The sequence below is a fragment of the Ylistrum balloti genome, unplaced genomic scaffold, assembly GCF_031769215.1.
Source record: "Ylistrum balloti isolate Yb309-2 unplaced genomic scaffold, AGI_CSIRO_Ybal_v1 Utg370846, whole genome shotgun sequence".
Classification (NCBI taxonomy): domain Eukaryota; kingdom Metazoa; phylum Mollusca; class Bivalvia; order Pectinida; family Pectinidae; genus Ylistrum; species Ylistrum balloti.
The window spans coordinates 6,282-150,460 of NW_026782487.1; the positions used below are offsets into that span (position 1 = coordinate 6,282).

At 35.1% G+C, this 144,179-nt stretch overlaps 6 protein-coding genes across 6 annotated transcripts; 3 read left to right on the top strand and 3 right to left on the bottom strand.

The window, feature by feature from the left end:
- Window positions 1–18,568: 18,568 nt before the first annotated feature.
- Window positions 18,569–20,783, top strand: LOC132559049 (uncharacterized). The gene is made up of 3 exons (XM_060223655.1): window positions 18,569–18,731; window positions 19,135–19,284; window positions 20,584–20,783. The coding sequence occupies exons 1-3, from the start codon at window positions 18,569–18,571 to the stop codon at window positions 20,781–20,783; spliced, it is 513 nt and encodes a 170-aa protein (XP_060079638.1).
- A 5,453-nt stretch (window positions 20,784–26,236) lies between these two features.
- Window positions 26,237–36,169, bottom strand: LOC132559051 (cathepsin B-like). The gene is made up of 6 exons (XM_060223656.1): window positions 36,035–36,169; window positions 35,315–35,530; window positions 34,794–34,909; window positions 34,287–34,371; window positions 32,334–32,478; window positions 26,237–26,401 (listed from the first exon to the last, which is right to left on the bottom strand). The coding sequence occupies exons 1-6, from the start codon at window positions 36,167–36,169 to the stop codon at window positions 26,325–26,327; spliced, it is 774 nt and encodes a 257-aa protein (XP_060079639.1). The 3' UTR covers window positions 26,237–26,324.
- Window positions 36,170–38,812: 2,643 nt separating this feature from the next.
- LOC132559052 (fibropellin-1-like) lies at window positions 38,813–81,633 on the bottom strand. Its single transcript, XM_060223657.1, has 38 exons — window positions 81,567–81,633; window positions 78,950–79,050; window positions 78,765–78,860; window positions 78,239–78,304; window positions 77,868–77,927; window positions 75,028–75,121; window positions 72,850–73,018; window positions 71,569–71,650; window positions 69,447–69,653; window positions 69,189–69,324; window positions 68,218–68,340; window positions 67,605–67,714; window positions 66,878–66,996; window positions 66,201–66,349; window positions 62,772–62,891; window positions 62,402–62,505; window positions 61,945–62,062; window positions 60,060–60,256; window positions 59,318–59,393; window positions 58,266–58,376; window positions 57,370–57,480; window positions 56,827–56,940; window positions 56,192–56,308; window positions 55,378–55,491; window positions 54,822–55,016; window positions 54,136–54,308; window positions 53,506–53,590; window positions 52,699–52,806; window positions 49,779–49,892; window positions 49,440–49,559; window positions 47,985–48,095; window positions 46,972–47,082; window positions 45,904–46,009; window positions 43,156–43,267; window positions 42,282–42,405; window positions 41,176–41,342; window positions 40,115–40,196; window positions 38,813–39,120 (listed from the first exon to the last, which is right to left on the bottom strand). Exons 1-38 carry the CDS (start codon window positions 81,631–81,633, stop codon window positions 38,813–38,815), a joined length of 4,677 nt encoding a protein of 1,558 aa, XP_060079640.1.
- Window positions 81,634–98,536: 16,903 nt separating this feature from the next.
- On the top strand, window positions 98,537–117,577 carry LOC132559057 (cathepsin B-like). Its single transcript, XM_060223663.1, has 9 exons — window positions 98,537–98,648; window positions 105,802–105,952; window positions 106,772–106,987; window positions 110,510–110,625; window positions 111,148–111,232; window positions 112,793–112,940; window positions 113,469–113,585; window positions 114,808–114,936; window positions 115,928–117,577. Exons 2-9 carry the CDS (start codon window positions 105,803–105,805, stop codon window positions 116,038–116,040), a joined length of 1,074 nt encoding a protein of 357 aa, XP_060079646.1. The 5' UTR covers window positions 98,537–98,648; window position 105,802; the 3' UTR covers window positions 116,041–117,577.
- A 7,270-nt stretch (window positions 117,578–124,847) lies between these two features.
- Window positions 124,848–133,595, top strand: LOC132559056 (zinc finger protein 502-like). The gene is made up of 2 exons (XM_060223662.1): window positions 124,848–124,922; window positions 130,509–133,595. Exon 2 carries the CDS (start codon window positions 130,584–130,586, stop codon window positions 132,822–132,824), a length of 2,241 nt encoding a protein of 746 aa, XP_060079645.1. The 5' UTR covers window positions 124,848–124,922; window positions 130,509–130,583; the 3' UTR covers window positions 132,825–133,595.
- A 4,651-nt stretch (window positions 133,596–138,246) lies between these two features.
- LOC132559053 (G-protein coupled receptor GRL101-like) lies at window positions 138,247–143,417 on the bottom strand. Its single transcript, XM_060223658.1, has 5 exons — window positions 143,411–143,417; window positions 141,551–141,595; window positions 139,073–141,037; window positions 138,700–138,845; window positions 138,247–138,379 (listed from the first exon to the last, which is right to left on the bottom strand). Exons 1-5 carry the CDS (start codon window positions 143,415–143,417, stop codon window positions 138,278–138,280), a joined length of 2,265 nt encoding a protein of 754 aa, XP_060079641.1. The 3' UTR covers window positions 138,247–138,277.
- Window positions 143,418–144,179: the final 762 nt, after the last annotated feature.

A 144,179-nucleotide genomic window follows, 5' to 3' on the forward strand; every position in this document is an offset into this window, starting at 1 on the left:
TCTCTGTGTCTATCGGCTAGGGGGTGCCATTTAAAGTGGTTTATCATATCAGAGACGCTAGATGTTCCATGAGAATAGGTGTTTTTATTTAGTGCATAGCTTGCAGCCCTGCGTTGTACCATTTCTATCTTGTTGATGTTATCTTGGGTGTATGGGTTCCAAACAGGACATGCATACTCTAGGGATGGGAAAACTAAGGGACCTCAGTCAGTACCACGAAACACAACTACAGGCTCAGTTTTAACAAGTGACACTTATCGTTGTAGCTGTGATAAACTATCATTTACTGTCATTTCTAGTATAGATATTTCATATTTTTTTCTCGATAAAGTAATGTTTTGTTAATTTTTAATTAAGAAATACTGAGTATTTATTTCTGGGACTCTGTCCAGTTATTCAGCTACTGTATGTGACCAAAGTAATATTGCTAGGTTCTACTGAATATAGCTGTTTCAATGTAGCCTAGGTTAATTCATAATATGGTATGAATATGATATAATAGGATACGTGGTGTGTGAGATAGGCCTACCCTGTGTGAGAGTTTGATATCTAGTCAGATCATTGTATATACCATTTACACTTGTTTTTTTATTATTAAATTGTTAACTTTACTTCTTGGTTGTTTGGTATGTTATCCAGGAGTGGTTCAGGACTCTCCACTCGGCATCACAAAATATAGAACTCATCACTAATATATGAAGTTCGTGATATCTTAAATTTTATTCAACACTGATAAGGTAAAACAACATAAGCTGTGACACACACAAGTAAATAGATAGTAAATAAACATAAGCTGTATTAAATTCGTAACGTGATGTTTTGTTTACAGTTTAAATATTAGTAACTTTAGATAGATAAAGCTGCGATGCTTTAGTCATACTAAGAGCAGTCACATGTCTTTGGTCTGGTTGTTCAATTCCAGTAAGCTGCTTATATCCGTATAAGTATTCTTATTCTTGGGGAAAAAGGAGTCTGCTTCCGTTTTCTCTGAGCTCTTCATATTGGAGGTAAGATGGTGGATTCGGTTCTAAAAATAATATTTCAATATCATGTTAAGCAAATATGGATAGCGAAAACATAGCTTTATAGGAAACTTTTACAGGACATTTTTGATTCGTTCACCCTCACCCAATTGTTCCGATTAAAATTTACAACAACCACAGACGAACCTCATGTACATATAATGTTTTGAGAATTAATCAATATATGATAGGTGGTATTCCTAATTTTTGCATATCAATCAGGAAAATCATATCTCTAAGACTCAATTATTTGATTCAAACACATGATACAATATTGTATCATAACATAGAACGACTGAGACAATGTATCTCTATTATATATCATTAAACATTTTTTTGTGACATAATATTCCTTGATATTAACTATAATTATGAACACTTACCTAAAACAGCCTCGTCGGAAACAGCGTGCCTAGTTCCAAATTCCTTGACTTGCATATTCAAGGGAATCTTTCTTCATCATATTTCGCAAAGTTGAAATAACTATTCCATCATGGCAGATGAAATAATTACTACACGTTTCACAGTTGGAATAAAACCATCTTTGCACAGTTCGGATAACTACTACATGTTTCACAGTTGGAATAAAACCATCTTTGCACAGTTCGGATAACTCCCACATTTTTCACAACTGGAATAAAACCATCTTTGCACAGTTCGGATAACTACCACATGTTTCACAGTTAGAATAAAACCATCTTTGCACAGTTCGGATAACTACCACATTTTTCACAATTGGATTAAATATAACATTTTTCTTATTTGGAGTAAAACCATATTTTGCAGTTGGATGACTACAAAAATTTTCATTAATTGAATAACTACTACAACATAGTTGGGAAAACATATCTCCATAATATTTTCAATCTACTATGAGATACGTATCAAATAAGATTTGGAATTTAATTAAAGAAAACACAAATGAAGAAAAAAGAATCAAGTTTCAATCAACGTGGTTTGTGCATAACCTACTTATATTTTCATGAATAACACTATTTATGTCATCGACATAATATAATAAAATCACATAATAGCTGTCAACTCATTTGATACTAGATTATAAATACAACTTGTACTCAATTAATGATAAAATAAATTATCAATAAACTTGTACTTAACTAATGATAAACTAAGCTATCAGTACAATTTTGACGCAATGACAAACTAAATTATATACAAACTTGTACTGATTAATGCTAAATACAACCTGTTCTCAATTAATGATATACTAAATTATAAATACAACTTGTAATTAATTAACGATCAACTAGGTTTTCAATACAGTTTATACTCAGTTAACGATAAACTAAATTATCAATAAACTTGTACTCAACTAATGATAAACTAAGCTATCGGTACAATTTAACTCAATTAACGACAAACTAAATTATAAATAAACTTGTACTTCACTAACAATAAACCAAATTCTACACAACTAATGATAAATTAAATAATCGGTACAATTTGTACTCAACTAACAATAAACCAAATTATCAATACAACTTCTAGGCAACTAATAATAAACTAAATTATCAGTGCAATTTGTACTCAACTAATTTCCATACAAGTCTTTAAGTAAAGATATTAACACATACAATATATTGTACAATTTATACGACTCTCAGCCACGTATATATTTGCTGTTAGATACACCATATTGATATTATATATGATAAAATGATGACGATGAAATGATGTACCAGGAAGTTAACACATTCATCTATTTAATCAAGATACCTGTGTTCCAGACATAATAAAGTAATTCAAGAGACAAATACCAAAAGCATGCCATACATCTATAACATCCTGTTCTTTGAACGTTTTCAATAATGAAACGCAATTTGCTGGCAATGCTTTCTGGAACGTATGATGTAAATGCAACTGTTGATTACGTCATCAATAAAAACGTTTACATCTATTTATTATTCATTCTCTTCATGTTGGCAATAGGGGTACGAAGCAAATGATATCGCCAATTTATTACGAAATGACATGAAATGATTAGTTTATAGTTAATAAAAACTTCCAGCGTCTGCTATACAATCTGTCATTCTATTTCTACAAGGTGAGAATATGATTATATGTATTAGATTTCCTGTCATGAAGTAATAGAAAATATAATTTGATGTGGTTTGATTCAAAATGTTCTAAGGCACTTCTGTCATACATATCTTTATTTAACAGAATGAGCTACTAATAATTTGTTCTATAGTCAGCAGCCAAAAAGATGTAGTTTTCTGCAGATTCAATTTCAAAAGACTCCCCGTATGAGTGCTTTAATGTTATTCATCAGTAGTATATCTTTCGATATATCAGGTTTTTGAATATCTTTAACGATAAAATTGACAAGGATAAAGGAAAGGACACCACCTGCTAGCGATGTAAACAATGTTGTCAGTTGTTCGTCTGCACCAAAATTATCTAATATCCAAGCCATGAAAATAAGGAATAGTCCCGTGCAAAATAACTGCCCGAAATATTCAAGCGATATGCGGAAGGGATTGTGTTGTGAACTTTTCAATCCAGTCCAGACACATTGATGGAAGAACGTCTCCGTAAACTCCAAAGATCCCTTACTGCTGATAAATAAAGGAGTTCCTTGAACACATACGTGCTGATCATTTATTTTCAAGTTTGACAACATGAAACTTGTTCGTTTTTGATTTGAAAATACCTTCGAATGAATTTTTTGTAGTCATTGATATCAATGTATCTACAACTGTTCCAAAGTAACATTTATACCACATGGACAGCCCAGAAGATATTTTGATCCAGTAAGCAATCCCTGCTATTATTAATTGTAATTAAGGGATAGAATTAATTGTAACTCCAATAAGTGTCATTGTTAGAAAAACTGAAATAATTAAGGCGACCAAAAGACACACTATAAACAAGGAAAATGCACAGATAAATTCAAAGGTATAAATCAACAGGTTTAGAAAGGTTTGTTCCACAAAAGCACGCCAAAAGTCATTGAATTTACTGAAAAAAATATATATTACGATAAATGGAAAAACTGAAGATGACACAATACCAGGACACCCTTTATAATCACCTAAAACATAGTGGACATAAGGTGTCATTCGGGCTATGAACGACGAGGTACATTTGATCACAAGCGCAGCTGGTAGCATAAAGAAACAAATCACAAAGAGTGGTATATTGCCACTGTAAGTCATTCGAACAACACCTACCAAAAGCCAATATATTGCAAGCATTATTCCACACCTTACTGAAGGTCTTTTAAAGAATTGAGTTTTGGCCGTAATTTCAGATTTATTTACCAATGGCAATGTACTTGCGATATAAATGTCGAACAATACAGAAAAAATATTACACGGCATATTCTCTATTGCTATCAGATAATTGTTGTTTTCTACAATATTCATACCATCGATACCATTGTTGTTATAACTGGTGTAAACGGACGGACTAGAATAAAGCATCATACAATAAATGTTGAGCCGAAAGAAACGTATCACCATGGTGATTACCACATAAGAAACTATCATAGACATCAAAATTAAGAATGCAATAAAGTAATCGACACCTTGCAGATCGAGTGGGCTTGTAATTAGCTCTCCGTCATTACCAATTCTAAAACATTTGTGCAAGCAGACTACATTAAATTGGTTGGAGAAGATATTTGGACGGGTGATATTATCATCGTATGACATTTTGAAGTCGAACAATACAAGCTTCACCAATATCTCACCATGGTTATACATTGTGGTATTTAAATACTTCGAGCACTCCGAAGATATATCCAATGTCATGTTAATGTGTTCTACACCAGGTGCAAGAGTGTGAAGAGAAAAGTAAGTATACTCTTCATATTCACCAAGTCCCAAAATATATTTCGATTGTTCCCGTAGAATTTTAATCACAGTCCATTGCTTTTTTTTGTACTCGAAATTAACGTAGATCAGCTTTGCCTTCATGACCAAATCTTCATATTTTCCAATTTGTTCGACTGGTACGGAGTATTTGCAGTTACCATACACAGGATACTCCCGTCGACCGTCTATCACAGTACTAGAATTCTCATATGCCATTGTCAAAGAAGTACAGACGAGTAAAAGCACTGGGACGAACATGTTAAATGAGTAGTCCATTGCACCCCTAAATCCGTAACGAAGAATTTAGTATTTCCCAGGGTACCTTGCTTGCGGTACCCTGGATAATACACATAGATATCATATCTCCGAGGTCATGCACCGTGACCAGTTGATTAATGAGTTTATGAACATGCAATATATACTGTCTGAGATAACATCAAACGTACTCTACCCGTGCAGGTTTTCTGAAACATTTATTCATAACTGTGACCATGTAGGCTCTATTACTGATATGATAGAAGTATTTTGCTGACCATTTCTCCAACCACGTGTTATCACTTGTTTTGACAGTATATTGTCTCCCTATTAGTTAGACTGACATGGAGATATTAAAACTATTTCGACTTTTCAGTGTAAGAAAATATACATGTTTATAAAATTGAGTAGGAGGGAAAAACATAAACATAACGACGAATCATAGTGAGTGATCACGTGACTTTGGTTGCTACTTGGAGGCGTTGCTAGGAAGGGTGAATTGCGAATTCGGTCAAATTATCGCACACCACCTTTCCTTTAAAAAAGATAATTGACAACATATAACGTGTATTTCTCTTTTTTTAATTTCCAGTTACAAGTACAAAAGCCTGAATGCGACATAAATTTTCTTGAATGGTTGGATTAATTAAAGACATAATGCCATAACAAATAAGATATACAAACACATAATCTACACTAATCTAAAATCTAACTTCATGTTTAGTAAACCCTTGCCAACTTGTTCATAAAGGTGCATAGTAGCCTCTTGCCGTGACAGCACGTGACACCAGTGTATTAAGTGTTATTTGGCTGTGCACAAATGTCACATGTACGGAGACACAGGGGTAGCGTATTCATCATCTTGTTATTATGACTTTTCGGCCTTTAGTTGACGAGACAAGTAAATGAGTAAAGAGAAAATTAGATATCATACAGCGATTGGAGAGAGTGGGGTCTGTTTATAACACCAGAGCTGTTATTATCCTCTCCCTACGATCGCGAAGATGACTGTCCAAGGTTTTGACCCCAAGGCACTAGTGATGAATCCGTGCCAATTATGAAATCATGTGAGTACGTCTCTACATGTGGAGTAGAGATGATGCCGAGATCAATTCTTTCGTCATGTGTGTATTTATCTCTTCATTTCAAACAAATATGCATGTAGGTACAGTGTAAGGGTCTCAACTGTTTCCACGCGTTGACCCTCGAGCAAAGTCCGCATGGGCCTCACTATCCTGGGTTCAATTCGTAAGTCATGTGTGTATTCGTCTCGAATTTTCTAACAACTGTAAATGTAGTTATATGGTGGGGATCTCATCCATTCTCATAAATTGACCCCCGGGCTAAGACAACGCGGGACTTGGGATGACCCCGTGGTCAATTCTTGTGACATGAGTGTGTTCGTCTCTCAATCCGTGACAAATGTATATGTAATTATATGTTGGGGATCTCAACTGTTTCCTCGCGTTGAAGTCCCGGACTACGGGTCAGACAGGAATCCTGGATCAATTCTAAACGAATGTCGTATATTTACATTTAAATATTAATATGATTGAAGTTATTTCTACAGCGCCGCAAATACATTGGGTACACTTTTCAACCAGGTTCATTTTCAATGGGTACAAATGAGTTTCAATAAGCATAATGGAACTGTTCTATTTTCGACAGCCAGCCTTTTGACCTGGTCCATTTTCAACGCGCTTCCATTTTACTATGCGGGTTGGACATTCTCATACAGGCCACTACTTTAAGTCCCATCCGATAGACTGTGTGTTAATGTTTATATGTGCATATTTTGGTTGTCCATATATACGTCTTCTTTCCATATCCGTTTTTCCATACTATCTGTTATTCCATACCGTTGTGTGGCAGACTTTCATTGTACATAGGATCATGGTGGACCTTTAGCTTCGGCCTAAAGGGATTTTCGAAGCTCAGTGGTTGAGCGTCTGATTAAGACTTGGAGGTCGTGGGTTCGAAACTCAATGGTAAAGCGTCTAACTAAAGACATGGAGGTTGCGCGTTCAAAGCTCCATGCTAGAGCGTTTAACTAAAGACCTGGAGGTCGCGGGTTCGATCTCTGGTGAAAGCACACTATTCTCATTCCTATTACAGATTTGGTGCTGTTGACTACTCCAAGGGTAGGAGCTACATGTATAGCAGATTGAGATGATTTCTTTGAGATATTGAACCTGGGTTGTTGATGTCTTCAGGTCTAAGACTTAGCCAAAGAGGGACTAGTGTAGACGTTCAGAGTGTAGGTTGCCTTACTAGCTAGTTGGAATTCGATCATATGTAAACTGTACTGTAGACTGGTGCATCAGGATGATCACTGATGGTGTGTAAACTTCCGAGGTCCAACAATAACCCGATATAACGCCAAAATTACAAATAAGAGAAGGTGGCGTTATAACGAGGTTGGACTGTATGTCAGCAACTTACCGTTAATCGAAAAGACAACAACCTTGAAGTCACTTTAGATATATTTTTTCATGGATACATTTCTTTCTTTTTTAACCGGAAGAGTATTTGATTTTTGATTATAAAAGTTCTGTCATGCATCGAACGTTCATCGATGTGGTATGTGTTGGAAACACAGCTCAAACACAGCAGTGGTTCAGGACTCGCCACTCGGCATCGCAACTTATAGAATACATCACTAATATATGAAGTAGGTGATATCTGAAATTTTATTCAACACTGATAAGGTGAAACAAACATATGCTGTGACACACACACAAGTAAATAGTAAATAAACATAAGCTGTATTAAATTCGTAACTTGATGTTTTGTTTACAGTTTGAACATTAATAACTTTAGATAGATAAAGCTGCGATGCTTTAGTCACACTAAGACCAGTCACATGTCCTTGGTCTAGTTGTTCAAGTCCAGTAAGCTCCTTATATCCGTATAAGTATTCTTATTCTTGGGGAAAAAGGAGTCTGCTTCCGTTTTCTCTGAGCTCTTCATATTGGAGGAAAGATGGTGGATTCGGTTCTAAAAATAATATTTCAATATCATGTTAAGTAAATTTGGATAGCGAAAACATATCTTTATAGGAAACTTATACATGACATATTAATGAGATATCATAGTAAACATGAGATCAATTAACTTCTTTTCTTCATTTGTAATTAGAGGTTGGATTCGTTCACCCTCTACCCAATTGTTCCGATCAAAATTTACAACAACCACAGACGAACCTCATTTACATATGATGTTTTAAGAATTAATTAATATATGATAGAAGGTATTCCTAATTTTTGCATATCAATCAGGAAAATCACATCTCTAAGACTCAATCGTTTGAACGACTAAGACAATGTATCTCTATTATATATCATTAAACAATTTTCGTGACATAAGATTCCTTGATATTAACTATAATTATGAACACTTACCTAAGACAGCCTCCTCGGAAACAGCGTGCCAAGTTCCAAATCCCTCAATGATCAGTTTTAATGCTTTCCTGGAGCAATGCCTTTCATATTCAAGGGATTCTTTCTTCTTCATATTTTGCAAAGTTGAAATAACTATTCCATCATGGCAGATGAAATACTTACTACATGTTTCACAGTTGGAATAAAACCATCTTTGCACAGTTCGGATAACTACCACATTTTCACAATTGGAATAACTATTACATTCTGCACATTTGGAGTAAAACCATATTTTGCAGTTGGATGTCTATAAAAAATTGCATCAATGGAATAACTACAATAGAGTTGGAAAAACATATCTCCATAATATTTTCAATCTACACTGAGATACGTATCAAATTAGACTTGGAATTTAATTAAAGAAAACACAAATAAAGAAAAAATAATCAAGTTTCAGTTAATTGGGTTTGTGCATAACCAAGTTATATTCTTCATGAATAACACTATTTATGTCATCGACATAATGTTAATAAAATCACATAATAACTGTCAACTCATTTGATACTAGATTATAAACACAACTTGTACTTAATTAATTATAAACTAGATTTTCAATACAGTTTGTACTCGGTTAATGATAAGCTAAATTATAAATAGACTTGTACTCAACCAATGATAAACCAAATTATCAATAAAGTTGTACTCAACTACTGCTAAATACAACTTGTACTCAACTAATGACAAACTAAGCTATCGGTACAATTCTAACTCAACGACAAACTAAATTATAAATAAACTTATACTCAATTAATGATCAATACATTGTGTTCTCAATTAATGATAAATTCAATTATAAATAAATTTGTTCTCAACTAATGATAATCTAAATTACCAGTGCAATTTGTACTCAACTAATTTCCATACAAGTCTTTAAGTAAAGATGTTAACACATACAATATATTGTACAATTTATACGACTCTCAGCCACGTATATATTTGCTGTTAGATACACCATATTGATATTATATATGATAAAATGATGACGATGAAATGATGTACCAAGAAGTTAACACATTCATCTATTTAATCAAGATACCTGTGTTCCAGACATAATAAAGTAATTCAAGAGACAAATACCAAAAGCATGCCATACATCTATAACATCTTGTTCTTTGAACGTTTTCAATAATGAAACGCAATTTGCTGGCAATGCTTTCTGGAACGTATGATGTAAATGCAACTGTTGATTACGTCATCAATGAAAACGTTTACATCTATTTATTATTCATTCTCTTCATGTTGGCAATAGGGGTACGAAGCAAATGATATCGCCAATTTATTACGAAATGACATGAAATGATTAGTTTATAGTTAATAAAAACTTCCAGCGTTTGCTATACAATCTGTCATTCTATTTCTACAAGGTGAGAATATGATTAAATGTATTAACTTTCCTTTCATGAAGTAATAGAAAATATAATTTGATGTGGTTTGATTCAAAATATTCTAAGGTACTTCTGTCATACATATCTTATATTTAACAGAATGACATTTCAATAATTTGGTCTCTGGTCAAATCAGCAAAATCGTTGAAGTTTTCGGATAATCTTTCTGCAGATTCAATTTCAAAATACTCCTCGTATGTGTTTATAAGTTCTTTAATGTTGCTCATCAGTAGTCTATCTTTCGGAATATCAGGTTTTTTAATATCTTTAACGATAAAATTGACAAGGATAAAGGAAAGGACACCACCTGCTAGCGATTTAAACGATGTTGTCAGTTGTTTGTCCTCACCAAAATGAACTAATATCCAAGCCATGAAAATAAGGAATAGTCCCGTGCAAAATAACTGCCCGAAATATTCCAGCGATATGCAGAAGGGATTGTGTTGTGAACTTTTCAATCCAGTCCAGACACATTGATGGAAGAACCTCTTTGTTAACTTCAAAGATCCCTTACTGCTGATAAATAAAGGAGTTCCTTGAACACATACGTGCTGATTATCTATTTTCAAGTTTGGCTGAAGTTTGACAACATGAAACTTGTTCGTTTTTGATTTGAAAATACCTTCGAATGAATTTTTTGTAGTCATTGATATCAATGTATCTACAACTGTTCCAAAGTAACATTTATACCACATGGACAGCTCAGAAGATATTTTGATCCAGTCAGCAATCCCTGCTATTATTAATTGTAAGTAAGGGATAGAATTAATTGTAACTCCAATAAGTGTCATTGTTAGAAAAACTGAAATAATTAAGGCGACCCAAAGACACACTATAAACAAGGAAAATGCACAAATCAATTCAAAGGTATAAATCAACAGGTTTAGAAAGGTTTGTTTCACAAAAGTACGCCAAAAGTCATTGAATTTACTGAAAAAAATATATATTACGATAAATGGAAAAACTGAAGATGACACAATACCAGGACACCCTTTATAATCACCTAAAACATAGTGGACATAAGGTGTCATTCGGGCTATGAACGACGAGGTACATTTGATCACAAGCGCAGCTGGTAGCATAAAGAAACAAATCACTAAGAGTGGTATATTGCCACTGTAAGTCATTCGAACAACACCTACCAAAAGCCAATATATTGCAAGCATTATTCCACACCTTACTGAAGGTCTTTTAAAGAATTGAGTTTTGGCCGAAATTTCAGATTTATTTACCAATGGCAATGTACTTGCGATATAAATGTCGAACAATACAGAAAAAATATTACACGGCATATTCTCTATTGCTATCAGATCATTGTTGTTTTCTACAATATTCATACCATCATAACCATTGTTGTTATAACTGGTGTAAACGGACGGACTAGAATAAAGCATCATACAATAAATGTTGAACCGAAAGAAACGTATCACCATGGTGATTACCACATAGGAAACTATCATAAACATCAAAATTAAGAATGCAATAAAGTAATCGACACCTTGCAGATCGAGTGGGCTTGTAATTAGCTCTCCGTCATTACCAATTCTAAAACATTTGTCCAAGCAGACTACATTAAATTGGTTGGAGAAGATATTTGGACGGGTGATATTATCATCGTATGACATTTTGAAGTCGAACAATACAAGCTTCACTAATATCTCACCATGGTTATACATTGTGGTATTTAAATACTTCGAGCACTCCGAAGATATATCCAATGTCATGTTAATGTGTTCTACACCAGGTGCAAGAGTGTGAAGAGAAAAGTAAGTATACGCTTCATATTCACCAAGTCCCAAAATATGTTTCGATTGTTCCCGTAGAATTTTAATCACAGTCCATTGCTTTTTTTTGTACTCGAAATTAACGTAGATCAGCTTTGCCTTCATGACCAAATCTTCATATTTTCCAATTTGTTCGACTGGTACGGAGTATTTGCAGTTACCATACACAGGATACTCCCGTCGACCGTCCATCACAGCACTAGAATTCCCATATGCCATTGTCAAAGAAGTACAGACGAGTAAAAGCACTGGGACGAACATGTTAAATGAGTAGTCCATTGCACCCCTAAATCCGTAACGAAGAATTTAGTATTTCCCAGGGTACCTTGCTTGCGGTACCCTGGATAATACACATAGATATCATGTCTCCGAGGTCATGCACCGTGACCAGTTGATTAATGAGTTTATGAACATGCAATATATACTGTCTGAGATAACATCAAACGTACTCTACCCGTGCAGGTTTTCTGAAACATTTATTCATAACTGTGACCATGTAGGCTCTATTACTGATATGATAGCAGTATTTTGCTGACCATTTCTCCAACCACGTGTTATCACTTGTTTTGACAGTATATTGTCTCCCTATTAGTTAGACTGACATGGAGATATTAAAACTATTTCGACTTTTCAGTGTAAGAAAATATACATGTTTATAAAATTGAGTAGGAGGGAAAAACATAAACATAACGACGAATCATAGCGAGTGATCACGTGACTTTGGTTGCTACTTGGAGGCGTTGCTAGGAAGGGTGAATTGCGAATTCGGTCAAATTATCGCACACCACCTTTCCTTTAAAAAAGATAATTGACAACATATAACGTGTATTTCTCTTTTTTTAATTTCCAGTTACAAGTACAAAAGCCTGAATGCGACACAAATTTTCTTGAATGGTTGGATTAATTAAAGACATAATGCCATAACAAATAAGATATACAAACACATAATCTACACTAATCTAAAATCTAACTTCATGTTTAGTAAACCCTTGCCAACTTGTTCATAAAGGTGCATAGTAGCCTCTTGTCGTGACAGCACGTGACACCAGTGTATTAAGTGTTATTTGGCTGGGCACAAATGTCACATGTACGGAGACACAGGGGTAGCGTATTCATCATCTTGTTATTATGACTTTTCGGCCTTTAGTTGACGAGACAAGTAAATGAGTAAAGAGAAAATTAGATATCATACAGCGATTGGAGAGAGTGGGGTCTGTTTATAACACCAGAGCTGTTATTATCCTCTCCCTACGATCGCGAAGATGACTGTCCAAGGTTTTGACCCCAAGGCACTGGTGATGAATCCGTGCCAATTCTGAAATCATGTGAGTACGTCTCTACATGTGGAGTAGAGATGATGCCGAGATCAATTCTTTCGTCATGTGTGTATTTATCTCTTCATTTCAAACAAATATGCATGTAGGTACAGTGTAAGGGTCTCAACTGTTTCCACGCGTTGACCCTCGGGCAAAGTCCGCATGGGCCTCACTATCCTGGGTTCAATTCGTAAGTCATGTGTGTATTCCTCTCCAATTTTCTAACAACTGTAAATGTAGTTATATGGTGGGGATCTCATCCATTCTCATAAATTGACCCCCGGGCTAAGACAACGCGGGACTTGGGATGACCCCGTGGTCAATTCTTGTGACATGAGTGTGTTCGTCTCTCAATCCGTGACAAATGTATATGTAATTATATGTTGGGGATCTCAACTGTTTCCTCGCGTTGAAGTCCCGGACTACGGGAAATATTTGGTACGTTATCAGGATTAGTCCTAAATAGACAAAAAACTCAAGGAATAAAATTAGGACAAAGGTTACTTATAGGTGAAAACTTTGAAAACATTGAATGGTCAAGTACATATGTGAAAGCATTAGGAATATACTTTTGTAAAAATAAACAGTATGATTATAAAAACTGGGAAACTAAGATAGAAAAAATTAAAAAACTTTTAATTTCTTGGAAGAAACGGAAATTAACAATGATTGGCCGAATACAAATTATAAAGTCCTTACTTATACCACAAATTACATACACCTATTCGGTGCTACCAATAACAAAAACAAAAATAAAAGAAATAGAAGGCATATTGTATAGTTACATCTGGGGAGGGAAAAAAGAAAGGGTTAAGCGAAAAACTATAGTTCAAAATTATGAGAGGGGAGGATTAAATACAGTTGACCTCACAGCACATGTTAAGTTAATGTTAATAAAATGGGTGAAAGCGCTAACAGACGAACAGGATAGTCAATGGAAAATAATTCCGGGGAGATTCCTTACCAAGGCTGGGAGAAAATACATAATTTTTGCTATGAATATTGATAATATAAACCAACTGAAAGAATTTGACATTCCCACATTTTATAAGAAAATTATAAAGGCCTGGATTGAAATGGGAGGGGGACAAAAACAATATCCAAAACACACTGTAGACATTGGAGGCCAGATAATATGGGGAAATAGATTCATCACATATCAAAATAAAGTTATAGTCTTTGAAAAATGGATTGAATCAAATATTATAAGAATAAAAGATTTATTAGATAATCAAGGAAATATTAATGAAAATATTATATTAGCAAAATTAAGAAACAAACACAATTGGATTTCAGAATTCGCTATTTTAAAGAAATCCATTCCAAATAAATGGAAAAATAAATTAAAAAACTCAAATATAGACAAACATATATGGAATACAGAACCTTTTAAACCTACTATAAAACTGAAAACATCAACAGCTATATGGGAATTAGATCAGTTGTGCAACAAACAAATATACAACTATCTTAAACACTTAAACTCCCAAAAACCAATCTCCTACATCTATTGGGCTTCCCAATTTCCTGATGAAGAAGACTTGGACAAAAAAATGGCAAATGCTCTGAAATTCACTTTCACTCACATTTATGACAATAAGCTGAGAATATATCGATGGAAATTGATTCATAAAATCTTAATAAACAATCAGTTACTATATAAATATAAAATAAGGATTAATCCACTATGCAACTTATGCAGTGTAGTTGAAGATTTTGATCACTTTTTTACAAAATGTGACTTTATAGTTCCTATAAACAATCAACTGAATAAAATTTTTGAGTTGATAGGCTATAGAAAAGACATGATAACATTAAAAAACTTAGTGCTAGGTTATAAACTCCACAGTGACAACCATGTGAATATAAATATTTTACTAACACTCATTGGATTCACAATCTATAAGGGTTACTGTATGAGTGATAACAAACAAAAACAAGTTAACTTAATAAACGTTCTAAAACAAGAATTAGAAATGTTTCTTGAAATTCAAAAACACAAAAATAAAAGTATTCCTAAAATTATAAGTAATTTCTTCAACCACTTAGAATAATCTAAGTATTAATTTTAATCTATAACTCTTGTGCGTCTTATCTTGGTCAATGCACCCGGATGGCCGCGAACAGCATGCAAACATAACAACACGTGACCATTTCCAATGTAAAAATAGCTTCCTCAAACCGTTAAGCCTGCCTGAAACAAAGTCATTTGATATTAAATATTACTTTACCTAATACTAATAAATACACTGTAATTACTATAAATTACATAAGACAGTCATAACTTATTATCTAATTTGCAAGAAAGCGGGCTTCAACCAAACTTAGGCCTGCTACTCTGTTTCTGTTAATGTATATAGATCTACCTGTAATTGAGCTTCAGAAATATCATGCCACGATAAACAAAAAACGAATTCAATAGACTAAAAATACCCTAACAAATAAACTGAGGTTTTGGAAACAAAATAAATGTCTAGACTTACCATGTCAAACAGTAAATGCTCAGCGTTATGCAGCCATGTGCTCCGGTTAAAGTACCGTTGGCGCCTATACTAGTGCATGGAATAATCGTGGGCGCGTTCGACTCAAGCGACGCGCATACAACAAATAGTTATGAATACTTAATACGTCTTTTTATTGTCTTAATATTTTAATATGTTTATATACTTATAAACAAATCGAAATTCTTTGTTGGAATGAATGTGATATCTAATTTATCTACTGTAAACAAATAGCTATATGTCAGAATACAGCTACATGTATTTAGGATGAATGGTTATGTGAAAGGCGAGTGAAGAATGTGAGCCCTCCTGCGAGAGGAGACCTGGAGGTCGTGGGTTCGATCCCATGTGGAAACACACTGCTCTCTGTTCTGTTTCAGTTACATCACGTAAATGTTCACTTTCCACTTTATTTGTTTATAGTTTGTGATTGGGAGGTAGATACTGGGAGGGTCGGACTTGTGAGGTTTTCATTGACCGGATGAGTGTTATGTGATTAGGTGAGATATTCAGCGAGAGGAGTGATAGAAAAGAAATACTATTGAGAGGAGTGTATAGAAGGGCCGGTAGGTATCGGGCGAGGAATACAAATAAGGTGGGGGAGGGGGGGGGTCCTATTTTCCCAGGGAGGGGAATTGTGTGGTTGTTTTTGTATGTGTGTTTATGTAATATTACAATTTTGCACTGAAGATGACAAGTAAGTGTTACTGACTAGGTGATGAGACTGTAAAATACATACTAAATTATATATCAAGTTACTGAGACTGAGGATGATGTGAAGTTTTGTTCTACTAAACTTTTCAAGCATGCGGTATTTGTGTTTTATGGGACGATACACTTCAGGTGGTAAATAAGTTCATCCGAAGAGGTGACCAGCCTATAAAATACACACGTGACCATGTAAGGACCTAGGTGGGTGTGTAGGTTGTGTGGTTTCCGGCAAAAAGTACCAGCTGTATCTCCAAAGTGCCCTGTGGTGTCCCCGATCTCGTATTAGTATGAAGATGTAATGTTGTTGTTAAAATTACGTATATGGTTGTGTACGTAAGCGGAGCTCTACTTTGTCTGTTAAAGCGCCCTAGGTATGAGTTCGAATTTCCATTCTGTTAACCTTACCCGCGCAATATTGTGCTTTTACATGATGTGAAATGATGTTGAAAAATGTATCTGTAAAATATTGGGAGTGAGCGTTCCGATCGGAACCCGTGGGGGACATAACTGCCTTCGTCTACTGTGAAAAAAACTACGCTTACTGAATTTAAAATGTGGATAGAATGGGGCAGAGAGAAATACACTTCAATAATGATGTAAGGGTAAGTAGTTGTCTCCCCTGGAACAGTCTCCCTCTGTATTGTTACAGGACATTATAGCTATTAATGGACCAAAATGCTCAATTTTAACTTGTCTGTATTACAGGTATATGAAGATAACTGGCAATCTTACAATTCATTATTATTCTCGAGATAACTACAACCATGGAAATATGTTATCTACATCCGGGATATAATTTAGCATCTCCTACATCAGCACAGTAAATACATAGGTACAATCAAATGTGTACGTGTCAGTATTTTGCAATTTATTTGGATCGCCGACCTTAAATAAAGAATGAAAAGTCCTTGAAATGTCACTATAAGATAAAATACGGCAGGACAACTGGGTATCAGTGATTTCTTTTCTAAAATCTAAACATAATTTTATTTGATGTTTTCATGGATACGAGAGAATACTGTAACCTGTACTGTAGACTGGTGCATCAGGATGATCACTGATGGTGTGTAAACTTCCGAGGTCCAACAATAAACCCGATATAACGCCAAAATTACTAATAACAGAAGTTAGCATTATAACGAGGTTGGACTGTATGTCAGCAACTTACCGTTAATCGAAAAGACAACAACCTTGAAGTCACTGTAGATATATTTTTTCATGGATACATTTCTGTCTTTTTTAACCATAGGAGTTTTTTATTTTGGACTATAAATATTCTGTCACGCATCGAACGTGCAACGACGTGTATAGAATAACTGTTCTCGTTGTAGAGTAAATACAATTATTGCAAAATGACTTTTCATTGAAAAAAAATTACTTTTTAAATTTCAATAACATTTAGAGATACTCTGTTTTATTTCCATCAAAACTCGTTTTCATTCAATGAATATTTCACATCAGAAAAGAATTCATATCGTCTTCAGCATAATATAATTTCTCAAAACTGAAAAAAAAAATCATTTATAATGTGACGTCGCATATAATGGCTGTTAAATATCTCGCCCTTTTCCTTCATGTTAGCTACTACAGGCGCAGAACATGTAACGTCTCCCCCGAAATATGCATATTGAAGGTGAAGATAAGAACTTGTCAACATCGCGGTATTTAGTAGGTCGATTCTTATGCAGTTTTCAACTTTTTAAAATTTTGGATCATATTGAATAATAATATATTAATATTTCTTTTTTTGTTCAGAATATACTTCAAAATTTTAATAGATATGTGCAATTTTCGTTGTTGTATTTACAGACCTGTCTATATATATTGTTATAATGCACATTGTCCCGCCATTGCGGAGATCAGAGACGTATTTAACGTGTGGGGATTAAATAAGTATCACAGCTATTTTATATGAGGGTGAGAACATGGATTTAGGTTTAGGAAATATGCTTATCAGTATCAATTAATTACATGTACGCTACGGCCCCGCCGTTAATCTGGACTGTTAATTAAAACACTGGTGACTAGCCTGATAAGACGGTGTTGGAGCGGCCCACGCCATGGTGAGCTCACTCAATATGTATCCATGTCGTGAATTCTTTGTTTACTAAACATCAGACTTGTGTTTTGAAGCTACAGTATATGGTTTTCTAAAGTTTTGTTATCATGGCAAAAAGAGTCATATAACAGATTTTATGTTATACAGAAATCACCAACTCCGTTACATTCTTTTGGAGATTTTTTTTTTAAATTGAAAATTCACGTGACATTTTAGAGGACGACTAGAATTATTTGTTGAACGTTTATTGAAAATCATGGGAACGAAAGTGTGTCTTTTTATCTATACTACTGGGGTTCTTTTCCACGCTTCCGGTTATTTTACATTATACTGGGAGGTGACCGGATATGACAATTACCACTCAGGACTATGGGAATCGTGTAGAGACGAAGTGTGTTCACCAACCACGAATCATCTTTGTAAGTGACACTTATGTTTTTATTTATCTTTATATCTATTTTTATTTTCATTATTCAAATGGTTGTACTTGATGTTCTTTTGAAGTTGTTTAATATTTTTTTAAAAATCGGAAAGTGATTTGGTAAATATATCTGTCCATCTCGAATGCTGATATATGTTTTGGACGATGTCGATTTTCTTATCTTCCCGCCTATATTTCAACACTTCCGGTGATTTCAACACTTCCGGTGAAGTACTTTGCATCATGAATGAGTCCTAAATTGGCTCCATCGTGTCCAGTTCTAATTTTTTATGTTATATTCTTCTCTACATTCCTTTTTGTTACGTATATGTATTTAAGAAACGTGTAAGTATTGAAATATAGGTAAATTTAATTGTGTTAAATTTATATGTCAACTTCAGGTTACTTCGAGGCGACGCAGGTGCTGGAGACTCTAGCTGTAGTAACCGGAAGTCTTGGTCTCCTCCTCCTCTTCTTCTACTTCTTCATCAGCAAGACATCATTTGATGTCTCTCTATGTGTTGCAAGTCTCATATTGGTCGTGTTTTCAGGTAAGGGCGATGTTAAAACCTATTTTTAATGGATAAACATAAGTTTTAAAACAGTACATTCAAGAACCACAACACAGCCTCGCAAAATACTTGGTGTTAATACGTGTGGTCTAAACACGCAGTCTTACGTAGATACACAGATACAACATCATGTGAGGATGTCTATGATGTTAACATGGCAATTAAACATGCACGCCTGCTGTACTTTTAGAATTTAGAATAAAAAATGATTGTAAATGCGATATTTGTTGGATAGGGAAGAAATTCATGTTGTCATGGAGATGGCGCAGTGTTGATTCATTTCACATTCAACTGTATTTCTTTTTCTACTTCTCGCCTCTAAAATTGGGCTCTGACTGCCGACGTGTAGAGAACGAGTTTGAGAGAGAGGACTTTACACCTGATCATTATGTTTACCTGGAGGACGTATACTTAAGATAAACTTCAGTTTTGCTGACATATGAATATAGATATATGATCGCATATTTATCTACTTAAGCAGGGAACTACAAATTTTAAGGTCTTGTATCTTTGAGACACCGAAAAGAATAGAATAACGACGCTTAAAATAATGAATCAGTGCTGCCCTCCCTCACCCCTATGTCAACATGAATTGTCCTTTCCCCTATCCCCGCCCCTCTAAGAAACAAATAAAACTTTTTAACTGAAAATATCAAAGATATCTGAGTTACTCTGGATATCACGTTTTACTGATTTATGTAATAGAGGTCATTTATAATTTCCTCCGCTAGGATTCGAACCCGGGATATCTCGCTCAACAGACCGAGCTAAAGAAAAGTACTATCTTACCTTGCGGTATTTTACGTCTAGTATACATTCAAAACGACGTAATCTGAAATTTATAGTTTACACAGACAGACAGACAGACAGACACCCTCAAATACACACACACACACACACACACACACACACACACACACAGACAAACACACACACACACACACACACACACACACACACACACACAGACACACACACACACACACACACACACACACACACAGTCACACCACACACACACACACACACACACACACACACACACACACACACACACACACACACACACACACACCACACACACACACACACACACACACACACACACAGACACACACACACACACACACACACACACACACACACACACACACACACACACACACACACACACACACACACACACACGAACGCTCGCACGCACGCATATATAAATTGACACTATATATATATATATGTATGTGTACATAAGATGTGATATTCTTATTTTTGTTTTAGCATGCTGTGCTATACTGGGTGTGATTATTTACGGATGTAAGACGTCACTTCCGGTGTCATGGTCGTATGCATTAGCAGTAATCGGTGGAATATCTTACGGAATTTCGGCGATTTTTCTGTCTGTATATCTTCTTAACAATACCGATAAATATAACAAGTACAGAGCTTCCCTTCAAACTGAACTACAGCATTATGTATAATCGGTATTCTTCATAAATATAACGGTTTACGATGCTATGACTAAACCATATTCAGTAAAAAACATTTGTATGGTATACTTTGATGGTATCATGAGAGTGTGACGATAAAGAAAAAAAACCGCATTGTCTGAGGTCATGAGAAGGTCACACGTGAAATTTTCGGGAGCTTATGATTTGTTTCCATCATAATTATGATTTTTTTGTGAGATTTTATTTGTACTGAATTTATTTGTGGTACTCTTATGATAGACGTCGAATATAAAGATATGATTTCAGTGAGATTTGGTTTTTATTTTAAACATATTCTGTTGTTTATAAACAAACTCATTACGTCCTCTCCTAAATGAATACATACGGGATCATTTTCCAAAGGAATCACGGGGGCAAAACTTCAAAATTTGTAAATTACGGACGAAAAGTGAATATTGCAAATGAAATGTACAGATGATAGGAGAAGAGAATAGGAAAAGAGGATATACAGAACATACAGAGAGGTGAAATAGGGACTGGTAAAGAGGAGATGTAGAACATACAGAGAGGTGAAATAGGGACAGGAAAAGAGGAGATGTTGAACATAAAGAGAGGTGAAATAGGGACAGATAACGAGGAGATATAGAACATACAGAGAGGTGAAATAGGGACAGGTAAAGAGGAGATGTAGAACATACAGAGAGGTGAAATAGGGACAGGAAAAGAGGAGATATAGAACATAAAGAGAGGTGAAATAGGGACAGATAACGAGGAGATATAGAACATACAGAGAGGTGAAATAGGGACAGGAAAAGAGATATAGAACATAGAGAGAGGTGAAATAGGGACAGGTAAAGAGGAGCTATAGAACATACAGCGAGGTGAAATAGGGACAGGTAAAGAGGAGATATTGAACATACAGAGAGGTGAAATAGGGACAGGAAAAGAGGAGATATAGAACATACAGAGAGGTGAAATAGGGACAGGTAAAGAGGATATACAGAACATACTGAGAGGTGAAATAGGGACAGGAAAAGAGGTGATATAGAACATACAGAGAGGTGAAATAGGGACAGGAAAAGAGGAGATATAGAACATACAGAGAGGTGAAATAGGGACAGGTAAAGAGAAGCTATAGAACATACAGAGAGGTGGAATAGGGACAGGTAAAGGGGAGATGTAGAACATACAGAGAGGTGAAATAGGGACAGGTAAAGAGGAAATATAGAACATACAGAGAGGTGAAATAGGGACAGGTAAAGAGGAGATATAGAACATACAGAGAGGTGAAATAGGGACAGGTAAAGAGGAGATATAGAACATACAGAGAGGTGAAATAGGGACAGGTAAAGAGGAGATGTAGAACATACAGAGAGGTGAAATAGGGACAGGAAAAGAGGAGACATAGAACATAGAGAGAGGTGAAATAGGGACAGGTAAAGAGGAGATATAGAACATACAGAGAGGTGAAATAGGGACAGGAAAAGAGGAGATATAGAACATACAGAGAGGTGAAATAGGGACAGGTAAAGAGGATATATAGAACATACAGAGAGGTGAAATAGGGACAGGTAAAGAGGATATACAGAACATACAGAGAGGTGAAATAGGGACAGGTAAAGAGGAGATATAGAACATACAGAGAGGTGAAATAGGGACAGGTAAAGAGGAGATATAGAACATACAGAGAGGTGAAATAGGGACAGGTAAAGAGGAGATATAGAACATACAGAGAGGTGAAATAGGGACAGGTAAAGAGGAGATGTAGAACATACAGAGAGGTGAAATAGGGACAGGTAAAGAGGAGATATAGAACATACAGAGAGGTGAAATAGGGACATGTAAAGAGGAGATATAGAACATACAGAGAGGTGAAATAGGGACAGGTAAAGAGGAGATATAGAACATACAGAGAGGTGAAATAGGGACAGGTAAAGAGGAGATATAGAACATACAGAGAGGTGAAATAGGGACAGGTAAAGAGGAGATATAGAACATACAGAGAGGTGAAATAGGGACAGGTAAAGAGGAGATATAGAACATACAGAGAGGTGAAATAGGGACAGGTAAAGAGGAGATATAGAACATACAGAGAGGTGAAATAGGGACAGGTAAAGGGGAGATGTAGAACATACAGAGAGGTGAAATAGGGACAGGTAAAGAGGAGATATAGAACATACAGAGAGGTGGAATAGGGACAGGTAAAGAGGATATATAGAACATACAGAGAGGTGAAATAGGGACAGGAAAAGAGGAGACATAGAACATAGAGAGAGGTGAAATAGGGACAGGTAAAGAGGAGATATAGAATATACAGAGAGGTGAAATAGGGACAGGTAAAGAGGAGATAAAGAAAATACAGAGAGGTGAAATAAGGGACAGGTAAAGAGGAGATATAGAACATACAGAGAGGTGAAATAGGGACAGGTAAAGAGGAGATATTGAACATACAGAGAGGTGAAATAGGGACAGGAAAAGAGGAGATATAGAACATACAGAGAGGTGAAAAAGGACAGGTAAAGAGGAGATAGAACATACAGAGAGGTGAAATAGGACAGGTAAAGAGGATATAGAACATACAGAGAGGTGAAATAGGGACAGGTAAAGAGGAGATATAGAACATACAGAGAGGTGAAATAGGGACAGGTAAAGAGGAGCTATAGAACATACAGAGAGGTGAAATAAGGACAGGTAAAGAGGAGCTATAGAACATACAGAGAGGTGAAATAAGGACAGGTAAAGAGGAGCTATAGAACATACAGAGAGGTGAAATAAGGACAGGTAAAGAGGATATACAGAACACACTGAGAGGTGAAATAGGGACATGTAAAGAGGAGATATAGAATATACAGAGAGGTGAAATAAGGACAGGTAAAGAGGAGACATATAACATAGAGAGAGGTGAAATAAGGACAGGTAAAGAGGAGCTATAGAACATACAGAGAGGTGAAATAAGGACAGGTAAAGAGGAGCTATAGAACATACAGAGAGGTGAAATAAGGACAGGTAAAGAGGATATACAGAACATACAGAGAGGTGAAATAAGGACAGGTAAAGAGGAGCTATAGAACATACAGAGAGGTGAAATAAGGACAGGTAAAGAGGAGCTATAGAACATACAGAGAGGTGAAATAAGGACAGGTAAAGAGGAGCTATAGAACATACAGAGAGGTGAAATAAGGACAGGTAAAGAGGAGCTATAGAACATACAGAGAGGTGAAATAAGGACAGGTAAAGAGGATATACAGAACATACAGAGATGTGAAATAAGGACAGGTAAAGAGGAGCTATAGAACATACAGAGAGGTGAAATAAGGACAGGTAAAGAGGAGCTATAGAACATACAGAGAGGTGAAATAAGGACAGGTAAAGAGGAGCTATAGAACATATAGAACACACAGAGAGGTGAAATAAGGACAGGTAAAGAGGATATACAGAACATACAGAGAGGTGAAATAAGGACAGGTAAAGAGGAGCTATAGAACATACAGAGAGGTGAAATAAGGACAGGTAAAGAGGAGCTATAGAACATACAGAGAGGTGAAATAAGGACAGGTAAAGAGGATATAGAACATACAGAGAGGTGAAATAAGGACAGGTAAAGAGGAGCTATAGAACATACAGAGAGGTGAAATAAGGACAGGTAAAGAGGATATAAAGAACATACAGAGAGGTGAAATAGGGACATGTAAAGGGGAGATATAGAACATACAGAGAGGTGAAATAAGGACAGGTAAAGAGGAGCTATAGAACATACAGAGAGGTGAAATAAGGACAGGTAAAGAGGAGCTATAGAACATACAGAGAGGTGAAATAAGGACAGGTAAAGAGGATATACAGAACATACAGAGAGGTGAAATAAGGACAGGTAAAGAGGAGCTATAGAACATACAGAGAGGTGAAATAAGGACAGGTAAAGAGGAGCTATAGAACATACAGAGAGGTGAAATAAGGACAGGTAAAGAGGAGCTATAGAACATACAGAGAGGTGAAATAAGGACAGGTAAAGAGGAGCTATAGAACATACAGAGAGGTGAAATAGGGACAGGTAAAGAGGATATACAGAACATACAGAGAGGTGGAATAGGGACAGGTAAAGGGGAGATGTAGAACATACAGAGAGGTGAAATATGGACAGGTAAAGAGGAGCTATAGAACATACAGAGAGGTGAAATAAGGACAGGTAAAGAGGATATACAGAACATACAGAGAGGTGGATATATACATAAACTGCTGTCCAACACTTTATCCGTTTCTCTTTTCCATCCAGTCTACAGCAACGTGATATTTCGTGTTCACGTTTGACTTGAACTCGCCTTCGTTTTATCAATTGATACAGTTGATAGGTGTATCCTGAGTTCTTTATATTTGTCGATACTAATTTGTCTGGGTATAACGGTGCTGTCCTCGCTTATATCTTACAGAAGTGTCCCAGCGTTCATTAACTTTTAGTATTTTTTTTTAGGAAAAACAGTTTTAAAAAATGATAAATGTATATATATTTAGTTTAGATAATTTTGATTTTTCTTAAATATTTCATTGTAGACTGAGAGTTCTTCTCTCAGTTTGTTTCTCACAAAGCCAGTTTATATAATGTCAGGATTTAGGACAGGTTCTCAAATAAGCCTTCATTAAAACCTCATTCAGTATCTCATTATCAAAGAACTATGTGAAAAGACATCTGAACAAGTTTCGGCCAAAGGTGTTTCGCATTGTATCAGGCTCTTTTATCTGTAAGCGTTAGCCTTTTAGTCAGTTAGCGTCATGGTTTACTTTCATTGTCTCTGAACGGAATGTTTTTACTGTCTGCAATTAAGGGGTCTGTTAGCATTACTCGTTTGTGTCATAACATCTCAGCGAAGGCCAAGCTATTGTTGACAGGTGGCCACAGGTGCGTTGACACAGTAAGGCTACATCCCATTGGTCAGTGGCCGAAACGTTACTAAAAGTCATATGTAAAATATAATGTAATTGGTTAAAGAAAGTTCCGTGAATTCTTTACTGGTAGCGTTCTCGGTCGTTCTTGTCACTTTCGAACAAGACGCCGATAAATAAAGAAAATAACTAAGAATTCTCGTTATTTTCTTCAGTTATAGAGCCTATATGTGACATTGGTGCAGTTATAGAGCTAATTTCCAGACTAGCGCCACTGTCACAGAAGTCCACTCTATTAGAATAGACCGTAACCAATCTTCTCGATACATTCAAAGTAGAAATATTCATACAATTTTACGTAATGAAATGGCGTTACATGGATGATTAGACAATCTGATTTTGAGAGTGACATAACAAGCTCATGAATCTTCTTATTATGAAATAAGAAATCCACGGACAACGACAGACGTTTTGGCGCGATTGTTTCTCAAAAATTGAATAAACCATACATAGATAGTTTTATGATATTTTATGTGTCCTAGCATGATAATGATCAACTCTTACTTATCAAAATAAAAAGCATTTATTGAGTAACGAACAGACACAGATGTGCATCTCAAATGTTCAGAAAATCTACACCGCCAAAATGACGCAGTAGTGACGTCATCTTCCGAAGAGGGCTTGTTATGACGTCATCTAGAGTTTGGGCTCGCCGGCAACAACTTGTGATTCAATACCACACTCATCATGTCCTCGTAGGATTTTGAAAAAACCTGAAATTTGTACAAAAAAAAGGAAAACGTTGAAAATTGAATGAAATATAACATATAGATTATTACAGACTTGATAAATTAGTTGAGCAGCTGACAATGATATATACCGACATTTAAATTACTGGTTAGAGACAGGTAGATGGAGTATATGATTATTTAGATTAACCATATTTGGTAGAGAGGTTGATGATTTGGTAGGGAGGTAGATGATTTGGTAGAGAGGTTGATGATTTGATAGAGAGGTAGATGATTTGGTATAGAGGTAGATGGTTTGGTATAGAGGTAGATTATTTGGTAGTGAGGTAGATGATTTGGTAGAGAGGAAGATGATTTGGTAGAGAGGTAGATGATTTGGTAGGGAGGTAGATGGTTTGGTAGGGAGGTAGATGATTTGGTAGAGAGGTAGATGATTTGGTAGGGAGGTAGATGATTTGGTAGAGAGGTAGATGATTTGGTAGGGAGGTAGATGATTTGGTAGGGAGGTAGATGATTTGGTAGAGAGGTAGATGATTTGGTAGGGAGGTAGATGATTTGGTAGGGACGTTGATGATTTGGTAGGGAGGTAGATGATTTGGTAGAGAGGTAGATGATTTGGTAGATGATTTGGTAGAGAGGTTGATGATTTGGTAGGGAGGAAGATGGTTTGGTAGGGAGGAAGATGATTTGGTAGAGAGGTAGATGATTGGGTAGGGAGGTAGATGATTTGGTAGAGAGGTAGATGATTTGGTAGAGAGGTAGATGATTTGGTAGGGAGGTAGATGATTTGGTAGGGAGGTAGATGATTTGGTAGAGAGGTTGATGATTTGGTAGAGAGGTAGATGATTTGGTAGGGAGGTAGATGATTTGGTAGGGAGGTAGATGATTTGGTAGAGAGGTAGATGATTTGGTAGAGAGGTAGATGATTTGGTAGAGAGGTTGATGATTTGATAGAGAGGTAGATGATTTGGTAGGGAGGTAGATGATTTGGTATAGAGGTAGATGGTTTGGTATAGAGGAAGATAATTTGGTAGGGAGGTAGATGATTTGGTAGGGAGGTAGATGATTTGGTAGAGAGGTAGATGATTTGGTAGAGAGGTAGATGATTTGGTAGAGAGGTTGATGATTGGGTAGAGAGGTAGATGATTTGGTAGGGAGGTAGATGATTTGGTATAGAGGAAGATAATTTGGTAGAGAGGTTGATGATTTGATATAGAGGTAGATGATTTGGTAGGGAGGTAGATGGTTTGGTAGCGAGGTTGATGGTTTGGTAGGGAGGTAGATGATTTGGTAGGGAGGTAGATGATTTGGTAGTGAGGTAGATGATTTGGTAGAGAGGTAGATGATTTGGTAGTGAGGTTGATGATTTGGTAGAGAGGTTGATGATTTGGTAGGGAGGTAGATGATTTGGTAGAGAGGTTGATGGTTTGGTAGAGAGGTAGATGATTTGATAGAGAGGTAGATGGTTTGGTAGGGAGGTTGATGATTTGATAGAGAGGTAGATGATTTGATAGAGAGGTAGATGGTTTGGTAGAGAGGTTGATGGTTTGGTAGAGAGGTAGATGATTTGGTAGAGAGGTTGATGATTTGGTAGAGAGGTAGATGATTTGGTAGAGGTAGAGAGAGAGGTAGGTAGATGATTTGGTAGAGAGGTAGATGATTTGGTAGAGAGGTTGATGATTTGGTAGAGAGGTTGATAATTTGATAGAGAGGAAGATAATTTGGTAGGGAGGAAGATAATTTGGTAGAGAGGTAGATAGGTAGATGATTTGGTAGAGAAGTTGATGATTTGGTAGCGAGGTAGATGGTTTGGTAGGGAGGTAGATGGTTTGGTAGAGAGGTAGATGATTTGGTAGAGAGGTTGATGATTTGGTAGAGAGGTTGATGATTTGGTAGAGAGGTAGATGATTTGGTAGGGAGGTAGATGATTTGGTAGAGAGGTAGATGATTTGGTAGAGAGGTAGATGATTTGGTAGAGAGGTAGATGATTTGGTAGAGAGGTAGATGATTTGGTAGAGAGGTTGATGGTTTGGTAGAGAGGTTGATGGTTTGGTAGAGAGGTAGATGGTTTGGTAGAGAGGTAGATGATTTGGTAGAGAGGTTGATGATTTGGTAGAGAGGTAGATGATTTGGTAGGGAGGTAGATGATTTGGTAGGGAGGTAGATGATTTGGTAGAGAGGTAGATGATTTGGTAGAGAGGTAGATTTGGTAGAGAGGTTGATGATTTGGTAGAGAGGTAGATGATTTGGTAGATGATTTGGTATTTGGTAGAGAGGTAGATGATTTGGTAGGGAGGTAGATGATTTGGTAGAGAGGTAGATGATTTGGTAGAGAGGTAGATGATTTGGTAGATGGTTTGGTAGAGAGGTAGATGATTTGGTAGAGAGGTAGATGATTTGGTAGAGAGGTAGATGATTTGATAGAGAGGTAGATGATTTGGTAGAGAGGTAGATGATTTGGTAGAGAGGTAGATGATTTGGTAGAGAGGTAGATGGTTTGGTAGGGAGGTAGATGATTTGGTAGAGAGGTTGATGATTTGGTAGAGAGGTAGATGATTTGGTAGAGAGGTAGATGATTTGGTAGAGAGGTAGATGATTTGGTAGAGAGGTAGATGATTTGATAGAGAGGTAGATGATTTGGTAGAGAGGTATGTTGGTAGAGAGGTAGATGATTTGGTAGAGAGGTAGATGGTTTGGTAGGGAGGTTGATGGTTTGGTAGAGAGGTAGATGGTTTGGTAGCGAGGTTGATGGTTTGGTAGAGAGGTTGATGGTTTGATGGAAAGGTAGATGATTTGGTAGAGAAGTTGATGATTTGGTAGAGAGGTAGATGGTTTGGTAGCGAGGTTGATGATTTGGTAGAGAGGTAGATGGTTTGGTAGAGAAGTTGATGGTTTGGTAGCGAGGTAGATGGTTTGGTAGCGAGGTAGATGATTTGGTAGAGAGGTAGATGATTTGGTAGGGAGGTAGATGATTTGGTAGAGAGGTAGATGATTTGGTAGAGAGGTAGATGATTTGGTAGAGAGGTAGATGATTTGGTAGAGAGGTAGATGATTTGGTAGAGAGGTAGATGATTTGGTAGAGAGGTAGATGATTTGGTAGAGAGGTAGATGATTTGGTAGAGAGGTAGATGATTTGGTAGAGAGGTAGATGATTTGGTAGAGAGGTAGATGATTTGGTAGAGAGGTTGATGATTTGGTAGAGAGGTAGATGATTTGGTAGGGAGGTAGATGATTTGGTAGAGAGGTAGATGATTTGGTAGAGAGGTTGATGATTTGGTAGGGAGGTAGATGATTTGGTAGAGAGGTAGATGGTTTGGTAGCGAGGTTGATGGTTTGGTAGGGAGGTAGATGATTTGGTAGAGAGGTAGATGATTTGGTAGAGAGGTTGATAATTTGATAGAGAGGAAGATAATTTGATAGAGAGGAAGATAATTTGGTAGGGAGGAAGATGATTTGGTAGAGAGGTAGATGATTTGGTAGGGAGGTAGATGGTTTGGTAGGGAGGTAGATGATTTGGTAGAGAGGTAGATGATTTGGTAGAGAGGTAGATGATTTGGTAGGGAGGTAGATGATTTGGTAGGGAGGTAGATGATTTGGTAGAGAGGTAGATGATTTGGTAGGGAGGTAGATGATTTGGTAGGGAGGTATGATTTGGTAGAGAGGTAGAGGTAGAGAGATGATTTGGTAGAGAGGTAGATGATTTGGTAGAGAGGTAGATGATTTGGTAGAGAGGTAGATGATTTGGTAGAGAGGAGAGGTAGATGATTTGGTAGAGAGGTAGATGATTTGGTAGAGAGGTAGATGGTTTGGTAGGGAGGTAGATGTTTTGGTAGAGAGGTAGATGTTTTGGTAGAGAGGTAGATGATTTGGTAGAGAGGTAGATGGTTTGGTAGGGAGGTAGATGGTTTGGTAGAGAGGTAGATGATTTGGTAGGGAGGTTGATGATTTGGTAGGGAGGTAGATGATTTGGTAGAGAGGTAGATGATTTGGTAGAGAGGTAGATGATTTGGTAGAGAGGTAGATGATTTGGTAGAGAGGTAGATGATTTGGTAGAGAGGTAGATGATTTGGTAGAGAGGTAGATGATTTGGTAGGGAGGTAGATGATTTGGTAGAGAGGTTGATGGTTTGGTAGGGAGGTAGATGATTTGGTAGAGAGGTAGATGATTTGGTAGAGAGGTAGATGATTTGGTAGAGAGGTAGATGATTTGGTAGAGAGGTAGATGATTTGGTAGGGAGGTAGATGATTTGGTAGGGAGGTAGATGATTTGGTAGGGAGGTAGATGATTTGGTAGGGAGGTAGATGATTTGGTAGAGAGGTAGATGGTTTGGTAGAGAGGTAGATGATTTGGTAGAGAGGTAGATGGTTTGGTAGAGAGGTAGATGGTTTGGTAGGGAGGTAGATGATTTGGTAGGGAGGTAGATGATTTGGTAGAGAGGTAGATGATTTGGTAGAGAGGTAGATGATTTGGTAGAGAGGTAGGTAGATGATTTGGTAGAGAGGTAGATGATTTGGTAGAGAGGAAGGTGATTTGGTAGGGAGGAAGATGATTTGATAGGGAGGTAGATGGTTTGGTAGAGAGGTAGATGGTTTGGTAGAGAGGTTGATGATTTGGTAGAGAGGTAGATGGTTTGGTAGGGAGGTTGATGGTTTGGTAGAGAGGTAGATGGTTTGGTAGGGACGTTGATGATTTGGTAGAGAGGTAGATGGTTTGGTAGGGAGGTAGATGATTTGGTAGGGAGGTAGATGATTTGGTAGGGAGGTAGATGATTTGGTAGAGAGGTAGATGATTTGGTAGAGAGGTAGATGATTTGGTAGAGAGGTAGATGATTTGGTAGAGAGGTAGATGATTTGGTAGAGAGGTAGATTTGGTAGAGATGATGATTTGGTAGAGAGGTAGATGATTTGGTAGAGAGGAGAGGTTTGGTAGAGATGATTTGGTAGAGAGGTAGATGGTTTGGTAGGGAGGTTGATGGTTTGGTAGAGAGGTAGATGGTTTGGTAGAGAGGTAGATGGTTTGGTAGGGAGGTTGATGGTTTGGTAGAGAGGTTGATGGTTTGGTAGAGAGGTAGATGATTTGGTAGAGAGGTAGATGATTTGGTAGGGAGGTAGATGATTTGGTAGGGAGGTAGATGGTTTGGTAGAGAGGTAGATGGTTTGGTAGAGAGGTAGATGGTTTGGTAGAGAGGTAGATGGTTTGGTAGAGAGGTAGATGGTTTGGTAGAGAGGTAGATGGTTTGGTAGAGAGGTAGATGATTTGGTAGGGAGGTAGATGGTTTGGTAGAGAGGTTGATGGTTTGGTAGGGAGGTAGATGATTTGATAGAGAGGTAGATGATTTGGTGAGGGAGGTTGATGGTTTGGTAGGGAGGTTGATGATTTGGTAGAGAGGTAGATGGTTTGGTAGAGAGGTGATGATATGTACATTTGGTAGATGTTTCTCCCCAGAGGGAGGTAGAGTTTGGTAGAGAGGTAGATGGTTTGGTCTGATGGTTTCCTGATGACAAAATGTGTCGAAGATATCAATGAACAATTAACAAAAAAAAATGTACAAAAATTGTTAGAGGTAAAAAAACGTCATCTAACAAATGTTATCTAATACAATAAAAGAGAATATTCAAAAGGATCGTATAGATACACTGATGAATTATACATCCTCAGTTTGGCTTCCGATATTGTATATAAATACTCTTAAAATAGGATTTCATTTCACAAGTGCAATATATTTCTTATCATTAAGTCGTTAACACACTGAAGCTTAGACTTGCCATTGCGTCTGCTCTAAAACGATTCTATGGAAGATCGTACTTACCAAGGTATTATCATCGATGTTAGTATATGGAGATGTATGGCAGGTTAGACTTGACAGAACGTGCTCTCTAACACGATTGTATTGAATATAATACCTGCCGCAGTATTATTATCAAAGTTAATTATGAAGACCGATATGTAAACATACCTCTGTGTTTGTCCTGCTCGAAAGTGTTGTTGTATCCAGCTTCACACTTCCTGGAGCATTTAGGGGTACGCTGAGACTTGCCGCATGGCTTCTCTTTTCCAACCACGTGATGGTCACATGACGGAACAAGGTAGGGCTGGCATCCCTGATGAGAGACAAGAACAAGCGTTATTCTGGGAGGAAATACCTTATTTTTGTTATTTATTCAGGAAAGAAATTTGTATCGACCATTTCAAACTTTGTAACAGGTTAGACATTGGTATGTAATTAGGAATCTTCTTTAACAAAAAAGTCCAAATTGATATATTTTTCTAAAATAAAAAATGGAAGTAAAGGGCAATGTACATAAAGGATTGCATGCTTTATTACGTGAATCTACCGTTAATATTATGTGTGAAGAGAAATAGATACCGTTGTATTATAATTACTGATCTATATAGGTATATATATATATATAAGTAAATTAAACTACAGCGGTAGCAACTCATCTCATGTAATATTTGTGTCTTGATAAAGGGGCAGGTTGCCTCGAAAAATTGACAATTCGCTTGTCCTTACTGTCGTCTTTACTTCATTGATTATATATCTGTTCCAGTAATACGCATCCAACGAACATTTATTTGTTAGGATCCAGTACCAATATTCGACCATACCGTCGATATTACTTACTAGATTCTATATATAGAAGATCCAGTACCAATATTGGACCATACCGTCGATATTACTTACTAGATTCTATATATAGAAGATCCGGTATCAATATTGGACCATACTGCCGATATTACTTACTAGATTCTATATATAGAAGATCCAGTACCAATATTGGACCATACCGTCGATATTACTTACTAGATTCTATATATAGAAGGTCCAGTACCAATATTGGACCATACCGTCGATATTACTTACTAGATTCTATATATAGAAGATCCGGTATCAATATTGGACCATACTGCCGATATTACTTACTAGATTCTATATATAGAAGATCCAGTAAAAACATTGGACCATACCGTCGATATTACTTACTAGATTCTATATATAGAAGATCCAGTACCAATATTGGACCATACTGCCGATATTACTTACTAGATTATATATATATATACACAATTTTAATTTCATCATACAAACATTTTGTTAGGAAAGACTATATAGGTGGCCGTTTTAGTTATATTCTTTTATTCTTTTGTCGCTATTTTTGTAGATGAAATATATTTGAAAAAAAAATTAAAATAATAAAAAAAAAAAAAAACTTTTGTCAAAACAGCAAAATACTGAACCACCGAAAAAACGACATTTACTGTATGAATGATTCATTCTCTGTTAGTTGTGAATATACTCTGAGATATGTACTGTTGTCACTTTATTGGTGCCTCTATCTACCACTACACATATAAAGCCCCAGTGATATAAACCGTCCTCAAGTTAATTAAATCTTAATCATCACATACGCTAAGGAAATGCCTAAGTTCCATAAAGCTTCCTACGGCCAATTTTTAAGTTAAGGAAACTTTCTGTAGTTAAGGAAGATTTGTGAAACTGGGACCAGATATATTTGGACGATGAAATATCTTTTACTGATTTTAAACATACTTGGGTGTATTCATTGAATAAAACGGCAATTATACGGTATACTGGTTGATATTTGCACGCCGTACAGTTTCTTTTAGAAAGTCAGATAAAAAAACAAAAACAAAAAAACAAAAAAAATGAAAACAAATGTTTTCACAAAAAAAAAAAAAAAAAAAAAGAAAAAAAATACTTTGTGTCCGTGATCGATGAACACCCTTACACCCTTATCTCTTCAAACCTTTATTTTATCCGCGAAAATTTAAATCCTCTTTCAATCTTTGTGGTACATTGGTCACGATGAAAAACCTGTCAATCAGCGTCAGGGAACAGCGTTATATCTATAAATATATACTGTAGGAGTCTGTAAGCATTATTTACCTGTTTGCTGTTGTACTGTCCACCTGTAACCAATCCAGTTCTCTCATAATAATCCCAAGCGGCCTCGAGGAAACCTCCGTTACACCTATTTAAAAAGTGGGACACATCGTATTTACAAATAATTTAATGCCAAGCAGATCATAATTCATAATTCCGGAAAATATAATTTTATGATAACTACTCTATTCCATTTTCTTTCTGATATCGACTGCTTTCACGCCCATTAGTGTTTCTTGTCACTCCCCAGACTCTCTTGTTGAGAACATAGCATTTATTTTGTTGAAGAAACCGTCCAGCTTTATATAACCACGTGGTCTTAAGCGACTTGTACTTTTTATGGATATCCGGGTCACATTCCTGTTTGAATATTTTTTACAGCAGTCATGTAGGTAAGTTTGAAATATTGTACTCTACTGTACTAGTTTCCGGAAATGTTTTGTTTTTATGATTATCGGTTCTCAACTCTATGTAAATATGACGATATTGAGATTTCATTAATACACCTACCCGTTGCCACATGTTTTGCAACATGACGTTAAGTCCTCAGCAGAGATATGGAAGTTGGATTTTCCTCCGGATTTGATGCAAATTCTGTCAGACATGGATTCGACAGCTCCAAACGCCTGGAATAAAAAGACAGTCACGTGGGAAATATCACGTGATGAAATTGACAGAATTGCACTGTTTAAGACATTTCGTATGTTACTTTATTTAAAATGTTAAATAAAACAAGGAATTTATAATTGTAAAATTACGTGCAAATTTGTTATAACCAGTGATTACATTACTTTCCTCGGTAAATGTCTGATCAACATATAAAAATGTACCTAATTTCGGAGGAAATTTTAATAATGCACCTTTTGAAGCTGACAAATTTCAAAGCGAACATGACTAGGCATTCCATCAATATGATAACAATCTTGATCATTGCAACATTTATGTATTTTTAATCTTTATTTGAAGTAATATTTATTATCAGATATAACGTTATATGTTAAAAGTGGTGGTAAATGTGACGTAATTCATACCCAGCATGATCCGCAAGCTCCCTGATCCCTAACTTCCTTCAGTGTTGGGCAGTTTGGCCACTGGGTTCTAGCGTCGAAGTTTTCTGGAAGGTCATCAGGCACGTGCATATGTTTTTCCTGAAGTTTCATATGATCTGGAGTAGGGAGGGTGCCGCACATCGTTTTTGCGTACTGAAGGCGGTCTTCCTTTCGCAGGTGACGGAAGTTTTCTCCGGCCTGAAGTTCAAAGGTCATTTTTGTTTTAGTGATGTATATTGGAGGCAAATCAATATAAAATTTCGGCTGCTGTTTATTAGGGCACATCAACGTCTACCAAGAATATAAAGGTCGGTATAGGCAATTGTTACTAAGATGCCTTTAGAATCTCTAATGGCTGAGTACGTCAGAGCACAGGATTTTGACACGATTTCCCAACATACAGCCCCCCCCCCCCACCCTCCTATATATACTATGGTACATATACGTATGGACCTTGGGTTGTGAACTCGAGCCATGTCCCTGTGGGCCAGATTAAACAAATTTCAGTTGGATCAGTTAGCCTCGGATTGTGTAATGTGTCAATTCAACAATAAAAAGGAATATCGGGCCAAATCAATTCACATGTACAATCATAGTGTCAGGATAATGACCCGTTATCAAAACGAGTTGTTTTTCAAGTTTACTAAACTACAGATAGGACACCGAGCAAAATTTCACGAGCAAGTATATATGACCATTCACCTTCCATGTTGTACCGATGGAGTTGATGTACTTTGCCATGAGGTCAAGGTCAGAGGTCAACAGACTGGCAAGATCATCTCTGGGCTTAGCCCATGACGTCACCACCAGTACACACAGAACTGCCAAAAACTTCATCTAGTAAAAAAGTTAATAATTATAAGAAACTCTACAAAATATTAAGAAATGTTATAAGGCATTGCCATGGTAACCCCAGACATAAGAATTCCATTCTCTCGATGGATCGGAGACATCTAGAACAGGTTATCTCTATAAACACATATGATGTAAAATTCGCTATTTTGAAGAGGTTAAAATGATCTTAACCACCAAACGAGAAAAGTTGATAAATAAAATTGATACAGACGTCCGTGAAAAAAACCTCATTTTTCTTCAAGCTTTCTACAAAGCTATATATGGAATTATGAAAAAACCTAAACAAAACCCAAATCACCTTTTAGATGTAACGTATTCCTTGATCAACCGAGCTTGTATTTCAACTGTGTATTACAATGTTTATCAAATAACCATGAACAGCTAGATTAAAGAAATATATTTTCATTTACAAAGTAACAGAACAACAATGATCAAATATTGAAAATACCGCGTACTAATTATCAATGTTAATAATTCTGTATGTAGAATGAAATCAACACAGCATTTTCTTCTGTTTTTTTTCTTATTTCAATGAAACTACATGTAAGAATCTAACATGTCTTTTGAAAGTAGCTAGTGATACATCAGTGCATTACAATGTCTTTTGAAAGTAGCTAGTGATATATCAGTGCATTACAATGTCTTTTGAAAGTAGCTAGTGATACATCAGTGCATTACAATGTCTTTTGAAAGTAGCTAGTGATACATCAGTGCATTACAATGTCTTTTGAAAGTAGCTAGTGATACATCAGTGCATTACAATTTGGATTTTAAAACAAAGTAATCATCGGTACTCACCCTTTCCTCTAACTTCAAACGAAAACACTGATCAGATGTTGGACTGACTGGACTTTATATCAGCTGGGTCATCGGACTACAGTTATCCTGGTCATGGGAACGAAACCACGAGACCTTCAGACATCCCTTTCCCTAATTCACGTTATGGACTATTCTACAGCAACACTTAACATGTAAGGCGAATCCATCTTAATGGTAAAGTAGGGGAGAGTTACAAACTGTTACGAGTGTAGTCATGTGACAGATGATAACTGTTATCTGTAAATATGACCACACATTTCACTGCAGTTGAATTGAAATGTTCATAAAAAATAGGTATGAATTAAGGCGACATTGAACGATTGTTCTCAACAATACAAAGATTGATTGACAGGTTTCCCTGACTCATCCCGTGTACGGGTATCGTCGTAGTCGTGTTGTTGTTGTTACTGTTGTTGTTATTGTTGTTGCTGCTGTTGTTGTTGTTGTTGCTGTTGTTGTTGCTGTTGTTGTTGTTTCTGTTGTTGTTGTTACTGTTGTTGTTTTTGTTGTTGTTGTTGTTGTTGTTGCTGTTGTTATTGTTGTTGTTGTTGATGTTACTGTTGTTGTTGTTGTTGTTACTGTTGTTGTTGTTGCTGTTGTTATTGTTGTTGTTGTTGATGTTACTGTTGTTGTTGTTGTTGTTACTGTTGTTGTTGTTGTTGTTGTTGTTGTTAGTGTTGTTGTTTTTACTGTTGTTGTTGTTGTTACTGTTGTTGTTGTTGCTGTTGTTGTTGCTACTGTTGTTGTTGTTGTTTGTCGTTTTCTGCTGCTGGTTGTTGTTGTTGTTGTTGTTGTTGTTGTTGTTGTTGTTGTTGTTGTTGTTGTTGTTGTTGTTGTTGTTGTTGTTGTTGTTGTTGTTGTTGTTGTTGTTGTTGCTACTGTTGTTTGTGGTTGTTTGTTGTTTGTTGTTGGTGGTGGTTGTGCTGGTGGTATTTCAGTTGTTATTGTTATTTGTGAATGAGGGAATGACTGGTGTTTCTCCCGTCAGTTTATCTGATTAAGACTAAATGTTTCCTTTAATACATATCGCTGTAGATCTATATATTTCCAAAGTTGTAATTTCATAAATTGTCCGTCTAGATTTTCTTGTTCTACATAATAACACTGCAACAAAAATATGAGATTATATACAGTGCTGATCTACATCTAATATATAGCATTCCTAAGTATGATGGTTGTAGAACTCTGCGTCCATCCTAAATATTTTATCCGCATCAGAAGTAGGTCAAGGATATTGATAAAAGGTAGATAGTGTACAATGATTGATTTATAGGTCAATATGAGGATTTATCCACCTCGGAAATTCTCGTACTAACTTCAAAAAGTCGATAACTGATTTTTGAAAAAATGAAACTGAAACTGATGTCCATAATATAACTGATATAAGTTTAATCTTGGTCTTGGTTATCAATTTGCGATGGTAAGTTCGCGTCCTGGAAATCCATTGATACTATTTTTAGTCTAGCTAGCTGGGCAATCATTTTGCTGATAACCTCTAATGCAGGAATTCGCCTGTTTTTGGTTAACATTGCATTTTATTGAAACCTGTTGGAGACCTCGTGACACAACAGAGGGAACTTCTAAATCATGTAACAACTATCTTCCTAATATCAAACCCGAGGCAGATACATGAACTGGTTAAATGCGACATCTCGACCTACAGAACTTATTTTATCGTATACATTTATCTTTCAGTGTGTATAAAAGTCGTGCCTTATCACCACTGAGGTATTTGTCGCATTCTCACGTAATAGGGGTGGAACGAGGGGTCGAAATTTGATAAATATGTAAAAAGGCACCTGCAGATTAGGGGTGTCGCCCTAAACACCAATCATCACATGATCCTGGCTTGTAGTGTCTCCCTAAACACCCGTCATCATATGATTCTGGGTGTTGGTGTCTCCCTAAATATCCGTAACCATAGAAACCTGGGTGTTGGTGTCGCCCTAAACACCCGTCATCACATGACCCTGGCTGTTGGTGTCTCCCTAAACATCCATCATCATAGAACCCTGGCTGTTTGTGTCGCCCTAAACACCCATCATCACATGGCCCTAGCTGTTGATGTCTCCCTAAACATCCGTCATCACAGAACCCTGGTTGTTGGTGTCTCCCTAAACATCCGTAACCATAAAACCCAGGCTGTTGGTGTCTCCCTAAACATCCGTCATCACAGAACCCTGGCTGTTGGTGTCTCCCTAATTATCCGTCATCACATGACCCTGGCCTTTGGTGTCTCACTTAACATTCGTCATCACATGAACTTGGCTGTTAGTGTCACTCTAGTTTGGTGCGCGTCACGATGATATTACTGAGAACTGCTTGTGGTGCATATTAAGAACATACATTGATCCGTTCATCAAACAAAAAACATACAATTCTAACATTTATAATTGTTATTTATTAAGCTAACAGAATTTTAAAAAAAACACAATCAAAGATGAAAGAAAAAAATCGATAACTAATTATGCAATTATCCGATATCTGAAGGCAGAAATGAGGAGTCAACGTTTTATGTTGGAGGATATTACAACCGTCGCAGGTTAAAACCGGGTCGTCGTCTATCCGGAGGCTATAACATAATGATATAACACCAGCAATAAATTGTTGATAAGTATCAATTAATTTGGTCGACATAAAATATAAAACATATTCATATAACATACCATTATTATAAAACATACCATAATAATATGATATAAAACATACATATAACGTATCATTGTAATATGATATACTATATTTATAAAACATACCATTTCATTCCGTTGAATATTAATGTAGCTGAGATGCATTAAAGATTTTTTTTCTGATGGTTCCACTACTCGTTTGAAATTCATGTTAAAGGTTTTCTTTAATGACAAAGACTCTAGAACATTTTGAAATGGTGTTTTACGATTTTAACGGTTAAAATAGCAAAAATAGAAACTCTCAAAAATAACAGCCTTCACAGTACAACGTTTTTTCTTTTTCTTTAATTAAAAAAAGGTTTTCAGCTCTATTAACCAATCAAAACCGACGTAACGGATTATGACATCATTTTACTCCAATGGAATTACTTGAAAGGTGATGATAGAAAAAATATAACTTTGATATAGAGATACTTACAACAGGCTCCACTTTTTATACGTATGTTGTCAATAGCAATGTCGCCCTTGTTCGATGATCCCTTCCAACCCGCAATGTAAATCTATAAGGTAGTTATTTACATATACTGGATGTTCGTTTCAAATGATCAAATTTTGAAAATGAAGAAATTTGTTGAATGTAGGTGTAAGTGCATCTTCACATCTGATATGTAAAATTAATTTAGACCAATTCGGATTTTCTCAGTCGCCTCCAACGTTTAAAAAATAAGTTATTAGCATCACTGACGAGTTCTACAAAGACGAACAGATGTAGATGTATGATGCAGTTTAATTCATTATTTGTCCATTGTATCTAATTATAAACTTATATTAAAATGTACTTTTCATGTGGGAGTCTATTTGCACAATATTGAAAAAAGCAATGTATATACGAAAAAAATATGAAATGTCACGTGATATCGACAATATAACAATTTCATGTTTTGTTCTTAATTCACAACAGTGAAATTACAGAAATTCCTATAACACCCACTCGGTTATTTTAACCTTAATTCTACAGAATTGACCACATGAATACTTAATATTCCTGAAATATTAAAATGAGCCAATATGATCAAAATATGTTTCATGGCAGCCAATCCAACTTTCCAATAAGATTTTTATTAAAGATGAAAAAACCTCCTACGCTCGTTCATACATTTATTTGGACTGTGCAAATGCTATACAAGTAAATAGCTCGAATTAATACAATAAAACAGTCATTTATTGTTTGGATAAAAAAATGCAAGCAATATTGTCATCTTCAATGTAATGCCAAAAACTCTAATTGCGGTGGATCCAAGTGCTTTAGTCTTGTTTGACCCGTTCACCATAGTAAAACTGACCCAGATAGTTGAAGCATCTGCAAGTAGCAAGATTAAACTTGCAGATACTGCTATGATTAAGTTCACTTCATATTCCACAATTACTTGTGAGTAACGATACTTTTTATCCAAAAAGCAAAAACAGGATTTCCTAAAATCCATTCAAAACACATCAATACATATTATAAATTTGTCTGAAAAAAATATTGACATTTACCGATGTCGAACTGGATGAGACAGTGATAGAAGCACTTTTCCAATCATCGCCATGACTTCCATACTGTTCCCACAGGTTTGTAAAGGGGCCGGGGGAATAGCCGTACACTTGGAGAGCGTATGTATTCCTTTTCATATGATAATTAAACATCATACATTTGTCCTGAGCTGTGAATACAAAATAGAAAAAAAAATCCCATATATGTTTTTTGCAAAATATTTTATTGTATTCGTACCAAAACAGAGTTAATACCAACATGCTAATAGAATTATTCAACTAATATTTGATGAAACTTGAACGAACTAACGTTGAACAAAATAAAGATTTACACGGAGACTCATGAAAAAGAACAGGAAGGATTAGACCAGGGCCTGTATTCATGAAACCGTTCTCATGTTCAAGCATGAATTTTGTACTCAAGCCTTATGTCTTGTTTAAGTTGAATATTAATAAATAAGGCTGATTTTGCCGAAGATTTGAAACAATTTTGAAAGGACTTCAAGTCAAAGTTATATTCCATGTTTATATTTGACATTTGTATTATTTTATATGATTTAGATGAATTATAAAAAAGTTTCTTTGAACACAAAATCTATGCTTGAGCATGAGAATGGTTTCATGAATATAGGCCCAGGTGTTCCGGAGGAGTATGCATCTATTGTTCTATCGACGACCACCGCCATTGAAATCTTGTATTAATTACGATCCCATTACCAGTAAAACTCTCCATAAATGCTTATTTAGCTTTATTACAGTATTTGTCAACTATTGAATTATATGGGAGACCCAGGGTTACAGGAACTGGACCCGTCAGTGGAAATTGGGGCATATAGCTTGCAATCCTATTGTTCCTGTAGTCCTGAGACTTTCCTTGGATTCTAAAGATGTTTGGTTTGTTATGTCATTGGAATTGTATCTCATGAATTGTTTGCACATTCGTTTCTAAATAATAATGCATATCTTATCTTATTTGTCAAAAGATTGATGAGTCGATAAGCTAATCACATTCTTTGGTTTACCTTATTATATTTATGTCCACATAAGAACGGTCAAACCATTATGACCTTTGCGCACTTAATGTTGACATTTAGATAATGAACACTTACCTGGTAAGTTTTCTCCTTTCAGAATTGCATAGGTGTTACTCTCCTTGCCATTGACCTCTATAAACATATACCTATTACCATCAAATGCACCGCTTGGACCTGTACCAGAAGTTGGGGTTGAGCCCTGCAACACAGCCAAAAACGTCTTTCAAAAATATTATTTCAAAATTCTGTAAAGTAAAAATTTATTCTGATTTGATAAAGTGTTACTACATATCTCTTTGGTTTATTCAGCATTTAAAAATATTCTTAATAGTCCGGTTCGACTTACACTAACAAACCTTTTTGTTTCTCAACTGCTCTACCGCTGGAAAGGTGATTTCATATTTATTTGATTCTAATAAATTATAATAGAGAATGCATTACAGTCATTGATAAAACAGAGTTACATTCTGTTTACTTGTTGGTATATTGTAAGCTATTCATAAAATTGAAAAGAAGGGGATGGTTGGTATTTTCAACATTATCGGTAAAAACATAAAATCTACATGTCACAAAATTACAACGACTTCAATCCATGCTAATATTATTTCATTTAGTGAACAAATATTCACGATTTCAATTTTTCAAATGATAAGCAATATTGCAAGAAGGTTGTAATTTAATTTTATCTTCCTTTTACATGTAAACAATGTTAGTGGACTATAGAAGTGTTATAGATTGTTATTAATAAACATCAAATTAATGAATATCAACTTATTTATGAATGGCAGTGTAGCTTCTAAAAGAAAAACAATTATTTCAAGCAAGGACCTTTGCAATTGTTATTTTCCAGGATACACAATTATAAATGATATCATTAGCAGCATTTAGAAAACAGAAGACAATTATATTGAGGTTCGCTATCAATGTATCCAATAGAAATTGTTTTTACAGAATTGACGGTCCAATCGAAGTAATCATCTATGTTATTGGTTCCTTGTGTTAGTCCACAGTTCGATTCTCCGACTTCAAACGAACAGGTCATGATGTCGGCGGCTTTATTTCAAAACAAAAACAAAAATAAATAACTAAATAGATCATGAAAAGCGGGTAAACAGAATCACCATTCCAAGTCAAATGCATGAAAACAAGACGTGAACCTTACAAAGATTTACACAGGGACCCATGTAAAGGTACAAGGAATATAAGAACAGATGTTCCTGAAGGATAAGCGTTTTTAGCATTTTCGACGACATCTACTATGTAAATTTTAGTTAATCAAAGTAAGAAACTTTATCAGCAACTCAATCACAGCAAAGCCATTCATTTATATAGATGTATATAACGGCAGTGCGATCATACAAATGAAAATGAAAAAGTGACACCTGACTTAACATCAAGTGCGTTCCTTTTTGAGGTCTGCAGCCATAACGGATGGCTCATTTAACGAATTTCATGTATATCTATGTCGAATAATATGCATTGAATTTAATACATGGTCACTGTAAATAACACAACTTCGAATAAAATAATCACGCCAAAAATCATGCGTTGCTTTACTACAATTGATATCTACGAATAATCTGATTTGATAATAAATATATGATTATGAAATATCAAAATATTAGTTGATAGTTTTCTCTGTTGTTGAACTGAAAAAAATAATTAATGAGTTATAATAATAAATATTATTTCGGGAAAAAAATCGGGAAAATACCATACTGTCAACATAAGCATCATCTTAACTCAAATTCAATCAAACAACAACAACAACAACAACAACAACAACAACAACAACAACAACAACAACAACAACAACAACAACAACAACAACAACAACAACAATCAAACAACAACAACAATAACAACAACGATCAAACAACAACAACAACAACAACAACAACAACAACAACAACAACAACAACAACAACAACAACAATAACAACAACAACAACAACAATCAAACAACAACAGCAACAACAACAACAACAATCAAACAACAACAACAACAACAACAACAACAACAACAACAACAACAACAACAACAACAATCAAACAACAACAACGACAACAACAATCAAACAACGACAACAACAATCAAACAACGACAACAACAATCAAACAACAACAACAACAACAACAACAACAACAACAACAACAACAACAACGACAACAACAATCAAACAACAACATCAACAATAACAATCAAACAACAACAACAACAACAACAACAACAACAACGACAACAACAATCAAACAACAACAACAATCAAACAACAACAACAACAACAACAACAACAACAACAACAACAACAACAACAACAACAACAACAACAACAACAACAACAACAACAACAACAACAACAACAACAACAACAACAATCAAACAACAACAACAACAAACAACAACAACAACAACAACAACAACAACAACAACGATAAAAAAACAAACAACAACAACAACAACAACAACAACAACAACAACAACAACAACAACAACAACAACAACAACAACAACGATCAAACAACAACAACAATCAAACAACAACAACAACAATCAAACAACAACAACAACAACAACAACAATAAAACAACAACAACAACAATCAAACAACAACAACAACAACAATCAAACAACAACAACAACAACAACAACACAACAAAAACAACAACAACAACAACAACAACAACAATAACAACAACGATCAAACAACAACAACAATCAAACAACAACAACAACAACAACAATCAAACAACAACAACAACAACAATCAAACAACAACAACAACAACAATCAAACAATAACAACAACGATCAAACAACAACAACAACAACAACAACAATAACAACAACGATCAAACAACAACAACAATCAAACAACAACAACAACAACAACAATCAAACAACAACAACAACAATCAAACAACAACAACAACAATCAAACAACAACAACAATCAAACAACAACAACAACAACAACAACAACAACAACAACAACAATCAAACAACAACAACAACAATCAAACAACAACAACAACAATCAAACAATGGAAATGTTAACATTGAGACAAGGACAAGAAGAAAATGAATAAGAATAAGAGTCTTTTGCTTCATGGACGACATTCGCTATATAAATCTCAGTCAATCAACATTAGTAATGTCACGTTCTTACAGGAGAACAAGGCCGAACAATTAATTAAAGATAAAAACAAAAAATGATGAAATAGAACTGTACAACAATTGAAAATTATCGACTGCTCTTTAGGTTGTTGAAAATGTTTTGTAAGAAACTTCTAATCAAACGGAGTTGCTGCGATGTATAATGACAAGGCATGTATAAACGAGAATATGGACCTCCAAAAGCCTAAACTATCCTCAAATATCCCTACTTAAATAATCAACAAGAAGTAGCAAATAGATTACTTACAATTTGGTCAGGGCCTCTTAGGTATGTATATATATGTCAAAGGTCACGGTCAAGGTAACATGGTCAAAACTTTTGGTATCATAGCAAAGGTCTTCTCACCAGCAACACACATGCCAAATACGAAAGCCCTACGTCTTACTGTGCAATAGTTATTAGCAAGGTAAAGTTGACAACAGACAAAGAAACAAACAGACAACACAAAAATCAATACGCCTCCGATCTTTCTATCCGTGTGCAAAAAAAACCCAGGAAACATCATTAGTACTTACATGTTATATCACAGTTGTTTCCACTAAATCCGGTAGCACATTGACATGTGTAAGATGACCCGGAAGCTGTACATGTTCCACTATTCTGACACGGATTGGTTGCGCATGGGCCTACAATTATCATATATCGTATACATTTTTCCTCTTAAAATATTCAATGTTATTGTGCACATTCAACCTGGATAACCAACAGATAGAATTGGTATTGTATAAATACAGAAACAAGTTCCTTAACGTGACATGATGCTTTTTAGCAAGTTTTCATGAAAAAGAAAACACATTCTATTGACGGTACCATATCCAAGGATATAGAAATATTCAAGTGTTCACCAATAAATTGCGATAAGATTAAAGAAAGTAGACACAAACTTGTTACATCACAGTTGTTTCCGCTAAAGCCGGTAGCACATTGACATGTGTATGTTGACCCGGAAACTGTACATGTTCCACTGTTCTGGCACGGACTAGTTGCGCATGGATCTACAATTATCATGTAAAAGTATTTTTAATATTCTTTTCCAAGTTTTAAATACATGTTTGTGATCCATGTTTAATTAACTGTCTTTCGCTTACGGAGAAATAGTACTGCTTTTGTCCTATTTATACTTGATACCCATATATAGGGTTGGTATTACATTACAATAGAAACAAGTTGATGGATGAAGCTGTTTAGCAAGAAAAACGCACATGCTATCCTATTAAATATACCATACATTAAAAGGATACGTACGACTTTGAAATCGACAAGGTTATGACAATATATAAGGTAATGAACGTGTACATAATCGATAATCGGCAATACGGAAGCCTGTAAACGATAACAACATTAACAGGTTCCAATGCTTGCCTACGTACATTCCTGATGAAATCTGATCGCAAACATCAGCTGTTTTGTATTATAGGCATCACTGGGGTTTTTTCAATCAACGATTTTTGAAAAAGAGAACGCTTTCTTTTGTATAAAGGCATGTTGCTGTCCAAACTTCCCTAAATATCTCCTTAACATATTGAAATATTGAAATCTTCTGACAGATTTCCATTATATTAAAGAAAATAAACTTGGTGAAACAAACTTGTAACGTCACAGCTGTTTCCAATAAAACCGGTAGTACATTGGCATGTGTAGGATGACCCGGAAGCTGTACATGTTCCACCATTCTGGCACGGATTGGTTGCGCATGGACCTACAACAGGTCGATTTTTAAAAAATATTTCTTTTAGTAAATATGCCCTAACCGACACACATAATATTTATCATTATTCATAGAAAGGATATGTATACGGTATTCAAAATAATCAAACGGTGTTCCATTTGAAATGATGCATACTGGTTATCCATGTATGAAAAACATCAAAGTATATTTGTGGAGGTTTTAAAATCCTAATGAGTTTGTGTAGTACATATAGATATCAAACTTTGCCATTTGATAAAATAACAGATCGACACTTTTATTCTTATCTGTCTATTACAGTTTATCATGATATCAATGTTACTTACGAAAGTTTAAAAAAAGCTTTCGGGAAACACTTATGATGTCACAAATTCCTCTAACATAAAATAACATAGATTAACAAAAAAGTTATAAGAGATAATTTTTTCTACTGTTTGCGAACCAAAATATTAAACAGGTACATAATTTGTTGTATATACATAAACTTTAAATAGTTAATGCGACAATGTGTCGCGGAACACGAAAACTACGTGACGTTTCATTGGCGCAAGTTTTGATAGTATCATAAAAAGGAGTCGTCGACAGAGAGCAATGTCAATTTAACACGGAGTGTAAGCAAGAAGGGTTCCTGTAAATTTCTGTTGAGTATATACCAGTAGATAATAATTCCATACTGCCATTTCCATCCTGAATAACAGGAGTATTTAGTCCAATGACTAGTTACGCATTAACATTGCATCAATGTATGCTTACAAATTAGTCAGATAATTTTCAACTCGTTATTAATAAAATAAACTCATATATCAAAAAGCTTTTAGCTTCCCTAAAAATCTATTTCCGTATTTACTTTCATACCTTAATAGTTGTGGCTTAAGTTATTGAAAAATCAATTAAAGAAGATCAGTGATACAAACTTGCTACGTCACAGTTGTTTCCACTAAAGCCGGTAGCACATTGACATGTGTATGATGACCCGGAGGCTGTACATGTTCCACTGTTCTGGCACGGATTAGTTGCGCATGCATCTGTAAGGATATGTACGTATATAATCAATTTGATATTTCTTTTGTTGTCATCAAAGTATTTGCGAATGTGCGAGATCTGCTATTTGAGCATGTGACGTTTTGTGTTCATACTCTTTTAGTTTGATGTTATTTCAGCTGATGAGATTTTATATACTAAAATTATGTGATAGCAATTTTGTATCACAGAGGGAAACGCAAATGTACAGGAACATACGGACACTTAAAACAAGTTCCTTCAGATCCATGTAGATTATAAATTGTGTATGGATGACTCGTGGATTTCTTGGCAACCATCTCAACTTCTACACATTTGTTTTAATGTTTATTGTGAGAAAAATAAAATGCTTTTTGGTTTACTTCGAAACAACTATTAAAATTCATCACTTATTTGGTTAATTGCCCAAAAGCAGTGTTTTATATGGAAATAATTCAGGACGTTGCTGTCAATTTGTCTCATCGATCAATCAAAGTTCGATTCATGAAACTTTTTCATTTTATTTGTAAAGAATTCCAAAATTTGATTCCGCTTAATTGAGCAATGTCGATTATACTGAAATTTGATACGCGAGTGGTTGAAACAAAATCGCAAAACTAATCATGTTATAATTAATTTTATAAAAGAATTTTGCAAAATATATAAAGAATTCATTTGCGTCATCATGCATACATCATCATCATCATCATCATCATCATCATCATCATCATCATCATCATCATCATCATCACCATCATCATCATCATGCTTTCGTTATCATCATCATCATCATCATCATCATCATCATCATCATCATCATCATCATCATCATTCTTTCGTCATCATCATTCTTTGGTCATCATCATTCTTTCGTCATCATCATCATCACCAACATCATCATCATCATCATCATCATCATCATCATCATCATCATCATCATCATCATCATCATCATTCTTTCGTCATCACCATCATCAACAACAGCATCATCATCATTATGCTTTTGTCATCATCATCATCACCATCATCATCATCATGCTTTCGTTATCATCATCATCATCATCATCATCATCATCATCATCATCATCATCATCATCATCATTCTTTCGTCATCATCATTCTTTGGTCATCATCATTCTTTCGTCATCATCATCATCACCAACATCATCATCATGATCTCGTTATCACAATCATCATCATCATCATCATCATCATGATCACCATCATCATCATGCTTTCGTCATCAGTATTCTTTCGTCATCACCATCATCAACAACAGCATCATCATCATTATGCTTTTGTCATCATCATCATCATCATCATCATCATCATCATTATCATCATCATCATCCATAATAATTGTGACTTACTTATTGTTTCACATGTAGCTCCTGTATATCCACCCGTACAGGTACAGCTGTATGTTGAACCTGATGAGCTGCAAACTCCTCCGTTTTTACATGGTGATGTAGCACATGGACCTGTTAAACCTATGGTCAAAAAGTTATTTCTAGTCACTAATATATATAAATCCATAAAGAACTCAAAACCTTAACATACTTTATCCTTTAACAGATATAATTTATGTATTCATGAGTAACAAAGCAGATATATCTTGATCCGAAATTCTCACAAAAAGAAATTCTATGACATTTTCTTTATTATTTCAACATTATTTAAACAAATCTCTACATGAACTGTTTTCTTACTGGTTTCACAAGTCAATCCTTCAAATCCAGCGGCACAAGAACAGGTAAAGGAATCCGCTGTCCCAGAGCATGTTCCTCCGTTCTGACAGGGATTGTTGATACAGATGTAAGTCACTTCAAATCAAATATAAATTAATTAATATCAATATTATATAGACTAATAGCAAGGAACATGTTACCACATTTATATAGATACCTACAATACCATGGTCTAGCACATATTGTCAAGCTTTTTTTAGAAACCGTGATGTCTCTTAAATAGACCCTCCCAGCCTGCAATTCCACTCCTCAAAAATATGAAAAGCTCAAATGATTCTATATCTGTATCATCCTAACAACGCCAATAACAAGTGGCACTTGAAAGTGGAACCGGAAATTTGATCTTGATAATGGAAAATGTAAAGAAATATTTGAAATATTACACTTATGGTTTTTATGGTTGAATCACATTTCCGATTGCAAAGTAGTTCTGTTGGGGCTAAAACGTAATCTAGAGGAAATCCTTTGACCGTGTCCAAAGATTCTACTAATGACATTTAACATCTAAATGCTGCAGATGACACATTATACAAACTAGCATTTAAATATTATATATATATATATACTAAACAAAAAAAGAAAGGTAACACTACTTTATTCTGTGATTAATTAATTAACCCCTTCATAAATCCTTACCAATCATGTACGAATAAAGTAATTGATCAATTCTGATAAAACTGCAGTCATGGTTCATTATAAAACTTTGCGTTCAGTTGATTTTATTCGACTGTAAAGGACGTTGGCGTCAATTTCAAAGGTAACACCATTAGTAACGGGTATGGCCACCATTTGCGAAGTAAACATCATTGCAGCGTCGTCGCATGGAACTCGTAAACCGGCGGATAATTCGAGGAGAGATGTTGTTCCATTCAGCGATCAAGGCTTGGGCCAGCTCCTGCAAATTTGTCGGCTGATTTTGACGTTCTCTCACGCGTCGCCCAAGAACGTCCCAGACATGCTTAATGGTGGCCAATCTAACACCTGTACGTTATTCTGCTGCAAGAAAGTTCTGCTAACGCGACTGGTGTGCGCTGGTGCGTTATCCTGTTGAAAAATGGCGCCAACGCCATGGCGTCTTAATAATGGCAGAACCATTGGTCTTAAAATTTCGTCCCGATATCGAATGTCGGTTAATTTGCCATTTAACACAACAAGCCTGGTACGAGTCCCCCCACAAATACCACCCAAAACCATTACACTTCTGCCACCAAAGCGGTCCCGTTCTGCGACGCAGCAGTTCGCAAAAAGCTCCCCTCGTCGCCTCCACACTCTGCACCTTCCGTCACCGTGTTGCAGACAAAACCTGGACTCATATGAAAACAGAACATTGTTCCATTGTCGTAAGGCCCAACGACAGTGAACACGGGTCCAGTTACGCCGATTATTACGGTGACGTCGCAACAAATTGGGTCCAGTGTAGGAACGTCGCGCGTTCAATTGGTAGGCCCTCATCCTGTTGCGGACTGTTTGGGGAGACACACGACGCCCAAACAATGTCCTTGTAGTCTCTACTGCGGTTACGAATCGATTGCGCAAGTGTATCAATCGTATACGACAGTCATCCCTGGCGGTAGTTTTACGGGGTCGGCCGCTTCGGGGACGATCGGATGTTGACCGACTTTGGTTTAAACTACTTACCAACTGGCAAATTGTCTTAACACTGCAACCAAAATGCCGTGCAACTCGACGGCGAGACTCCCCAGCATGGATCATGCCTAGAGCCCTTTCTCTGTACTTGTGACAGCCGGGGCATAATGATAAAGTTGCTAGATAGCAAGATTCGGTGATTTCTAAGTCCTAAGGATCTAAGGAGCAGTTGTCAGTTTAAATGTTTATGAAATTCAAGCGAAGATACAAGTTAGTCGCAGAAAACCTCGTGCAGCTCTTTCGCTAATACAGACTTTCACGCTTGAATGATTTTGGTAACCCCCTTGGATTTTGTAATGTAAAACATTACCATTTTCTAATATTGCACAAACGTCATTTTGTTTTCACTCATTTACAGGTATTCGCCAAGGAAACATGTTAACCTTCCTTTTTGTTGAGTATATATATATGATTTTTAACATTTAATTAAGGTTAAAACAGTTAATGAAGGAAGTCATATCACCATCTACTAATCACACGTGTTGGTTTGAACTTGAAGCGAACAAGGTTCTAAAGGACTTCCATCACAATAATAGATTTTGCTATAAAAGCTTTAAAGGTACATATAAACTGATTTGTAAAAAACGTTTGGAAGAATATATCTTTGAAGGCTTTTTGCGTAGTTTGAAAGACCGTTAACTGACATTAAGCTTTATAACGATAACGAAATTATAAGTTTATGACGTCATCAGGCTACCAGCCACCCCCCCCCCCCCCTCGTTCTATGGCCGCGATAAGATTCAGTCATTGACATTGGCTTTAGTGAACGGGTGATTATTTAATTTTCATCATTATTTTTCACAGGAGTTTAAAATCTTTGTGGGCACTCTTGTCAATAATATACATTATTATGCACCATGACACTGCCATATTGTGTTACCATTAGCCTGATAAGTTAAGTCCAGAGGGAGCATTAGTTGACGTTTTTGTGGGTACTGTTGCTATGCAATACTTATGTGACGTCATGGGATCATTTGATAGGTCAGCTGATCATCGTAGTCTACGAGACAACAGTACAGTTGGAAAATTAACGATTCAAATCATGTTTGTCTCCATAAAACTGTATTTTGAGAAAAACCCACAAAATATTAATGGAAGATCTTTAATGTGGGTGGAAATATACCTTCCCGGAACGAGCACGGATTGTTTGGCAGAAACCCCGTCCTCTCAATGTATTTAATACACACGGATTACAATACTGTGATCATAAAAAGATCATTGATTTTTTACTTACCGTCTGAGCATGTCGCACCGGTGTAACCGCTGACACAGCTACATGTCGCTGCCCCATTCGTCTCTCCACACGTCCCCCCATTCTCACATGGGTTTGGTTTACAATTATCTGAATGTGAAAAGCGGAAGTGTTCTTATAACAATTTTCTGTTCTTCGTGACTTATCCTCATCTTAATAGTTTTGCGATTTATTACTACATCTAAAATCATTTTGTTTTCTGTTTAAAATCGTTTCCATCAAACATTTTCTGCCAATGTCAAGCTTCAAAAAAGGGTGACCGAAGATTCACAAAAATACATCAAGTAGGCTATTAGTATACTTATATATCCATCAAATGATGGAAACACGAAAGCAACTTAGTTTTAGTTCAGAACATTTTTCAAGCTGCATAAACTGCTAAATATATGTATAAAATAGAAAAATTGGTGACATTGGAAAACAAATCAAACAAAAATTTACAATGTCATATTGATATATTCAAAAACACTTATATCACGTGACATCGAACCGCGACATTGTGGCATAGAATACTGTAGGTGATATATTTGGTTTCATTAATATTTTGTAAGTTGTACACATTTTAATATTTAAAGTGAAAAAAAGTGAAAAACGCTAAAATTTATAAAAACAAAACCAAAGCAATACGCGTCAAATGTTGTCATTCGGATGTTCTCTAGATCGTTTGTGACTTATTACCGATCATAACAGCCATTGAAATAAAACATCTTAAATCCATTAAACAACACATTGCTTTTTAATGTGGACACCATAATGTCTATAAAAATATGACTACGATAAATTACTCACCACAAGCACCCGAATAGGCACGAATGTTGTCAATGGCAACATATGCATTTGTGTCAACAACTGATAACGACGTTAAAAATGCAATCTGAAACGGAATGAGGCAAGAATATCAAATTTTGTTAAACATTATTGCACTGGTGATTGACGTTTTATATCTGAAAGCAACAGGACATACTGACTAGTCAAGAGAATCTTAAATCAAAATCGATAAAATTTGGCAATTTTGCAAGGTAAGCGTATGTTTTCTTCATAGACCAATATAAATTGATAAGCTCACCAGCAGATGAAAGTACACGAATAAGTGTACACTAAAGTTATCGATTCCAATTGAGAAGACGTTATAAAATAGATAAAACAACACCGCAGTTACAGTATCAAGTGAAGCTAGAAATTGTTGACTAACAATTTGACGTAGTTTCGACAACATATAGCCAGTGACATGAAGGGTTTAGCATTAGCTAAACTACCGTAGATAGCGATATAACAGAGAATGGTTTGAAATCATTTTCATGTTTGCTTAAGGTACCCGTGTGACCTTGCAAAAATCAATACAATTCTCTTGAACTAATCTCATACCCTTCATTCTAACATCATTTCCCACACGCTGAAAAGGTGAAAAACCGCCAATACCTGTGTATGTCCAGTTGGTACATCTGTTTTAGCTAGTTTGTACTCGGTGAACGATTCTCCTGATCTAATCCATCTTGAATAGAGTGTGTAACCGGAAGATGTCGTAGAGTACACTCCAAAATTCCCAGGTGCTCCCGACATCACATAGTAAAATGTCAGACAATACTCTTCAGCTTGATAAATAGAATGTTATTCATTATGTACGATTCTCCATCATACTTTGATATTGGAAATATATCCAGTATGGGGATTTGAAAATATACCTTTATGTTTGCATAAGATGACAATATCAAGCAAGAGATAATGTCACCTCCCAATGCGTCATGTTCTGTAAATTAGGCGAAAACTTAACAAACAATGCTGAATATATGGATCAAATAACATCTACTAGAAACTACTGTCCCTTACTCTTATGGAAATCAAAACTTGATCAGGTGATTATGCTATGACCATATTGAAGGAAAATGTTCAGAGACAACAGTGCGACATAGGTGACACTAAATGTCCATCCTTCCAATTCGATAGTCGTTAAGCTTACTTGTTTACCTACAAAGAAATATATGTCCCTGGAACCGTTTAAAAAAACAAAAACAAAAATAAATAAAAAGAAGGGTTGGGCGGGGGGTGGAGGGGTGGGTTTGGTTCTAAGCGTTTAAGAAAAGATAAGTAAACTCAATTGTATATACCAGGCAGACCGGAAGAAGCGTAAAGCCAAGCTTGGTCATTGACCTGTCGTCCGTTATTACTTATGACCATGTAGTTTTGTCCATGTTGGGGTTTCGAAAGTCCTGTCGCTGACGAGCTTACAACCCAGTTAAACTGTCCATAACTCTTTGCTTCGAACGGACAGGTTTGTCCAGTCTCAAATGAACACCCGGTACCTGTAACACAGTAGGTATCATTGTGATAAATTGACATGCAGTAGAACTCTGCATATTATTTAGAAAATTAAATCGAGACAAAACATTGATCAATAGTTTAACTGATTTAAAAGAATGGACTTTCTCATTCTGTATATTGATCAACGATATTATATTCTCTATTACAAAATAAGATCCGAAATGTATGATTTGTATATTTAGACATATATTAATATAAAAATAAAACACACACATTTTCATTCCAGTCTGTCACATTCTATTGTATCACAGAAAGTTACTTAGAAGATGAACAAGTTTCAGTATGTCATGAAAAATATAAGGGTTATTGATTCTGTTCTGATGATTTGAAATAACAACTCACCACTGTCTGAACATGAATCACCGATGAAGTTAGTGGCACAAACACAATAAAAATCGGATTGGCCAACACTTTGGCAGCTGCCACTATTCTGGCAAGGATTTGTTGTACAAACATCTGCAAAAATAATGGCAAAAGAAAAGCTAAAATAATGAAATGATTTGTATTTGACAAGACATTAGTTCTGGATCAGTAAAAGGTGGCCAACATAGATATATGCCATTCATTTATTTCTATTCTTGTGGCTTTTGACTATTGATAACGGATAACTGATCAGGTACATAACTTGATGACATTATTGTGTGAATATGAAACTAATCTGTTCCGGGATACACTTTATTGCACATAGCTGTTCACAAGTGGTCGAGAATGATCTGAATATATATCAGGGTTGAGGTAAAGTGAGAGGCTGGATGAACAACTTGCGGCACTTGTCATAGAGTACAACTAAAATAAATTCAATTATCTTCCGGTTGTTCCGATGTGTAACGTCATCACTATATGGGGATTTTATAGATGTTAAACTTATCTGGTATCATATTACTTTCAGGGTTTCGAACAAAATGATAGAGACATACATTACGGAAACAGAGTAACAAAAATGTTGAAGAAGAAAATATTGACAAAATTACCTTCTTTACAAAAATCAAAACATTTGCAAAAATGTACTGGTTTTATCGCTCTTTTGTCACCCTTGATCCTAATTTTAGTTTATTGTCTATAGGGTAATTCAATTTTAATGGATCTAGAGTGGTTCTCGTATGAAGATCAGCTGTAGATATGGAGAAATTGCGTTGTTATAAGTGATTTTACATACCTGTTTGGTGGCATGAAGTCCCATAAAACCCAGCAGGGCAATTACAATAAAAATTAGTATTTCCAGTTTGTATGCATGTAGCTCCATTTTGACATGTGCTGGACGATGAACATACATCTACAAAAACAGGTACAGAAAATAGTTTCTAAGCTGAAAAATAATTAATGCCAGTTTTATAACTACATTACCTATCACTTTACCATATTTCAATCCATTATTATGTTCTTGTATACGACATCTTTCTTCAAATCTGCGATTTTCTATTTTATGATCAATTATGATTAAATCATTCCGTTTCCCATTTTCGACTCTCGAGCTTGTATCCCCCTTCTTCAGAAAATATTCGATGTAATTTTGTTAGATAGGGTTAATTAATATTTGGTCTAGACACTTTATTATTATTTTTTATTATTTCTCTCTGAAATAGATATTTCAGAATCCGAAAATTGAAATGAAACATCTAAGTCAAATGCTGAAACTTGCGTTACATTGAGTTTCATTAAGTCATTAGTATCAATTTATTTTTGAAGTTACGGATAACGATCATTTTTAATTACTGATTTCTTATACATAATATCAGGTATTTTATTCAAGAACTTTTTCAGACAAATTAAACTGTCGTATCAGAAACTCACCTTGTGCATTGCATGTTGTTCCCCAAAATCCAGCCGCGCATTTACACGTGAATGTATCACCATTCATTGAACACGTACCACCATTACTGCAGGGGTTAACAGGTGCACAGAGATCTATGAATGAAGCAATATTTTGTTCAATCTTGTTTAAAAAGTGCAAAATATTACAAGAAAATGATCAGCATTTTCATGGGAGTGATGTTCTCTAAATCATTTATGAGTCCACTCATTGCTATCGACAATTAAAACAAAAAAACATGCATGTGTGTGTCGACGCATCGTTAAACTAATTTGTTTTGAATATAACAGTAAATACATAGATCTGAACCTCAAGTTTGACAAACAACTTTGTTCAAACTTTACCTAGGAAATGGGTGAAAATCGCCTCATAAACATATTGATGTAATATGAGCTAAAAAGGAGCGATGTTCACAATCACTCGGTGTAACCATGAATTATATTCATATATATTAGATTTCCTCTTTCAATCAATCATCAACATTGGAATTTAAAAAGTGAGAAAATAAGCGAAAATTACAATACCCTCGATTTCGCATGTTTTCCCAGTGAAACCGGTCACACAGTTACAGGACAGTACGCCATTTGTGTTGGTGCACGTGCCACCATTACTACATGTGTCTGTGAGGCACTCAACTTGAGGGAAAAAAATATATGCACAAATAATATCTATATATATATATTCAAATACAATTTTATTCTTGTTTTCACATCACTATCTTGTCTTGAACGATGCGTTAGTTTAAACATCGGTTATTTCATAACGCATATGTGTGCAGGGAATGATCTGCCCTTCACTAATTATTGTCTTACCCTGAAAACATGACAATCTCTACCAGATTAATAATTCTAAGAAGCTAGGAAGTCTTGATGTATATCGTTTGATATGTTTTCTATTAAAACCTCTTATGTAACTTTGTGGTCTCCTAACTCTTAACAAGTAATTTGTATTAATATGTTTATTTAAACCGTACTTGTCTCATGATCAGTCACGTGTCAGACTGTTAGAGATAATTCTTAATTGTTAGATACACTTATTTATATACCACGACACAGAACGAATGCTACTGAAACACCAAAACGTAATATCTGAAATTAGATAACGATTCGGTTTTAGAAAAGTTAACACTAAATTCAATTTACAAAATGTAGTTTATTTTTTAAGATATAACTAACGTACAGCATAATAGAAAAATAATAAAAAAAACCTTTATCAAAAACGAAGATACATTTAACCTCAATATAAAGGATGGCGATTATTATCTAATTAGTATGTATTGTACTGTTGCAATTCTCAGCATAAAATTTCTTTAGACTTTTGCTGTAACATGCGAAATATATTTCAGTTTATATTACCACTGAAAAATATGAAAATGGAAACAAACATTTCTAGAAACAAATCGACAGTTCTGTATACACACCGATCGCTTCGCATGTTTCTCCTTTGAACCCGGTTTTGCAGGCACAACTCATACTGTTTCCTGTCTGTGAACAGGTTCCTCCATTTTGACATGGGTTTGGAGAACACAAATCTATGTAGAGAAACATTAGTATATTGCATAGATATATAAAACTTCTCATTTGTCAGTTAAAAAATTACACAGTAAAATATACAGTTATCAATATAATCTTAGCGTATTTCTGTTCAGTTATAATCCTAGCATATCCTGCATATTTACATGTACGTGAATCTATTTTGTGTGTTGACCTGATTTCCTCCGAGAAACAACCTAGAATATACCCATGTACTTATGCATGTCCCTAGCAACACACTTTTAAGATTTTTAACTTTTTTAACCTGTTTACTATTCATTGGGATTGGCTAATAAATGTTACACTGTTAAAGTGTTTCGTTTAGCCAGGTGGTAAACTTCTTTCGCTATATAAAACTCTTCAAACATGGTGAATAAGATGTATATCTGTTTGTTTAATCCTGCTGATATAGAGAAACAGGGACACGTCAGACATAAAATAGTTGCATTCTATTGACACGAAAAGAAACTTGCAAAGTTGACTTAATTTCAAAAGCCGGCCGCCTTAAAATACGAAGCATTGGATGATACCAGTCCGATAAACAGATGTTAATGAAACCAAACAATCGAAATAAAGCCACCAAATATACAAAATAGTCGAGTACCTGGCTATCATCCAATTACCAATAAAAAATGCAAAATAGTCGAGTACCTGGCTATCATCCAATGAACAATCAAAAATGCAAAATAGTCGAGTACCTGGCTATCATCCAATGAACAATCAAAAATGCAAAATAGTCGAGTACCTGGGTATCATCCAATGACCAGTCAAAAATACAAAATAGTCGAGTACCTGGCTATCATCCAATTACCAATAAAAAGTCAAGATTCTCCAAAGCAGACAGAGAATAGACGACCTGTTACAATAGTTCATGATCCTGTCTAGGATTTCGAACCTTTCAGTATAATTTAATCAAAAATGATTACATGCATATACTTACCACATTTGCCTGGAAAGACAGAAATGTCGTCAAGATATAATCCAAAGCCAGCTCCGTACACACCTCTAAAATACACCTGTCAACGGCAAATTATATTACCGTCAGTCAGAAAAATAGTCCTTGTTCATATTAAGATAATGAGATGCGGAATAAAATTTGTGCTAAAAGGTGTCATTCACTTGTGTGTCGTTTTTATATTAATCATATGATATTTGGTGTTATATAGAACATTGACAAACATCCAGTAAATTTTAATGCGATTGGTTGACATATAAATCGTCCAATTTTCTAAACCCGGTTCATATTAAGAAACAAAGATGCATATAAAATGATATCAACATGCACATTGACCAAATATATGAATGTCATAAAATCATTCTGTATAACATGATGTCGAACTGTTAAAATCTAAAATCTTAAGAAGTAATTTTATACATTTAACATTGAGAAGTATTGTTATGCTACTGTGACAAATCTTCACCCGCATCTTAAATTCTAATCACCTAAACATATGATTTTGGTATATTCCTAATCAGTATGCGGCTGGTCATATGAGCTGCAAGCACTCACTGTTACAAGGTCTGTTTAAATTTCATCTCCAAAATCCAGAATTGAAGATTTCGAAAGAATCTCGTTGTTATCTGTAGCCGGTAGCTTTTGCAAATTAGCCAAAAATCATATTTTTTAGCCAACTGAACGCGTTTCATGACATGCATAAAACATATGATATTGTTATTGGTACCTTTCGATTTGTACTTGAAGAAGATGCTGTTATCTCATGTTCTTTCGATACCCATGCGTTTAGCCCAGTGTTTGTGATAGTCAGAATGTCTCGGGGACTGGAATTGGCATCATCGCTGACCTGGAGGGATAGTTGTGTGGCCGAGTTTTGGTCATTATTAACAATAGTTTTGAACCGCACACACAGTGCAACATCATCTGTGTAAAATAACAAAAAAGAAACGTTGTCTTGTGAAACATCGAAGCATTAAATCATCAAAGGGTGGCACGCTGAATAAATTGATTAAAACAGACACTTTTTCTCAGTTGAAGCTGACATGTTATTTGTTTAACGAAATCTTCGAAATACAACATCACTCAGTACTATTTCACATTCACAAGACAATATTCAGTCCTTTTGGTATGATCCAAAAATATCTCAAGAAAAAACTGTAAATTCCCGGTCAGTTGAAAGTAAACACTGTATGCACAAATAACGTTGTAACTGTTCTTCATTGCACCGTTTATTAGCCACTCTTGTTTACATTTCAGCCTCTTTTGTGAATTAAAACATGAGAATTAATGTGCAAATTTAATCCATAGAAATATTTAGATGTAAACTCTTGAAATGTACTAAAAGAATTAAGACCAGGTGCACCGGAATGTAAGCGTATTCATCATTATCGACTAAATCAACCATGTGAATATATGCCAATCCATGTAGGTACTGTCTCATTCCCAAATGAGAACAACATAAACAGCAACGAAACGTATATTAACGAGCGCCATCTTCGTTTCCATCTAAGTAGGATATTGAATATAAAAGAGCCCTCTAGCATTAAAACAATGCACTTGTTACATTCATTTATTAGTGGTTCAAGTAGTATATGTTTCAAAGAGCTTTCAGGATACTCGAATTGTTCCGGAAATATTGCGTTCGTTGAATCGTAGAGATCACGGCCCCATCTTTATTGTAATGTGGAGTATTTTCCGCTTCTACTATATCCACTGTATCTATTGTTTAACAACTGCATATTACATGCTTTATACAATTAAAAATTAATGTTTAAGTCACGGATGCGTTTTATAATTAAAGACTTTTTTCAAAACCTAAACCAACACAATTGATTTTTTTTCAAAACCAAAAACGAAGAAATCAAATGTTGCAAGTGAATGTGTGGCGAAATGTTATCATAACAAATTACAGCCATCAACAACTTCCAGTATGATGTTTGTTCTAGTACAACAACTAAATACAAAACCATTGCATTCCTAAAAATTGCAATATATTCCTTTAAACAGAATCCTATATATAAATTTTAGTAGCAGATGTTTGTTTTAAAATTATTTTTGGTGAAAGCATATCATATAATGCCGGATTTACACGGAATTTAAATTATACACATCAATATAGAAATAAAAAGAATGTTTTTTTGATATTTCAAAAAAACCATCGCTCCAATATATTCCATACGTTTAGCCACACAATTATATTGAAAACATTCATTAACAGATCACCATAGTCAATACTAGGCCAAAGGAACTACTAGAGGCATATCGATACAAAGCAGACCAACTCGCATGGTACAAACATATTTTTCATGTGATTCTGCACAGAACAATGGGACACTGTAAACTTGTTTCAGCGGATTTTTTGAACTCGCTTTTTATAAATCTACACTTAAAATACTAGTTCAAGAAGGACAAAACAGCAGAAAGTTGCAAATTAATTAATTCAGTATCATACACTTTATCTTGTACTGAATCAGTATTGCAATCTATGGATAAAAATTATAACTGTACATAATATTACATCGACCCGTTCCTATTTTAATTACCGGGTTGCGACAGTTTTATCACCCGGTTCTCAATCCGTTTTAAAATACCCCAGGACCTACTGGACCTACCTGGAAACGTAACGTCAGACACTAATGTAGCAGCATCGGTAGTCAGATAACTGCCAGTCGGTTGTACTTGGTAGAAAGTAAGGCCATCTGCCGGTTTCGGTGGGTCGGTAGACTTTCCCTATAGGGAAAAGGTTAAGATTTGGGAATACTTGTGCAAGCTAGTTAGTAGTAAGTTTGCAAAATAATTTTACAAATACAAATGTAATTTCTGTGCTTAAAATATTTTATATTCCTTTAAAAAGACTTGTAATGGGATATTCCTACAATCCCTTATAGTTCCGTGGTTTTCGATCAAATGTATATATAGTCGCGGATTCTAATAGTGATTACTCTGCAAACAAATATCCTCTTATGATAACTTACGGAATTTTCGCCTATCACTGAGCCTGATTGTTGTAACCATCTTCATTCTCTGGAAATATGTCTAGGGAGAACTGTTTGGCGCTGACGTACTTACTGATAAGATGGTTTCTCCAAATTGCATCGAAGTCCCTCCTTGATTTTTCAAAAAGCACGGTCCATCAATATCAATGTCTGTGCCCTCATTACACGAAACGGCTCCTGTAAAATATTGTTAAAAAAACCCTGATATGTCGAACACGCTGTCTGAAGAGATCAGACTGATCGATATTATAAATGTGGACGTGAAATAAACTACATGAATGCATGCACTGATTCTATTCCGATATTTTAGGTACTCCACGTATCCAGTTTTGTCATTGTTTGCAATCATTGATTTAGCTTTTTTTTTCGTTTAAGATTCTTTTTAATGTGTTTGATTCAGTGGGTTCCGCATGATATCCATATAAATAGTTATTGTTACATACCTGTAGCTAAGCTACAATCGGTGCCCCCAATGCCTGTTGGGCATGCGCAGACAAAGGCGCCGGCCTGACTCATATCTTCGGTGCATGTGCCACCATTCTTACATGGCCTATTTAAGCAACCTATAAAACGATAATATAATTTTTTACTACCGAAAGTATCCCTAGATTTCATATCATGTTTTCTGTAATGTTCATTACAATAAAGTAATCTGTTAAAGAAGTCACACTAATAACAGCAAAAACATGGAAAGATAAAAACAAGAAAACATGGAAAGATAAAAACAAGAAAACATGGAAAGATAAAAACAAGAAAACATGGAAAGATAAAAACAAGAAAACATGGAAAGATAAAAACAAGAAAAAACAAGAAAACATGGAAAGATAAAAACAAGAAAACATGGAAAGATAAAAACAAGAAAACATGGAAAGATAAAAACAAGAAAACATGGAAAAAAAAGAAAACATGGAAAGATAAAAAAAAAAAAGAAAACATGGAAAGATAAAAACAAGAAAACATGGAAAAAAAAGAAAACATGGAAAGATAAAAAAAAGACATGGAAAGATAAAAACAAGAAAACATGGAAAAAAAGAAAACATGGAAAGATAAAAAAAAGAAAACATGGAAAAAAAAGAAAACATGGAAAGATAAAAACAAGAAAACATGGAAAAACAAGAAAACATGGAAAGATAAAAAAAAAAAGAAAACATGGAAAGATAAAAACAAGAAAACATGGAAAAAAAAGAAAACATGGAAAGATAAAAAAAAAAAAGAAAACATGGAAAGATAAAAAAAAGAAAACATGGAAAGATAAAAACAAGAAAACATGGAAAGATACAAAAAAAAAAAACATGGAAAGATAAAAAAAAAACATGGAAAGATAAAAAAAAGAAAACATGGAAAGATAAAAAAAAAAGAAAACATGGAAAGATAAAAAAAAGAAAACATGGAAAGATAAAAAAAAGAAAACATGGAAAGATAAAAAAAAAAAACATGGAAAGATAAAAAAAAAAAGAAAACATGGAAAGATAAAAAAAAGAAAACATGGAAAGATAAAAAAAAGAAAACATGGAAAGATAAAAACAAGAAAACATGGAAAGATAAAAACAAGAAAACATGGAAAGATAAAAAAAAGAAAACATGGAAAGATAAAAACAAGAAAACATGGAAAGATAAAAAAAAAGAAAACATGGAAAGATAAAAAAAGAAAACATGGAAAGATAAAAACAAGAAAACATGGAAAGATAAAAACAAGAAAACATGGAAAGATAAAAAAAAGAAAACATGGAAAGATAAAAAAAAAAGAAAACATGGAAAAATAAAAACAAGAAAACATGGAAACATAAAAACAAGAAAACATGGAAAGATAAAAACAAGAAAAAATGGAAAGATAAAAAAAAGAAAACATGGAAAGATAAAAACAAGAAAACATGGAAACATAAAAACAAGAAAACATGGAAAGATAAAAAAAAGAAAACATGGAAAGATAAAAACAAGAAAACATGGAAACATAAAAACAAGAAAACATGGAAAGATAAAAAAAAGAAAACATGGAAAGATAAAAAAAAGAAAACATGGAAAGATAAAAAAAGAAGAAAACATGGAAAGATAAAAACAAGAAAACATGGAAAGATAAAAACAAGAAAACATGGAAAGATAAAAAAAAGAAAACATGGAAAGATAAAAAAAAGAAAACATGGAAAGATAAAAAAAGAAGAAAACATGGAAAGATAAAAACAAGAAAACATGGAAACATAAAAACAAGAAAACATGGAAAGATAAAAACAAGAAAACATGGAAAGATAAAAAAAAGAAAACATGGAAAGATAAAAAAAGAAGAAAACATGGAAAGATAAAAACAAGAAAACATGGAAAGATAAAAAAAAAAGAAAACATGGAAAGATAAAAACAAGAAAACATGGAAAGATAAAAACAAGAAAACATGGAAAGATAAAAACAAGAAAACATGGAAAGATAAAAACAAGAAAACATGGAAAGATAAAAACAAGAAAACATGGAAAGATAAAAAAAAGAAAACATGGAAAGATAAAAAAAAGAAAACATGGAAAGATAAAAAAAAGAAAACATGGAAAGATAAAAAAAAGAAAACATGGAAACATAAAAACAAGAAAACATGTAAAGATAAAAAAAAGAAAACATGGAAAGATAAAAAAAAGAAAACATGGAAAGATAAAAAAAGAAGAAAACATGGAAAGATAAAAACAAGAAAACATGGAAAGATAAAAAAAAAGAAAACATGGAAAGATAAAAACAAGAAAACATGGAAAGATAAAAACAAGAAAACATGGAAAGATAAAAACAAGAAAACATGGAAAGATAAAAAAAACAAAACATGGAAAGATAAAAACAAGAAAACATGGAAAGATAAAAACAAGAAAACATGGAAAGATAAAAACAAGAAAACATGGAAAGATAAAAAAAAAGAAAACATGGAAAGATAAAAACAAGAAAACATGGAAAGATAAAAAAAACAAAACATGGAAAGATAAAAACAAGAAAACATGGAAAGATAAAAACAAGAAAACATGGAAAGATAAAAACAAGAAAACATGGAAAGATAAAAACAAGAAAACATGGAAAGATAAAAAAAAAGAAAACATGGAAAGATAAAAACAAGAAAACATGGAAAGATAAAAACAAGAAAACATGGAAAGATAAAAACAAGAAAACATGGAAAGATAAAAAAAAAAGAAAACATGGAAAGATAAAAACAAGAAAACATGGAAAGATAAAAACAAGAAAACATGGAAAGATAAAAACAAGAAAACATGGAAAGATAAAAACAAGAAAACATGGAAAGATAAAAAAAAAGAAAACATGGAAAGATAAAAACAAGAAAACATGGAAAGATAAAAACAAGAAAAAATGGAAAGATAAAAACAAGAAAACATGGAAAGATAAAAACAAGAAAACATGGAAAGATAAAAACAAGAAAACATGGAAAGATAAAAAAAAGAAAACATGGAAGGTTGAAAAAAAAAAAAAAAAAAACTCGACAAGAAATAGATTACCTAAAAATGACTTTTTCATTTTACTGTGCTACAGTAATTTTGTCGATTTCTACCACAATATAATACAGAACAGTTTAATGCAGAAATAGATTATAAACAGACATCATTTATGTAAAATGAATAAATCAATTAGGATTTCTTCAATTGTTAGCATCAAAGGATACATGATTAACGATCCAAAATGTTTTTCTGATTAAATTTCATACTTTTTCTGTCTGTTTATTTTTCAATTAAATGTATATCATTATGCTTAAAGACAAACTTGCATTTATTAAATTCATCACCGCAATGCTGCATATGGCATCTTATTGAACATTCAATTTTTCTCTTCCTTTGCCTGATGTAGATCAACCTCCGCCCCATCCCCTACAGTTTTCTTAATCATAATGGCTTTAGTACCTGACTTGAATGCTGTTACACGGAGAGAGAATCCGTTGCCAGCAGTGGTTGATTTCCCAGAAGTCGTATCCCAGATAACAGTAGCTATATGCGATTCAGAGTTGACTCCACTTAACATTGTTTTAGTCACAGTTGTAGTACCGCAAAACCTGTTGTATTTACATTCACATAATAACATTTAAGACGAGTAAGGTCATCATCCCGCATACATTTGAATACAAATGACCATGCATAATTCGACAAACATTTCAAGACTTTCTATCGACCCCTTTGAAATTGTTAGTAATAAAAAAAAATGGAAGTGAAAATTAGACATTTGTTTTTCATTATTTAAATCAACAAATAAATACATGAAAACGTAATCTATAACACACAGCATCATATAAGTGTTAAAATGTATTAAAGAAATAAATATTTATCTCAATACCTAGATATGTATCTCGTGTTAGAGTATATATTTCAAAATGAAATTATCCTATCAATCTAAACTATTTAAACTATCGTTTCCTTACTGAAGGATCATCGTATCACTATTAAGGATTCCCAATCTTAATGCAAAAACACTTATACGTCTTCTAGCTTTATGTTTCAATATCCATGCAGCTGATAATGTATGGTTTTGCATGTACCCTCCCGTACATCACAGTTCCAGTAATTTTAGTCTGTGTTTTGCTTACTCAGGGCCCGGTTCACCGATAAGATTATAACGGATTTCCAGCGTGTCCATGCATGTTGAGCTCTCTTCTGCGATATCCATATCGTTCAGCTCAAACTTTATCCTGGATCCGGCAGACGCCTGAAAATCATAATTTGTACAAATATTGTACAAAAGACATACAAGATAATGGCATCCTTTCATATTAATTTAGCGTTTGATAAAGTACAGTCAAATAATGAATTAAATTGCATCATACAGTTGTTTCGTCCTTCTACTACAAAGTAAGTTTGTTTGTGTCGATTGGTGTTATTAGTTTACAGCAGATTGTTTTTATTTCACTTAAAGATTTTAAATATGAGAACTCAAGCATCAAATCAAGTACTAATATGTAATAAACTGCTATTACGTTATAGTTGTAAAAAGGTGTAAAAACGGACATGTGAATAGGATCGTAATTAAGAGTGCTTTCAGTGTCTTCTTTTTAATGCATCATTAGATATATCATTTTAAGTGTATTTAAAGGAGTACATTACACTTGTATGTTATAAAGCTATGACATAGTTTCTGTGACATGGCATTAAAGTCAGGTAATAAACAAGGGGTTGCCAAGAACATAGATTTATGTTCTCTTGGAATATACATATTACAAAATCACATTACACATTTTATCTATCGTAGTTTATGTTCTAGAACTGTTTCTAAAGCATAGGACTGATTTATTACCTTTAATTGAAGATATAATTTACCTTGATCAAATAAACGCATTTTAGACCTTTGCTGTAAGTATTCGGATAGTTTAAAGACTGAATGAGTTGGCTCCCACTTTCCCCTAAAATTACAGTTCCGCTGCATGTTCCTGCAATTCATAGTACAGACATGGATTTAGGACATTTCAAAAGATTAATCGTAGCTTTCATCTATTGGCTGACATTCGATCGGACAAAAAAAGTATGTGAGGTCATCTTGTACAATGATAGAGACAAATGAAAACTAAAAGCTTGTTTCGTTGTCAATGTTGTAATAGGAATTGAATTTATAGTTAGAGGCGAACACAGGATATTTGAAATGCAAAGGGCAAATGAGAATGGAACATGTACAAAGTTTAAGAAAGAAGAACAGCTATCCAAATTGTATCGTGTATGTCACATTATAACCATAGAAATTGTAGATGTGGAAGCATATTGTAAATTGAAATATTATACGTTCATTGTTTCCGATATAAGATACTGCTTCATCATAAATATATTTTTAAAAATACTTAAAATAGAATAGGCAAGTTTATGCTGATTTTGCTAGGTGTGGCAAACGTAATAGAACAAGAAAAGATATTGAAATATTTAAATAAAATCCTCTACATACCACTACCAGTTAGTCCCTCACACGTCGAACCACTGAGATGTTCCGGGCACACACAAGTACAAACTGGATTATTGATAGTTTTAGTAGCAAATCCTCCGTTCTGACAAACTGTACTCGTACAATCTGCAGAGACAAAACCCCTTCATATCAGTAGAATTTATCTGGTATATTTTTGCAAATAAATACTTCGATTTCTGATGCCCATATTGCGTTACCTAAAATTTCCGAGAAAAAAAAACCCGGCATTTTTAACTCCTGTCATTTTGAGGTTTAACCATTAGATAGATATTGCTCATATTTGGTTGCCTTTTTCAAAATACCTTCCAAGAATATTAATGCTGTGGATCATTCCGATATCGCTAAACCGTTGTAAACTTAATAACAGAATATTTATTTTTCTGACAATATTACCTTTAGGTATACCTTCTCGAAACGTTATGCACACAGGCGTTCTTTCAATATCGTTTACCACAACAGGTATAAATACAATGATATTTACCACCACAGGTATAAATTCACTTAAATTTTCCAACACATGTATAAATTCACTAATATTTACCAACACAGGTATAAATTCACTATTATTAATCAACACAGTTATAAATTCATTAATATTTACCAACACAGGTATGAATTCACTAATATTTACCACCACAAGTATACATTCACTAATATTTACCACCACAAGTATACATCCACTAATATTTACCACCACAAGTATACATCCACTAATATTTACCAACACAAGTATACATTCACTAATATTTACCACCATAGGTATAAATTCACATATATTTACCACCACAAGTATACATTCACTAATATTTAACACCACAGGTATAAATTAACTCATATTTACCACCACAAGTATGCATCCACTAATACTTACTACCACAGGTATACATTCACTAATATTTACCACCACAGGTATACTTTCAGTAATAATTATATTTCATTTTTTATCAACTTACCTGATCCGCATTGGTACACGTTTGTGATAGCTTCGAGATCGTAAAATGAAAAGACATTCTTTGTGTCTTCCGTCAGGAATTCTAAATCTTTGTTTTTGATATTCATGGTTTCTTGTCCATTAGTTTTCGTAAATATCTACAATGAATAAATTTGAAATATCTCATTAGTATGTTAATACCTCATAAAATCATCAGTTGGAGTGATTCAATTTTAGCTATATTTTATTTTTTTAAACAGATCATAAATATATCACTTACAAAGCGAGAGTACATTAATACAGAGGCCAAACTGAATGGAACGGAGGAGGAGGATGTAAAAACGTCATCTGGCTCTGTAATATAGTTTCCTGCGGCATCAGCCTGAAGAGCGTCCCAATTAATAGTTAGAGCTTCCATCCTGTCCCGTCGTTGCTGCTCATGTGTTCCATCAATAGCATGCAGAAATTCGTGTAATACAACAAACATCTAACGAAAAATAAGAAATTATGGATATGTCAATTGATGAAATGAGGGCAAAATATGAACAAATGATATCTTCAAAAGATTAACTTGAGAATGAAAACAGATTTTCTGAATGGTAGGAGTTTTCTGCCTTGTCACCTTTTGAAAATCTGGAGATCCAAGAAATTAGAAAAAAAGTTAAGAATACAATAGATGTTATTCACATTGAATGGGCTTATATGTTCATTAATTCTGACGATAGTAAGAATTAATTCAAAAACCTAAAAAAATAATAAAGAACTATCAAATGTTTCATTTTTACGTGGCATACAGCTCTTACAACTCTGTTATAACAAAAAAGACCAGAGACATCATTCGCTATCACCGATCGTGTAACATGTTAACGTGAAATTGAACCCTTTAACAACAAAGACCAAAGACTTTATTCGCTATCACCGATCGTGTAACATGCTTACGTGAAAAAAAACCCTTTGCAACAAAGACCAAAGACTTTATTCGCTATCACCGATCGTGTAACATACTTACGTGAAAAAAACCCTTTTACATCAAAGACCAGAGACTATAGTTACTATCACAGATCATGTAACATACTTACGTGAAATAAAACCCTTTTACAACAAAGACCGAGACTGTAATCGCTATCAACGATCGTGTAACAGGCTTACGTGAAAAAAACCCTTTTGCAACAAAGACCAAAGACTTTATTCGCTATCACCGATCGTGTAACATGTTAACGTGAAATAGAACCCTTTAACAACAAAAACCAAAGACTTAATTCGCTATCAACGTTCGTGTAACATGCTTACGTGAAATAAAAGCCTTTTACAACAAAGACCGAGACTGTAATCGCTATCAACGATCGTGTAACATGCTTACGTGAAATAAAACCCTTTTGCAACAAAGACCAAAGATTTTATTCGCTATCACCGATCGTGTAACATGTTAACGTGAAATTGAACCCTTTAACAACAAAAACCAAGACTTTATTCGCTATCAACGTTCGTGTAACATGCTTACGTGAAATAAAAGCTTTTTACAACAAAAACCAAAGACTTTATTCGCTATCAACGTTCGTGTAACATGCTTAAGTGAAATAAAAGCCTTTTACAACAAAAACCAAAGACTTTATTCGCTATCAACGTTCGTGTAACATGCTTACGTGAAATAAAAGCCTTTTACAACAAAAACCAAAGACTTTATTCGCTATCAACGTTCGTGTAACATGCTTAAGTGAAATAAAAGCCTTTTACAACAAAAACCAAAGACTTTATTCGCTATCAACGTTCGTGTAACATGCTTACGTGAAATAAAAGCCTTTTACAACAAAGACCGAGACTGCAATCGCTATCAACGATCGTGTAACATGCTTACGTGAATTAAAACCCTTTTGCAACAAAGACCAAAGACTTTATTCGCTATCACCCATCGTGTAACATGTTAACGTGAAATTGAACCCTTTAACAACAAAAACCAAAGACTTTATTCGCTATCAACGTTCGTGTAACATGCTTACGTGAAATAAAAGCCTTTTACAACAAAAACCAAAGACTTTATTCGCTATCAACGTTCGTGTAACATACTTACGTAAAATAAAAGCCTTTTACAACAAAGACCGAGACTGCAATCGCTATCAACGATTGTGTAACATGCTTACGTGAATTAAAACCCTTTTGCAACAAAGACCAAAGACTTTATTCGCTATCACCCATCGTGTAACATGTTAACGTGAAATTGAACCCTTTAACAACAAAAACCAAAGACTTTATTCGCTATCAACGTTCGTGTAACATGCTTACGTGAAATAAAAGCCTTTTACAACAAAGACCGAGACTGTAATCGCTATCAACGATCGTGTAACATGCTTACGTGAAATAAAAACCCTTTTACAACAACATGTTACTGTGCCTATTATACTTACCGCGTTACACCCAGCGGATACATCTAAGTTAAAATGTATTGGGGTAGGAATACCAGAGTACTTCCCCACGCCCGCATAGCACCTACAATTAATGTATCAACGCAGATGTCTTTAACAACTCGTGTATGTAAAGGTGAATTGAGGTGCAAACTTTAGTACAAAAAGCATGGCCTCAAATGAAGCAAATCACAAGGGTCTCAAAATGACATTTTGTTCAAAACAACCTCCCTCTGTCGAAAACTGGACAGCCGTCAGAGTAAGGCAAACACAAAATAGGTAGATGTAGGAAATAATTATATTGACATCTAAATATAATTCTTATGAAACAAAAAAGATTTTTACCATATTATAATTTTGAGGAGATTTTAAAAAACACATTGAAATGAAAATAAATTACAGCAGAGTGTGATCTCAATATGCTGTTAATTATGAATTGAGCATTCTTGTACCAAGTAAAATATTTTCATTGTTTTGGTCTTTTATTCAAATAGGTTTGAGTCCTATTCCTAAATATATAGATAGACGTTGAGCTTAAATACATGCATACATCGTTACATTCTAAAGTACATTGTTTTGAATTGATAATCATAGAATTTTTTTCTATTCTAGCTTTGAGTTCTGTTAAACGAATTCTAATGATGAAGTAGTTATGAACTCATGATTGAATGATCAATCAAAGATCAAATCTAATTATGATATGTTATTAAGTGAAGAAACAACATGAAATTAGCATTAATAGGTATTTTACTTCATGTAAGCTGGCGGAGATTGCAGTCCTTAATTGACTGCCCCTGTTTAGAGGACAGTAAATTAAAGAATTAATGTAAAACAAATTGATTTTAATGAAAAATCATAATCTTTACACATGTATTTTTCTGAACAAATATACAGAAATTACTCTAAAAATAACTGAAAATCAATTACTTTGTTTTGCATTATACAGCAAAGTAAAGCATGCGCCATTTTGCCAGTGTACCGGAATATTTAGGTACTTTCCGTAAGCTAGAACGTAATCAAGAAGGGCTCAAATCGCGTTCAAATGAATACAATCTAAAATGATTAAATCTAGTTTTGATATGTTTTGTCACGGTCAATCAATTTGAATGAAATATCTTCATGGCAGAACAAATTAAACACAAATAATGTGTTAAAGTTTGTAAATCATCCAACAGTTCTTAATCTACATGTACTCGAAGAAGTATTTCAAAAAGCCAAACAAGTGAAAAGCGCTTCTCAAAACAAAGGTAAGTTTAAGTCACACAAAGGCATGAAATCAAGTACCCTTTAGTGTTGTCGCCAGTGATTTCAACATATTCACTACCGTCTTGTTCTGTTTTTGGTCTCCACTCTAGGCAGGTCTTTTCCTTGAATAATTCGACTGAATCCAGTATGAATCCGGGTATTCCACTTTGTGTAATGGACGGATTCGAGCTTGACTGAAAATAACTCACTGCGAAGATAAAACATCATATATAAGTTCATTAACGAGTGAATTACTCCAATATATAAGAATGGTCGTAATCTTCTTTATATCTGAATGCAATGATTGATATCGATATCATTTATAAATTTTATAGAACGTTTTTTTTATTTTATTAATTAAGATTACGTATGACAATATTTCACTATGAACTCTTTTGTCATTGTATATATTTATAACATTCTTATTGAACATTTATTTTTTTTATTATTTAAATTACGTATATCAATATTTCACGATGAACTCTTTTGTTATTGTATATGTTTAGAATATTCAATAAAATTAAGTATTAAGTATGCTTAAAAACATTTCTGTATATATTATCTACAATGGAATATGACAATGCACTAGAGCTACTTATCAATCGCTTATTACATTATTGTAGTGATTTCATCAATTCGGCATCAGGAAAAACGTTGTAAATAACATCCGTATGTTTGGTATTTGTTTGAGTGTAAATATTTTTGAGGTAAACATTGTCATTTACAGTGTTTATTTCTTTTGAAACAAATTATTAAGGATCGGGTTACTAGAAATGTACAACGCGTAATTTATTTGGAGAAAGCACGAGGAAAAACATCTGGGAATATTTAACCACATTTAAAAAATAATTTTGCTCATTGTAACATGTTCAACCCTTCAGCGCAAGGAAAAACTCGTGGACATAGTAAAAAATATTTTAAAAACATTGTCATTTGAATGTCAAAAAACATTATTTTACACAAAGAATAATTGATACTTGGAATAGTCTCCCTCAGTGGGTAATTTCATCACGTAACGCTCATGATTTTGAAAAACACCTAGACGATTTCTGGAAAGATCTTGAACTGAAGTACGATCATACAGCGTCTTATATCTAGTCTAATATTATGTTTATATTAATAATACATTGTATTGATGTGAATACAGATGCAGAAATCCCTGCGTTCACTATTATCCTATTAAATCCTATTAAATGTTTACTTTCCCCGAAGTGTAAGTGTGAGGCTACATACAATATCTGGTCGGTTTATATATATATATATATATATATATCTAATATGGTAACAGATTACGGAAATAAATTACTATCCTTTCACCATTATAATCACATTTCATCATTTCGAGAAATTTTATTTTTCAATCTTTCTTCTTTATCAAGCCTTAACAACTGTAATTGATAGTATTTGTACATTTGCGCATGAATTTTATTTATTTTTTAAATCACTACTTATGAAAGCTTTCATTACAAATATAGATGTTTTCAACAGTGCTAATGCTGTGAAACATCTGCCAGTAAAACTAGGCCCGTATTCATGTAAGCGTTCTCATGCTCAAGCATGCATTTTGTGCTCAAGCCATATGTCTTGTTTAAGTTAAAAATGAATAATTAAGACCGAGTTTGCCAAAGATTAAAGAATATAGAAAGGACTTCAAGTCAAAGTTATATTCATTGTTTATATTTGATATTTGTATTAATTTTATATGATTTAGGTGAATTATAAAAAAAAGTTTGCTTGGGCACAAAATCTATGCTTGAGCATGAGAATGTTTTTGTGAATACGGCCCCAGATCTCTCCGAGCGAATTTATCCTATGATCTGCCATACTCTACAGAAATGAATTGTAGTTGATCTGTAAGGTAAATAATGGACTATTTTGTTAATTTTATAACAACAGTGTCCTAGATAATCGACTGTCGACATTTTACATTATGTCATTGAAAGGTCAGCCAATATTTGTATACCACGGATTGTGACTTGATACAAGTGAATGTACTCTTGGAATATTTAAGATCATACCATTGACTGTAAGACAGTGCAAAATACATGCAGAATAATATCACTTTTTATTCCACATTAAGTATTAGACACAGCATACCCAAATAATGAATATAACTACATCATGCAGGTCTTCCGTTTTGCACCTGAAAGTTGACTAAAGAAAATCAAATGTCTGTATACATAAGTATTATATATATATATATGTTTGTTTACATACTCAATGAATTTGTGTCATATGGGACCACTCCTTTAGGCCATAGTCCATTCCCCGAAGTGTCGATGTATCTTTTCCTTCCTCCTGTGGTCTTTAGCTAGTGTACCATGCAATAAAAATGTCATTTGAGTTTGAAATTAGTGTTTTTATGACATCAATTCAGGAAGACAAGACACTCTTAATCGTCGAAGACTTCAAAACATAACAATAATTATTTCCATTTAGAAAATTAAAATTAAAACTCATATTATGAACGTTGTTGATATAATGTTAATTCCAGAACTGGTACCGATAACATGCGATATTTTTACGAGGTCACGCTACTCATTAGAACATCATTTGTAATCAATTTCACTACTTGCCGAGGTCCATCAAAGTCTATTCGTCATTTGTAATAGATTTCACTTCTTGCCGAAATACATAAAGAGACTGTACGTCATTTGTAATCAATTTCACTTCTTGCCAAAGTTCATAAAGAGAATGTACGTCATTTGTAATCAATTTCACTTCTTGCCAAAGTTCATACAGAGACTGAACGTCATTTGTAATCAATTTCACTACTTGCCAAAGTTCATAAAGAGACTGTACGTCATTTGTAATCATTTGTATGAATGCTACGATTAATAATTTTGCCTTCGAATGTAAGTGAGAAATTCATTGACTAAAGCCTGTGCTTATATGTCCACGATTTAATCTGATTAGGTTACCAAACGTTTTATTTCAAGTGAGAAAGAATATCAATTGATGCTGATTTTATATATCTCTTTACATATACCAAATTTTTAAGTTAGTTATATATTTTAAATACATAATACCATTACTTATTAACGTATGAACGAGAAAATTCCATCGTGTTAGCATTGAACCCCTGACTCTTGTTTAACTGTAAACGAGATAGAATAATATATTTACCACGAAGACGTCATTTAAATGCTAATATATAATTAGAACAAGAGTAACGTAGAAAATATCCAAAGAAAACATAGAGCAACATGATTCAAATAATTTAGATTTAGAAACTGTTTTTGTCTAATATATTTAGAATGCCCTAAACGTGGATGCCTACTGTGTAAAATAATCATTTTTCCTGGGGGATATATTTTCTTTGATTTCGTGGGTAATATTAATCTTAAAAAAAAAATTGTATTTGGTGATTTATCAAGTGTTCACGTGTGAATTGAACCCCACGTAAATATATGCTTTTTCATCTATTTCCGGTGATTATATTCTGTCTACGAAAATAACACCTAGAACACATTGGAAACAACAATAGCTATAGTATTCGTGATGAATACCTTTTCGATTTATTGGTTTTGAGATATGTGTTCTTCAAGATTCTTTTCACATATATAAATATACTCAAGGGATTGAGAAACGCAGAGTAAAGTTTGAAGATAATTCTAGGCAAGACGTCGAGTATAATGTTCAAAATTTTAAAATGAGAATGAAGATCAATCCATACAGAACAAGCTGCAAAATAAACGAATTTGTATCTGGTAAATGATTTATGAGTAATTGAAGGGAATTGAAAGAGAACTCTGTCGTATGAAATCGAAATGGACTGATTATCAGAGCTTCTTCTAAGCATAGAGGTCATGAGTGCGTTTATCCTCCTCATTGGGAAGTTTGCCCATTTTTGCAAAAGGGATGCTCTCGGTTGGGCCAGAGTACAAGGGGAGGTTGGCGTCGTCGAACCCGCTTATCCAGTTTGTCCCACAAGTGCTCAATAGGGGATAGGTCAGGTCTGTATGGCGGCCAGTCCAGTGGGTGGATATTGTTGTTAGTGAGAAAGTCGCGACAGCTCCTCGCTTCATGGAGCCAAACATTATCCTGCTGGAATGTGAGGTTGTTTTGCTGCAATAATGGGACAATATAGGATCGGAGGATCTCATCTCAATACCTAGCGGCAGTTTGATTTTCATGTGAGATTCCTCTCCACATTAGAACTGACCCATCCCCAAACCTATGCGTCTCTACTACGCAGCAGTCTGCTAAACGTTCTCCACGACGTCGGTATACACAACGTCGACCGTCTGCTAGAAACAGGGTGAACCGGGACTCCTTAGTAAACAAGACCCGCCTCCACTGCCTCAATTGGAATACTCTGGAGGCATGTGCCGCTACCCATGCCATACGACGCTGGCGACGAGCAGCGATAAGGAGTAGACCAACAAACGGGTGACATGCCCACAGACCAACTTCCCGCAATTATTTCCTTACAGTTTTTGCATGTATACGACGGTTATGTGTACCTATGGTGCGTAGAGCAGATTCAGTGGCAGTAAGGTGTCAATTGCACCAATGCATGAGACGAATAGACATGTCCTGACGTTTTGATATCACGTGCGGACGTCTATATCAAGGTCTGTCAGCACGAGAACAAGACGTTCTATAGTGAAAATTTGGACACCGAAATGTCTAACAACCTGTAACAGTCTTTGACCTTGTATAATCAATGCAATGGCCTGATTTGTTTGAACTTCCGTCATTGTTCAATGCTATCAGAAATTAATCAAAATATCGGAAAATGACATGTTTCTATGAAGACCACCTTCACGCAATACAATAATGCAACATCGATACAGGACCACGTGCACTGTAATCTAGAGAGTTGCTGACAGATTTCCATTGTTTTTGAACAACGCGTTCGCAAGATATTGCAAATAATGTCACCCTGCGTTTCTTTATCCCAAGAGTATATCATATATGAGACTGAAAAAATGAATTAAATCGTCTTCTGTCTCATTTACGTGCAAATACAACTTTTTCCTATTCTTAGAACTTCCGGTCATAATGTCGATAACATTTAGCTATATAACACCTTATCCTCAACATGTACTGACCTTTTGAGTTTTGTGTCCATCGTGTGTTTCTGGGATTGGATCAAAACCATCGCCCCGTGCCTTTGAAATATAAATCATAACATTAGCAAGAGTTTTGACAACGATAATGATTATATAGGAAAGTAAGGACTAATAAAATCTGTTACATGTTACTGAGCGAGATCGGAGTATATCAGTCGACAACTAAGATCCTGTACCAAAATCTAATTTCATGACTCCTTACCTTAACTTGTATAACGCAAGTATACAGAAATCAATGCTATCTGTCAATCATATAATGACGACAAAGTCTTGAAACGATATTTAATAATGACAAAGAATGCACTTGTTCTAGATATAGACAGTTCGTTAAGTCTGTGCTGAAAACATACCTTATGACATTTGTTGTTTTCACAAACAGTCTCACTTTTCAACTTGTTCAAATCCTCAGCATTCATCTTGGGAAGGAAAAGTTACAATAAAAATGTACTCATTCACTTCACAGTATCTGTGTCGCTTAGTTTCTGAAACTTTTTACATTTTAATTGTATGATTGATGAAGGAATTTTTAGAGATTGATATCATTGTTTATATACAATAAACATGAAATGAATCAATATAAAAGCACAGGGTTTTGTTTTAGTATCACTAATATCAGTAGTTTAATACCCAGTAAACAAATTACCAAGTTGAATGAAGTCAAATTAAAAAATCCCACTACAGTCAAACCTCGTCATCTCGAACTATTATAACTTGAAGATCCTGTATACTTCGAAGCATTTTGTCGGTGCCAGTCAAACTGTACACTGAATATTCGATTTTATTTAAATCAATTACAATACGATAAATCTAAATTGTCCCATGATCCTACCGACTTCGAGATAACGGGGTTCGACAGTACAGCAAAATACTCACCACTTCAACTTTCAGATTTGTGCGCCTTTGTTGGTGTTTTGACTTCTTCTCTGCCATTTTGTCAATGATTTGTTTAATCCCTACGTCTTTGTCGTAGCTCTTTAGAAAACAAATAAAATAAGGGAGATAATTCAGAACACAACCCGCCATAGTTACAAAGGAATTTCATGGAATACTAAACTACTTACCACATCCTTATTGAGGTCTGTTCGCTTTTGTGAATCACTCGATTTCTCCTTCAGGAAATCTTCGATAACATTTTCAAGTTCACGTTCTATTTCCAACAATCCTGTCGAAATAATATTTTAATATATTTTAATCATTTAAAATGTTATTGAACATCTAATTAAAAATATATTTTGTGACAGGAGTATAGATGAAATTTATCAAACTGACCAATTTAACAGAATTTGAATTCTATATTTGAAAGATTCAAAATCCGTTTTGTCCCTTCTTTCCAAAAATCTTTCTTTCTATTTTGTAAATTTAAATGTAAGTCCACGAATCAATTAATTTGCATAAGATCTTCAATCCGTTTTGGCATCATAAGATATTTTGTGGAGCGATTCTTACATTTCATTATTGCGAGCCTTGGCGAGCAAAAAATTAAACTTCTTGACGAATTTCATAAATTCGCATATAAAACATAAAAGAAACGTTAAATACTTTTGATCATCTAACTCAAAATTTTGACATATTTTAAAGTGAAATTTTAGAGAACAAAATCCAATGAAGGCTGCCATGGTGTTCCGCCAATTTAATTTCATGACGTCAAGCCATTGTTTATATTACGTCATCATGGTCGATTCTGACTGATGCAGCCAATGAAAAACGTTCCAGGGTATACACGTATTACATTTACGACATAAACACAGAAATTCTACACGGGCGAATTTCCTAAAAGGCGAATTATAGGAGGAAATATAATGTATAATATAAAAGATAACCTTGAATTATTCTGAAATATAGTCGGGTGCATATATTGACTAAGATTTGCGCAATAGGTGTCATAGATGAAGCAGAAAAAGCTTGTCTTATTGTTCTTGTACCTGCTTTGGTTTGTCATAGTTTTTGTTATTGAATTTTAGTTTAAATTGTGATTCTGTTGACATTTTGTTATTTTCTTTGTTGTTCTAGTATGTCAGAATGAACTTAAAGTGTTGTAAAAGTAGATACTTAAATAAACTTAAAGTAAATGTGTTACAGCAATCAGCGGCTACAGGCACAGTAAATAATCAAGTTATTTGTCGAGGAAGAGTTTGACAAACGTTTGCTGTCTCAAAACAAATTTGATAATTCTATAAAATATAAGGAAAAAAGTTATACTCCAACAACACTGAAGACTGGAGCTTGGAGCATCATTCCCTTTGAACCCTCGTGCTAATCTGAAAAAAGTTTTTTCATCAATACCATAATAAAAACTTTTTTTTCACATCTATTTCGAGAAAATATTTTCAAATATCACTTTTGAAATACAATGCAGTAAAATATCACTTAGTTCAACAAATTTTACTTTTTATCGCTGTGCCATTAAATAGTATGTATATATCGGTAAAGGGAGAGAGCATGTTGCTATAATTAACATGATTTTTTATGTTTGGTCATTCACAGTTCACCTTATCATTGTCCAGCTTCCACAAATAATTGTATATTAATACTTGACAGGAAAAAAGTACTTTCGTTCGGAGTCATTTTTTTTAATTCAAATTTATTTCAGATATTGCCAGAAATTAAGCCATTGAATCTAGAGCTGTCCTTCAAAAAGCATAGCCCGAAGTCGAATAACTGAACTATAGTTGTATTTGATATAGATCTTGTATTTTCTGTACAGCATTGTACCTTTGTCCATTATTGATATGTAAAGGCGATGTCTCCACACCATAGATAACAATAATGTGTTCATACTTTTAATATCAACGAGATGACAAGTCCATTATCAGAAATACCTCTAAATGTTGCTGATCGTTTAAACAGACTAACTAGAAACTTTAACGAGGTACAACTGGGGCGATTTACAGGAAAGGTGATAGAAGAAAAATGACCGAATTTACAAGGTCATGTATCATGTACTCTAAAACATCTTATAAAAAATCAATGTTTCTATATTTACAAGATTTAGTTATTGGGCAATATACGAGGTTAAACAGATACACACACTCTTCCATCAAAAGATCACTCAATATCCTGATATCTTAGTGGAATATGGGTGTGATTTCAAGAAAAGGCTCAAATCAGAAAATTTACATATATAACATGTATACCCATCATCACTTTATTTTTTTCCATATTCGTTACATCAATCTGTCTTCCTTTCTAGCAATCCATAAGACTTCCTTGTAAACATTTAATGTTCGTGAATAATTACTATTAGGTGAACACGAAGTGTTAACACAAAACTCGAAAGCCAAGACATGCTAAACACACATGTGTGATTTTGAAAGCTTAATCAAAAATAGCACTTGGTGTCTGCCCGAAGCACTGGCTCTTCATGACAAATAAAAACAGACATAATTCGTCTAGAGTACAAAAAATCCTGTTGTGTATTCGTTTTACAACATTGATCTTCTTTCAAAACCATGAAAATGAATTCTGCTCTAGTTAAGGTCTCTTGCTGGAACACATAACATTTACATACCGAGACAGGGAGACTCCCATGTCAGGACAATGATGTGTCATCACAGTAACAATTCACTGACGTCACGTCAAAATTAAATCACGTTAACGATGCGACGCTTTCGGACATTAAAATAACATACAACCACCTAATAAATCATTCCCGTTTAGAATTAGATCCACTCATCTCACCCCCACGGGGGCGAAAGATTTTATCAAACTGCATCAACTTTTCCGGTGTTTTGTCGAACGCGTACATTTGTATCTTAACGCCTTCTTTTCGGGTTCAGATCTAAACGTTTACTGCACTGTGCTTTGTAGAGGTAGAAATTAAATATCCTTTCTCTAGGTGCTGTATTTGAAATTAGGCATACACATTCTTATTTTGAATAGCAATTCTGACGATTCCTCTAACCCAGGTAATACCTATGTTTGGGATCCAACAAATTTTACAAGTCAACGTAACTGTTGGAGTAATGAGTCTATCTCAACGAAAACACATCTGTAAAGAAAACTGCACAAATACTGATAACATGTGTCAAGCTAAATTCTTATTTTGAAATTATTCGCCAATGCAATGATGAATATCGATTTTTTCTTATGTTACATGCTCACAGATTTATTCTGTCTTTTTTTCTATTCTTGCTCTCATTGTATATCACTTTATCCTAATGCTGACAGCAATGGTTATCTACTACCCCTTGTTAAAAAGAAATTACGATAGGAATAAATTTATGTATTAAAACATATGAAATAAATATGTTTTAAGCTAAGAAATAAATATGACTAAATAAGGAATAAAAAACTTCCGTGTTACCACATGTAAACTAGTGTTTTGTTTGTAGCTTCAACAAAAACAACAGAGAAAATGCAGACGTGTGAACAGACGCAAACACAAATTCTATAAAACTAGGGCAAAGTAATGACAAAAAACGTTACACGGAGATTCCTAAAACACAACAAAAACAAAGAGAATATGACCAGGTGTTTGGGAAGAGTAATTGTCTTCTGCTTCATTGACGACACCCGACATTTAAATATTGGCTACCTGAGTAAGTAATGTCACGTTCCCAAATGAGAGCAAGGTAAACGACAGCGGAATTATCACACATACTAACGAGCATAAAATAAATACAGTCCTATAATAATTAAATTTTATAGAAATGAGCTTTAATTTAATATATCCAAAAATTTAAAGCTTCAAAATGCTTTCTTATTGAAATCAGATGTATTTGATTTAAACATATTTCATTGAACAATTTCAATGGAATTGGGCACCAGTTTTCCAACTTATATCACGCCCTTGCCCCCATGAGCGTTATAAGTTCCGATCCTATGAGAGTTATAAGTTCCGATCCTATGAGAGTTACAAGTTCCGATCCTATGAGAGTTACAAGTTCCGATCCTATGAGAGTTATAAGTTCCGATCCTATGAGAGTTACAATTTCCGATTCTATGAGAGTTACAAGTTCCGATCCTATGAGAGTTACAAGTTCCGATCCTATGAGAGTTACAAGTTCCGATCCTATGAGAGTTATAAGTTCCGATCCTATGAGAGTTACAAGTTCCGATCCTATGAGAGTTACAAGTTCCGATCCTATGAGAGTTACAAGTTCCGATCCTATGAGAGTTACAAGTTCCGATTCTATGAGAGTTACAAGTTCCGATCCTATGAGAGTTACAAGTTCCGATCCTATGAGAGTTACAAGTTCCGATCCTATGAGAGTTATAAGTTCCGATCATATACGATACACTACAATACAAGTGTATCGTATAGGATAGTAGAGGAATGACAATTACAAGGCTATGATAACCAAGAGCTTCCTGGTTTTGGTTGATTAATCAACGAATAAAACAAGTTTAAAGAAACAAAGTGTACGTAACCCCTGTTAATAATAATAATTCATGTAAATACTTTGGTTTGTAGCATTAAGTAGTATCTTGAAAATGATGATCAAATAATTTGCAGGTTTTGATGCTGAAATTTTGCTAAGGAGCCGATGCTAACACTGACGCCTAGGTCACCGTTACAATAAACGTAACCATAACAATTTTCATATCAGTGTTTCCACACTTGTTTCCGTATCAAATTCATTTGATATGTTTTTATGGCTACTGTACTGAATAAATTGAATAAAGTTTATATCAAACGTAACTATAAATAAAGAATGTCAAATGTTAATATTTTTTTATTTATCTATTTATTTATTTATTTATTCCTTTTTTTGTTGTTGTTGTTGCTGATGATGATTGTGCATAAATATTGTTATTTCAACTGAGGAGGTCAAATTGAGATAATAATAATTTTTTTCAAGCACATGGAAAGATTTGCACTATGTTGTCTTTGCAGACCTATGGTACTCCCAAAACAATTATCTCTAGCCAATCATGTACGAGGAAGTTATTTTCCTACTTTAACATGTGGAGAAATTTGTGTTGATATTAGTATTTATTCAGAATAAGCTTTTCCTACACACGTTTATATATACACACACATTTATCTCAAAACGTAACAGTAATAGAATATATCCAAGACATTCTATGTGGAGAAATCTTTACTCTGATTTAAGGGGAATCAATTTTTCTCTCACTTTCCTGAACCTTCAAAAATAAAATTTTCCATTCAGTGAGAAATCTCCTGACAAATCTTTACAAGGAAAATAAGTTCAATCGTCTGACTGGAATTCCCGTTACGTTAGTTTCGAAATAATTGAAATTTGTCGCAAGTTTGAAGTAAAACAAAAATGTCATTTTTACGGAATCAAAAAAAGTCTAGGGTGTCTCCGAAAAGTCATTTATTGCGAATTTTTTTCCATCCTGGGAATGTTGAGAAAATAACATTCCTCAAAATTAGCCACCATTACAGTATCAATAGCATTCAATTTACCATTGATTATAATGAATAAGCTCCGTGTTGATTATCACGCACAAATATTTTAGTGAAAATAAAAATGCTTCCATTTAAAATTGCCAATAACAGAGAGATAATGAAAAAATGATGAAATTAAATAACATTTACTAGTTTTTCAATTAAGCGTCAACTACATGGGTAATATATGTATATCCGGTTAATTGTGAAATGCCTCCACTGAACTGAATAATATATCTCATTATCTTTTAACTAAATAATATCTACTGTTAACTTATATATACAGTTTACTATATACTACATCCAATTAACTAATATTTCGCGTGTACTATAATACATTTCCCATTAACTTATATCTCCTATGTTTTTCCCTATAACTGCTTAAATCTCCTATTAACTGTATGAACCATAAACTGTATATTACAATCCGATAACTTATATCCTCCATTAACTCTATTCTATATCACATTAACTAATATTCCCGTTAACTTTGTATCATTTCCCACTAATAGTATGATTCATTAACTGTACATTATCTCCCATAAATTTCTATCCCCCGTTAATTCTATCATTTCCCATTAATTGTTCGATCAATTAACTCTATACTATTTCCCATTAACTTTATACTCCAATTAATTTATATCCCCATTGTTTCTATATTACCTCCCATTAACTGTATGATTCATTAACTGTACATTATCCCCCATTTTACCTCCCATTAACTGTATGATTCATTAACTGTACATTATCCCCCATTAACTTATATCCCCTGTTAGCTCTATATTACCTCCCATTAATTGTATGATTCATTAACTGTACATTATCCCCCATTAATTTATATCCCCATTGTTTCTATATTACCTCCCATTAACTGTATGATTCATTAACTGTACATTATCTCCCATTAATTTATATCCCCCGTTAATTCTATCATTTCCCATTAATTGTTCGATCAATTAACTCTATACTATTTCCCATTAACTTTATACTCCAATTAATTTATATCCCCATTGTTTCTATATTACCTCCCATTAACTGTATGATCCATTAACTGTACATTATCTCCCATAGATTTATATCCCCCGCTAATTCTATCATTTCCCATTAATTGTTCGATCGATTAACTCTATACTATTTCCCATTAACTTTATACTCCAATTAATTTATATTCCCATTAATTCTATATTACCTCCCATTAACTGTATGATTCATTAACTGTACATTATCCCCCATTAATTTATATCCCCATTGTTTCTATATTACCTCCCATTAACTGTATGATCCATTAACTGTATATATCCCATTAGTTGTATTTGTCCGAACATTTTTGTTTTCATGTATAAATCGCATCCACGCAAGTCAGTTCTACCCCAAAGTAAATTGACCAAATGATAAATTTCAATAAATTGCATGATTTAAATCAAATTGAAATGGCATAAGTTGATTAATTGAATGGAGAATATTTGTATTTATGACAGTGAATTTTCAAGGGAAAATCTAATAAATTGTAATGATTCTTACATGTATATTAAAAACGTATCAGTGATATATATATTGTGCACTGACCTCCATTGTTCGATAACGGTGACCCTTGTATGACACAGAACAGACAAGAAAATACTGCCAGCAGCATGCCGAAACCTCCACACCCGTCCATGGTCAGTTCCGAAAGTGACCACACTATTCCAGCATCGACTCATGGGTTGCGCGTAGCCAATCAGAGAACGATAAATCTTCCTTCAATATCGAGATTTTACATGTACCCGTTCAAATTAATATGCACACAGGTGTATCAGTCGGTGTTCGTTTTCAATGTTAAGCTCAATACTAGCGTCAACACTTCAATGAATTTGTGGCCCATCAATAACAAACATGTATAGGTGCTTAATTAACACGTTATATATTGTTGTAAATATTTTGAGTAACTTCCAAAACCGATTTAATTCATTCTCATTCACAATTAGTATAAACGTATTTATTGTTTTATTTACAAGAAAAAAACCACATATTGATCGTAGAAAATACTCAAGAAGGTCAAAAGTTCAACAAAAATTCAAAAGAAAATAATTCTGAGGAATAGATACATCCCTGGTGACTTGTCCGATTTTGGCCTGAAAAATATACACGTAATTAGATAAATTTACTATGGTAAAGAAACGTCTAATTAAAAAAAAACGAAAAAAAAGTAGGAAAGAAAAAAGACTAAATACAGTTTTAAAAGGTGAAAATCGTGACCGAAATTCATTATTTGACAAAATGACCAAAACAGGCATTGTGTATTTGAAAACTAAATATACGCCCAGGGCATATTGGTATATACCCAGGTACCCAGCCACACAAGTATTAGTATCACACCTCGGAAACGATAAGAGCAAAGATTGATTATTTAGATACAAAGTGTCCATTTAAGTGATTGAACAAACAAATATATATAGTCTGGCCTTTTCGACCTGTCGTTGTTGTTTGCTCGAGTGGTTGGTTATTCCGTGTCGAAGTGCTTATTTACAAAGAAGACGATGAACACTTAGCATAGCTAAGGGTACACGAGATTAAGATGTTTAAGTTCGTTTACATATTTTATTTTTTATCGTTTATTCATTTATTTTTGATACGGCTCAAACAATCATCATACTCCAATACTATTTATATTCAATTCTGATATTGACAAAAAGTTCAGGTTTACCTGACCTTTTGTTAAATTAATTAAGAAATCCAAACATATCGCTCATGGTTTGTTTATATTTCACTAGACTTTTTTCCAGTCCAGACTACAATCCTAGAGTATAACTGGTCAGTGGGAGCTAGCTTCCTTCTAATACATGGGTATGATTCCTGTCATCGATATAAAAGTACGGTTCATTCTATGTTGGAATGTAATAATTTTATTTCTGTTAAGGTTTATTATTGTTTTCTCTCTTTTTAATTCTGCCTGCTGGGACAATATTTGGGCATGTCAAATAAACCCATATGTGCAAAGTCTGTTTTCGAATGTATTAGATGCTCATTTATATTCAAATAATATGTATATATATATATTATATATATGTTTTTTTTTTTTTTTTTTTTTGGGGGGGGTGACATGACCAAGATCCCACGAATGCTTGCAAGAAATAAGGATAATTTTGGCAAGTATTTACTTCGGTTTGTAGCAATGTGTAAACAGTTGTATATTAATATAAAGACAGTTTTGCGCCTGTAGAATCCCTAAAAGTTGAGACCCCATTCAGACCATTTCATTCCAAAAACGCTTGTCTTTGTATTGTCTGCTTCCCTGTAAAGACTACTTCAATACAAGACCATCTCACTGTAAGACAACCTCGTTATCAAGACCATCTCACTTTAAGACAACCTCGTTATCAAGACCATCTCACTGTAAGACAACCTCGTTATCAAGACCATCTCACTTTAAGACAACCTCGTTATCAAGACAATCACACTGTAGGACAACCTCGTTATCAAGACCACCTCACTGTAAGACAACCTCGTTATCAAGACCATCTCACTGTAAGACAACCTCGTTATCAAGACCATCTCACTTTAAGACAACCTCGTTATCAAGACCATCTCAATGTAAGACAACCTCGTTATCAAGACCATCTCACTGTAAGACAACCTCGTTATCAAGACAATCACACTGTAGGACAACCTCGTTATCAAGACCACCTCACTGTAAGACAACCTCGTTATCAAGACCATCTCACTGTAAGACAACCTCGTTATCAAGACCATCTCACTGTAAGACAACCTCGTTATCAAGACCATCTCACTGTAAGACAACCTCGTTATCAAGACCATCTCACTGTAAGACAACCTCGTTATCAAGACAATCACACTGTAGGACAACCTCGTTATCAAGACCACCTCACTGTAAGACAACCTCGTTATCAAGACCATCTCACTGTAAGACAACCTCGTTATCAAGACCATCTCACTTTAAGACAACCTCGTTATCAAGACCATCTCAATGTAAGACAACCTCGTTATCAAGACCACCTCAATGCAAGACCAGATTACAACGAATCTTTGGCCAGCCACTAATTTACCTGGTTTGTATTCCACACTGTCTCGATGTCGAGCGTATCATACAGATATGACAATAGCTTGTTAGGAGATCTTCCCACCAAACTCGACGAAGAAGTTGTTATCCAGAAACTCGATCACATTTATGATTTCGTTCTTCGTGCATTTTTTCTGTGATTTGGACGAAATGCGCTTAGTATAGTTTACAAACATGTATTGATATCGCAGTTCACCTTTCTTGAGACAGAAAACCCTCAGGACAAGGGAACGAAGGCGTTCTTTCAATTCAATATTGGGTGTGGTAGTGTACAGAGTTGAAAAATAAAATTTTCTCGAAGAAATACGTTTATAAGAAGGCGTTCACACAAACACCAGTGTATAGTGGCCTGGTTGATGTCAACCCAAATTTCTTATAAGGAAAATCTGCATGCACATTATATACGTTTACATCGTTTATACACCTATTTTTCTCTCCTTATAAGGAATATAACTCCTGAAATATATCTACAAATGTATCGGAACACAGGCATGCATACAAAGCTTTAAAACTTGGGTCAGAATATAAATATAAGGAATAACTGAACAACAGCACAGTAATGAAAACGTACCCAAGAAAAACAAAATCAGAAATTAAAATGACGATAAAGACAATCTAGAAGAAATCGAATCAGAAATTAAAATGACGATAAAGACAATCTAGAAGAAATCGAATCAGAAATTAAAATGACGATAAAGACAATCTAGAAGAAATCGAATCAGAAATTAAAATGACGATAAAGACAATCTAGAAGAAATCGAATCAGAAATTAAAATGACGATAAAGACAATCTAGAAGAAATCGAATCAGAAATTAAAATGACGATAAAGACAATCTAGAAGAAATCGAATCAGAAATTAAAATGACGATAAAGACAATCTAGAAGAAATCGAATCAGAAATTAAAATGACGATTAAGACAATCTAGAAGAAATCGAATCAGAAAAGATTTTTGTAATGACAATTGTTTTCTTTCTTTTGTTACCTGCCCAGAAAAAAAAACACATGATTTAAGATTTATGGGTTTTTTTATTGTTTAACGTCATATCAACTACTATGCTCATAACAAAATGGCTTCTTAATGTGAGTGAATCACGTGCGAGTGGTTGGGGACTTATTCGTGTAAGTCTCCTTGTGATAGTATGGAACTGAAACTGACTTTACAGTGCTACCACACTGAAGTGCACTGCCGAATGCCGAATAGTTTGTCCAAATGGATTTATTTGTCCTCATTGGCATTGAACCTAGATTAGATATCATCAACTGCATTTTATATTTCTTCTTGGTAAGTTTAGTTTATAGCAGTTTGCCTGACTTATCTGTGTACATCTTAGAAAGAAATGGCAGAAATTTGGAGAGATCACTGATTACAAACTGAGCAAGCAATAAACTGTTGTTTCCATCATGTTCTGGAGGGAACATTCTATATAATTATGTAATATAAAATGATGCTTGATCCTTTTAGTACACCAAACTAAGGTCACTTTAATTGACTGAGATTTACATATTAAGTGTCGTCGATAAAACAGAAAATACTCATCAGGCAGGAACACCTGATCGTACTCTACTTTCTGTTGGGTCTCAGCGTTTTATATTTCCTTTGTTCATATCTAGGTCAGGTTTAAAGGAATGTTATGCTGAATTTTCACTTTGTTGACATCTTAACATGTTGAAACAATCCCATTTTGTTCTCTTACTCTTTCTGGACGTCCACTGGTATTGATTTATCTTAATTATCTCAGGTGTTAATGGTTCATATGTGACAACATACAGTGTATTGATGAACATTAAAGGCTCCCTTTCTTCAACGGCAGTTAAATCTTGCATAAAGGTAAGTTTCGGTTACATGATAGGCAGTGCTACATTGAATACATTAACTAGAACGAGTTTTTTTTTCGTGTTACAATCAGTTACGTGTTATTTGTTGTTATCCCGGGTTCGTTTTTTTCTATTCATACATCGTTGATCAAGTGAATGAAGGGTGTTTTTACAGTACTAACATACTGTCATAACTAACTTGGAGACGGCAAAAAGTTCACCCCATCAGGTCACACCATACTGAGAACACACACTAGCTATTATCACTTACTCAATTAAAACTAAGGAAAACAATAAGAATCAATTTCGTGTTCTGTCATTCCTAAAGTACTAAACCAGTATAGCATGCCTTACTTGTACAGGTATTAGATCAAAACAAAGATTTCTCAGATATTACTAACTACACTTTTGTCAGGTTTTCAAAACAATCTGTCTGTACTATCACATAATGAGGAAAACTGGGAAGGCCGGCTGCACTGGATGTTCACTGCTTAAAATAAAATAAAAATTAAAAATAAAAAAAAAATATTGGAAGTCTGCATGGTTGACAAAGACGATGTTCAAGCAACCACGGAGTGCTATGACCTGTCGTTAAACTTAATGTTAATGAACACGATGGATGTTGTAGTATCAGCAAACGCCTTGATGTGAGAAAATTTGTCAGATTTTCAACATAACATTGTTGCAGTCAGTAACACGAACCAGGGATGAAATGTAAGAAAAGCTACTATTATCAAAGACAAACCTAGTATATTTAAACTAATAAAACTTTTCAATGTAAAATTCACATAAGAAATTACAATATTGTCTAAACATATCAAGGTTGCTTACGTTTAAAGTGATCAATTGAGCCAAAGTTTGCTCTCTCGGGGTCTGTAATCATGTGCTTGTTTATTATCTATGAATGTTTCATGTTGTTATTACCTGTATCCGATGAGTCAATTAACTTAAGATAATAAAGAACTTGAACATACTAAGCTGGGTGGTATATCAGTTAACAACTTTGTGTGGATACCGAAACAAATTTAAATAACGTGAAATCAGCACTACCTAAAAGTGAGCAGGATTTTAAACAGTATAGATGTTTGCTAAGTGCGTTTTTCATTGTGAAGATTGAAACCAGAATGATGCTACAATGGTACAGTGTGCTTGGTCGCTGCCATCTCAAGTCATCATCACATATTTACCACTCCATGGTATTTCCACTATATAACCCTAACAACTGTAGTTGCGCAATATCACTCTATAACTGCCAGCTGGCGTATGAATTTAACAGTAATGGAAACGAATAAACAATATTACCTTTTGTAGATGACAATTGAATTAAACATTGAAATATGTATTATCCCTTTGTTCACGCGTATTAAACTTTGTTAGTACATTGAATATTTTTGATGTGTATTCTTTTATCCAGCGCACTATTTTTTACGCGGAAGCACACGGTAAGTCTGCTGGCAGGTCTCTATACAATTTTGTTGGGAGATTTTTATTTTTATTTAATTAAGCGTAATTGGATCATAAATCACAGGTGACAAATATAAGCGCGCTTCATTAAATTTGCCTTTGTCCTGTTGGCATGCATAAGCCCATGAATGCCTATTGAAAGTAGTTCAATGCATAATTGGCAGAATTTATCAAGTAAGAGAGTCACAGTCTTAATTCTAGTTTTATCATCTTGTTGTTTTCAGTCAAATAGAAGGAGCGGCAAAGTCAGTTTATGTATTTCGTCATTTATTTCCTTTAGTTTATTTCAGGCCTGCAATTGCCGCCTTTCGTCTTTTCAGCAGACTTGAAAAAATAAGAAAGTTAGTAGAATGGGGAAAGCATTTGGTAAAACGTGACCTCTGTGGCGGTGTTAACATGCCCACTCTTCCTCGACATTACACAGAGATATTCTAATCAAGCGAATTCCCCACACGGGACACCATAATAAGTCCTGTCCGACGGACTGAATGTTAGTGGGTAGTATCGTTCTCGCGGTATAATTTATTATTATCGTGCCCGTACGTAGGCCATCACTCCATAGCTTTCTACTGGTCTGGTCATTTCTCTCAATAAAAGTCCTTTCTTCAATAAAACCACACAGGTCCTGTCATTATGAATCTTCTCCAAATCACGTCATTTAAGAATATCGCATTATAAAGTGTGAGATTAAAAGGGTGTAGAGGGGAAAATATTGCGCAATTGAAAAAAAAAACAAACATTTTTATGACGAAGTAAGTTCTTTTTCCATGTTCGAAGATGATGCTGGTTTGAAAGAGAGAACGAAATGAATAAGGTAAAGCGGGCCAGAAGAGGAGTGTCTCTTTGGTTGAGGGCACAGTGCCTTTTTAATTAAAAGTTGCGATATATGTGAAATGGGGAGAGCAGTTTGAATGTGTTTGTTGAAAGCAGAAAATACTCATTTGATGCATTGTAATTGTAGCGAATATTGAGCACAACCATATTCACGGTGTGTGCTAGCTATTTTACTGGAACAAACGGTGTGGGATAGGGCACCGAAAAGGAGACCCCAGACCTCCAGAGTCTCAGTGTGTATCGGTTGATAGGATGATCAGTAGCAATCCACCCTGATTCAGTTAGCTTTCTCAGATGATAATCTAATATTCATATGCACGTTTTATTCAACAATTCAGCACAGACAGTGATCACCTCAACAGCTAATAAGTAATCCCTCTAGGTTTAGTATAGATTTTATCGAATCTTTGCCGCCCATATGCTTTGAAGAGTATAAACACGTCATGATTTACTTGTGTACGTTGACATGTCCCATTTCGTCGATTTACATCGTAAACGCAATTGAGATTCATGTCAAAAACATACAAGAAATCACATGTTTATATGAGAAAGTTGATATTGGGAAAAGGTCGAAGGGGTTTAGTGTATACGGGAAGAGCGATTTAGAAGAAGAAAACCCAAATCGTTCGCAGTTATTCCCTTTTGTGGGCAATAAATTAAAATGTATTTCTAATAATAAAAAAATACACACGTTTTATCATATCACATGGTTACAATTGTTTCTCATCACACAAAACGTTATTTTGTTGTTACTTGTCTGGAAATGTCAACAGAGACAGATTAAACAGATTGTTGAAACTGATTACAACTGCTTCAGACATCCAGATAAATATATTTTATCGAGGTGTTAGTTATTGTTTCTGTACACTACTACATATAGTAAGCTTTGTTTTATGTAATTTCCTTAGTGACAAAATATAGAAGGCTCGACTAAGTACATACTCCAACAGTAAGACGTTATCTTGCAAAATTCTGTCAACCATAACGACCATCAATACAAACAAGGCAGTAAAATGAGTAAGTATATCGTTGTTAACGTAGTTATACTGTATCATGTTTCACGTCATCCATTATTTCAAGATACATGTACTTAACGACTTTAAAATTTGTCCAATTGTTATCTAACCCACTGACGAGAATTTACACCGTGTAATGTATAATTAATGTATATATGTATTAAAAAGACATCAGAAGTGACATTGGAATACTTACCGACGACATAGGTCATAGTGAATAGTTGCTAATATTCGCGAGCGTTTTCATTTCGGTGAATTAGCAAATGCATTAAATCTCGCGATATTAACCTTCTCGTAATTTTTTTCTTCAGTCGTGGACATATAGATCTACGTTTCACAAGTCGCCCTCCCATCAGACCAAAATATACAAGTAATTGTTTAACCCCCTAACTTCCGACATTTTTACTGATTGTGACGTCGGGAAAACCGTCATATCTTCTTTATTTCTTTTTTCGCGTGGAACTAGAGAACATGCTTAACAACTTGTGTTCGAAGTAAATATTGATCTGGTAAATATGTCGTGCGCTTTTTGCGATTTGAAAATACAAGGCAATTTTACCCGAACATCTTGGATTGATGACGTCGTGCGCACGGTGTACGTAAATGTCTATTCGCGGGTCCCGTTTGTGAGGCACATAATTATATGTTCATATAGAACGAGATATTTCACTCGAATTTCAATACATTAATATCTAATATCCAAAATGCGTCTGTGTTGATAAAGAAGCTGTTGAAATTTACGTTTTATAAACATGTCTCTATTTACGATCGTTGCCGAATCAAAGTCGGAAATCCTTTAGACGTTTCCGTGAGATGAAACATTTACAATAAATCAGGTAGCAGTAGGTTTAGATACCATTGGTCACACCATGTTAAAAAAAACCACAGAAAATACAGTTGTTTACCCTCTCTCTTTAATTTTCCGTTCATCTCTAGCCACTGGATCCTTCAACATGCTGAAGTGATGCCATATTGTTAAAAAAAATGACAAGTATAGTCCTTCAAAATATTGCTCTGTTTAGTACTATTGGTAAAGGTTTTGAAAGTCTAGTTGTTAAATTTTACATGAACATCTTTTAGAAAATTCATTCACAAATTTCAGTCAGGTTTTCAACCAAGACATTCCCCTGTATATCAGCGAATTCAATCTATCATCATATGTATAAATGATATACGAAAAGAAATAATTTCGCTGAAAACAAATACTTTTTTTTCAGTTTCCTATTATATTTTCTGGTGGTTGACTAAACTGTTAATTCTGTTATACAAAGCTTTTCTGATGTAATAAAATTTGGGCAGACCAAAATAGAATTGCTAATCTCGACAACATGAAATATTCGAAAATGAACTAGTAACCATGGCAACAACCATAAATTAGTACATTTCTGGCATATACATATCATAAGGTTATTCCAGAAGTTCACAAAAATCTGAAATTTGAAAACAAAAGATAATAATTGAAATAATAAGTCAAATTATCAAAGCTTATAAATAAAGTTAGATAAGATCTTTGTCCCTTTTTAACGCCCTCTCCCCCATCCATACAATGTAGTTATTGAGGGCAAATGCCATAATTATTTTCCTCTGCTTCGCCTTCTTGTGCTCCAGCCATTTTATTTTGAAAACAAATGCTGTGTCACACCTTACGGGGGACAAATTCATGTGATCCGGAAGAGTACTTTTTTAGTAAACGTCTTCTGCTTCATCGACGACACCTGCCATGTAAACCTTGACCAATGCAAGTAAGTAATGCCACGTTCTCAAATGAGAACAAAGTATACAACAACGGAACCAACAGGCAAACTAACGAGCGTTAAACACGTCAAGCTCATGTCGCACAAAGAAATAGAATATTCCTCAATGAGATCACTATGGCAACGATAAAATTTCCCCGTAATTTCCATCAACCTGCATCATTTGAAAACCTATTTTATGAGTTTGTCCGTCAGTTCACGACTTCTTGCACGGGAATCGTGACAATGGAAACAGGCAAAGTCCAAAATAGGAAGCCCTGATTTAGGGGATTAATATGCAATGCGCATGTTTATCGATTTATCATTCAGTGTCAATACGTGACCAATGACTCGTCACGTGTATGACACAGTTTAGATTAAAAAGTGCTCAACAGTTCGTTTTTTTAAACAAATCTTCAAATTTTCACTTAGATATACATCAATCAGTTCTAACACATGTATTGTTTCGGAACTCCTCTAACATGTGTATAACCTCTATGGAGATCCAACTTCTTTTATGTGTATTTACAAATTATTTATGGAAATAAGAACATCGTGGGTATTGATGAATACCCGTAAATCACTTGTTAATATCCCACAATGAAATTGAATTATGTATATTTGTAAATCGATTAATGCATATCCATAGTTAGTGATTTTTAGGCTAAACGTACTCAGTACGAAAAGCCTATTGCGACGGCCTTACAGACAAAATTTACCGATCCTGGCCTTCTCATTGGCTGAAATATCGAAAAGAGTTAGAGCACCCTAGCGGCAATTTTCTGCATAAATAATGCCGCGATCTTTCAAAATCGCTATTTTAAAAGCATCCACAATTAGTTTATTTTTTAAATAACAATACGATAACTATATATTTCAGAAAAGAAGCACAGTGTGGTTAAACTATTGATAAATTTTGAACAATATATTTTACGGAATTTGCTCACGGACATTCCCGACCTCTGCTGCTGAAGAAGATCGAGCTGACATGATTCTTATCGCCTGCTGTGAATATTCCTAGAAAACAACCATATTTACCGTAAGTAACCAAAAAACGGTTCCTTGTATCTTCAAAGTTTATTGTAACTGCATTACTTGATTTACAGTGTATTAATTGTATGGCGGAGCTTATGAATCATTCTCAACATGACGTAAGCGTACAGAATACTGTACGTGCGAGTTGGCGCCATGATAAGAAACTAGTCTGGAGGCTTGGTTTGAATTATCAAATAACAGAACTTATAAACAAACAAAACTTACAAACAGGACTCCAATTTTGCTTTAATCCTTGTCGTTGTGGCAAGATCGTCTTAATATATAACATCACTTTACCTCATTGGACGTCACAAAATTGGACTGTTCGTCCCACGCGCACACCCGCCGATATGACACTTTTTCAGGTTTTTCACACAAACCGCCATGACACTTTTCAAGTTTTTGAAGATAAAAAGTTTGCGCTTCGTAGGCAAGGTCCATTTGGTGCTCATGATTTATGAATAATATATTTTTAATACTGTACTGATCATGATGTTGACTTTGTTGTCTTTTAGTTTTATTTGGTGAAGGTTGATTGTGCTGCTTTCTCAAGGTTTGTTAATGTGTATCAGAGTTCCTTGAAATGAAAATATTCCTTCAAACAAAGCGCGTATAAAAAAACCAAACATATTAATGTTTATAATTATCAATTAACTAGAACGAAATATTTCCATAACATAGTTATTCATTTTGCGTGTCATGGTGACATTATCTAATGCATTGGAGATCAGAAATAGTAGTAGCTATAGTGAAAATATTATAGATTTTGTATATCTATGAAAGTCTGGTTTAACCTCATAGAACTGTGTCGTTATAGATATATTTACTGGAAGAAAAGTCTAACCATGATACTTCAAGGAAGATAGGCATGTAAATACATTTGATGTAATTACTTACACTTTTATCTATCTGAAATGCTGTGTAGACCTTATCTAGTTTCCTCAACTACAAATATAATTATGATAAGTAAGGACTATTACTTTGCAATACATTTAAAATAAAGAAGTAGGTATAAAGTCCTTTCGATTTGTCTAAATCCTCATATTGATAGGATAGTAATTGCAACATCTTGGGTATTTCAAAGGTTTTATTCTGTCAACTTCATTATAGAGCTATTTATCATGTGGCTTGTTGGCGATAAATATATGGTTGTGTATTTTGTTATTTTTTTAACCTATTTTGTCGTCAAATTTGAAATAACAATTAAAGAAGATATAAAATCACTAAAAATTAAGAAAAATAGCCTCTGGTTCTCTTATTTTAGTAATGCTTGCATTCCAAAGTGTAGGAGTATGGGGAAAGCAGGGCCTTCATAATATGTTATATATAGTTTTACTTGACCTTATCGAACAAAGAAACTATGCGAAACCAGTCATCTGATGTGATCTTTCCGAATACCATCTCGCGGTTTTCATTGTTTACAAATTCATTTGCAACATCAACTGAATTAATAAATGCAGTCGCCTCGTTGTGGACATGAAGTAGCATGCAGTTGTTCAGACGTTGTTGTGTCATTGTTGATCGCAGATAGGTTTTGATTCTGCGCAATGCTGATGCTGACCGTTCACTCACAGCATTGGTTGCTGGTATCAAAAGTAACAATTTCAGAAGTTTTATCGTGCCTAGTAATGATTTGCAATTTAAACTTACTATTGTCATCATCACAATTTGAACAATTTTACAAAAAAATGGTTGAAAACAAAGTTTTACTTGTATTTTAGCTTTTAAATTTGCACCCAAACAATGCTAAAATCCGCCAGCTTAAGGGGCTTCGCCCCCTGGTCACCCACTTTGCCCTGTACCCAGTGGGGGGCCTAAAGGTGCCCTCCAGACCCCCTGCCTTAATTATGTATGTTAGCCTCTCAGTACTTTCAGTACTTTGATTTCTACTTCGGCTTGCCACACATTTTAGCACTTTATGTTCCTTTGATGTGTTCGCTTTTCTAGTCGTTTTTATGAGTTCTTCCATATACGTATATCGGAGGTTAAATTTTCCGTGTTGTATTTAGACAAAAAATGTCATATCAATGTGACGTTATTTGGCACTTTGTCACTAGTTACAATGTACTTATACATTTACGTTGTATCTACACAAAGCTATAGAACAGGAACCTGTGGTGGAAAAACAGCATCCCTTTTCAAATAAAACGTTTTCATCTTTATTTGATGGATTTTTCTTTTCTTTTCTGGGCTTAACGCCTTGTTCCAGTAATAACCGAGCCTAGGACACTTAGATGGATATAAACTCAGTTGTGGTCTATATATTAGGGTCATTATATAACAGGATCCGGAAGTCATCATGAAATGAGTCACATGACTGTCACATGGTTTGAAAGTCTTGTGACTTCTTGAGAACATCACACAAACAACTGAACGTTAAGCAGATATCAAATTACAGAAGCGATAAAAACCGATAACTTCTCAGCTATCAATCCAGCTTGAAAGACAGGTAATTATAACAGCTAGCATACAATCGGTCAAAAGCGAACAACTCACCTGTAAGATATGCGACAGTGGACTTGTTGTGGATGATTGTTTCAACACGGATTTCATGCTTCACCTGTGTTTACGAATCGGGGTGGTCCAGCTGAAAAAACGTACTTTCCCATTTTGTTGAAAAGTGATAAGATGTAGGGAAAACATGTATTCCTAGTCAATAAATACAACTATGGCAAGACATGTTTATACTTTACCACTATCGTGCGTCCTTTGTATATCCATAGGATCACTTTTAGAAGAATGTCTCGTATGATTTTTATCTTGTTTGGCTAATAAGTTAACCATTTTCCGAAAGCAAATAAAAGCATAATAAAAGTAAAAATGGATGAAGTTATTTAAATCATATGTAATATTTACAGAATTACAGATGAATAAGAATTGAAAATTTAATGTCTTTAATGTCTAGCTGCAATATAACACTAGAGCAGGGGTGTGGGAAAATATCTTAAGGCACAGGACTAGTGGACAGAAAAATTTACTCCTCCAGATTGGAAATTTACTCATCCAAATTCAGCCATGAAATGGCAAATTAATCAGCGTGGATGTGACATGTGACTTTTTTTTCTATTTTCATTTTAAGTTTTAGTGAAAAAAACTATGCAGTGATTGCTGCTTTACGTCAGACATTGTGTGCGACTTAGGCCTAGCCGTAGTGTTTGTTTATATAATACTGACTAGGTGCTGCTAAATACAGACCGGTACATGTTGGTACCGCCCGAGAGCACCTGACATTAGTATGACCGCGGAAAAATGACTAAGGTATTCTGAATGCTATATTTGACGTCATTGGAGTTCCGGTGTAATCAAAAGTTAGAGCGCAGACTGGAATATTTTGTTTTCTAAGTACCATTAACACGTCCTACGGATGACTGACAAAAATAAATCTGGTTGTCCTAGACAATTTTCATTCGTCCATGACGATCGGACGAGTGCTTTTCCGAACCCCTGCACTAGAGAGAACTTCTCTTTAGCTCGATTGGTAGAGCGTCAGACTAGTAAGCCAGGGGTCCCGCGTTCAATTCCTAGCAGAGGCACTGAGATGAAAAATGACCTGTTACATTTGCTCCCATGTAGGGACCAGGGAATAGTACTTAGCCATGCCCCACCAGCATCGCTGTAACCCATGAAAACTTGAGGAGGAGTTATTTCTTGGAGGGGGAGTACGTAACCCTGGTAAAATACTAAACACAACATACCACTCGGCTAGGGAGAACTTCTCTTTATCTTGATTGGTTGAGCGTCAGACTAGTAAGCCTGGGGTCTCGGATTCGATTCCTAGCGGAGGCATTGGAATATATAATGACCTCTGTTACACAATAGAGATGTAAGAACTACATCAACTTAAGGAAGTCAGAAGTTTGTATCGCACAATGACATTTTGCACCTTCATCAGACAATTCACACCAAATTGAAAATTCAGAAATGATATTTCACCACCAATGAAAATACATGTTTGCCTAGGAAATTGTTATATTAACTAATATCGGTTAAAAGAATGTTTAAGAAACTAACATATTTTGATAGATATTAGATATAGTAATTTTAGTAGTTAAAATTGAATACTCAATTTTAATAGTAAAGTTTTTCACATATTGTTATATATTTGCAGATTTTTTTTCTGTTTGGCTTTTTGTTTGATAACAAATATTGTAAAAAATAAATGTAAATACTTTGATCATTAATGGAATCTTTATGCTTGAATTTGTTCAGTGCATTGATGATATACCTGTTGATGTCAAATTATTTCAGGTTGTTTGTGAGAGATAACTAAACATTCAGCCATTAATACATGCAAAGTCTTGTGCCTGTTCAATACAAAATAAAGCACTATGGGGACCACGCGTATATATCCTTGTAAGTTTAAATGGAATGTCATTTCTGAAGAAGTACATGGTAAATGTGGAATGACTAACCGATCAATCTCGGTTAGGGATATTTATTTACTTTCATTGTAAACACCATGGGAAACCATGTAAATAGACTTAGCTATACCCATAATAAGACAGATAGGGTGCAAACAGTCTTGTCACTGGGAGGGAAACCTTGTGGTACGGATGGTGCTGGGGGAAGGAGATAGGGTGCAAACAGTCTAGTCACTGGGAGCAAAACCTTGTGGTGCGGATGGTGCTGGGGGAAGGAGATAGGGTGCAAACAGTCTTGTCACTGGGAGCGAAACCTTGTGGTGCGGATGGTGCTGGGGGAAGGAGATAGGGTGCAAATTGTCTAGTCACTGGGAGTGAAACCTTGTGGTACGGATGGTGCAGTGGGAAGGAGATAGGGTGCAAACAGTCTTGTCACTGGCAGGGAAACCTTGTGGTACGGATGGTGCTGGGGGAAGGAGATAGGGTGCAAACAGTCTAGCCACTGGGAGCGAAACCTTGTGGTGCGTATGGTGCTGGGGGAAGGAGATAGGGTGCAAACAATCTTGTCACTGGCAGGGAAACCTTGTGGTACGGATGGTGCTGGGGGAAGGAGATAGGGTGCAAATTGTCTAGTCACTGGGAGTGAAACCTTGTGGTACGGATGGTGCAGTGGGAAGGAGATAGGGTGCAAACAGTCTAGTCACTGCGAGTGAAACCTTGTGGTACGGATGGTGCAGTGGGAAGGAGATAGGGTGCAAACAGTCTAGCCACTGGGAGCGAAACCTTGTGGTGCGTATGGTGCTGGGGGAAGGAGATAGGGTGCAAATTGTCTAGTCACTGGGAGTGAAACCTTGTGGTACAGATGGTGCAGTGGGAAGGAGATAGGGTGCAAACAGTCTTGTCACTGGCAGGGAAACCTTGTGGTACAGATGGTGCAGTGGGAAGGAGATAGGGTGCAAACAGTCTAGCCACTGGGAGTGAAACCTTGTGGTACGGATGGTGCTGGGGAAGGAGATAGGGTGCAAACAGTCTAGTCACTGGGAGTGAAACCTTGTGGTACGGATGGTGCTGGGGGAAGGAGGTGAATGCGAATGAGTTTGAACCTGGTTGGTTTCAAAATGTCAGGATACCCTGGTTTACTAACCTTTTACAAATCAGAGAAAGTCTACCATGATGAGGCAGTATGAGTATTTAGTTAGATTTAAACATCTTTTATTTTAACAAAGTTATTTGCAGGAAAAGTTTGTCCTAGAGTTGAATGGAGTTGCTTATAGAGTAGAACTTAATCTTATTTGTACATGTGTTATAGTTGAAAACAAATCATTTTCTCCAGCGAAAAAAAGTGGTTTTCTTTGAATGAAGAAAATATACATCACAATCAAAGGGGCATGACACAAGTTTCTGAAGGACAGGGGCTTGTGTAGTATTATAGTATTTATACTGAGAGGAAAAGGAAACGCAATTAGGAATTTCCAGATCAAGTACGGGAAATAGAAAAGGGTTTTAGAATGTAATTATGGTGTAACTGGAAGATAGTTGACCACTCTCTCATCAACGAGAATTTCATTTGTGTAGGTTAAGTAAACCTTTTAAAGGTGGGGTTCCAGCTAATGTTAAAATTCCCATAGAAACCACCCACACCTGGATTTCTTTCAAACTTCACATGTTTGTAGTACTATAAAAGGCAATACTAACAACACACTTGATTTTTCATTTTCCACATTAGAAAGGCCCAAAGGGCCCGCAAAATCAGAAAAGTGACGACATGTAAAAACATGCAACCACAACATGTTTTCATGCAATCTGTTTCATCAATTCTTGTTTTTTTCTCTTCTTGAAACATAATTCATGATAAATATATGAAATCTGTACTGTTTTCTTGATGCAAGGAATGTTTAAGAGGCGGAAATAGTGATTTTTCGCAGTTTTGAAAACCATGATGTCGCCAAAAATGTCAAAATTTTCCATGTTAAAAATTTTGTTCACCATATAATTTAAATAAAAATTAGCTCAAATATGTGTTACACCACCAGGTAAAATTTGAAAAGAATCGCATTACTACTGCCTGTCTGAATGCTATCCTTGGCCGAATTTACAACCCATCTGCTGCCCGTGAAGCCAAAGATCGCCAATTAGCAAACAGAATGTTGGCAAGGCTCTTCTTGAAGAATTTTTTGGCTGGTAGAGTACTCAAAGAGCCCAATTTAAGTCGAAGGGCAAGATCAGAATGGCAGAAATTATGCTGTGCTGATATAGCATTTCCAGAGCTCGATATGGAGTACCTAGAAACTGCAACAAGTGGTGCCTATCGAATCAAACAGGCTTCAGGGTACATTGCAGAACACAAAGTCCAGACTGATGATGGTGGTTTCCAGGTATGGGTGTACCAGCATGCTGTATGGCCTCATCCGAGGACACATACGGTCATGTCACAAATCCCAGACGAAGTACAACGTTTGGATAGCATTCGATACAGACAACAAGAATGACCCTATAACTGGTCAATATTGTCAGTGTCAAGCAGGCAAGCGCACAGTGGGTATGTGCTGCCACATCGCAAGTATACTCTACTATTTTGGTCACCTTTCCCGCCAAACAAGGCAAGACCTTTACAGCCACAGAAAAAAAAATTCAAACAAGCTTTGTTCAACTGAAGCTGCATGTTGTCGTTGACAAACAAATACCAGTAAATTTGAGTACTTTACTTGGCACATGGCTTATCGCATCTTTAATAAGTGACGTTTACTAAAATGTTCGTGAACATATAAAGAATTGATCCTCCGGATAGATCTATGACCATGAAACCCCAAAATATACACCATTTTCCTTTAGGGTGTTCCCAAACCAGGCAGGTTGATGGGTGCAGACCAGATAACTAATCAGTTACACACAGATATTGATAACTTTGCTTATTTTATATTATACATACATCTATTTTAATGTAGCACATTTAATATCTTTCGTGAATACTTTACACTACTGCATTGTAATTGTGTATTACCAGGTGTATGGAATTGTCCATGTCAACATTAATTAATTATGATTATCTCTATTAATTATTACAGGTTCCTGTTTGTTATGTCATATTCACATCCAACCTAATTATTTTCAAGTTAGCATAGATTTTAAGTTATATTGTCCATTTAAATGACTTCAATAATATCTTACCTCACTTTTGTATCTACGCAGTACCTGCTGATTGAGAGGGGATGGGGATGTTCATAATGCTATAAAATCGTTTTCCCGAATTTTGTTTTTTTCAATATTAAGCATGTTTACAGAGGATATGTATAACCTATTTTCAAAATGGTTTCAGTTGGTAAACAAACGTAATGCCATAACGATTTGATGTCTTAAACTGCAAAATTAGCTGCTTTTTCACCCTGAAGTTGACATGTGAGTAAAGTTATCACTATAAATGGAAAATTCTTGATGTTGACGTAGAGAAACAATCATCTTTAACACATCGAACAGTAAGATACTTTCCAAAATGTAGGAAAGATTTACCTTAAAGGCACTTAATGACATGTAGTGTGAAAAAGTGAATTTCAGGCCCTGTGGGCCTTTTGCATATCACAACTGGAAAAAGAAAGACATATTCAGGTATTTTTTAAGGTACTCTAAAATACTGCAAAGTTTCAAAAAAATCGGAGAGTAGGTGGTTTTGGAAACACCACCTTTGACTTTGATTTAAGAGTACCCCACTCAAAATGAAGTGCGTTCTGGACCCATCAATATCGTGTGTGCCCCCCACAAGCTGCTGTAACTGCACAAACTCTTTTGTGCATTGAATTGATTGGGGTATTAACCCTCCACATTGGTATATGATTCTATTCCTCATCCAGCGCCAATGCCAACTGAGGGACATTGATTGGAGGATTTGGCCTACATCTTATCCTTCTGTCCAACTCGTCCCATAATGTTCTATTGGGGAGAGGTCAGGGCTGTATGGGGGCCAGTCTAGGGTGGGGATATTGTTTGGTGGGAGATAACCAAGGCAAACCCTCGCTACAATCGACCGGGCGTTGTCCTGCTGAAACGTCCATTGACGCTGCTGTACTAGAGGAACGACATGCGGCGCTAGGACTTGATCTTTATACCGGACGGCCGTGAGATTTCTCTGAATAACGATCAGAGGAGTCTTAATACCATGTGCAATCCCTCCCCATACCATGATCAATCCTCCTCCAAAGCGATCATGCTCTATCACGCAAGCATCTGCACAGCGCTCATGGGTACAGCCATTGCATTCGTGCGTTCAGCCATTGCATTCGTCTGGCATGTCGCTGCGCATTAAGCTGTGGTCCAACATATGGCCGCCGCGGTCTTAGACCGAAGGCACGCAGTTGAGTACGTCTTTGGATCAGTTGGAACATGATGACGCCCAGTTGTGTTCCTTGCTGTTTCCGTGGCCGTCAGAAAGTGATTGCATAGGTGCGAAAGTCGCATTGCCCTATCCTGTCAACGCGTTGTCACACAAGGGCGACTGCTGCGGGGACGGTCTGCAACCCTTCCGGTGGCATGTAGTCTTTGGATGAGATGGCAAAGATTCGATGGCTGGACTCCAAATTGATTAGCGACCTGATTTTGCTGGGTACCTTGCATAAGAAGTGCAATGGCACGACCCCTGCCAACTTCGGACAGTCATGGCATTTTTTTAATGGTGAACTGTTAACTGCTTAAAATGTTGGAAATCAAGACGGATATGTCTGAAGATTCGCACACACAGATTTTGAACCAATCCTCTATACTGGGTTCGAGATATCGTGCTTTTGTCTCTTATTCTTTTGTACAAGCTGCATGCACAGTTTAGTTATGCATCAGTGATTTTACCGTAGGGATCTACCGCAAATGCACACATTTGTCAAGTTTCAAGGGTGTACATCAAGGATTTAATTTACAATATTAAATTTCTGCTAATTGCATTTCTTTTTCCTTTCAGTATATATACCGCGCAAACCCCCTTCTGCTGAAGTTTGTCTACACGCCCAATTCTTAACAATCTCAAAGAAAATGGTACTTTATTTTCTAAATTTAATTGGCAGAAAAATTCTGACAAAAAAATGACTTATTACAGAATCAGGACTTTTTTTGAGTTTTTGTTGTTTTTGGTTTGTTTGTTTTTTTTTTTTAATTTTATTTGAGGAGTCGGTGTGTTTTGTTTTGTTGTCATATTTACGATATCATAAACATAACAGAGATCTCTACTGTAGGTAATAAATCCTCTCTTTTGTCTTATAGTATGGAGGTGGTATTTGTTCTATGTGTTGTGCTTGCACTTGGAATGGCTGAACGACTTCATGCCCCTATGAGGCCAAGTTCCCAAGAATACCTGGAGCGAGAATGGGACATGATCATAAGCAAAGTGAATTATGTTAACACTACCTGGAAGGTAATTAGATACTCTGACCAACTCACACGCTTTCACTTCATCAGACTCCATGTCTGGTAATAAGCCAATCCATATATCTGTAATGCTTATTAGTAGGTTTTTTTTTATTATTTATTGTCAGATCAAGATGTCGTTTAAAAATATTTCTTCATTTACACTTAAACAAGTACTGTTAGCTGTTGATCACAATTACATTTAGATTTCAGAGGTGCAACTGCTTATTTTGAGAAATAGTGTCACTGTTCTGATGTGATTTCAATGGAGAAAGGTATCCAGTGTGTATAAAGAATCAGAAAATTATGTTGTGCTAGAATGTGTAACTGTATGAGGAATGTTTGTTACAAAGTCTGTAATGATGTAGAAGGTTAAGGACTCTATCTAGATCAATATCATTGAAACGTTTTTCATGTTGTCGTAATACTACATTTATTGGGCAGTAATCCCTTTTCTGGCAATACGTATATTCATATTTACTACAATTTTACAAGAAACACCTGGTAAATACATAATCCCCCATCAGAAATAGACATCTTCCTATTTTTAGTACTATGTTATACATTGGTTCCCTTAGTTTACTTTAGAATGAACACAGTAATGAAAAAGCAGTGTAGCTTATTATTTTTATGAAATGTGACATTTTCAGAATATGTAGAAGTTAATATTAAAAATCTGCAGACATGCCAAGGAATTAGGAGTAGATTTTTACTTTCCCTTATTAAGGTTGACCATGTAATAATTGTACTTAGTTAGTATAGACCTATAGTACAATTTATGGTAGTAGGTTTCAACAAATAAGAATTGCTCAACTTGTATTTCCAGGCCGGAGACAATTTCCTCAGGATCATGAAACATGAGCGTAAGGCTTATGCTAAGAAACTCTGTGGTGTCTTGAAAACTCCGTTAAATCTTCAGCTTCCCCAAAGGCCACCTTTATCGGCCACCAGTTTGCCAGAATCTTTTGATGCACGTGACAACTGGTCACACTGTCCGACCATCAAAGAAGTCCGCGACCAAGGAGACTGCGGTTCATGCTGGGTAGGACAAGGGTAGAACATTGTTATGAAATATTGAAACCTCAGATTGAAATTTAAGTCATTAAGTAAATTCACACACTGCATATAGGTAGCACTAAATAAGATCATGCTGCCATTCTGACATGTAACTCACAGGGGAGATAACTCTATCAATTTCATGTCCCTCCTTCATTACTGTAAATGCTTTGAAACTAACTCTTATGCATGCAGAAATGTTTTATACATTTACCAAGTAAGTTAAGGTGACCTGCTCTTAACCTCTTTTGTCAGGCTTTGTGTGTCATAAACTTTCAACATTTTCGACTTCTTCTGGAAAACTCCTGATCCGATTTCGATGAAATTTAAGAACCATCTTCCATGGCTTAAGGCTCACCAAAACTGTAAAGTATATGATTCCCAACCCCTAAGGTTCTGAAAGGCCTCACCAAAAAGGGTCAAATTGATTGAAAAAAATCCCAATTATGATAGTATCAAAACTCTTCTTAGGTGGAAATGACTTCAGAGGTTTAACCAAACGTGTAAATTTCCTGACGCAAGGATCTCACATTTCCCCCTTGGGAGGGGGATAAAGTTGATTTTATTTCATATAAGAAAATTACATTTTTGAACATTATTTGTTTATTTTCTATTGGAAGTAGTTAAAACTGTGTTAGAATTGTAAGACAGTTTGATAAGATTCACATATTGACTTTGACTGACAATCGGGGGCTGTTGGGCGGGCCAAAAATAGGTCAAATTGACTGAAATCTCAAAAGCCTTCCTCTCAGTATGCAGATAATGTAGAACCAAATACTCTTCATGTATGGAAAGGTCTTAACAACAGTGCTTTACCAAAATTGTAAATTTCATGACCTCAAGGTCTCACATTTCCCTGTGGGGAGGGGTTAGAATTTACTATAGTTGCTATAGGCAAATCAAATTTTTGAGCATAATCTTGTTTTTTTTTTTTTTTTCAGAAATAGTTCAAACTTTTTTAGAATAATAAGTATAAGCTGACAGTTTGATGAGATCCATGTAGTGGTATTGACATTGACTGACCCCCAGGAGAAATCTCATAAATCTTCTCAACAACCTCACAATCTCATATTTTCTCTTTTCGGAGGGGAGTAGGGGGTAAAATTGACTGTAGTTTATATCGGAACATTTTGAACATCATTTGGTTATTTTTGTTTAAGACATAGGTCAAACATGATTAGAATTGTCAGTATAGGATGACAGTGTGATGAGATACACATAATGACATCGGCTGACCCCCAGGGACTGACGGCCAGAAATGGGTCACATTGACTGAAATTTCAAAAATGTTCTACTGTTTATCAATAGGACACTTACATAGGAAATGCATATTTTGAGTTTAATTCCTTTTAATTGAAATGTGGTTAGAAGCCTTAGCATAGAACAGCAGTTAATGTTATACACAGTCTACATTTGCATTATATGTACAATGTAGTTAAAATTCATTACTTTTTTTTAACAAAAACATTTCTATGACCTGTTACAAGAAGCATTCTAACCCAGATGATGGTCAAGGCTATTGGACCTCTTGTTTGATTTAGCATTAAATTCTCTCCTTAAAAACATCTTACTCATGACTATTGCAAGCTACTGTAATTGGAAGAGATGTTATGTTACAGTGTAAGTTTTGTGGTTTTAGTATTAGTACAGTTAGAAGGTACAAAATGTAGCCTAAAAGGATGTATATAGAAAATACATGGTTAGTTTCTTAAAATATAAGTTTCGCTGTTTTTCTCTTTCTTTCCTGAAGCAAAACGTAGCTCATGATTTAAGATGGTGATCACGTATTTACTTATCCTGCAACAATTTTTGAAAATTCTGTCTATTGAAATCTGTATAGATTCAGTCATTGTTTACCTGACTTTGACGTTACTCTGAATTTTGCTCGTTGATAATTACACCATGGAGATATACAGTTTCACACTTTACTGGCGATAAAAAGGAATTTTAGGACTTTTTCTGCCCCTGGATTGAAAGGTCGGGAGCTTATTGTTTTTGTGCTGTTTGTCTGTTGTCAACTTTAACCTTGTTCAGAACTATTGCACCCGAAGAGGCATTGCTTTCATATTTAGCATGTGGTATGTGTGTTTCTTGTGACAAGACCTTTCTGGTGGTACCACAATTTTTGACTGTGTGATGTTGACTGTGACCTTTGTCCTACATTTGAAAATAAAAATAATAATTACAACAATGAAGACATACCGGGTAAGTGTTTCACAAAGTGTTCATGCAATTAGCCCATGCCTTACACAGTACAGTTTTAATGTCTCACTTCAGAATTTTGTTGCGATTGGGGACGGCATAACATTTCTTAAACACATCAATTTGTTGCAACAAATAAAATTACTTATTCATGTTTTTAAATGAAATAATTTGATAAGTCAGTTCTGTCAAGTTAATGCACATGTAAAAATACAACTAGTTTTTGTCCCTGTCAAATGCAACAAAAGAATATAGGAATCAGATGTACTCTTACAATAGCAGTGTCAGTTGTAGGCTAAATTGTGATACAGCATACAAAGAAGACATTGTCAGTTAACAAAAACATTTCCTGGAAACTTAAAATAATGTTTCTCACAAATGCTACTTAACAAATACCAGGACTCTGAATTAATTGCTTGTTGAAAGAAGAGATTTAAAAATTTCAATGTAGTTAACCCTAGAGATCTTGAAAGCAGGTCAAAGTTCATCATTTGAAGAAGATTTGAAGCATTTCATTCAGTCATGGTAAAGAACCAGTATCAACAGCCTGAACCTCATGGTTATTAAAAAGAAGTTATTTTAGATGATAACACATTTGAACCTAGTGATTTTGACATAAGTGACACCTACAGTAGATCAAGGTCAATATTATGAACAAACGTAGTAGCTCTTCAACCCAGCATGCTACAGACCAAATATCAGCACCCTGAGCCTTTGGTTAATGAGAAAAAGTTGTTGAAAAATTTTAACATGTTTGACACCTGTGACCTTAACAGTGGGTCAAGGTAAATTATTTGAACAAATTTAGTAGTCCTACATCCTAGCATGCTACAGGCCCAATATCAGCATCCTGGGCCTGTTGGTTATTGAGAAGAAGTTGTTTAAAAGTTTAAACATATTTGACCCCTGTGACCTTGAAAGTATTAAGATAATTCATTTTAACAAACTTGGTAGCCCTACATACCAACACACATACAGGCCCAATATATTTTTAAACCTGTGACATTGAAACTAGGTCAATATCATTTATATTAACAAGTTGGTATCCCTTCATCTCATCATGCTACAGGCTAGATATTGGAATCCTTGGCCTTTTGGTTATTGAGACGAAGTCATTTGAATGAAAAGTTTACGTACAGTAGAGGATGACAGATGAAACACGATAGCTATGGGTCATCCTGAAATACATTGTAAACAAAAAAAATAATTAGATTTTAATTTTGGTCTGTATGCCATAGAATGGATGCTTCAATGCTTATCCTATACCTTAATATCTTCATGCAAAGTGTGATTATCAACATTGCAGGCATTTGGAGCTGTTGAGGCAATGTCTGACAGAATCTGCATCCATTCAGAGGGACAAGAAAACGCTCACATCTCGGCAGAGGATCTTCTGACATGTTGCTATTCCTGTGGTAGTGGGTGTGTATCGCTATTCCTGTGGTAGTGGGTGTGTATCGCTATTCCTGTGGTAGTGAGTGTGTATCGCTATTCCTGTGGTAGTGGGTGTGTATCGCTATTCCTGTGGTAGTGGGTGTGTATCGCTATTCCTGTGGTAGTGGGTAGGAACAAGATAGTGTTATAATGTGGTGTGAAAAATGTAAATGTCAGTAGAGGTATAGAGTTTAATGATAGCTCAGATAGGAAAAGAAATCAAATTGTTATAGACACATCATAAGGTGGCTGGTACCATATTCTTACTAGGATTTCTACAGCACTTAGTGAAGATGTGAGAGTGGTAGTCAGTCTATGATGCCAGAGATTAGGAGATGTGCGTTGGTATAATACAAGTTTAAGTGACAGTAGGTTGTTAAGAGACATTGTTGATGGTGGATAGCAGTTTGTGACTTGTTTGATGCTGGGTGTTCAGGAATTAGGAAGTTGATGGTACAATACAGTTTCAAATTATGGTTTGTTGTAATGAGACTTTCTGCTTGTTGCAAGATGTGATGGTGGGTACCCTGAAGCTGCCTGGTCTTTCTTCAAGAGATGGGGAATTGTGACTGGTGGTCAGTACAACTCCAGCCAGGTAAGTAGTCATCAACATGTGAAGGTCACAGACACAAGTTGTCATATTATAAATTAGTTTCATGTCAAATACATTTCCTAGAAACTGAAACTTTTATTGATGCTGAACTTCAAATACAGTACAGGAACTATAAACTACAAGATCACACACTTGGTGCAATGCTTTCAGAAATGCCTGATCAGCTGACTTTTGCCGATGAACCTCTAACTTTATACAGTACCTACTGACCAAAAGTGCTTGATTGAGATGGCTTTTTATGTCTGAATGTCGCAAGTCAAGGTTAATGTTACTATTAATGGGATTTTTTTTTTTTTTCATGATAACTTTTGAGGTTTGAATGTCAAAGGCCAAGGCCAGTTATTGTAAATAGAATATTTCTTTTCATACAATAACCTTACCAAAAGTACTTTCTTGGGATTGCTTTTCAGGTCAAAAAGTCAAAGGTCAAGGTTATTGTAACTGTTAAAAGAAAATTGATTTTGAGTGATTACTTGATTTATTTTTAGACGATTAGTCGCAAACTTCATACATTGCTTGTTAACCAACAGAGCTTGTTGAGATTTCAGCTGGATTGTCTTTGTTCCTGCTGTATTTTGAGGTTTTTTTTAAATTCCAATTTTGTGTGTAACTGATATATTGAACTTTCCTCAAGATTCCCTTCCATTCTAAGTTTACTCATCACATCTCAAACAAATGGACAATTTATATATATATGAAATAAATACAATGAATATCTATATCTATTGTTCCATAAAACCTTACCCAGCAGGCGACACTTCCACTTACGTGGAATACTTGTATAGTTGCGTATTATCACTAGGCAGTGTATCCCATAATTCTCTCAAGGTCAAGGTCAGGAACATATGTCTTTTGGTTTGCCATGTCATAAACAGATACATAGAGGGTCAAAACATATTTTCTCCATCATATATACAATGATTGACAGTTAATGTGTCAGAGTATTAACAGGAAAACAAAGCTTTTAAAAGGAATTCTGGAAATATGCCTTTAAAGCTAGTGAGATAAGGTTTCTCTTAATATATTTCTCTTTGTCTGTCCATCTGTCCTTCTGTTTATTTCTCTGTCTATGTCACCTTGATTTAAAAAAACATTCATGTCAACCTGCCACCTGATATAAGTTGACATTTTTGATCTGCAGAATCAGGATGAAATGTTGCAGATACTTTGAGTTGTAACAGTATTGGCTACCAGCTCCATATTAAGAGAAACCTTTTCAGAATGGATTGTCAAATAAAACGTTTTATACCCGTAGATTTTTTGAGTTACTGGCTAGCATTTGCAAGCATGCAAGATACAAAATTCTTTTTTATATATATTTGAAGGACAGTTTGGTTATGTCCTTGGTTTTGTATATATTGTATACATTTTTAAGCGTTTCAAATTTTTGCAGTTTTCCCCAAATTTTTTTTTCCCACTGTTAATTTCATCTTCAATGTATCTATGAAATGGTTGCTAATTTATTCCATCCTTAAGAATAGCAAAAATTAAAACCTATGGAATGTAAGAACCTGGGCAGTAAAAGAGGAAGTTTGTTTTCAGGGTTGTCGTCCTTACAGCATAAAACCTTGTGAACATCACACCACTGGGCGCCTTCTGCCATGCAAAAAATCTATTGATCCAACTCCTAAGTGTCAAGAGTCATGTGAATCCAGCTACAAAGTGTCATACAGCACCGACAAACACTACGGTACATAAGCATCATATCTCTGATCATGCAGAGAAGATGAAATGAAAAAAAAATTTAAAAAAATGTGAATCACCTAATGTAATAATGATATATTGACATTTGGACAATGGTTAACTTGTCATAACTTTGAAGTTTACTTCCTCGTACCTAACAAGGTGAAATTTCTTCAATTTTTAAGTTTCTGATTTTGATAGGTATGACATTTTAGGTCAAGGCCACTCTGTTAATAAATGAGAAAAAAGGGTTAAACTACAAATTTCATACAGTGTTTAATCAAAATGCTTAACTAGGAGAGGTTTTTTTATGAATGAATATTGTAGGTCAACATCAACAAGAAACAGCTTCATATACAATATACTCCATTTCTGCTGCCAGCGGCCCATACCCCTTGTAATACACCAATCTATATTGTATTCAGTTCTGTATAGAGTTTAGAATATGTGTTTGACTAACCCCCTCTCCCCCCCACCTCCCCACCCTCACATATCTTATGAGATATAAATCAGGTTACTTTGATGTTAATTATAGGGGCTACTTCCTATTCTGTCCCACCTGTCGTATCAGAAATCCAGACTGAGATCATGAAATACGGACCAGTAGAGGGCGCTTTTATTGTGTATTCAGACTTCCCTACTTACAAAAGCGGTGAGTGAAAATATTGAACACTAATTGTAAACATACAAAAATTGATAAACAATTATTGATATCTTTATGTAAATGATCTTCTTGGACTATGAAGGGTCAAGTTTTTCATTTCAGACTCAACACTGTCCAGATTGAGAAATAGTAACAGATGTACTTATAATTACTGCTATCATTTGTACATTTATTTACAGACATTGAAGGTGCTCTGCAACTTAACTTTTTTTAATGGCTCCATTAACTCCTGTTGACATGAGTTATGTTGTTGAAAAATAGATTTACTGCATTAACATAAATCAATAAGTATAATCAAACCAAACAGAAAATCAGAATGAACACAGAATAAGATTATGGTGACCTAGACGCCATGTTGTTTTGCGTGACTTTTGAAAGGTTATGATGACCTAGACGCCATGTTGTTTTGCGTGACTTTTGAAAGGTTATGATGACCTAGACGCCATGTTGTTTTGCGTGACATTTGAAAGGTTATGATGACCTAGACGCCATGTTGTTTTGCGTGACTTTTGAAAGGTTATGATGACCTAGACGCCATGTTGTTTTGCGTGACTTTTGAAAGGATATGATGACCTAGACGCCATGTTGTTTTGCGTGACTTTTGAAAGGTTATGATGACCTAGACGCCATGTTGTTTTGCGTGACTTTTGAAAGGTTATGATGACCTAGACGCCATGTTGTTTTGCGTGACTTTTGAAAGGTTATGATGACCTAGACGCCATGTTGTTTTGCGTGACATTTGAAAGGTTATGATGACCTAGACGCCATGTTGTTTTGCGTGACTTTTGAAAGGTTATGATGACCTAGACGCCATGTTGTTTTGCGTGACTTTTGAAAGGTTATGATGACCTAGATGCCATGTTGTTTTGCGTGACTTTTGAAAGGTTATGATGACCTAGACGCCATGTTGTTTTGCGTGACTTTTGAAAGGTTATGATGACCTAGATGCCATGTTGTTTTGCGCGACTTTTTTTTATCCTTACTTTATTTCAGCTTTTTAATATTGTCATTTGACTTATTGGTTTATTAATTAGTAGTTTCTCTTTATCATCATGACCTTTGAACTTGCTGTCAAAGTAACATCATTATTGCACAGTTTTATAGTTTTGTTACATTTCAATATCCTATGCATTGTAATAGCTGCAAATTATGAATTTGTATTTTTCCACTCCACCTCACGACTGCTCTTACAAATTAATTAACTTGACAGGAGTGTACCAGCATACAACAGGGACTGCTCTTGGAGGCCATGCTATTAGGATCCTGGGTTGGGGTGTTGAGGAAGGCGTTGACTATTGGCTTGTGGCTAATTCATGGAATGCTGACTGGGGAGACAATGGTATGCAGACATTGTAAAGTTAATCTATTTCATAGTATTAAAAGTCCCCAGTCTGCAGTGATGTGGACCTTGGGTCTTAAGTATTGACATTCTGCTGTGAATCAGTGAGATTTAGCAAATTTTATTTTGAGAACTTACCTCTGCAGACAGTCACAAATACATGATTTTGCAGATGAAGGTCTAACGATGACTTTCAATTCAGTAAATGAAGAGCTCTTGGAGATATGGACTCTGGGGAGCTCCTTCATCAGCAACCAATAAGATCATATTCACCACCATTTTGTTAATGAGAGTCATGTGACTCTACCAGAAAAGTGCTTTAGTCATGTGATGCATGTTGTGTCCATACTGAATTGAATTCACACAAATACATTCTAGAATGTAGACAATATTATGATAAGGTATAGGAATTCAACAGAAGTGTAAACATAGAGAGTTAACAATGGAATAACAAGAAGGTCATCAAGAGATTCATTTAAATAATCGCAAGAGATCTGAATTTGCAATTGGCTCTCCTGGCATACAAACATGAAAATAATGAAATAAATACTATGCAAAATATAAGTGATTAACAGTAATCAATTTAAGCACAAATCTGTCACTTAGATATTTTTATGTTGCTTATCAGTTTTAAAAATGACTTTAAAATACAACTGATCTTGAAGTTGCTTTCTGTCAGAAAGTGTCCAAGGTATAATATTCAGTTCACAAGGGTGACTCTCTTGTTGCTTTATTTAAATCACAAAATTGATTCACCTTTCAATACAAGAAATAAGTTTGCTTTAGGGAATAGAACAGTCAAAAGCGATTATAAAATGATGAAAGATGATACAGTAATGGGTGCCAAGGTCCCTCCAGAATGCCAATATTGTTTCTTGTATATTTAGGATGTGTTGGTATCAGGTTTTGTCTCTGAGATTCCTCAACATTTGATTTGGAATGTTAATTTCCATCATCCAAGAGATAATGACTATATTTTTTTGTTTTTAAGGCTTCTTCAAAATCAAGAGAGGAACAAACGAGTGTGGTATTGAAAAACAGATAACTGCAGGTCTTCCGAAGGGCAAAAGAGCAAGGGAGACAACTCCTATGTTAGAGAAGTGAAACAATTCCAACAGAAAAGAAAGATATTAGTAGACCCACCCTACTGTGATTATTTCCTCTAGATTTGTTTATGAACGGACTGATACTATTTCACATTCTGACAAGTCTTGACAAAACTTTGAATCATAGAAATGTAAATTTACTTTTTGATTTAGGGTATGTCTGAAATATGTTTGAATTATATGTCCACAGGTATTTTTACAAAAATGAAAGCAGCCTTGTTCTTCTCAAGATTAAATAAGAAAAAAGGGAGGCCACTACATACCTTAAATCATAGTGTAACCCTGTTTAGTCTTGATTTTATATTTTTTAAAACTAATACTAAAAATGCTGTCAATAAAAAAGATGTCATTCAAATGGTAATAGGGTTGATGCTCATGATATTGGGGTTTTTTGTGTGTGTTTCTTGTTTAATTTTCTCTGGATTTTTACGTGATCTGTTGGGTGCCATTAGATTTAATTGTATATTGAAGGTCTGAATTTTGCAAGTTTAACAAATAAGATCTGACTATTAATCATATCATTTACATTGTAATGTACTTAAAATGCTGAAGATCATTGACATTTGCCTTTGTTCCAAATTATTGTTTTTTCTTGTCCTGTACCAACTGGAAAAAAAATTTGTGGAGTGCTGTTTATTTAACTATTGCACCCAGACAATAGAGATTGTCACTAATTGTTAATTTAGAGACTCTGTCTCCTGAATTACTGAATGATCTGAAATATATACTTTTGGCAATCTTAATTTTGATATTTTGAATTTTTCCTTTGTTATGAAAGTATTGCTGACTATCTATCAGTCCAAACATAAGGTTTCCCTATCTCTGATAAAAACAACCTGCAATTCAAATTCTTATTCTGAGAAAACATTGCCTTAATTGTTGAAAATGTATGCATTATGATGTGTATTTTGACTCTTTGAACCATGAAATGACAGAAATTCAGCAAAATCTAACCATTATCTACATTAGTGTCCTTCCAAAAATTTTCTTCATATTGGTGCATGAATGATAATTCCTATATGACAACCATTCATTTTCTTCAAAAGAAATCCAGAATTATTAAACTATTGTAAACATAAATGATTATGTGAATGTTGAGGGAAATTTATATATATACACACACATGGACACCAAAACCTGAATAATCCAGCTGCATTCCTTCCTAGTAGAAGTGACAAGATTACATGTGTAAGTTGGACAGAATACAAGTTTCTATAGAAGAATTGATGATATAATGCGTTATGCCACTTATTAGGAAATTGATCAATAGATACAAATTTTCTGCTGTACAATGTACATGTTATTATGTCAGTCATATAATATTTCAGTTATTGATACTGTATGGAGATTAAGAATCTTTTTCTTTGTTTTGATGATGTCAGTCTGACCTGCATTCATCATAAAGATCTGAATTGTCTTTTTTATGTTAAAAAAGTGAGTAGGTGGGTAACTTTGTAACGTGTTAATGAAGGGAAATACAAAGAAAAGATCTGTATCAATATATAACACTCGAATATATATACAAAGATATGGAGGAATTCTCCAAAAATCAACTGCAATGTTAGATACAGAACAAAACTAATTGAGATTGGTTTATTTTCCTTCCCAAGCAACAGGGCCTTTTATGATGTACTTGTGTTTTTTTTCTTACGATTTTCAAAATTTGTTTACTTTTAAAACTTCCTTTTTTCACGTATTTTGAGTTTAAAGTATTTGATATGGTTTTGCTTTCACCCTCTTTTTTTTTCCCCAAGTTAGAACATTGAAAGTAATCGTAGATAATTTATAATTCAACATTCCATTTCTTTGTGATGTGTTTTGAGTAAGTATCATACATCTATATTTCTTGCTGGTAAGTTAACACTTTTGTGATTTGATAAACAACTGGAATTAATAAATGTGTTTATTCCCAAAACTTTTCACAACTATGTATTTATTGCTGGAGGAGAAACAAATGCTTGTTGGAAGGTAGGATGGCATGTTTTGTATCACTGTCCACATTGTACAAATCAGATTGATTTATATATACCGGTATCAGGATTTCATTGAGACTTCCTGTCACCTCATTCCTTCCCCCCCAAATTATATTTTTTTATTTTTGGAACAGTCCTAGCATTAATGATATGACTTAATAGATAAATAATGAAACAATTGGTTATTTTGATGGGGTGTAATTGTTTTTTTTTTAAATTGGTAAATCAGATTTTATTTAATTTGTTCAGCATAGTAAATAAATTCTTTAGTGGTCCCTCTTGTCTGATGTGTGGTTAAGCTAAAGAAAAAGTTAAAATATTTCTGTCTCATTCTTTTCAGATTCTGATGCTTTTAATTTTTGTGGTTTTTCTGTATGTGCTTTAATATCACACAAATAATTAGCAATCTATATTATTTCTTCGCTTTTGTTTTTTTCATTCATGATCACATTTATGTTGTGTTTAATCAGATGTCAAATATAGAATGATCTTGTGTTAATTTTACTGGACAATGTTAATTATATTTACATAATTCTCTGAAATATAAAAAAAAATGGAAAAAAATACTTCTTCATGTGATGTGCAAAATATAATTCCATCTATTGTCACTCTAAAATGTTGAGCTTAACATGTGAATATTTGCTGTGTTAAAAGTTAACACTACAGTGAAATGATGCTAGTTAAATAAATACATATGTCATTGGTCAATTTTAAAAGACATTTCAAATATGAGGTCTTAATATAAGGTACCAAGGAAAGTCTTTATTAATGCTTGATTTCTATGTTTTTAAAATTGGATGGTGAAGTAGTAAAGGATATTAATAAAGATAGATGTATGTGAATTTAATGTTATGTGAATGTATCTAATACATATTCTCATTATTGCCATAATTATTTAGTGCTTTACAATTTGATGGCAGTGTTTTGTCCATAAATATGCTTTCTATCCCAAACCATACATGTAATGTAATTTTTATGAACTACCAATGTAGTAAAATATATTTTTGCTTGGAAGGAAGTTGTTTTTATTATGTGTAACTTGTTACCATCAACAGTCAAGGTCATTTTGAGACAGCTTCTCTTTGTAGTAGCTTGGGACTTGGATGTACAGAAGGCCCCGTCACATACCAGCCAAAGCTTTTGGAGTTAAGTTTCATGGCCAACGACAAAAGCTCAATATAACGGCCTGGCTTCTGGCACTGCCTTTCACATTTGATTATAAATCAGAATTTTTTTTATGAACTATGACCTTGTTTGAAAGTGACCTCTGCGGAAGTACATCAAAAGAACTCTTTCAACACTCTAATATTCATGGTATGTTTGGTCCTAACAATCTTCCAACCTTTCCCTATTTCATTTTTGAGGTCATGTCAGAAAATCAAAACTAATCTTCTCAGTGTGTAGATTCAACAGTTGGGCAAAGAGCTTCGGAAAATCCTGGTGTTCTTAATCAAGCAATGAGTACACATGAAAAGTGTTGATGATGGTCCACTATTTGGCAAATAAACAAATGTATAAAGTCGGTTGTCAAAATGTGAACAGGAAGCATTTATTGTCATTAGCAGCACTCATTGTCGCAGTACAGGAATGTTGTTGGGACAATTTGACAACTGACTCTACACTTTCGTCCATTTCCAATATCATATTTTATATATGAATACTATAACAGCCTCCCGCATGACGTTCAGTGACGTAGCCAGAGCTACAACTGGGAAACCCACCTAGACATGACACTGGTTGTTTAAGGGGTGAAAATGTTAGTAAACAGAAAGAAAAACAAGTATGCACCGTCGCTGTACGTCAAAGAGTAGATTAAATGTGAACATTCCCTCCAAGAGCTGAATGATTTGTGATCAGTTTCAGTGATTTTGAGAAACAAAAATGAATACAACACTAAAGGCATGGTGTTTTAATACAATTTTTCTGTATTTACTTTGGGGGATATATGATCAGACTGATTGCCCGCATTTCAACACGGATTATTCATCTGTCCCTTTTTCTCTGTCTTCCTCTTCTTTCCTTCCCTTACTCTGATTTTCAGGAGGATACGACTCCATAGCTATCATGTTATCTCATGACCTATAACCTTTATATGACCTATAAAGTACATTTGTGTATTCTAGAGATGAAAAACTGATGATATTGTGAACAGATCCTGTGGGAATTTTACATTACTTTGCTTATTTGTCCTTTTAACGAAGTTTAACATTCTCTCAACAGCCAACGTCATATGAGAAAGGAACTCTTTCAACAATGTTCATCGATTTGTGGTAGTCGTATATCTGTCATGGTTTTTTTTTTTTTTTTTTTTTTTTTTTTTTTTTTTTAAATGAGTGCCAGTTTCAATGCAGAATTATGTTACTACCACTAGAGATGTTCCTGCCTTAAAGGTTTGGAAGAATTAACAAATATATAGTAAACCATTCAAATTGTTGCCAATGAAAATCAGAGACATATATAACACATATATATGTGATACATACGTCTCTGATTTAGGTGTGGGTGATGAGAGACAAAAGTGGCGAGCCTTTTGGTTACTCAGAAAATCCGAATGAGAACGAAGTTCATTAAACACAAATGTTGCAAATTTCAGCGTATCACCGTCATATCATATCTGGATATTTTATGAGTTTTGGGTATAAAAAAAGAAAGTATTTAGGTGTTGTCATACATAGATCAGGTATAAATAAGCATTAAGGTGTTGTCATACAAAGATCAGGTATAAATAAGTGTTATAGTGTTGTCATACAAAGATCAGGTATAAATAAGTGTTATAGTGTTGTCATACAAAGATCAGGTATAAATAAGTATTTAGGTGTTGTCATACAAAGATCAGGTATAAATAAGTATTAAGGTGTTGTCATACAAAGATCAGGTATAAATAAGTATTTATGTGTTGTCATACAAAGATCAGGTATAAATAAGTATTAAGGTGTTGTCATACAAAGATCAGGTATAAATAAGGACTAAGGTGTTGTCATACAAAGATCTGGTATAAATAAGTATTAAGGTGTTGTCATACAAAGACCAGGTATAAATAAGTATTTAGGTGTTGTCATACAAAGATCAGGTATAAATAAGTATTAAGGTGTTGTCATACAAAGATCAGGTATAAATAAGGACTAAGGTGTTGTCATACAATGACCAGGTATAAATAAGTATTTAGGTGTTGTCATACATAGATCAGGTATAAATAAGTATTTAGGTGTTGTCATACAAAGATCAGGTATAAATAAGTATTAAGGTGTTGTCATACAAAGATCAGGTATAAATAAGGACTAAGGTGTTGTCATACAAAGATCTGGTATAAATAAGTATTAAGGTGTTGTCATACAAAGATCTGGTATAAATAAGTATTATGGTGTTGTCATACAAAGATCAGGTATAAATAAGTATTATGGTGTTGTCATACAAAGATCAGGTATAAATAAGGACTAAGGTGTTGTCATACAATGACCAGGTATAAATAAGTATTAAGGTGTTGTCATACAAAGATCTGGTATAAATAAGTATTTAGGTGTTGTCATACAATGACCAGGTATAAATAAGTATTAAGGTGTTGTCATACAAAGATCAGGTATAAATAAGGACTAAGGTGTTGTCATACAAAGACCAGGTATAAATAAGTATTAAGGTGTTGTCATACAAAGATCAGGTATAAATAAGTGTTATAGGGTTGTCATACAAAGATCAGGTATAAATAAGTATTTAGGTGTTGTCATACAAAGTTCAGGTATAAATAAGTATTAAGGTGTTGTCATACAAAGACCAGGTATAAATAAGGACTAAGGTGTTGTCATACAAAGACCAGGTATAAATAAGTATTTAGGTGTTGTCATACAAAGACCAGGTATAAATAAGTATTTAGGTGTTGTCATACAAAGATCAGGTATAAATAAGGACTAAGGTGTTGTCATACAAAGATCAGGTATAAATAAGAACTAAGGTGTTGTCATACAAAGACAAGGTATAAATAAGTATTTAGGTGTTGTCATACAAAGATCAGGTATAAATAAGTATTTAGGTGTTGTCATACAAAGATCAGGTATAAATAAGTGTTATGGTGTTGTCATACAAAGATCAGGTATAAATAAGTGTTATGGTGTTGTCATACAAAGATCTGGTATAAATAAGTATTTAGGTGTTGTCATACAAAGATCAGGTATAAATAAGGACTAAGGTGTTGTCATACAAAGATCTGGTATAAATAAGTATTAAGGTGTTGTCATACAAAGACCAGGTATAAATAAGTATTAAGGTGTTGTCATACAAAGACCAGGTATAGATAAGTATTATGGTGTTGTCATACAAAGATCAGGTATAAATAAGGACTAAGGTGTTGTCATACAAAGATCTGGTATAAATAAGTATTTAGGTGTTGTCATACAAAGATCAGGTATAAATAAGGACTAAGGTGTTGTCATACAAAGATCTGGTATAAATAAGTATTATGGTGTTGTGATACAAAGTTCAGGTATAAATAAGTAGTATGGTGTTGTCATACAAAGATCAGGTATAAATAAGTATTTAGGTGTTGTCATACAAAGATCAGGTATAAATAAGGACTAAGGTGTTGTCATACAAAGATCAGGTATAAATAAGTGTTATGGTGTTGTCATACAAAGATCAGGTATAAATAAGTATTTAGGTGTTGTCATACAAAGATCAGGTATAAATAAGTGTTTTGGTGTTGTCATACAAAGATCAGGTATAAATAAGTATTTAGGTGTTGTCATACAAAGTTCAGGTATAAATAAGTATTAAGGTGTTGTCATACAAAGTTCAGGTATAAATAAGTATTAAGGTGTTGTCATACAAAGACCAGGTATAAATAAGTATTAAGGTGTTGTCATACAAAGATCAGGTATAAATAAGTGTTATAGGGTTGTCATACAAAGATCAGGTATAAATAAGTATTTAGGTGTTGTCATACAAAGACCAGGTATAAATAAGTATTATGGTGCCGTCATACAAAGATTAGGTATAAATAGGTATTTAGGTGTTGTCATACAAAGATCAGGTATAAATAAGTATTTAGGTGTCGTCATACAAAGATCAGGTGTAAATAAGTATTGAGGTGTTGTCATACAATGACCAGGTATAAATAAGTATTTAGGTGTTGTCATACAAAGATCAGGTATAAATAAGTATTGAGGTGTCGTCATACAATGACCAGGTATAAATAAGAACTAAGGTGTCGTCATACAAAGTACATATATAAAAATTACTTACAATCGTAGGTGTTTTCATACAAAGAACTTGCATAAAAAAAACAATTCAGTGTCGTCCCACTAACTTTAAATCTGAATTCCATATCAATAATGTCACCAGCAAAACCAAGTCCACACTTATAAGCTCAATGTCCATTAAGGTCTTGTTCGACCTGCTTTCGAGTACGCATTCTTTGTTTGGGACCCACGTGATACAAAAGCAGACGTCACCAAGATAGACATGGTGGGCATCGATAAACCTAGTTGTTCAGAAGCTTATCAAAGGTGGGCAGTAGTTAGTGATTTTTTTTAAATGATTCAAAAATAAAATTGGGAACATTCTTCATCTTTTCACAGCTTTGTTGAGAATGGTCAGATTGAAATATGTTGAGTCATAGTTTTTGCTTTAATACTCTTCATTGGCAACAATTTGAATGGTTTACTTTCTATTTGTTACTTCTACCGAACCTTGAAGGCAGAAACATCTCTAGTGGTAGTAACATAATTCTGCATTGTAACTGGCACTCGCTTCAAAAACATGAAAGATAATGAAAAACACCGTGACCATGCGTTCTTTATATCTCCTTGTGACGTCACAAAATGGCTTGTAACACGTATAATACGTATGTATTTACCGCAAAATCACGTGGCATATAGTTATCTTGACAATGATATGTAACTCACATTATAAAATTTACGACAATTCGTAAATTCAATTTAAGACGAGTCATATTTTTTCGTTTGAACCACTTTTTGTTTTTTTACAGATACACCTGACCGAAGTCCGTGTTAGGACTATCATTTCATTAGTGTTCGGACGAATATCAAATATTTGTGTAACGACGAGGTAAAATTAATATAATTATCGGAGTTTGATGGTACAGAATTAGCCGATGATTATTTTCCCTTCAGTGTCATACTTTCCGATAGGGGGGTGTTGTGAATGCACGTGCACGAGGTGTCGGTGACTGTCGGGTCATTCAGCGATAGTCGCTCCGACAGTGCACATGACTTGATTTTAAAGATAATTTTCAGTAAATAAATTTAAAACTTTAATAAACTGATTTTGTATGAATTACGGAGTTGACAGGATGATTAGATTGTCATGAAGTTGAAAGATAGATTGGTGAGTGAGTGTGTTATCAATGTATTTGTACTTACATTGTGAAACTGTCGGTCAGTGGCGATTATGCGCTCATTACAATAAATATATTTGATATTTTCATTTTGGTGTTTGAGTATTTCCTGTCGGAGGGTGTGGTATTGGAGGGAATTTGAAATACGCCCGATAAAGGCATTGAAATCCAGTATATAACTGTGATGTTCCGACCAACATGTCTTTAGTACGATCCAGAACGCGACAGCTAGCAAGAGATCAAGAACCCCACCACTACTGTAGTAAAGGTGTTGCCTCCATTGAACACGTATAAAGTTGTGTCATCTTTATTTCTATTATATATTCAATATTTGTTATTACTATTATTGGTGAAATTACAACATAGTTGGCTTATACTTTATAAGCCTTTAATAGGTACATGCGATTAAGTTATGCTTAATTATTTTCTGTCATGTTTATCTGGATTCTACTCCTTCCCCAAAATAGTATTTCTGGATATAAAAGGAAAAGTATTCGTAATAAAAATTCGGCTTCTTCTTCACGTGGACAAATAACATGTCATGAGTAATGGAGGTCAGGTGTAAGTATTGTATTAGAACAAATATAATGTTATGTATCTGTCAGAAAGTCTGTGACAGGACATCTTATTTTCCTTTTTATATATAATTTATTCAGTGTTCATTACCGTCTTACTGACGGAGACAGATAACAAACAATATATTGTTTTGTACATGGTAACATTGACTATAGATAGGTCTGTGATAATAACGAGTGTGTATCATTCATTTTTACCATCAGCTGATTTGCAGCATGCATTAAAACGTCAGCACATATATCTTACAGTGTTCATGTATAATCACAGGCACCTGTATGGAACGTAAACAACACAATACATAAACACGTCCCTGTTGGGTGTCAAAAGCGATCGCTAAACACGTTCTTTTCGGATGCCAACACTATTCCCTAAATAAGTCACTGTCGAGTGCCAAGATCTATTCCTAAACATGTTCCGGTCAAATGCAAAGACTGATCCTTAAACATGTTGAATGCTACAAGCAAACTTAAAACATGTTCCTGTCTAGCAATATGATTGATCCTTGGAAATGTAGCTGTCGAGTGACACATTAGATCCCTAAACACATTCCTGTCGAGTGACCCATTAGATCCCTAAACAAGTTCCTGTCGAGTGACACATTAGATCCCTAAACAAGTTCCTGTCGAGTGTCACATTAGATTCCTAAACGCGTTCCTGCCGAGTGACACATTAGATCCCTAAACAAGTTCCTGTCGAGTGACACATTAGATCCCTAAACAAGTTCCTGTCGAGTGACACATTAGATCCCTAAACAAGTTCCTGTCGAGTGACACATTCTATCCCTAAACAAGTTCCTGTCGAGTGACACATTCTATCCCTAAACACGTTCATGTCAGTGACACATTCTATCCCTAAACATGTTTCTATCGAGTGACACATTCTAGCCCTAAACACGTTCCTGTCGAGTGACACATTCTATCCCTAAACACGTTCCTGTCGAGTGACACATTCTAGCCCTAAACACGTTCCTGTCGAGTGACACATTAGATCCCTAAACACGTTCCTGTCGAGTGACACATTAGATCCCTAAACAAGTTCCTGACGAGTGACACATTAGATCCCTAAACAAGTTTCTGTCGAGTGTCACATTAGATTCCTAAACGCGTTCCTGCCGAGTGACACATTAGATCCCTAAACAAGTTCCTGTCGAGTGACACATTAGATCCCTAAACAAGTTCCTGTCGAGTGACACATTAGATCCCTAAACAAGTTCCTGTCGAGTGACACATTCTATCCCTAAACACGTTCATGTCAGTGACACATTCTATCCCTAAACACGTTCCTGTCGAGTGACACATTCTAGCCCTAAACACGTTCCTGTCGAGTGACACATTCTAGCCCTAAACATGTTCCTGTCGAGTGACACATTCTATCCCTAAACATGTTCCTGTCGAGTGACACATTCTAGCCCTAAACACGTTCCTGTCGAGTGACACATTAGATCCCTAAACACGTTCCTGCTGAATGACACATTCTATCCCTAAACACGTTCATGTCAGTGACACATTCTATCCCTAAACACGTTCCTGTCGAGTGACACATTCTAGCCCTAAACACGTTCCTGTCGAGTGACACATTCTAGCCCTTAACATGTTCCTGTCGAGTGACACATTCTATCCCTAAACATGTTCCTGTCGAGTGACACATTCTAGCCCTAAACACGTTCCTGTCGAGTGACACATTAGATCCCTAAACACGTTCCTGCTGAATGACACATTAGATCCCTAAACACGTTCCTGTCGAGTGACACATTAGATCCCTAATCAGGTTCCTGTCAAGTGACACATTCTATCTCTAAACACTTTCCTGTCGAGTGACACATTAGATCCCTAAACATGTTTCTGTCGAGTGTCACATTAGATTCCTAAACGCGTTCCTGCCGAGTGACACGTTAGATCCCTAAACACGTTCTTGTCGAGTGTCACATTAGATTCCTAAACGCGTTCCTGCCGAGTGACACATTAGATCCCTAAACAAGTTCCTGTCGAGTGACACATTAGATCCCTAAACAAGTTCCTGTCGAGTGACACATTAGATCCCTAAACAAGTTCCTGTCGAGTGACACATTCTATCCCTAAACAAGTTCCTGTCGAGTGACACATTCTATCCCTAAACACGTTCATGTCAGTGACACATTCTATCCCTAAACATGTTTCTATCGAGTGACACATTCTAGCCCTAAACACGTTCCTGTCGAGTGACACATTCTATCCCTAAACACGTTCCTGCCGAGTGACACATTAGATCCCTAAACAAGTTCCTGTCGAGTGACACATTAGATCCCTAAACAAGTTCCTGTCGAGTGACACATTAGATCCCTAAACAAGTTCCTGTCGAGTGACACATTCTATCCCTAAACAAGTTCCTGTCGAGTGACACATTCTATCCCTAAACACGTTCATGTCAGTGACACATTCTATCCCTAAACATGTTTCTATCGAGTGACACATTCTAGCCCTAAACACGTTCCTGTCGAGTGACACATTCTATCCCTAAACACGTTCCTGTCGAGTGACACATTCTAGCCCTAAACACGTTCCTGTCGAGTGACACATTAGATCCCTAAACACGTTCCTGTCGAGTGACACATTCTAGCCCTAAACACGTTCCTGACGAGTGACACATTAGATCCCTAAACAAGTTTCTGTCGAGTGTCACATTAGATTCCTAAACGCGTTCCTGCCGAGTGACACATTAGATCCCTAAACAAGTTCCTGTCGAGTGACACATTAGATCCCTAAACAAGTTCCTGTCGAGTGACACATTCTATCCCTAAACACGTTCATGTCAGTGACACATTCTATCCCTAAACACGTTCCTGTCGAGTGACACATTCTAGCCCTAAACACGTTCCTGTCGAGTGACACATTCTAGCCCTAAACATGTTCCTGTCGAGTGACACATTCTATCCCTAAACATGTTCCTGTCGAGTGACACATTCTAGCCCTAAACACGTTCCTGTCGAGTGACACATTAGATCCCTAAACACGTTCCTGCTGAATGACACATTCTATCCCTAAACACGTTCATGTCAGTGACACATTCTATCCCTAAACACGTTCCTGTCGAGTGACACATTCTAGCCCTAAACACGTTCCTGTCGAGTGACACATTCTAGCCCTTAACATGTTCCTGTCGAGTGACACATTCTATCCCTAAACATGTTCCTGTCGAGTGACACATTCTAGCCCTAAACACGTTCCTGACGAGTGACACATTAGATCCCTAAACAAGTTTCTGTCGAGTGTCACATTAGATCCCTAAACATGTTTCTGTCGAGTGTCACATTAGATTCCTAAACGCGTTCCTGCCGAGTGACACATTAGATCCCTAAACACGTTCCTGTCGAGTGACACATTAGATCCCTAAACACGTTCCTGTCGAGTGACACATTAGATCCCTAAATACTTTCATGTCAAGTAACACATTAGATACCTAAACATGTTCCTGTCGAGTGACACATTCTATCCCTAAACACGTTCATGTCGAGTTACACATAAGATCCCTAAACACATTCCTGTCGAGTGTCACATTAGATCCCTAAAGCGTTCCTGTCGAGTGACACATTAGATCCCAAATCAGGTTCCTGTCAAGTGACACAATAGATCCCTAAACACGTTCCTGTCGAGTGACACATTAGATCTCTTAACACGTTCCGTCAAGTGACACATTCTATCCCTTAACACGTTCCTGTCGAGTGACACATTAGATCCCTAAACACGTTCCTGCTGAATGACACATTAGATCCCTAAACACGTTCCTGTCGAGTGACACATTAGATCCCTAATCAGGTTCCTGTCAAGTGACACATTCTATCTCTAAACACTTTCCTGTCGAGTGACACATTAGATCCCTAAACATGTTTCTGTCGAGTGTCACATTAGATTCCTAAACGCGTTCCTGCCGAGTGACACATTAGATCCCTAAACACGTTCCTGTCGAGTGACACATTAGATCCCTAAACACGTTCCTGCTGAATGACACATTAGATCCCTAAACACGTTCCTGTCGAGTGACACATTAGATCCCTAATCAGGTTCCTGTCAAGTGACACATTCTATCTCTAAACACTTTCCTGTCGAGTGACACATTAGATCCCTAAACATGTTTCTGTCGAGTGTCACATTAGATTCCTAAACGCGTTCCTGCCGAGTGACACATTAGATCCCTAAACACGTTCCTGTCGAGTGACACATTAGATCCCTAAACACGTTCCTGTCGAGTGACACATTACATCCCTAAATACTTTCATGTCGAGTAACACATTAGATACCTAAACATGTTCCTGTCGAGTGACACATTCTATCCCTAAACACGTTCATGTCGAGTTACACATAAGATCCCTAAACACATTCCTGTCGAGTGTCACATTAGATCCCTAAAGCGTTCCTGTCGAGTGACACATTAGATCCCAAATCAGGTTCCTGTCAAGTGACACAATAGATCCCTAAACACGTTCCTGTCGAGTGACACATTAGATCTCTTAACACGTTCCGTCCAAGTGACACATTCTATCCCTTAACACGTTCCTGTCGAGTGACACATTAGATCCCTAAACACGTTCCTGCTGAATGACACATTAGATCCCTAAACACGTTCCTGTCGAGTGACACATTAGATCCCTAATCAGGTTCCTGTCAAGTGACACATTCTATCTCTAAACACTTTCCTGTCGAGTGACACATTAGATCCCTAAACATGTTTCTGTCGAGTGTCACATTAGATTCCTAAACGCGTTCCTGCCGAATGACACATTAGATCCCTAAACACGTTCCTGTCGAGTGACACATTAGATCCCTAAACATGTTCCTGTCGAGTGACACATTAGATCCCTAAATACTTTCATGTCGAGTAACACATTAGATACCTAAACATGTTCCTGTCGAGTGACACATTCTATCCCTAAACACGTTCATGTCGAGTTACACATAAGATCCCTAAACACATTCCTGTCGAGTGTCACATTAGATCCCTAAAGCGTTCCTGTCGAGTGACACATTAGATCCCAAATCAGGTTCCTGTCAAGTGACACAATAGATCCCTAAACACGTTCCTGTCGAGTGACACATTAGATCTCTTAACACGTTCCGTCCAAGTGACACATTCTATCCCTTAACACGTTCCTGTCGAGTGACACATTAGATCCCTAAACACGTTCCTGTCGAGTGACACATTAGATCCCTAAACATGTTCCTGTCGAGTGACACATTAGATCCCTAAACACTTTCCTGTCGAATGCTACAACCAATCCCTAAACATGTTCCTGTCGAGCACCATGAGTGATCCCTATACACGTACCTTTTGAATGCCACAACCATTCCCTAAACACATTCCCATGGAATGCCAAGACAAATACCTAAACACGTTCCTGTCAAGTACCATGACTGGTCCTAAAACATGTCCTTGTCGAGTGACATAGGCCAAATTTAACTCTTTGTACAAGTCACACTAACTGGCCTGCTCCTTTTGCACATGGTTACAAGACTTCCACAATGTACATTTAAATATTGCACATTTATATTATTAATTTAATATTTTTATCTTCAGCTTCCTCTTGTCTTCTAATTTCAGACTTTTTCCATAGTTTTATCATCAACCTACCAGTTCATCAATCTTTTCCTCTCAAGTATCCTTGGGTGATTAAGTATGACTTCAAATTCTGTTGATAGTCAAAATGATGCAGCAATGATGAATGAAATTTTCAAGTTCACCAAGATAAAATCTGAAATAGATCCCCATGATGCCAGAGATAATAAAGAACAGTGGGACCAAGATTGTGTGGAGAATGGAGCCACTGATCTGTTGGAGTTTGGTACTAATTGGAATGAAAGGAAAAATCCAGAATTCACTACAATAAATTATACAGGGAACAAAGATCTAAATAAAACATTTCAGAACAGTTTACATGACAGAAAATTCTCATTTATAGATGAAGAAATAACACCAATCTCAATTTTAGATTTAAATGAAGAGGAAAAACGGATTAGAACAACACTATTAAATAAGACGTTTGAACTGAAAATTGAACCTGATGACAATGTGTTAGGAAATGAACCTGATGACATTGAGCTAGAAAAAGCTGATGACAATGAGAGAAGAAGTGAAACTGATGACAGTAAGCTAGGATATGAGTCTAATAATGGAAAAGGAGGTAAGAAAGCTTACAATAGCAAGCAGCTAAACATAAGAAACACACTTTACAGAAAAGAATTAAGATATAACTCTTACGACAGTGAGTCAGGAAAAGACCCAAACAAGGCTGAGCTGGAAAGTGAGTCTGATGGTAGTGAGCTAGGAAATGAGCCTTGCATTAATGAGCAGGGAAATGAACCTTGCATTATTGAGCTGAGAAATGAACCCTGCATTAGTGAACAAGGAAATGAACCTTGCATTACTGAGTTAGGATGTAAACCTTGCATTAGTGGACTAGGCTTTGAACCTTGCAACAGTGAATTAGGATATGAATCTTGCATTAATGAGCTAGAATGTGAACCTTGCATTTATGAGTCAGGAACTGAGTTTTGCAACATTGAGCTAGGAAATAAACCTTGTACTAGTGAACAAGGAAATGAACCTTGTACTAGTGAACAAGGAAATGAACCTTGCATAAGTGAACAAGGAAATGAACCTTGCATTAGTGAACAAGGAAATGAACCTTGCATTAGTGAACAAGGAAATGAACCTTGCATTAGTGAACAAGGAAATGAACCTTGCATTAGTGAACAAGGAAATGGATCTTGCATTAGTGAACAAGGAAATGAATCTTGCATTAGTGAGCCAGGAACTGAAATTTGCAACAATGAACTAGGAAATGAACCTTTTGCCTTAGGTCACCCATTTACATGTAAGAAATGTGATAGAGGATTTTCTTTTACAGAACATTTACAAGAACATATTCAGAGTCAGCAAAATTGTAAACCACACCAGTGTGAAATATGCAATAAAACCTTTCGTCAGCCATGTGATTTAAAGAAACATTTTCGAATTCATACCGGAGAGAAGCCATTTAAATGTGAAATTTGTGGTAAGGTCTTTAGTGACAATGGAAACCTTCACAAACATTCTAAGGTTCATACAAAGGGCGGTTACTCATGTGAAGTCTGTGGAATTTATTTTCGTACGAAACCAAGTATGTTGAAACATTCCCGGACACACTTAGGGGACAGACCTTTTGTTTGTAATATTTGCAGTAAATCTTTTGCACGGAATGGCGGACTACGTGCACATCTTGAAATACACTCTGCAAAGAAACCTTTTGCATGTCATATTTGTGGGAAGGAATTCCGTCGCAAAGGAAACTTACAGGAACACCTAGAATTACATACAGGACAGAGGATGTTTACATGTGGTATATGTAAAAAGGAATTCAGTATTAAAATTAATTTGAAAAAGCATCTTCGAACTCACACTGGTGAAAAGCCTTTTAAATGTAAAATCTGTGCTAGAGGGTTTAGTGAGAAGGGGAGCCTACAAAAACACCATAGGATACATACAGGAGAAAAGCCATACAGGTGTGAGGTTTGTGGGAAGGATTTTAGTATGAGTAGCAGCTTACAGAGGCACACAAGAATCCATACTGGAGAGCGACCATATGGATGCAGTATTTGCGATAAACGGTTTAATAAGAAAGAGATCCTACAAGTTCATATCAGGACACATACTGGTGAGAAACCCTACACATGTGCTGTGTGTGACAAACGTTTTAGCGAGAGTGGGAGTCTGCAGATTCACATGCGCATTCATACAGGTGAAAAGCCTTATAAATGTCACCTATGTGAGAAGGATTTTAGTCAGAGTAGTAGTTTAAAACGACATGTAGAATTACACATGGCAATGAGGAAACTGGACATCATACAAACACCAGCGACATCCATGATTGTAACATAGATTTTATTATACATTTTCCACCTTTCAATGGAACAAAATTTAGCAATTTTTCCAAACTCTTGAAGCAAAGCTGACATTTATTTATAATAATATTGTTTTTGAATTCTCTCCTTTTTTTTTTAAAAATACCATACCATCAACTCATTATAACAACCTCTTACTGTACGCCCTATGACATGGAAGAGATAATTCACTATGATATCATATATAAATATAGTGCAAAATAAATGCAGCATTTCAGATGAAATATGAAGCTTAAAGATTACAAAAAGCATTGTAGAATTTTAGATGAAACATCAGCTGTTTCCTTTCAGCTTAACTACATGTACTTAGAATTTGTCTTTAACCCAGCACTATTTGTTGGGTTGATCGTCATCTTATTAAGAGTGAGGCGTTATTTTGAGAAGCCTGTTTTACTGGCCACACAATACACTTTGCAATAAAGTTCATTAGACAACATAACTTGTATATCAAAAACTGTATACGACTTATTTCAAGACATGTAAAGCTGATTTTAGACGGATGAATTGAAGTGAAATAGCCCAATGTTGTTATATTTTATTGTGTGTCGTTACTTAAATTGAGTGAACGGACCAATGTAACGTCTATCATGTGGTTTTGTAAACTTGGTTATTTTACTTGAAGATATGTCTAACAAAATTTTTATTTTCCAACTCATATTTTTCAATGATATCGCTGAAATTGTTGTATTTCATCTTTCATGGTGAAATGAGAGAAAAGGATCAAAAGGACTGTGTGTAACAGAACTCGTGGGGAAATACCATTGATTAATTAATAGTTAAAATGATTATTCCTTGTGTTCATCTTGTTAAAACTGTGTTTATTGACACAATAAAATGTTCATATCTTAATGACAACTTGTTTTTAGTGATGACATGACACAATTTTGAGAAAAATGTGTTTTTATTTGCTTACTGCTACACATAAAATGACCCCAATACCAGAGAGTGACCCAATACATTTGTTGTGTATACATAACACCAGTACACAGTACACAATAAGGCTTTTGACAGTAAGGAACAAACACAAAAAAGAAAAGATAATTTTTGTTTCTACATCTCCAATTTAAAATGGACTTTTTTAAATGTTAAGAAATAAGCAAGTGAAATGATGATCAGGTCACTGTCACTTACACAACTGTAAACTATACAACTTGTGTGTCCATGATCAAAATGACCATATGTTGATAAGTTTTCTTCAGAAAAATCACAAGGAGTATTGGCTTGTGTAAAATGGTGATAATTTCCTGATATCAGTATGTATCATCATTGCACCACTTATTTTATAGGGTCTTCTTGTGATAAGTGATTATGTCGTTTAACACAGTGGAGGCCCATTTGATGCTGTCCAGGGCAACTGAAGTAAAGTGTCTAGCCCGAGGACATGACAACAATAGCACAGACCAGTCTAGACCTTTACTTTCCTGATTAAGATAAAACACCATAGGTAAGTTGAACCACACCCTTCTCCTGAGGTGGCATAAGCCAAAACCCTACCAATGAACAATCATGATCAATTTCTGGTCATAAAACTACTGATTGAACTGTCATATGAACGTGCACAGGTCATCTACCATAATCGCATGCAGGCCAACAATCACTGAGTTAAGTCCGTGTGCAGGCCAACAATCACTGAGTTAAGTCCGTGTGCAGGCCACCACTTACTGAGTTGTGTTCATGTACAGGCCACCACTCACTGAGTTATGATCGTGTGCAGGTTAACACTCACTGAGATATGGTCGTGTGCAGACCAACACTCGCTGAGTTATGATCGTGTGCAGGTTAACACAGAGTTATGGTCGTGTGCAGGCCACCACTCACTGAGTTATGTTCCTGTGCAAACCAACACTTACTGAGGTATGATCGTGTTCAGGTCAACACTCACTGAGGTATGATCGTGTGTAGACCAACACTCACTGAGTTGTGTTCGTGTGCAAATCAACACTCGCTGAGTTATGATTGTGTACAGGCCAACACTCTTTGAGTTATGATCGTGTGCAGGCCAACACTCACTGAGTTATGATCGTGTACAGGCCAACGCGTACTGAGTTATGATCGTGTACAGGCCAACACGTACTGAGTTATGATCGTGTACAGGCCAACACGTACTGAGTTATGATCGTGTACAGGCCAACACGTACTGAGTTATGATCGTGTGGAGGCCAACATTCACTGTGGTATGATCGTGTGCTCTTATGATCATGTGCAGGTCACTACTCACTGAGGTATGATCGTGTGCAAGCCAAGATTCACGGAAGTATGATCGTGTTCAGGCCAGCACTCACTAAGTTGTGTTCGTGTGCAAATCAACACTAACTGAGTTTATGATCCTGTACAGGCCAACACTTACTGAGTTATGATCGTGTGCAGGCCACCACTCACTGAGTTATGATCGTGTGCAGACCAACAATCACTGAGGTATGATCGTGTGCAGACCAACAATCACTGAGGTATGATCGTGTTCAGGCCAACATTGACTGACGTATGATTGTCTGTAGGGCAATACTCACTTTTTGATATAGAAATTTTGATAGACAAATTTGACAAGCGTTTTTACATATTTTGGCCTGTAATTAAAGACAATGCCTGCAATGCTTTGACACTTTGTATAAGAGCGAAATACTAAGGGAAAATTCAATAGTAAGAGATCAAAGTACTGAGCGTACTGTTTTCCAAAATAATGCTGTATAACGTAAATTCTGAACTGTACCGGAAAAAAAAAAAAAAAAAACAGAAATTGAATTTTTGGAAAACATTACTTATCGTTTTCAATAGGAAGTGTACACGGGACCACAGGAGGTTTTTAAGGAAATTTCATTATTGTTTACCTCTAAAAATATGAAATTCAATTCTTAGGAAATTCTTGATTTATCGACGACTGTGACCATGAAAGTGAGCAAAGGTAATTTTTATTATCATACTCAATTGCCCATAATGTTAGCATGCTATACATGTGAAATATCAGGTCTTCAGGCTTCATAGAACTCAAGAAGATTCTAAACGTCTGGTAATTTAAATAACGTTTAGTGAAAATTTTGATCCCTATGGAAAACCGGAAGTGTGTCTTTTGTGGAAGTTTTTCTTACACCAATCAAAACCAATTCTCCGCAGACGGCTGTTGACAAAACCACGTAACTGTTTCCCGTTTAAAAATCAAGAAAACGTCATTTAATTTTATTAATATAATTGATGCCTGTTACCTGGAAAGTGGGTCAAAGTCATCCATATTACCAACATTTATAAACAATTGTATTACCTTTATATGCATAAGATATCAAGTCTCTTCAACAGGAGTTTCGTATACGTTGGTAAATATCGAACGTCTAGATCTTTCCAAACTTGAGAAGAAGTTTCTGGTAGTTTGGTGCCCTAAATTGCACTTTTAAGCTTTGACCCCTACGGAAAACCGGAAGTTAACGTTTTACACAAAAATGGCCTTTATTTTTAATTCTAAATAACACACCCAAAAATTATTTCAAAATGTCATGTCATTATTGAGATATTGACGTTAGGACAAAAATCAAACATGGCGTCATGGCGGCCATTTTGTATTTTCGACAAAGTTGAAAATTACGTCAGAATTTAGAGTTCATGTTACCAAACCTATACCATAATAGTTAAACAAAATTTCATTGAAAGATCTTGGAATACTTTTAGATCAAACTTTTTGTCTGCACTTGACATGAAACTATGGATTTTTTTTAAATGACATAAAATATCATAGAAAGATGTCACAGAAGAATTGTAGCCTCAAAAATGATCGGATTGACATTTTGCATTGAACTGTAGAAAACAAAATCGAAAAAAAATAATAATTTTTTTTTCTTTTGCTATTTTTTTAACTTGATGAAGTCACCAATTTTACGAAAGACCATTCTAACAGCTGTGAAGTTCCCAAAGGGTATCCATCATTTGCTACTTTATAATGTTCTTTAATCTCACACATTGCTGTCACTTGTAAATGAGAAGTGGGCGAGATAGTCATGTTGTCTAATTAGTGTTTTAATGTCTCTAGCTTTCAATTTCGATTTATTAGGTATTTCAAAAAAAAATAGTTTTGCATTTCTTGTTTCAAATGTACTAGTCAAGAGACCATTAAGTTATATAACACAACTAAATATAATTTTGATTTAATTAGATATACCTACTATCACGTGGACCACAGGCTTCTATACTTGTAACGTATAAAAGATACAGGTTAATGAAAATTATGGAGAAGTTGTACGGCCGCCATAGTGATTTATTTAGAAATATTCTATTTCTTCGTGCGATTTGCAGTTGGATGTTCCGTCGTTGTGGACCTTGTTCTCGTTTGAGAACGTGGCATTATTTGGTTTGACCATTATCTATATAGCGGATGTCGTCAGTGGAGCAGAAGACGTTTATTCTTCCGAAATGCCTGATTCGAAAAAGAGTCCCCGTATTAATATTTCGTGTGTCCATATTTCTCCGTAGTTTTATTGAATTTGAGTTTGGGATTATGTGGACATGTTTGCATTTAATGTTATTGTACTTAACGTACTAGCCAGATGTACACTCATGTAATATTCTTCAATTAGAGGTAACGTTCTAAAGAGCTTGTGTTATGTCTTTTGGATAATATTGAAACTAAAATCCCTTCCATATGATTTCCATTATTTTTTTCAAAACATCTCACGGTCGGCCAAATGCTTTTTGAAGGTTGAATATAACAAGACCAATGTAAGAACCGTTCGTCCCCTGACTTTCTTTAAAATACGTTACTGTCCAATGTTTTCAATCCTGAACCAACTGTTTTGAAGCTGAGCCCCTAATACCTATGATACGTGTATGTGTGCATGTGCTAAGCGTTCGTGTACACTAAATCAATTATTGTAGAGAAGAAAATATACGGACATATGTGCTAGGTTTTGCTGTGATACTGTAAATTAAGTACAACGATGTATGTGCCTGAACAAGCTTCCCTCTTCCGACTGCGGTACTCCATGTGAATGGTACATCACTTCCCAAATTAGGCTATATCATTTACATCTGGGTCAGTTCATTGTTTTTGAGGTAGTGTCTGACAGCACTTTGGACTTTATGTTGTATAGTGCTCGTTTCTCTGAGACATGATGTGAATTCTGGTTTAGATAAAAGTAGGTGATTGTACGTAGTGTACAATATTTTATCCCACGTAGTGAATGCTGGTTATAACTTTTGTATAATTCTTTTTGTGAAGAATTACATTATTAAATAGGAATTCATTTTTACCTGCTAATCATATATTGTATTTTTAAGTACACTTTAGTCTTACGATCTGTTGGCATTCAGAAAATGTGTATTGTAAAACAATAGAGGTGTGTATTATAAAACAACAGAGGTGTGTATTTGCTAAATAGTTTTCTTTTATTAGATTTTAAACAAGACAATCATGAGTCACACTACTGATAAAGGTTTCTTCCCATAAAACGTCTAGAGACAATTAACATTTTTCACGTCCAATCTCAATGTGTTCATCTCTATATCTGTCCGAATTTGATGTCCTGTTGATGTCCTCCCTAATCTCTGTCTTTCCTAAAGGGAAGAAAACACACAATTCGTAACATCTGTTTAGAATTATACATAACAAGGTTTTATAATTTGATTTGATGAAAATTAGGGTTCAATATATGTTTACTTTCCTGGACAAATACCATTGATTTCTTGCATATCAAAACAATATACATTTAATTAACTGGACAAAGTCGTAATGCACTCGCCTCTCACCTACGCTATTCCTCATCAAAAAGGTTCAGATTATAAGCCGCGCACGCGACAACCAAATGTTTTCTTATTTACTACCATTTCCTGCTTTACTTAGTTTCTTGATAATTAGGCTTCTACAATATACTTACCCAAGAACTTGCTCGTACTAGCTGCCTCCAAACAATTGCACTAGTGTTTAGCAATGGGTTGACGGCAGAATTGATCGTCAGTACAAACAAGATCACCCACCCATAGGCGTCATCCGGTATGGTGTATCCCCCTTTTGCCAGTATTCCTAAAAACAGCGTAGATTTACACTAGATGTATATACATATTAATATATGCAGTTGGGGTGTGTTAAAAAGGATGTACATTTTGTAACTATTGGAAATCAGACAGGACATTCCGTCTGAAACTTTTCGTTAGACGAAAATCACACATGTATATGTATATTCATATTTCCGTTTACTGAACACACCTTAGCGCAGCGCATGAAGGAAACTAGCGCTTGTCAATACGTACCCATAATACCGATAGGTAACCAACAGCAAAAGTCGGTCGCCACCACCAGGAAGAGGACTCTTGCTACATATATATCCAATTGACGAGTCTGTGTCATCAGTCCAGCACTTGTCTTTACACTTTTAAACATACAAAACTCTCCTAAGGCTACAACTATAAAGATGAAACTGTTCAGGCAAACGAACACTGCGAATGAGTATTCCGAACCAGATTGCTTGTCTCCTGTAAGTGGCAAGGTGAAACACACCCCTGATTGAGAATAAAATTCTCCTTTAAAGTACAACTTACTAGGAAATGCAGGAATTACTGCAATTACAACTGACATCAACCACAAGACTCCTGATGCAGCGAAAGCAAATTTCCTCGAAATTTTCTTTCTGGAATAAAGGGACATGGGGAACACTGTACGAAATGCTCTATCTATGGTTATTGATAAAATAAGAAAAGTTGACATTTCACTGGATATATTAAAGATTATACCAGCTAAGGTACATATTTGACTTTCTCTCCATGCTTGACTGTTCCACGAGTACACCCCTCTGTAACGGACATCGGCAGCGCCTATAATTAGTAGGTATATACCCATAAGACAGTCGGAGATACTCAGGAACAGCACAAAGATCGAAAAGGTGGTGATGGTGGTGGCATGTTTGGCGATATATAATGAATATATAATCACAAAAACGTTTCCAATCAAAGCAAAAACTCCGATTATCCAGAGACACATTTTTTGTGCATTGGAAGCAATCAAGTCATAACAGGATGATATCGCATCGGAGTAGCACAAATCATCTTTATACCTGCACTTCTCTATTTCAGATAAATCTTTAACACAATGATCGTCGTCAACAGATTCAGGTTTCACACAACACATGAAAGGAGTATCAGTAAGTAAGATTAAAAGCTGGTCTAAACCTTGAAATATGTGTTCTGTAACTCTAACCTCGTTGCCTACGATATTTAAAAACTTTAAGTTACTGCTGTTGGTGAATGTTCCAGTTGGTAAATCTAGAAAGGAATTGTAAGATATGTCCAGGAAGGATAGAGACGAAGGTAAGACAGGTAAGGCAGATAACATATTATTGGCAAGATATATACCTTCAAGTCGAGATAGTTCTTCAAATGAATCACGAGGGAAAGCTGTTAATCCGTTATTAATTAGAGACAGATTTCTAAGTCTATGAAGTCCAGTAAAGATATTTTCTTGAAATTCTCTTAACCGATTGTTATCTAGAATAAGATCGCTGAGGTTAAAGAGTCGACCAAAAATGTATTTTGACAGAACTCTTATCTGATTGTTCTCTAGATGTAAATAGGACAGAGCAGGTAGTCCATCAAATAGGTTACTTGAAAGATCTGTAATTTCATTGTGAGAAAGATCCAGTTTTATCAGTGAAAAGAGTCCATAAAATACATGGTCTGGGATCTCTTTTATCTTATTGTTTTTTAGATGTAAATAGGTAAGAGCAGATTGTCTATCAAACGGGTTGTCGTTAGACAGATCCATCAGCCTATAGAATAGATTACCAGGAAGACCCATTATTTCATTGTTAGACAAATCAAGATAGCTAAGGACAGATAATCCATCCAAAAGATCCTCTGGAAGATCTCTTATTCCATTGTTAGACAGATCTAGATAGCTAAGGGCAGATAATCCATCAAAAAGATCCGCTGGAAGATCTCTTATTTCATTGTTAGATAGATCTAGATACGTGAGGGCAGAAAGGTCATCAAATGGATAAGTCTTTTCGAATAGTTCATCAGTCTGACCTGGAAGAAAAGATATTCTATTTTTCGACAGATCAAGATAGGTAAGGGCAGATACTCCGCTAAACAAATTATCTTGAAGAACTACAATACGGTTATTGGACAGATCAAGTTCTTTAAGTGAATAGAGTCCATAAAGTATATAATTTGAGAGTGCTGTTATCAGATTGTTGTTTATATGTAGACGAGTGAGAGCAGACAGACCATCAAATAGAACATCTGGAAGAGCTGTTATTTTATTGGTGGACAAATCTAGAGAGGTAAGACCAGATATTCCATTTAATGGATTATCTGTCAGATTTACTATATCATTGAAGGACAAATCTAGAGAGGTAAGACCAGATATTCCATCAAACAGATTATCCGTAAGATTCGTTATTTTATTGTTTGACAGGTTTAGATATTTAAGAGCATAAAGGCCATCAAATAGATTATCTGGAAGAGATGTAATCTGATTGTTTGACAGATCGAAACAGGTAAGAGCAGACACTTGATCAAACCCATCATCTTTTTTAATGTCGGTAATCAGATCCAGCAATCCATCAACCAAAGTAAACAGGTCATCTATTGTTTTATCTATAGGCAGATCTGAAAGACCAGATTGTTCATCATATTCGTTATCTTGAAGATCTGATGTTGTAAAAAGATTATCAGGAAGAAATGTTATTTTGTTGTAAGACAAATCCAGCTTTGCAAGTGAAGGGAGACCGTGGAACAAAGTCCCTGGGAGGGATGTTATCTGGTTATTTTCTAAATCTAGATATGTAAGATCAGATAATCCAATAAAAATGTTGTCCGGAAGATCAATAATTCTGTTGTTAGACAGATCCAGTTTCAAAGGTGAAGAGAGTCCGTGGAATACGTTACCAGGTAAACGATTGATTTGGTTAGATGATAGATCTAACGATAAAAGACTAGACAAGTCTTGGAAGACATACGGAGTTAAAGAGGACCATATATTACTATTAGACAACCTAAGTGATTTCAGGGTATATAACCCCGTGGTTAAATTGCCTGTTAATGAGGAGATGTCTGTTAGCTCTAGATAAGTAAAGTTTGACAAGTTAAGAGAATCCGCAGATAGTGGATCGCTCTCGTTTGTCATAATGGAGACATTCTTGAAATGGGACCGTAGAACAGTCAGGGGACTATCACGGACGCTGACGATTAAACCTAGACACATACAGATTGGCTCTGAAGCCCAGTCACAGTGAGTCTCGTCACGATTGCCCTTACACTTGCATTCATCGACACACTTTTCCTTCGTGAAGTTTCTGGGTACTTCACAAGAGTGGTTCACTGTACAGTGTAGTTCTGAAACACATTTATAAGGTATATCTAAACACGTGATGATCGTGATGTACAGAATCATAGTTACATGTAAGTATGTACTATAATCCGTCCTGATGTAGAGATCGAGATGTAATTACTTAATATACAAAAATATAGATTGAAAAAATGGAAAGTAAAATATGGTGTTTCATTAGGCATTATAATTGTTTTCCTTATCTGGTCTAGGTAAAATTAGTGAAGCAAGATTCTAGTTTTACATAGGAAAATTTATAGTAAGAACTATAAGAATTTATTTCAATAAATTAATGCTGTATGGCTTTTTTTGATGGTAAATTGTTTTTATTATCGTCCTTAAATATCAGTATACAACCAAACATTATCATGTAACATTTTATTAATTGCATTTGAACTTTTTTCTCTTGCATCTTAGCAACAATTTATTTTAGTTGGAAACAATGTAGGACACCATTGAAATGATATACATGTGAGTCAATAAATGGTAACACCATGTCATTAATATCAATCTTTCACCCTAAACCAAGTGCATGATGTAAGAAATTAAACAGAGATATATATAAACATTGTTTAAAACGAAAGCCGTGAACTCGTCTTTTTCCCTTGAGATAACTCTAATGATTCTAACAAGAGAGAGTAGGTCATTCTTCATTTATGTATATATATTTGGTTCCAAACCTGGATTTACAAATAGAGAATTTTGTGCCTCTTGATATGTATAGTTTAAAAGATCATGCACATTACAAATTCCTTCTGAAATAGAAGCGGAAATTATATTTTTATTATGCAACTTACATACGAAAATAACAAAAAAAAAAAAAAAAAAAAACAAGAAAATTAAATTGGACTGATACCAAATCTAATTTGCTATATTCGCGCTCTAATTATGAGGTCACAATGAACGTCCGTCACATTTCTGCTGGATCATAAACACCAACTGTGTAACACTTTGAAGTGATTGTTGTCGTACTGATGGAGGGGTACTTATGCTATAAAAGTATTTGTAGTGTAATATTTACCACATTCGTGTCCTGTTTCCCGTCCTGGACACTGAAAGTCACATCTGTGGCTGACGTGATCGTACGAGGGATCTTGACACGCGTATGGATTCCTGTATTGAAACTGTTCATCTGATGAAATAATTGAAATTGACATATCAGTATTCATTTTTTCATATTTTGTAAATACAAATGACATAATTAAACCAAATTCAGAAGTGTTGTCCCTGAGGTTTGCTGTAACCTTCATGACATGGAGCATTACAAATCATGGGGATATTGCACTTCGACATATATTTCGACTGATTCGGACTTTTAAAATAACCTAGAAGGACGAAACAGCTGTATAATGTAACATCACTGAAAAAAATTATATGAAATGTCACACTGACAAATCCTAGAAGAACGAAACAGCGGTATGATGTAACATCACTGAAAAAAATTATATGATATGTCACACTGACAAATCCTAGAAGAACGAAACAGCGGTATGATGTAGCATCACTGAAAAATTATATGATATGGCACACTAACAAATCCTAGAAGAACGAAACAGCGGTATGATGTAGCATCACTGAAAAATTATATGATATGACACACTAACAAATCCTAGAAGAACGAAACAGCGGTATGATGTAGCATCACTGAATAAATTATATGAATCCTAGAAGTAGGAAATAGATATGGCACACTGACAAATCCTAGAAGTAGGAAATAGATATGGCACACTGACAAATCCTAGAAGTAGGAAATAGATATGGCACACTGACAAATCCTAGAAGTAGGAAATAGATATGGCACACTAACAAATCCTAGAAGTAGGAAATAGATATGGCACACTGACAAATCCTAGAAGTAGGAAATAGATATGGCACACTAACAAATCCTAGAAGTAGGAAATAGATATGGCACACTGACAAATCCTAGAAGTAGGAAATAGATATATGGTGCATTTTAATATTGTATTTTGTTCTACTGTATCTTGCATTATATTGGAAAGTGTCATTGCTGAATATTCTTATTTGTTGACTATG

Excerpts from the sequence above, each read along its gene's own strand:
- LOC132559049 (XM_060223655.1), top strand. The coding sequence starts at position 18,569 with ATGGGAACGAAAGTGTGTCTTTTTATCTATACTACTGGGGTTCTTTTC. Across the intron at positions 18,732-19,134 it reads ACCAACCACGAATCATCTTT|GTTACTTCGAGGCGACGCAG; the intron begins GTAAGTGACACT and ends TGTCAACTTCAG. Across the intron at positions 19,285-20,583 it reads CATATTGGTCGTGTTTTCAG|CATGCTGTGCTATACTGGGT; the intron begins GTAAGGGCGATG and ends TTTTTGTTTTAG.
- LOC132559051 (XM_060223656.1), bottom strand. The coding sequence starts at position 36,169 with ATGAAGTTTTTGGCAGTTCTGTGTGTACTGGTGGTGACGTCATGGGCT. Across the intron at positions 35,531-36,034 it reads CCATCGGTACAACATGGAAG|GCCGGAGAAAACTTCCGTCA; the intron begins GTGAATGGTCAT and ends TTTGAACTTCAG. Across the intron at positions 32,479-34,286 it reads GACAGTACAACAGCAAACAG|GGATGCCAGCCCTACCTTGT; the intron begins GTAAATAATGCT and ends GTCTCTCATCAG.
- LOC132559052 (XM_060223657.1), bottom strand. The coding sequence starts at position 81,633 with ATGTACGCGTTCGACAAAACACCGGAAAAGTTGATGCAGTTTGATAAA. Across the intron at positions 47,083-47,984 it reads AAACAACTGTGACGTAGCAA|GTCCATGCGCAACCAATCCG; the intron begins GTTTGTATCACT and ends GACCTGTTGTAG. Across the intron at positions 39,121-40,114 it reads TATAAAAAGTGGAGCCTGTT|GGAGACACCAACAACCAGGG; the intron begins GTAAGTATCTCT and ends ACGGATGTTTAG.
- LOC132559057 (XM_060223663.1), top strand. The coding sequence starts at position 105,803 with ATGGAGGTGGTATTTGTTCTATGTGTTGTGCTTGCACTTGGAATGGCT. Across the intron at positions 105,953-106,771 it reads ATGTTAACACTACCTGGAAG|GCCGGAGACAATTTCCTCAG; the intron begins GTAATTAGATAC and ends TTGTATTTCCAG. Across the intron at positions 111,233-112,792 it reads GTCAGTACAACTCCAGCCAG|GGTTGTCGTCCTTACAGCAT; the intron begins GTAAGTAGTCAT and ends GTTTGTTTTCAG.
- LOC132559056 (XM_060223662.1), top strand. The coding sequence starts at position 130,584 with ATGACTTCAAATTCTGTTGATAGTCAAAATGATGCAGCAATGATGAAT.
- LOC132559053 (XM_060223658.1), bottom strand. Across the intron at positions 138,846-139,072 it reads GTTACCTATCGGTATTATGG|GAATACTGGCAAAAGGGGGA; the intron begins GTACGTATTGAC and ends CGCTGTTTTTAG. Across the intron at positions 138,380-138,699 it reads TAGTACGAGCAAGTTCTTGG|GAAAGACAGAGATTAGGGAG; the intron begins GTAAGTATATTG and ends TCTTCCCTTTAG.